The 144179-nt window shown below is 37.0% G+C and overlaps 1 long non-coding RNA gene and 1 pseudogene across 1 annotated transcript; both read right to left on the reverse strand.

Moving 5' to 3' along the window:
- Nucleotides 1-17757: 17757 nt before the first annotated feature.
- LOC123838794 (uncharacterized) lies at nucleotides 17758-25550 on the reverse strand. The gene is made up of 4 exons (XR_008505570.2): nucleotides 25362-25550; nucleotides 25067-25207; nucleotides 22028-22194; nucleotides 17758-21105 (listed from the first exon to the last, which is right to left on the reverse strand). It is a non-coding gene; the product is annotated as an uncharacterized LOC123838794 (long non-coding RNA).
- A 36326-nt stretch (nucleotides 25551-61876) lies between these two features.
- Nucleotides 61877-61960, reverse strand: LOC123840059 (U6 spliceosomal RNA; annotated as a pseudogene).
- Nucleotides 61961-144179: the final 82219 nt, after the last annotated feature.

Consider the following 144179-nt stretch of genomic DNA (forward strand, 5'->3'; position numbering starts at 1 on the left):
AGTTTGAAATCAGGGAAGGTGATACCTCCAGCTTTATTCTTTTTCAAGATTGCTTTGGCCATTTGAGGTTTTCCGTGGTTCTGTACAAGTTTTAGGATTGTTTGTTCTATTTCTGTGAAAAATGCCATTGGAATTTTGATAAAGATTGCATTGAATCTGTAGATTGCCTTGGGTAGTGTGAACATTTCAACAATTTCAATTCTTCCACCATGAGCATAGATCATCTCTCCATTTATTTGTGTCAATGTTTTATAGTTTTCCATATACAGGTCTTTCGCCTTCTTGGTTAAATTAAATCCCAGGTGTTTTACTACTTTTGAGCAGTTGCAAGTGGGATTGTTTTCTTATTTTCTCTTTCTGATAGTTTGTTACTAAAACTACTGTTTATTATGCTTGGGTCTTCTCTGCTTTATCATCCACGCTTTCCACAGCCCAGGCTTCTTAAAAGAGTTACAAAGTATAATCCATTTTTTTTCTAGTTCTTTACTTTCTACTCTGATAAATTCACCATAAAATCTGGTTAGTCTCACCAAGATCATAAATGAGCCAATTGTCAATTTAGTGACTCCTAGATATTGGTGTTTCTTGACTTAATGATATTGCACTGTTGATCACCCTTGCTTCTTGAACCCTTCAAGAACCATAGTGTCAGGGACATTTCTTTGTCTTTTTAAATTTTGCTTGTGTTTATTGTCCTACATCTTGCAGTGATACGTCTTGATCTCCTTCCTAAGTCCCTGTTTGTGGGTCAACTCTTAAAATTATTTTCTTTTCCAGGGTTCTTTGCTTGGTCATCATGTATCATTCCCAACCCGGTGGTTCTCATGCATGTTTCAAGCACTGAGGACCCCAATGTGCAGCAGCAAAATTACATTTCTAAAACTAACTTGAAGGAGGGAGATTATGTTTAATTTGAAAAAGCACCTTGGGCAATTCTGGCATGCTGTTCTCCTCGACTCAAGGTTTTTACTCTTTCTGGCTGACCTCATCCCTGCCCAGTACTTCATTACCACCTATGTGCAGATGACTCACAAATTTTTACCTTTAGTTCTTACCTATTTTCTGAGTTCCAACTTCACATATTTAACTGCTTCTTGCCACCTCAAACTACATGTCCTACCAGCACTTTTAACTCAGACTGTTTGAGTTGAATCCATTATTTTGTTCTCTCAAACCCATTTCCCATCCAGCACATCTACATCTATAATTATCCAAGCAAATCCTGGGCTTCATTTGGCCTTCTTTTCTCTCCATTATTCACCACATCCGATGAGTCCTTCAGTCGTATTGTTTCTCCTTCCTCAGCCAGTCTCATTAAGTTCTACACTTCCCATCTCACTGATACTCTTATTGTTTAATCTTTTGTCTGGGCTATTATTATCATCTTTTAAGTAATTACCATGCCTCCAGCTCTGCTTTCTGCAATCTATCTTCCATTCGGCTCCCAGAGTACATTTTTAAAATGCAGTTCTTATCATGTCACTCTCTGGATTACAACCCTTTTGAACTCCCACCACTTACCGGATGAAGTCCAGATTCCTCAGCCTGATGTTAGATCTCCACTGTCAGCTGAGTAGGAGCAAAGTTCACTGACATAGTTTCATATATTTGCTCAACAAATATTTATTATCACCAGGCAATATTCTAGACACCAGGGATACTGAAAGGAAAAGATAGGAAAGCTTCTAATAATAATGGAGTTTACATTTTAGGTGACAGAAAACAATAAACACACACACATATAAAGTGGTAAATTCTATGTGAAAAATTAAAATAGAATGATGTAATTGACATTAACTAGATGGCTCCTCTGTAATAGGGTTGGAAGTCAGGGAAGGCATCAAAGAGAAGGTGACTTTTAATCTGATGCTTGAGTAAATGAAGGGAGTGAAAAGTCCTGAGAAGAAAATTCTTAGTGGAGGGAACAATATTGCAAAGGTCCTAAGGCAGAGACAAACTTGACAAGTTAGAGGAACAGAGGAAAAGGCAGAAAGGTTGGAGTGCAGAGTTTGAGTTGAAGACTACTATGTTAGAGAGGTAAGTAGAAAGCAAATCATAGGGCTTTTCAAAAGCTAAATGGTAACAGGAATATGAGTTATACAGATTAGTATGGTAGTAGTCACTGAGATAGAGAGAGATGTTTGGATCTCATATTTGTTTTTAAGACAAAGTAGGTAACTCTTGTTAAGGGCTGGGTATGGGGGAGGAGAAAATAAGAATCAAGCAAAATTTCTCAATTTGGGACATATTAAGTGAATGTACAAATTAGAGCTTCTGGGAAGTTAGAGTGATATTTTTTTATTATGGATTAAATGTATTCAGATGCCATTCAAAACAAAAGGAATGAGTCTGACCACCTAGGAAGGATAACTAAATAAATAAAGAGAAGAACCTACTACCAAGTCCAATAATAGGTGATAAAATTTGAACTGGGTCAGTAAGAAGTGAAAATATGAGAGAGGTGGTTGATTAAAAAAAGAGGGAACACTAGAATTAAGGTCATAATTAAGTTGAAGAATCTCTGGGGTCAGAGCACTTAAGTAGGTGAACTGGAAAGGTAGGAGGTGGAAATAAGACAGAGAATGGCTTGCAGTAGAATTCAGAAATGGTACATTACCTGTGATGACAAGGTTGATGTATAGGCATGGAAATGCTTGGCTGAGACAAGATGAAGAATACACTCGCTGGAAGTAAGGAACTCAATGAACTAAGAGACCAAAACCTCCCTGCTGCTTTCTATCACCATTTGTACCTTAAGCTCTGGACTTAGAGAACATTTTCTTTTTCCTACAAAAAGGCCATTACATTTCCCATCTTGGCACCTTTGTTCATGACATTCCCTCTCTTTCATGTCATTCTCCTCCAGGAATACAGGCACGTTCTTCCTCACCTCAACCAAATGGCTCTTACATTTCACAGACTTCTCAGACCCTAGCCTATGTCACCTTCTCAAAGAAACTAATAGGTTTCTCATTTTTTGCCTTGTATGTCTCTCAACTGTAGCACATAGAGTTAGTGTCGTTCAAACATCTGTATCTCACGCTTCTTTCTTAATGCCTCGAAGGCAGAGAACAAATCTTATTGAGTTCTGCGGCCTCAGCACTTAGCAGGAGGAGTTTCAGGAATGTAAGTTGAACCTACTCATGCAGGAGCATTTGCAAATATCAGTATCTACTGGCTTTGGAATGGGTAAGATACTAAGTGAGATACTGGGAGAGGAAAGAAAGAAGTAAGAGATGTTTCATCATGCAATTTCATTAAATATATCAGGATACAGAGGCAGATTTTCAATGTCAAGATACATATTCCTCACTTTATAATTTAGGAAACAAAGAGCAAAAGAGGCAATTGACATAGTACTTTTTTTGTCCCATAGAATCTGTTCATCTGCAAAAAGTGGGCTTTGATCTTTCATGTGTTTCATGTTCTATCTAGCTGTCTACTTCTTTCTATGTAGTTCTTATTTTATATATTTATTAGTCAGGTTATATAATATTAGTTGCTGTGATATATCACTCCCTAAATATCAGTGGTTTAATAAATCCCTGGTTTATTTCTTGCCCACATAACAATGGGTGTTAGCAGGGAACTTAGTTTTGCACAGTCATTCCAAGACCAGGATCCTTCAATTATACGGCTCCTTTATCTTTTAAGGCTTTAGCATTTTCCATAGATCCCATACAATCAGCAGACAATGAAGAAAGGTAGAAGAATGGCCAAGAGTAGGTAGAAATCAGACCTAGAAATGATGTATCACTTTTGTCAATATTCTATTGGCCAAAACTCAGTAACATGGCCACAAATGACCTCATGAGAACATCTGATTGTGTGTCCAAAAAGAAGAGGAAATGCATGGCTATTGATGACCAAGAGTCGAGTAACTTGTCCAAGACTGACTCTTTGCAGATTAGCCACTCACAAAGTGATCACTGTTACCATCCATGGTCAAATGTTAAAGATACTTGATCTTGGAAGAGTTTTTGAGGTGGTAAATTAGGTTATGCATCCACTAGTTCACGTGAATTATATCCATAAGAATTATGTCCAGTCCACTGACTACACCACGGTAGGAGCTGGGATTGCTGCAACCACAAAGGCTGAGCCTGTGGAATTAGACTGGAACCAAAGTTCTGCCATATGACACTGATGTTGGTTCCAACCTCTGATCATATCAGAGAGAAGCTAGTGCTTAAAAACTTCATGGGCCAAAGTTTAGTGTTCCTTTTTTAGAGTCTGATGCTGGTTCTGCTAACTGCAAGATTGCAACAGAGGACCCACCCTCTTGCTAATGCTCCTGTTCCTTTTACTTTATTCCAGTAAGTGCTGTTCCAGCAGACCTGCTGAATGCTGTCTAGGCTTTTGCCTTTATTTACTCAACATTGGCATTCTCTGCCACAATATTTATGATTAATTCTTAGGCTTCCATCTTGTGTCTGGCTAAATCTGCCTCCTGTGTCCTTCTGTGTCCAGTCAGATCTGCTCAGCCTACACTTTTCTCCATCATCAGCTTCCAACCAGTCTCATTCAGACACTGTATGGCCCCACTGGAGTATCAGATACTCCCTCCACTATATTCCATTGCTTTTCATAAGAAGAGTCACCAAGGTCTCAAACATAAGGGAGTCAGTCTTTGTGCAGACAAGTCACCCAAGTGATTGTTTGGAATTACCATTTTATGAATGCTTTGATAGCTTGTAATTCATGTTTATATTTTAAGGTGAAGGACTGAAGTGCCTGGTCATTGAAAATCATTTAAAAGATTATACCTTTTATTATACTGCTGGCACTAGAATGTGTTAACTCCATTGCAATATTATAGGAACAAATTATACCACATATTTGTTAATTTGACCATTTTTTCCACATACTTAACAAAGATGTATTGTGCGTTTATAGTGCACCAGGCATTGAGAAAGCACTCGGGATAATAACTTGAGCAGGAGAATTCAAATCTTAACAATTTTTAAAACAGTTTTTACATTTTTTAAATTTGTAATTAGAAGGGCTATTAAAGGGGAATTCGGGGCCTTTTGGAAGAAGATAATACAGTAAAGCTAGTTTAGGTGTGTTGGTCAAGGGAGAACTTTTGGAAGAAGTTGCATGTAAGTTACAACGTGAAAGGTAAATGTGAATAAGCCAAAAAGCAGAGAGAAGCATATCCTACACAGAAAACAGAGTATGTGCAGCAGTCTTTCGGAGAACCGGAAGAATCAAAAGATGATCAGTGTGGCTGAGCCAAATGTGTGGGTATGTGGAGGGTGAAATATGAGGCTGGAGAAGGGTCAGGTCTTGAAACACATTTTAAGTTGTATTTTTAAATTTGGATTTTATCTTAGAAAAAAATAAAGGTCTTTGAAGGGTTTCAAACAGGAACTGCAAGTGATCAGAACAACATGGCTGCCACATGGAGAATGAATTGGCTAGAGAAAGTGTGGAAGGCTATTGCTGCTCTCTGTGGCTCACTTTGCCCCCAGATTTGAGCCCTAGATCCTGATTCCAGAAAAACAAGAAAAATCCTATTCAAAATCCTATAAAGATGGAACAGGTAAAAGGACCTGTGAGGTAACACTGTTGTTAGATTTAACAAAGAAAGAGGTTCTGAACCAGAGAGACTCTTCAGTTGCAAGAAGCATCCTGGGAGGGCACGAAAGGCTTCCAAGAGTCCTGCTTCCTGTGAAATCAAGTGGTACCTTACTAGCATTGTTAGAACATCTTCTACTTCTCTCCCTCAGGGAGCTAGTTCACAAGTGTATCTTGGTGGCCTGTTTTCTGAAAGTCCATGAAAGAGATGATATCTGTTTGAAGCGATTACTCTTTGTGTAGCACTTTTATTTTAGCATTCCCACAGAGAGAGCAAGCAGGGCACCTTCCCAGTAGACAGTAAAAGCAAAGGAGAAGGAAGATGCTATTATCTCTGAGCTAGTGAGGGCTCTGTGTTGATCGGTTAGACACCAAGAAGCCTGACCTTCAGATTGGGGTACCCGAAGGAATCATAGTTTGTGTCTGTTGTCTTATAAACACAAAGGATTTTACAAGATCAAATTTCATAAGAGTCATTAGAGTAAAAATTTATCCCTTTTTTATGATATGTAGTGCTACTAGCCCAAATGGTTAGTTATAAAATTTTCTCTTTGTAGAATTTTATAAATATATATTCTCCTTGCAATTGGTAAATTCTTAAAGGGCACAGCTATCACAATTCCATCTGTTCATCATATTTGTAAAACTCTACCATGTTTAAGGTGTTACTTACTTTTTTTCTCAAATATCCAAACACACTTGCATTATAATCTACCCCATATATATCTGGATTTTTTTTCTAGGAAAGGACAATTTCATACTATAGAATTATGCAGGTAAGGGACAGAAAAAGGCAGCGCCTTGGCCATATATATATATATATCCCTAAACATGTATGTTTCCAGGATGGAGATATCAGTTAACTGGTTATAACTGAGTGGTGCCTTATTGATTATTAAGTGCAATTCCTTCCCTTAAACAAATTTGGTAAGTTATTTTTTCATCCATAAACATTTTATTTTTATCCAGCTCTGTTCCAGATATGACATAAATCTGGTTAAGGCATAATTCTTCTTGCCCTTTAGTGTCTCATATTCTAGAGTAGGGTCTCCCAACCTTGGGGATCATTGATTCTTGTTATGAGGAACTCCCTTGTTCATTTTTGGATGTTTGGCAGCATCTCTGAATTCTCCCCCAGTTGACAGTAGCATCCGAAATCACGGCAACCAAATAATGTTTCCAAACTTGCTAACAAGCCCCCTTTTAAAAACCACCATTCTAGGAGCAGAAACAAACATGCATATAAATAGGTAACATAAGCAGCAAGTGCAATGGAGCCTGGTAAACATAGCCTCTGGAGTGAGTCAGCCTGAACTTGAATTCTGTGTCTACCAAACAGGTTACTTAATCTTTCATCTTTAGTTTCTTCCTCTTTACATCTGGGCTGTGTCTTGGGTTCTAGTGAGTATTAAATGTCATTATGTGTGTGTGTGTGTGAGAGAGAGAGAGAGTAAAACAAATTAGAACAGGTGTCTGCACCATATGATCAGCACTAAATAAATGTTAGTTCTGATTATTCTAAAGAAAGATACTCCACAATTTGAAATTAAAAGAGGTATGTTGGAAGTGCCAGTGGAGAATCTTTCAGTGCAGCTGCATCTTCAATTAAGACATTGGATTAGGGGATCTCTGAGTACCTTCAACTTTATAAATGAATATCCACATGAATAAATGATTCCAACAAACCTCCTTCTTTTAGAAATATGAATGGAAACTGCTTTAAAGTGATCTAAGTTTTCTAAAGATAATCTCCAAGCTTCTTCCTCAAATGTCCATTCCATCCCCACTGCTTATATATTCCAAGAAGAAACATCATTCTTCCATATTGTTTCTGAAAATCTTCAGATCTACTTTACTGAACAAGGTGAGTAATTCAACCGTGATCTTGTCACTCTCAACAGAGAAATCAGTCTTCAGTTTTATGTGTTCCTTCTTGCCTTCTTCCCTCATTCCTCCCTTTCTCCCTCACTCCCCCTCATTCTTTTCTTCCTTCCTCTCTTCCTTCTTCCACTTAACAAACCTTTATTGAGCATCTACTATGGCTACTGTGCCAAGATCTGAGGCTATAAATGTGACCAGGAAAGACAGGCTGCCCACCAGGCTCTTGTCATCTAGTATCATATATAACTTAAAGAGTCAAAGAAAAACACTACAAAAATCAATTCACATAATCCATGGGTTTATTTTCTTCTCACATTTCTGCAACTCTACCTTCTGATTCTTTGCTGCTTATCCTTTCCTGTAACAACCAAAGACTTTTTCAGTTTTTGATTCCTAGATCAAAATAGATTTCTCTCTGGACTGTCTTCCTTGCTCCTGAGTTCTGGGATCTGACCATGTTCCATTTGATCTATTCTTCTATTGATAAGATTCCATCTCTGAGAGCTATGCCTAAAGACAATATACCATGCTCATCAAAATTCAGAAACTAGAACTTGAGAATTATATTTAAGATAAATACTAAAAATCATCTGAACTTGATTTTTTTAAAGATTTTTATTTATTTATTAAGCGAGAGAGAGAGTTTGAGAAGGAGGAGGGTCAGAGGGAGAAGCAGACTCCCTGCTGAGCAGGGAGCCCAATGTGGCACTCGATCTCGGGACTCCAGGATCATGACCTGAGCCGAAGGCAGTCGCCCAACCAACTGAGCCACCCAAGCACCCCTGAACTTGATTTTTAAATAGACAAAGGATTTGAATCGATATTTCACCAAAAAAGACATAAATCTCACTTCTGTGTATATATCCTTAAGAATCTAACACAGAATCTTGGCGAGGTATTTGCATACTTACATAACTATGTTCATAGCAGCACTATTCAAGATAGCCAAGAGGTTGTAGCAACACATTGTCCATCAGTGGATGAATGGATGAACAAAATGTGGTGCATTTATACAATGAACTATTATTTAACCTTAAAAAGGAAGGAAATTATGACACATGCTACAACATGGCTAATCTCTGAGGTCATAATGCTAAGTGAAATAAGCCAGTCACAAAAATGTAAATACTATATGATTCCACTTACATGAAGTATCTAGCATATTCATATTTGAAGAAACAAAAGTTAGAATAGTGGCTGGTAGGGGCTAGAGGGAGAGGAAAATGCAGAGTTCATTGGGTATAGAGTTTCGGTTGTGCAAGATGAAAAAGTTCTTGATACTGTTTACGCAACAACATGAATGCAATTACCGCTATTGAACTGTATACCTAGAAATGGTTAAGAGGCTAAATTTTATGTTATTGTTTTTACCACAATTAAACATTTCAACTACATTCAAAACTTTAAAAAAAAGCATTTTTTTAAGATTATATTTATTTATTTGACAGAGAGAGACACAGAGAGAGAGGCAACACAAGCAGGAGGAGTGGGAGAGGGAGAAGCAGGCTTCCCGCAGAGCAGGGAGCCCGATGTGGGGCTCGATCCCAGGATCCTGGGACCATGACCTGAGCCGAAGGCAGATGCTTAACAACTGAGCAACCCAGGCACCCCCAAAACTTTAAAAAAAGCATTTAAAGACACAATTATAACTATATTAAAAATAAGTTTATTGAAAAAGGAGATAGTTATAGTAAAGTTTAAATTACTAAATAGATAGTAGATTTATAAAAGATGAGCATGACAACATAAGTAGTTTTTGTGGTATCCTCCTCACTTTTCTGCATTGTCATTCTAGAAAACAGCCATGCCTGTTCCAAAATATTCCTTAGTAACATCCATGGATTCTGAATTCTTGATTGACACATCTCCATTCTAAGCATTGTTCTATATCAAATATTCAGAGAGGGTGCTTAAGCTAACCCAATGCTCTACTTATTACAGAGATCTTTAGTTTCCTTTTTTTTTTTTTCATTTGGAAAATAATTGTCTGCAAAACTTAGGAATTCTGGCCTATACTCAACATAAAATATCTACCAGGCAATTTGGCACCAGAAACTAAGAAAGTTAGAAATTCCTAAATTAGGGTCAGAGATAGGGAAGCTGCCTTTACTCTTGACTTGTCTCTAAAAATTACTTTGCCACAAAAGTCTGTTAAAATATATACATATAATATTACATTTAAATAGAATACCATATTTTAAATTAAGTATATATATGTATATATACATCACATACTGTGTAAAATCTAAATTGCCTTTAAAGTCTTTAAAAAAATCCAGTAATCAAGATAAATAACACTTCATTGGAATATTTTTGAAAATCCATGTTGAACCAAATATCAGAATTTTAAATTAAGACAAGCTGTTGTTTGTTTTATAACCCTGCATTATTGGGCAATGGGAGCCGTCCTTTCCAATCAGCCCCTGATTCTGGGTTGCTGGCTCCCACCACTGGCTGGTTTATGAGGATTGACAATGGTGAACAAACAGATTGGGCAATGCAGAGCTTTATATATAGTCATTGTTTTGATTGTAGGGCTTTTGTGAACTTTTTCCACTTGGTTCAAATTGTGGAAGAATATCCTGATAAGGATATATAAGGTGTACTTTGTCCTTCTGCTACGGGCTCCAGTGTGGTTCAGCAGGACATGGAAGGACAGATCCTTTCCTGGCAGCCTACATTTTACCAGCTTGTGGTGGGAGAGCAGTGTGAGGAGGGGAGAGTTCATCTTGGGACTTTCTCTAGGGAGGGGCCACATCATAGGGACCAGACCAGATGGCATTTTATCAATTCTTGGCCATTTTTGATCAATTTTTTTTTCCAGCTCTTGACATCTTGTCTCCAATTCAGCAACACATAATGAGATAATTTCTCAAAATGGAAAATGGACTCGAAGCTTAAGAAATTATATCTTAAAAATTCAATGTCATGGGGTGCCTGATGGCTCACTGGGTTGAGTGTCCAACTCTTGGTTTCAGCTCAGGTTATGATCTCAGGGTCATGGCTTTGAGCCCCATGTCAAGCTCTCTGCTCAGTATGGAGTCTGCTGGAGATTCTCTCGCTCCCTTTCCCTCTGCCTCCCCCCTCAAAATAAATAAATAGAATCTTAAAAAAAAAAAACCTAACCCAATGTCATATCTTTTCAGAAAAGAATGGTTCAGAAAATAATCCCTTTTGGCCAAGAGGCGGTCCTGTTTAAAGAAATGGCACACTGAAGAGCTGTCCTTCAAATAACCACTGATACTTTGGTGTCAGTGTCCCAGAGTACCAACATAAGACTTAGGTGTGTTTGTTGAGCAAGGGGTGGGGATTGGTTAGTACTCACAGTTACTCTATCAAAAAAATCTTTATAGCTGACTTTGCTATCATTCCTCAACTGTTTATCTAACCAAGTCCTTCAGGTTTAAGGACATTTTAGGGTTTTTTGTTTGTTTGTTTGTTTGTTTGTTTTTTAGCATAAAATGCAAATGTTATCCTGGGAGGTTAAGAAAAACTAATGTCAACCATTAACCTTAAAATCAACAATTAACATGTCAATCCAAATGAGTTTATAATGTTTTCTCTAATAATGAATGGACCAGTGGTTGTTAAATTTTCTGAGTTATTAGCACTGGAATTTAAAGGTGATATTGAAGGGATTAAAGGTGAATACTGATTATTTAAAAGAGTGATTTTTAATATATTTCATTACAACCCTATTCACTTGCCATTTTTTCAGTACCCATATGGGGGTTTGGGTAGAAATGTTCATGTCCCTGATGTTATCTTATAAAAGTAAATACAAATACAAAGCAGTTAAAAATTCTCATGGTTTGTAGTAAACAAGGATCCTTTTCAGTGACATTGGCTTACCTGTGACCTAAAGGAGCATGTTCTGTCCTCTTCCACTCCACACAGTCCCACTCAATCCTTAGACTTAGTTGTTCAGACCAACACCACTATATATATATATATATATATATATATATATATATAGTGAGATATATATATATATATAGTGAGATACACACACACACACACATATCCCCAGCTCTTGCAAAAATTAATTTTCATTTGATCAAAACATATTGGCAAAACTATGCATTGCTTTATACTGTAATGAAAATAACTAGAATAAACCTTGAACTCTTCTGGTCCAGGGAACTGCCTTTGTCACCTTCTGCAGTTAGAATTCTACCGTGCTTGGCACAAGAAGGACAGTCAAGAACTATCTTCTGACCTGTGCAGTGCTGGGTTTTTAGGACAAGGGTCTTGTGATAAAGAATTTTAATGGAGATAAAAGGTTTAGAAAGTCTATTGCTTGAGGTGGTGGTGGTAATGGTGGTAGCATTGTCTTGTTTTAGGCACCATAAGTTCTATATTTTCTGGTGAAAAGAACTAATAAAAATGATAGGTGGATGGGTCAATGAGCATATGGAAAGACCAAGGATGGAAGAACACAGAAAATCAAATTTCTTTTCTTGATAATTTTATGTATGCACAATTTCTTTCACAAATTCAACAGAAGGTTAAAATGGGGGCTTTTTCTGACTTAACTTGAATGAGGTCCTAAGAAAATTAACATCAGATAATGAAACGTGTGAAAGAGTTTACCATAAACAGATTTTATAAAGGAAATAGGTACGAATCTATGGCATGATTCTTGTATCTCTTCATTAACTTCAAAAATATAGAAGTTTTTATGGAGAGAATAGAAAAAGAATACACTGAAAAACTGTCTTGGGAAGGAGACTGGTGATACCCTGTTTGTTCCAAACCTACTGAGGGATGACCACATAAGGACTCAGACAGCTATGAAATGTGTGTGAAATGTGGGCTCAGCTTAACTCATGACTGAGGAAGGTACAGCAGCCTGAGGCAAGGGAACAGGAGTAGTTGCCCTAGGGTGAACCTGCTTGTATTCCAGAGTTCTGGGGTAAGGGTGTACATGTGTCTCACTTACATATGCAACATGGGAAAGAGAACCAAGGGGGAGACCTCAAGTCCTTCTAACAAGGCCAACTAGATGCTTGAGGATACCTCTGGCGGGGGAGATAGAAAAGAATGCCATGTTCCTAAGTGTCACAAGGCTTTACAGTCTACCATCATAATTAGAGATGCATCTGCCCAAGTCAAGGGGATTGTAGGAGTGGGGTTTTCTGCACACCCATGCAAAAGACTCTTGAGGGAAAAAAAGTCAACCTTAATCATCTGTTAAACTCAGAAAACTTGAGGCATGCTAGTGAGAGGCCCAGCTCAAGACTTCCTCTGTCTTCTCCACTGCTGTGACTTGGGGGGACAGACACCGGCTGGTGAGCTATTGGAGGAAGAGGAAGGAAGTGCTATAAAAAATAGAGACGAAATCAGATACATGCCATGCCATGTCTATACTGGCCTTTTCCCTTTGTAGATTTCCAGCCAGAAGCAGGTGCACCCTGGGAAGGAAGAAGATTAGATATTTGATGTTGATAACGAGCTACAGTTTTGATTAATCTTTTGTGTAGGACATTCCATTTTCTAAATTGAGACTGTGTGATATAATGTGACCAAAAGTCCAAGAATAAGTAGCAGATTCAAGGACCTCTTGGAGTTTTCATTGAGGATAAGATGGCATTACTGTCAGTAATTACATTTTTAAAATATGAGTGGGCAGCTGAATAAATAAATAGATAAATAAAGGTGCATTTTGATCACATTATGAACTATGCTTGAGTCAGTTCATTGCATAGAACTACTCTAGCTAGTGGCAATAACATTTAATATTTGTATAATTACTCCTGTTGTTATGCTGTTATGACATATGCCCCTCCACCTACTTCACAAAAGTGAGTTGACACAGCTCTTTTTGGTGTTATATTAGAGTCCTTATTTAGAAAAAGCCAAGCATGGTGTGGGCTTCTGATTTTGTCCATGAATATGAGGGATGAACAGTTAAGCACTGTAAATCGAAAACAGAATCTCATCCAGGCTCTTTCTCTTGTGTGCACCATGACCTCCTTTTCAAAGGCAGGGCTACCTTAGCATATCAGGCCTGGCATAGAACGTCATCTGGTAAACCACCGGTGATGAGCATGAGCTAAGACCCCCAGCATCAGGGGCAGCTAACCTTCTGGCCTGAAGGATTTAATTGCATTCTCCCTGTCAGAGAAGGAAGTTGGATTTGCTTGAATGGAGTTGCATTTTCTGCATCTGGATGATTTTTCTCTCCTATAAAACCATTTTCCAGTACCACTCCAGAATCCTAAAAACTGTTTACTTAGAAGCTTGTGTGGCTCACTCTCAGACCAAAGGCCACTCGGTGTCCTTGTGTTTACATTTCTACCTTTCAGATGCCTGGCCTTTGTGAGAACAGAACAGAGTCCTCAGGGGAAAGCACTCAAGGTTCCTGTTGTCAACTTTGTTCTCAGGCTCTGCTGTAGCATGCTCTACAATATTCCTTAATTCCTATGCTACTGATGTCAAGGACCTTGGCTTTCTGCTCAGCATCCTGCACAAAACACAATTCTTATCCAACTCTCTTGCCCTATCATGTTTGGGGTGCAAAGCTGATTCTCTGATGATCTCAGTCATGGCTTCCTGTGCCTTCTGAAAGAAACTTGCCTGCAGAAGTACACATTCTATGGATGAGTAGCATGCCTCTGATATTTTCTTTAATTGGTGGTCTGTGTTAAAATGTTGTCAGTAAGTTTACTTTCAGATAGACTAAAGCTAAGGCTGAGAGGAGGTCTTCATTTCAGGTCTTCAGAACTCACCTGGGTGTGAGTCAGAAAATGAGTCACCAGGCTTGACAAAACCAATAGAAGAAATGGATAGTTAAGACCTGGTCCTTAAAGAACAGCCATGTGGATGATTTCATGCTCAAATATACTGTTTCTAGAGCACCTGGAAAATATCTGTTTTGCCTGTGAATGAATTTTTGACATTACATCTTTGAGGGTTTCAAAGTACTCTCAAATTGTAGAAATTCCAGACATGTAGGTATAAATCCAAACTGTGAAAATGTGTGTTTAGAAAAGAGGGAGCCATGCTAGAAGATGAGTAAAATCTGAGGATCTAATGCATAACATGGTGACTATCATTGATAACACTGTACTCTATCACTGAAATTTATAAGAGAGTAGAACTTCCATTTTCTCACACACACAAAAGGTAAATATACGAGGTGATGGAGGTGTTAATTAACTACATGGGAGGGACGCCCTGGGTGGCTCAGACAGTTAAGCATCTGCCTTTGGCTCAGGTCATGATCCCAGGGTCCTGGGATCGAGTCCCACGTCAGTCCCCCTGCTCAGAGGGAAGCTTGCTTCTCCCTCTGTCTGCCGCTCCCCCTGCTGTGTTCTCTCTGACAAATAAATAAAATCTTAAAAAAAAACCTACATGGGAGGACTCCTTACACAATGTCTACATACATCAAATCAGCATGATATACACCTAAAATGTCTTCCAGTTTTATTTGTAATGTATACCTCACTAAAGCTGAATAAAATTTAAAAAATGAGAATTATAAAAAAGTAAAAAAATAAGTAAACAAAAAAAAAAAGAAAAAAGAAAAGGAAAGGGTGGGGGGAAGGACACCAGGAATTGCTATCCTAGTCACAGCCATGGTCTCCAGTGGATGCATTCCCTACCTCCTCTTTCTGCTTCTATAGTTTTCCAACTTTAGTGCCCTCCAGTGATTCACAACCAGGGATGAATTTGCCCCGAGGAGACACTCAACAATGTCTGCGGATGTTTTTGGTTGTTACCAGTAGGTTGGGGAGTGCTATAACTCCATAAGAGGCCAAGGATGCTGCTAAACATCCTACCATGCCAACCTTCCACAGCAGAGAAATATCCAGTCCAAGATGTCAATTATGCTGAGAAAATTCTGGTATATCCATCCCCATACCACAACAGGAATGCTCCTTTTAAAATGTACAACAGATAGTGTTACTCCTGCTCAGAACCTTTCAGCAGTTTCTAGTTTCCTTTGGAGTACACGTAAAAGTGTATTTCATTGGACTATAATGCCAAAAGTGACCTACTCCTGCTACCTCCCTGAATCATCTCCTGCTGCTGGTCCTCTCTCTTACTTCTCCCCAGCCACAGCACTATCTTTGTTCTTTGGACATCTCTCTCCATCCATGTCTCTGCTCAAATGCCATTTCCTTACAGAGGACTTCTTTAACAACTCTATCAAAAAAACAAGTAAACAACTACAAACAACTACCCTCTACCTCAGGGGCATAAAATCAGATTAATCATAATCCTTCGTTCATGACATACACTCAGTATTAACTCATGAGAGGGCTTCCCTCCCTCCCTACATCAATTCCTCCCTCTCTTCACTCTTTCCTTCCTCTTTCCTTCCTTCCTTCATTTTTTCCTTCAAAATAATCTAATTAAACATATGACTTCAAATCCAACATGAAAACTCTCCCCTCATGCAAGATAATTACTATCCCAAATCTTATATTAACAACTTTAAAAGAGTTATTTTATATTATTAAACACAGCTATGTGTAACACCTTAAAAGTATGTTTTGGTTGTATGTGTTTGACTTCATGAAAAATGCACCAGATGTTTTTAATATCTGTAAACTTATTTTCACTGATATTGACGTTGCTAAAATCCACCTACAATGTTGCATAGAGTTATAGTATTCATTTTCATTGCTGCATACTGTTCCCTGATTGAATATGCCACAACTTGTTTTTCAATCCCCTCTTCACAGGCATTCATTTATTTGTAGGTATTTGTTATCATAAGCTGGGTTGTTCCTAAGGAACATGTTCTAGAGTTCCTCTTAATAGAACTTACCACCACCTGTATTTTATATATACATTGGTTAATTTGTTGATTGTCTTGTTCTCTGTCTCAGAAGAACATAAGTCCCATGGAAGCAGAGCCTCAGTTTTCCCCTGCCATATCCATAAGGCCTAGAAGAGTGCCTGGTATACAATAGGAACTCCCTTAATACCTACTATCTCTGCTTTTCCACCTTGGCCTCTCACCCAGCTTATAATAACAGCTTCTGGGCTAGTCTTCTCCCTTCCTTGCTGTCCTTGAATTAACTTCCAGCATAACAGCTGGAATGATCTTGTTAAAAGGTATGTTGGACTCTGTCACTTTCTGTTTAAAAATCTCCAGTGGCTTCCTGTATCTCAAAGTAAAAGCTAAAGTCCTTATAATAAACTATGGTTTTGCATGATCTTGCTCCCTCTTATTTTTCTGATCTTATTTCCTAACACCTGCCCCATTGCGCTCTTCACTCTAGGCGCACTGGCCTCCTTGCTACTCTTTGAATACACTAGATCCACACTTCCTCAGGACCTTTGCACTTGCTATTTCCTTTGCCTGGACAGCTCTCTCGGATATCCATATAGCATATACCTCACTTTCTTCAAATACATGCTTCAATTCACTATTAGTGAAGTCTTCTCTGCTACCTCATGCAAAATTGTAACCCATCCCTTGTCTTTTTTTACAGTGCTTTTTTTCCCTTGACTCTTATTGCTATTTAACCTATTTTTAATGATATATTTTGTCTGTCTCTTCTTATTAAATTGTAACCTAGAGGAGGCAGAGATTTTTGTCTGTTTTGTTCGCTGCTGAATTCTTGGTCCCTAAAAGTGACTGGCACATATGGATTTTCAACAAGTGAAGGAAACAATCAACAAAATGAAAAGGCAACCAATGGAATGGAAACAATATTTGCAAACAATGTATCTGGTGAGGGATAGATATCTAAATATATAAGGGACTTATACAATTCAATAGCAAATAAAGTAAAATAAAATAAAACAAAATAAATCCGATTAAAAATGGGCAAAAGAGAGGCGCCTGGGTGGCATAGTCAGTTAAGCATCACTCTTGGTGTTGGCTCAGATCATTGATCTCGCTCAGCGGGCAGTCTGCTCGAGACTCTTTCCCTCTGTGCCCCCCCTCAAATAAATAAATAAATTCTTTTTTTAAAAAAAAAATGGGCAAAAGACCCGAATAGACATTTTTCCAAAGAAGACATACAAATGGCCAACAATTACATGAAAAGGTGCTCGACATCACTTACCATCAGAGGAATGCAAATAAAAAACATAATGAGATATTACTTCACCTCTATCAGGATCTCTATTATCAAAAAGATATAACAAAGCCTGGCATGGATGTGGAGAAAAGGAACCCTCGTGCCTGTCAGTGAGAATGCGAGCCGGTGCAGCCACTATGGAAAACAGTATGGAGGCTCCTTAAGACATTAAAAATAGAACTACCCTATGACCCAGCAATCCCACTTCTAGGCATGTACCCAAAGGGGGGGAAAAATCATAATCTGGAAGAAATATCTGTACCTCCATGTTTATTGCAGCATTATTCACAATAGCCAGTGTAGGAAAATAACCCAAGTGTTTGTCAACAGATAAATAAAGAAGATGTGGTACATATATGATGGAATATTATTCAGCTTAAAACAAACAAACAAACAAACAAGGAAATCCTATTATTTGCAACATCATGAGTGAAACAGGAGGGCATTATGTTAAGTGAAATAAGCCAGACAGAGAACAGAGAAAAACAAACACTGCATGACATCATTTATATGTGGAATCTAAAAAAAAAAAAAGTTTGAACTCATAGAAGTAGAGAGTAAAACGGTGCTTGCCAGGGACTAGGGGTGGAGGAAATGGGGAGATGTTGGTCAAAGGATACAAAGTTTTAGTTATAAAACCAATAAGTCCTGGCAATCCAATGTACAGCAGGGTGACTATAGTTAATAATACTGTATTGCACACTTAAAAATTGCTATAAGAGTAGATCTTAATTAAGCATTCTCACTACACACATAATAAAAGGTAACTGTGTGAGGTGATGGATGTGTTAGTGAACTTGATTGTGATAACCCTTCAGAATATATACCAAATCATCACATTGTACATTTTAAATATATACAAATTTGTCAGTTATTCCTCAATAAAAATGGAAAAAATAAAAAAAAAATTGCTGACTGAATAAGTAGGAATGAGGACAATGATTTATCATACAACTACTTATTTGGACATTCATCAGATGATAAATTTTGAAAGTCTAATGGATATCAAAGTAACTTAAAGCTTTATAAATAAAATCTTCTCAAAGCAACTGATGCAATCATCTGAAGAAATAGAATTTGAGGTAAGATAGACACCTGGATTAGAGTCTTGCTACTAATTCTGAAGATCCTAATTCTCAAAGCTTGCTGAAATATGTTAAGTAGAATTTCTACTTTTCACAAAGCTGAAACAATGATTTCCTAGAGGGTGAAATCAAATGTAGACTCATGCACTGGATTCATGAGGTAGCACCGACCCCCTCACTGCAGGCGGCCATGTGTGCAGCTTCTAACTAAAGACTTCAGAGGAACCAAAGCCAATCCTCCTTGCTGTTGTACCTCTGATGGTTCTTAAGGCAAGCAACTGTTTTACCAACGTTATTGCAAATTTAGAAGTCATTTACTTCCAAGTTCCAAAATGAGTATTTTAAATTTCCTCACTTTGGTGTCATAAAACTTCTGACGGAACTTCTAAGAAAAACCTACAGATTTCTGGAGGGGGAGCTAGATAAGAGATAGGTAGTTCCTGGCAAATCATGTTGTTACCCACCATTATTAGTGTAAAGGGAATACGCAAGTAATAAAATTAATGCCCCTCGAAGATATGGATACATTTTAGCACTAAAGGATTTAGGGCTCCGAACATCTATCTTATAACTTCAGCTAGATCTTAAATTCTATGAATCCCTAAAATGTCAAATGAGGCATATTCGATTTGCACGTGAAATCTATCATGCTCTCAACTTCCTTGAATTTTGAATTTTCATATAAAGGAAACATTCATTTTGCTATCATCCTCCTGATCAAATCAGCTTTACGTCTTGTATAGAACTAGCAATTCCATCCACACACAGGGATTTGATTTGGTTTTCTTTACTACAACTGTTGCTTAATTAATATATATATATATATATATTTTTTTTTACATAAAACCTCCAAAACGAAGTATTCTAATGAGTTGGAAAAGTTTTGCTTTAGAAATGATCCTCTTGCAATGACTCCCAGTGCCACTTAGGGAGCTACAAAGGCAGAGATTCCAAGGGTGATATGTTTTATCCACAAATGAAATGATAACATGAACAAACACATGTTTTATCTGTGCCCCAGAGCTGGGCATGGCTGAAGGGAAAGATGCATCCCTTGCTATCATCTGAGTCCTCCACCCAAACCCAACCATCAAAGCAGAAAATTTACATGCTCCAAAAGATAGAACTCAGATAAGTGAAAAGCTCTTCAGATATTTGTTTTAAAAATCCTTTGAGAGCATACTGGATTTGGATCATGAAAGAAGAGCTCAATTTGTACTTTTGATTTTTCCCAGTTTCACATTTTTTAAAAATGTTCTTTCACCACCTCCATGTGCAGAAAGAAGGCAATGAGCTTGCTTTGTTTCCCAACTGACCTATTCATATCAAGTTAGTTACACCCATTTAAGTCCCCCCCCCCCCAATTTTGGCTAGTCCCACGGAGCCCTCCTATGGAGCTGGAAACTGATATAGAGACTTTTGCTTTTTATAGAGAATTCAATCTCTCAGTACCATGAGACACCCTTTCTTATTAAAGAACAAAATGCATGGAAGTTGTTAAAAACAAATCATTTTCCATTAGAAAAAAGTTACATGATTGGAAAAAGAGAAGAGCACATTGCTGTAATTACCGGTACATTAAGCAGGGAATGAACAGCTGCGTGAACTTGGAGTCAGTAGAATAACAGCCACTGAGCCAGCTTCCCCATATGGTCCAAGGGAGGAGGTGGGGCTTCTAGCTGCTTGGGGATTGGCGAGGTGAGGAGGGGGCAAACTAGAATCCCATTCAAGTGAGAAACTCAGGCCAAGAAATGTCTGGCTTCCCAATCCAAACCCAGCTTCCTCTTAGCTGCAGTGGGAAAATCCCCCTGGCCTCCATAACAAAAGCCTCTAAAATCAATGTTGTTTTTTCCTAAAGAGAGCAAAATGTGAGCGTTTTCAGATTTTTGGCTACCCCGATGTTAATAGAAAAGATGACCTCAGAAAGATTGAATCACTTCCTCAGCTTCCTTGGGGTGTGGCTCTTACTTGGAATGATTGATATCACTTCATAAACACTATTTGATGCAGCATTTGCCTTCTTTCCCAATTAGAAGTAAGGTCCAGCCAACAGCGACGGGTCCTCGCCACCAGGTATTGGTCTCAATCTGCTGCAGTGAGAAACATTACCGCCTTCTAATTGGCATTCCCTTCAGAATTTGGCAAATTTGGTAAAAGCGGACCGGCACTATGGTAACCTTTCATTATCAATGCAAATCCTAACAGAAAGGCATTCCATTCTTCTTACATTGTATGTCATAAATTAAACACAATAAATTTTATTGTGAAACCTCCTCGGAAGACATTCCTGAATAGACGGGGCAGAAAATGCTTGCATTATACTGAACAGAGCCAAAATGTGATCGTGGCTGGAAGGGCTGGCTATAAGGAATCTAGCTATTTACAGGGGGAAATACCAAATAAGCGACATCATGCAAGGGGATGTTTTTGTGAGTACCATGTCCAAAACCATTCGGGTTTCCACTATATGAAGGTTATTATCACAGAGGATGGTGTCCAGCTGTTCTTCATTGCCACTGAAACAGAGGGAGAGGGGGAAAAAGGCATTAAAATGGAATTGGAGGAATTCAAGCTTCCTGAAAATTTGAGTTAACAGGAGAGGAATCCACTCCAGGGAGTTATATAATAGATGCCTTTCATTTGCTGTAGCTTTTTTTTTTTTTTTTTTTTTTTTTTTTAATGAAAAGAAGCACTTTTAAGACAGTTCAGGTACAATTTTGTTCATCAGTAAAATCATGGATTTCATAATCTTACAACATTTCTCCTCCTGAAAAAAAAAAAAAATCTGAAAAATCTTTCAGAATTAGGACTATGGGAAATTAGGCTATGTCCAGAGGATAATTTATTCAGTCATGCTATGGTGTGCCATGGAATTTCATAAAATGAGAGACTATTATTCAAGGAATCCTTTCAGAAATGGGTGCATTTCACACCATAGATTTAGACAGGCATATTCCAAGAAGGAGTATAATAATTTCCCCATAAATTAACTCAGGATCATCTTTAGAACTATCTAAATTTAAAAACAAAGTTAAAATGCAGCATTCTACTCAAATTAGGCACACGACTATTTCTTAGGAAATTATTCGATTATAGGCAAATATATAGATAAATGTGAAAACATCATTTGATGGGTACTGGCGTGTCCGTTTCTATTTGATTTGTGGACTCTCTACTTAGGAATTTATAGCTATATTCAAGCAGGTAGTGAAATATTAACTTGTAGGACTTTCTTAATAAACCAATTAATAAATCAACCCTGGGAAGAACACGTATTCCAGTCTTTCACACATGGAGCAAATCCATTACTGCCAGACTTCTGAGTTCCATAGAACACTCTCTTTTATGTTTTCCATTCAACTTGAATGAAACTTTCTACTAGATCTCATTCCAGATCCCCCAGGAGACAGAGCTACCTTTCAGCACTCAGTACTTTACCAAGGTCTGCACTCAAGTTTGAGCGTCTCGGTAGGCATGGGATCAGAAATGCGGGATTACTGGATTTCACTCTGATGGTCTCTCTTCTCAGAAACCATTAGAAATGAATATCACCTTCATCTGCGGCTCTTCTGACAGCTGACGTTTATCTCTGTGACCTCTGCTTTCTAGGGAAAAAAATTACAATTTGTAGATGGCTTTAAACTTGAAAAGTTTTCCAAGCAGGAAGGAAAGAGTAAAACAACAAAAGAATAGTTTTACTATGTCAGTGTATCTTGACTTAAACTCTCGGGCATTTAGGCCATATGCCATGGCCCTCTGCAGGAGTTAAGTGGAGTCAGAGATTTTTTCCAAGTTACAGAACTAGTTACTTACTGCAGGAAATAATCAGTTACTTTAGTTCAAGGTACAAATCGCATGAACATGAACAAGTTTCCCAGGGTCTGTGAAAATATTAATTTTCTCTCCTTTTTATCCTTTTATGGAGCATTTGCAGGGGATCCTTTAAATGATCGGTTCAGTTTCCTTCCCTATAAGTGATTTGTCCTCCATAGAGTGTGGAGTCCACTTCTGAACAAGAGATAGATTATCGTGGCAGTTGATAGCACAAGCCCTGGACCCAGTCTGACTGGGCTTGAATTCCAACTCTGCCACTGACCAGCTCTGTGCCCTTTGGGTAAGTTATTGACCTCTGAGCCTCTCTTTCTTCCCCTGTAAAACTGGGATTTCATAGCACCCCTTTCTCTATGATTGTTCTGAGTGTTTTTGAAAGTTGCCAGAACAGTTTGCCTATAGCTCTGTGAGATGAGCAGAGAGAGAAGAAAGATAGAACAGACCAGCACATGAATACCATGGGATCAAAACTAACTACTTTCTGCACAAGACGAAAAACACCATGCTCCTTGATATTTACCTATGGGGCACCAATATATTAATCCTCATTTTATTTTGAAGCAAAGGTAAATCTTTTACTTGTAAATGTGAACTACTAGATAAAATGGGCCACGGTCAGTAGTTTTTCGGTGAGGTAGGATGCCATGCTATGAATTTCCTACATTGTCTCACTTATCATGTGCCCTTCCTGAACACAGTAGCAATAAATAGATGGAAAGGAAGACGATGGATAAAGGGTAACACTAGTCCATTTTCGTCCATTGGTGCAAAGTCCCAGAAAACAGGCAGCTGGAGTTAGGAGACTTCCTTCTCTATACCCCACATTCACTGTCCCTTTCGCAGATTTAGAGACTGCCTTGGTCCTCCCAAACCTTTCAAGATCATTTATAAGTGTGGCTTTATCCACTCATGTGTTCATTTATAAATTTAACCAATACTAACTGAGCACCTACTATGTGTCTGGGACTCTGCCAGGCAGCCGCATGGGAGCTAGGTAGGGGGGAAGAGTGTCAAGAATGACCTATGTTCACAAAGATGAATAAATAGGGGACACCATCCTGATCCTCAAGAAATGCATGCTCTCGTGAGACACATAAAACAAATGATCCAAGGCAAACAATGATCAGAGCAAAAATCATGTAATACATGACAAAATGAGGTGTAGGAAAGAGACCAAGAGAGAAGGAAGTGTCTAGCACTGCTTAGGAAAGGTTGGGAGGGTTGATGTGGGGCTACGAGGAAAGTAGGAATTCACCCGGTAAAAAGGGAGAAAAGAGGGCATGACGAAGCAGCATGGACAGAAGAAATGTCCCAGCAAAGACACCAAGGCCTACAAGAGCTCCGTGCGCAAGGAGTGTGCCTCGTAATGTTTGTGGTTGGAATGCAGGGCATTTTGTGGTGGCATGGAGTTTCCGAACACAGTAAAGACACAGTGTTTTGAAAAGGCCACAAGTGACAGGGTGGTGGAAGACCACTTCCGAAGTCTTGCTACCATCCTGGGTTATCTGATTTCCTGCACGAAGGAAGCAAGGCAGAGTCCAAGGAGGCGACAGCGTCTGAACGAAGAATGTGCCACTTTCCTTAAAGACCAGCTTCCAGGAGTTTTGGAAGACAGGAACAGGATACTCTCTCCTAGGTGGCCCGTGTCCCATCCTAACATCTTGAAAGAGACGATTCTGAGTGTCAGGAAGGAAGGATCGTAAGTCACAGTCATCTGGTTTCACCGATGCCTAGGATCTACTTATTCCACCTTACCTAAGTCACAAACGTAGTTATCTTCTGTTAATGGTGGCTAATAGTAATTTATGTTAACCAGCCCTTAGTCTAGTTGTGAAAAATATTCCTTTTCACCTCAAATCCTGCAAAGGAGAGAAGAACCAGATTACCCAAGCCCATGTGAGGAGACCCAGAGGGTTGAACATGGGTGTGGCTTGTGATAAAAAGCTGAGGCCACTCAAAGAGGGATTTTCACAGCTAAACTTCAGATCAGGAAGAGAAATAAACACCTGCAGCTTAGTTGCCAATAGGAGAAGACCTAATAATGGATCATGGTGGTCCGTGCCAGAAAGGCCACATGTGGGCACCTCACTCACCCTATAGGCTCATTGTCCAATGAAAATCACGACACTCCCCAAAGATATATTTGAAACAACAGCACTATGATATTTGACCCTTTCCACTTACATAATAGCGCTATAAAAATCGATCTGGATTTGCCCTACCAACATTCAATCTGATAGGACGAAACCAGTTTAGGTTTTCATCGCTCTGCAATATGGATGAGAAAAGGACAATAATCAGAGCATTTTCTGGACTTCTCCAGTTTCTCAGAAAGCAGCATGAGTCAGCCCTCTCCGAAGAGCAGTGATGGAATCCGAGTGGGCAAACACACTGTGCGGTGGGACCGCTGAGCGGCCCCGCAGCCCCTCTCGCTCCCTAACGAGTGCAGGGCAAAAACAACAGAAAGATCGCGCTACATCTGCAAGCATTGTTCGCCCAGCTAAACTACCAAGCAGGTGAAGCATTTTTATCCCACACTCCAGCGCCTACAAAATCTGCCCGATTCCTTCAGCGGTTGTGAAGCCTGGGAGAGGAATTCTTAGGACAAATAAATGGGGGCGGGTATAAATGAAGCGAGAACAACACCTGTCTCTGCAGCTGGCCGGGAGACCTCCCTTTAATGTGCTGTCTGCTGGGAAATTGAGGCGTCTCAGGTTACGCGGCGGCCTGAGCCTGCAGTGGAGCCTGCAGAAAGGAATTCTGTGACCAGAAGATGTGAGGCTTGATCTGCAGCCAAAAACAATGGTGAAAGGTACAAAATGAAAAGCGCTGTCAGGACAAAGGCACTCGATCACGGAACAACACGCAGCTTGGCCGTTTGAAGAAATGAGCCCCAAACCGAAGTCACCACTGGATTAACAACTGGTTGATCCCCTATTACCTTCTAATGCTTCTCTGGCTGGGACTACTTGTTGAAATCGAAATGAGAAGAATACAGCCGCCAGCAGCCCAGCGAGGAGCGCACAGCGTCTGCCTTTAGGGCTAGTTCTGGCTGGTCTCGGAAAAGCAACTTGCAAGATTTATGCTCCTCCGCCTTCCGTCCATGTTTTTTTCCATTAAAGAGGGAAATTAGAGCAAAGTTACCAATGTAACTCCAGCCCCAGTGCTGGAGAAGTCCTTGCTGACTTGCAAAATAACTGTGGCTTTAGCAGAATTGTGTGCCCAATAGTAACAGAGGTGAAGCCCATAAAAATTGTGTGCACATATTAAAAACAAAACAAAACAAAACAAAACAAAACAAAACAAAACAAAACAAAACAAAAACGGGAGAAAAGACCCTGGAATTAGGTTCACGTTGGATCTAATGGTTTGTTTTGTCACATAGAATGCAGTTAGGTTTCAATAATGGGAACAAATAGAATGGAAGGGGAGGGTCTTTCCAAGAGAAGCTTAGAAGAATACATATATTTGAAATATATATATTTGAAGAATATCTTAGAAGAATATATACCTTAGAAGAGTATATACATATATATATTTCTCATATATATATATATGGAGAGAGAGAGGTGAAGGGGAGAGAGATTTGTGGTGGACCTCGGTCACATGGCGCTGAATGCCCACGGAATGGGAATCAATATCTGGGAATCCTATGATGGGAAGCAGAACCATTCAGGCCCCAGTCAGAGCCTGGATAAAAATGCAAAGACATTGCAAAAGTACCAGTAGGATAAAATTCACAATGAGCCCTACCTGACTGAAACCTACCTGAGGCTTTAGGGAAAGGTGGCAGAGGAAGATCAAGAATGCCTCCCTCCATAAAAGTGGGGAGCTTTAAGAGGGGCCCCACCCAGTGGGTCGATGAAGCAGGAAGTGAAGTGGACACCAAGGCCAAATTTGGTCACTTTGAATTTGGCTGTATGTGGGTTCTGACTATAACAGATGGAATTGATTGGGTCAAAGGTATGTGAAATGAGAAGGACGCCTGGGCGCAAGAAGGAAGCAAATGCCCCAGGTGTCCAGTCCCAGATATTTTGGCAGTGAATTTAGACACAGAGGGGAAAAATCATTTATTCATGGAAAACTTTCAGTGAACCGTTTTTAAACATATCTATGGCCAGTTTCCATGGTAAACAAATATAAGCAAAGTTTCATTGTTAGTTTGAAGAAATGATTCCACTTTATTAGATTTTTGCTTAATATTCTAATTAAAGCATTGATGACAGGGAATTCATTCATTAAAATATGTTATCAAAACCCTAACACAAACAAGTATTTGGTTTTTCAATGACATTCTCTTTCTTGTGTAACAATTGAGGAAACTTAAGCCATTTTTAATACATAAATATAGGTTTTTCTCTAGAATCACCTCCCTTTCTCCCTCTTTCTCTCTCAAACACACACACGGTCTCTCTCTCTGTCTATAGGAGAGGACACACATTTGATTCATGTCCCCGTTTGCATTTATGAACAAACCTCCATCACCATAAGAAATAACTGGAGCCTGGCCCTTACTCTTCTTCACTGAATGTACTGAAGAAAACACTCCATTATATCAACACTGACTCTATTGAATGAGATGCTGATCTGCTTGGGCATTTTCACTGAGTTTGAAAATGCACCATTATAAGTGTTCCCAACTGTGGTGAATTATGAATCTGCATTTGACATCCATCATATCATTTGCTCTATGCTCTGTCTGGTGGGAAGAGGAATGGGGTCAAATTGCAATTAAAGCCCGGGCACATTTCAAGAATTCTAAGCACTTTCCAATACTACTTATTTTCATCAAGTCTTCTGCCAAATATCAATTTGCTCACAGAAAGGCAATAGTTTGGATAGAAAGGAAAAAAAACTAGCAATTCACAATTTCTTTAAGGCTATTGACTACAATGTGAAGTTACATAAATTTTTAGTTGATATTCAGATTTTATGATATTTGTGCACACTGAGAATCCATTTGACACTTGATTTCAAATGTCGCCCTACTGCCAAGAAACCATGACACAAATCCAACACTGTATTGGCAATAATCAGCTTACAGTGCTAAATGGAACTTTTCTAGGTCTGCGACCATGTAAATAAAATTAAAATTTTAAAGGCAGAAGATTGGCAGGAAACATAAACTTCATTTAAGCACAAGCTTAGAATTTTTTTTACATAAGAGCACAATTCAGCTCCAATACGTTCTTGAAGGTGAAGATTATAAATTAGACCATCACTTCTAGGAGCAAGTCTTATATCTGTCATATGATGTAAGCTTCCTATCCAAAGCAAATTCAGTTTAGAGACAGATCCAAGCTTACTGTGCACTTTTCAGAATGCTGCTCACAGACTATAGTCACAAAATATTACTTACTGAGTCTCTTCCTTCTGTATGCAGGAAAGTATTAGCTAAGCCTTTCTCGGACTCAAAGAGTAGACCTCTACCTGATTTAGAACTACACTTGAAGGTAGTAGCCATCATAGTATGAGAAAGGAGCAAAAGTGATCTCAACTGTCTCGTATTTATTTTTTTCTCCACAAAAATGTAGTTCTCCTGAATCTGGACTTTTAAAATAATTTACTGTAATTAGACAAACCGTGCTATATAAACATTTCAACTTAATTTGATAAACAAGGATTAAATACCTCAATTTACTAAGTGAGATCTGGGATGCAAAGATAAATAAGACAGTGTCCCAAGAGGGGAAAGCAGACCTACATATATAACTATTTTATGAAGGAGAATGTTTTAAACACTTAATGAATTTATATACAGAATCCTCTGAGAACACAGAATAAGAGCAATAATTCTCTTATGAAGCCAGGATGTCTTTAGGGGAAAGTGATATTTGATCTATTTCTTGAAAATTAATGGAATTTCAACAAAGAGGAGATGGCAGGTAGTTCTAGCCTTAGAAGAGGGTGGGACCTAGGACAATCGGCTATGGCAGAGAGCCTAAGATAATCACACTTTAAAAGAGGCTTTGCTGCCACTATCGTTCATAGGCTCCTTGGGATTTCAAAAGATGAAAATGTCAAAATTGACTTGTACTTATGGTCGAAAAGAGAAGTAGGGTATAGTGGCCTGTAGTCTTGCCCCTTTCCACCACCACCACCAAGTACACAGCCAGGACTGTTGCCTACTGTCCCATCCAAGAGATGGACATGAAGGCATGTTAATAAACAAAGCAAAGTAACCTCTATCTCAACTCTCTACTGAAAGTGCTTCCACTAATGATATCCTTGACACTGCATGCTCCCTCCCCCAATCCCAAAACAATCCTTATTTCTCCTCTTGGCTATATTTGACTATATTGGACTCCTTCTTTATTGAAACAGCTTCTCTGACCTTCCTAGAACCACCATTGCCCTCTTGTTTCAACCACTCTTAAAAGTCAATCTCATTGACTTCCATAGCTTAGCTAACCCTATATGCTAATGAATTACAAATCTACATCTCAAGCGCTGATCCCTTTCCTGAGTTCCAGACTTATATATCCCCTGCCCACTGACTATCATCTGTTCTACTTAATTGGTTACCAACAACAATAAAGTCATCACCAAATCCTGATTTTTATTCCTCATAACTATTTTCTATACCAATCCACCTCTCTGTTCATGTAACAAAGAATCCAGTAAGGTCAATGTGGTTGTTCCCAAGAATTTCTGCAACAGTTCCTGAGTACTCCCACTTCCTCTGGTCTTTTCTCTCTATTTTATCCTGCACACTGCAGCCAGAATGATTCTTCCCACTGCAAATATGATTCTAGCACACCCAACACGTGTTTAAAACGGACTTCCAATTGCTTGTTGTATGATGTCCAAGGTACTTGTGTTGGTTGATAGTACTTTCATTATCTAGTGTTTTCTCACCCGACAAGCTTCACCACAGTAAGCATTCTCCCCTTTGGATCCTGTGCAATAACTACATTGAACATCTTTAATTGTTATATTATGTGTGGCCATTTTCTCTTGCCCAGAATCTGCACACTCACCCATTTTCCCCATCTTTAATTGACTCAATTTAAATAGTGCCTACTTCTGTATCCAACTTTCCTACCCAACATACCATCAACACTACCACCACAAGCATGAGGTAAGGTGACTTACTATTCACATTTAAAATCTAACATTTCCTCTAGTATAGCATGTAATACGCTTTATTTACTTATTTATGTATTTATTTTATTTTTTCTGACCTAGAACTGATCTCTATAAATACTAAGGGAAGTTTTTGTCTTATTTATTATGTATCCTCCATACACATCATAGAATCTGGCATATAGCAACTGCCTAATTATTACTTCTAGATACAGAAATAACATCAATATGTAAAGCACAAGTTCTGAAATAATTAGTGTTCTAATAATTTTGAGATATAATTGGAAAAATCAAGGCTGGTGAAAGAGATTGATCCAGATGATGAGAAATGTTAATCTTGAACTACAGTGATTTTTTAAAATAATTTTTATGTTTTAATCTGATTTTATTAACAATAGGAAAGAAAGCCGATCTGTAAGCAAGAAAATGATGTGAACAGATCGTGGCTTTTGGAAAGGGTAATGATGGTAACATATGGAAGAAGTTGGAGAGACGAGATAAGCCAATGAGGCATCTCTTTTAAAAAGCTTAAAAGAATATAATGCTTGGGGCGCCTGGGTGACTCAGTTGGTGAAGCAGCCACCTTTGGCACAGGTCATGATCTCAAGGTCATGGGATCAAGCCCTGCCCCATGTCCTGTCAGGCTCCCTGCTCATCCAGGAGTCGGCTTCTCCTTCTCCCACTGCCCCTTCCTCCTCTTGTGCTCTTTCTCTCTCTTTCTCTCTCTCTCTCAGATAAATAAATAAAATCTTAAAAAGCTTAAAAGAGAGACTATAAACCAGTGTCACAGTAACAGGAATGAAAAGGAGAAAAAGGGTGTAAGAGGCAGTGTGGACATAGGACCAACAGCACTAGAATATCCTCTGGATGTGGAGGGTGGGGAAAAGATGAATGTAAGGCTCTAAAACAGTTGATATGGAAGACACAGGAGAACAGGATCATTGAGGGAAGAACACGGTGAGATTTAATTAGGTCCTTTTATCCCTTCTGAATCTGAGGGATACTCAATTTAGAAATACAGATTTGAAAAATAAGTAGAAGTTAACATGTACATGTTTGGGTTTCATTTGGAGAGAAGTGATGGCTGAAGCTCCAGTATAAGAAAAGGAGAGAAGGAGAGGGAATAGTTACTTAGTGGGATTCCTGTGTTTGGGACAAGTAGAAGGAGGAGGAGAAGGCAGGATGGTAGACACAGAAGAAGTAGGATGATGTGCTGTAGTTTAACCACAGTAAAGAGAATATCGGAGAAGAGAAGCCTGCATTCATTTCAATTAATTCAGGGGGATTGAATAGGATGAGGACAAAAATTCAATCTCTGAGTTTAAAATCAATAATCAGGGAGGTTGAGAAAGCAGTTTCAACTCTGTGCTGCAATTTGAAATGACATTACGGTGGGCTGAGGAGTAAGCCGGAGAAAGGGAACTGAAGCCACACTCTTCCAGTATGTGTGATGATAAAAGAAAGAAAAGAAATGCAGGTACAAAGAAAGACTTTTAAAAACATTGGAAGAGGAAATCACATGTGGAGGTTGAAGGGAAATATGCAGTGGAATTGGAAATCATGTCCATGAATAAAAGCAAGGGATAATTTCAGAGGCCAGATTGCAGAGGAGAAAAGAAAGGGTGGGTCTAAAACACAGGTAGAAGTAATGAGTCCTTTATGGGAGAAAGCAAGGAAGAGAGCAACATGATCCAGTCTGTAGGTGAATGCAATAGGATTGGAAGTAAGAGTGGGAGGCAGAAGAAACTTCCTGAGTCTTCAGAGAGAGGTGTTAATGTCAACTAAAGCATAGACACAAAGAGCACCATATTGGGCATGATAATTAAAAGTGGCTCGCTGTGGATGCTGATTAAGTGGGAGGTAGATGGTGCAAGAGATGACATAGGAAAGGAAGATGGAGATAAATTATATTGAGATGTTAATGAGCATGGACTTCAGTCTCTTGTAAGTAAGAGGGAACTGTTGAGGAAGTGTGGGTAAAGGAGTGATGTGGGAAGTGATATGCTGAGGGTAGATGTCTCTGGCAGTTCTGGGGAGGAGGGGCTGTACAGGTCCAGGGGAAGACACATAGCCAGTTGCAAGTGTGCCCAGTAGTCTAACAAGAAGGAACATTATGGCAGAGAGGGTGCAATAGAGTCAACACATGTTTGAGGGGAATTCTACAGGACCTTGTGATTGTTTAGGGATTTAGGAAAAATGAGAGATCAAGGAAAACCTCAGGTTTCTATTCTGAATGATTGGACGACTTTGATTTCACTTACTAAAGGAGTGGAGAAGTAAAGCTGATATTAGCAGAAAAGATAGCTCAGTTTCACACATGTTGGATGGCAGGCTCTTGTCTGATTTTTGGATGGAGAAGTTTAATGGGCTGTAGATAAGTGTAAGATTTATCAATGTGGATAAGATTGAGGTGGTAAGTAAGCTGGTGGGCTAAGAATGTAGCCCAAGAATGTCCATTATTAAGAGAGTACACAGAGGAAGATTAGACAGAGGACTGGTCAGAGGAGGAGGAAGGAAGAAAGGAAGGCAGGAAGGAAGGCAGGAAGGAAGGAAGGAAGGAAGGAAGGAAGGAAGGAAGGAAGGAAGGAAGGAAGGAAAATTAGGATAATGTGGGAGTCCCACAATCCAGTAGTATACGAAGAGCTCCAAAACAAGAACATAATCCACAGTATCCAACACAAAAGTTGTGCCAAGTAAGCTAAACTCCAAAAAAGTTCCATTTGACTTAGCAGATTGGAGGTCATTTTGGGTTTTAGCAAAAGCACTTTTGGAAATAGCAACAGGATAAGCCAGAATACAGTGGGCTGAGAGTAAATAAGACGTAAGAAAATGACCTAGTGGGACAGTAAGATTGGACTGTCTTGAGCCACACTCTGTGTGTTGGAAAGACCCACAAGAGGGTGAAGCCTAATAGCCTTTGAAAGAAGGCTAGGTCCAGGTGGATTGAGAAGGGGCTTTACAGGAAGAACACCTGCAAAGCACAGAAGTCTGAGATAAGTTGGTTTGTTTAGAAAACACAAGAAGGGGGTGCCTGAGTGGCTCAGTTGCCTAAGTGTCTGCCCTTCAGCTCAGGTCATGATCTCAGGTCCTGGGATCCAGCCCTGAGTCTGGCCCTCTGCTCAGAGGGGAGTCTGCTTCTCCTTCCCCTTCCTCTCCTTCTGCCCCTCCCCCACTGGTGCATGCAGGCACAGACTCTCTCTCTCTCCTCTCTCTCAAATAAATAAATAAAATCTTTAAAAAAAAAAAGAAAACACAAGAAGTTTCCTTAGAAAACAGAAGCATCTACAAGGCATTAAAAAGAATGGAACATCTGGGTAGAACAAAGGTTATAAGATAGGACAAAGACAGGTCAGATCAAAAAGAGCCTTTCAGGCCTTCTTAAAGAAAAAGAATTTTATCCTGAGGCAATAGGGAGCCATTGCAAGATTGTAGTCATCCTATTTGTGATTTACATTGGCAGAAGGAAGAGTAAGAAAAGGCTGGAGGCTAGGTGAGCATAGCAGGAAGGAAGATTTTACAACAGTATAGGAGGGAGATGACAGTGTAAATTAGTAGCAGAAACGGGGTAGGGTAAGACTTATCGAGAGTTGGTGATTAAGCGGATGTGGGGAATAAGGCATGGAAGAAATAGGACTCAGAAAAGACCATTGTTTCTGGTTTAGTTGATTAAGGCAGAAGTCAATGTCACCACTTAATGGAAGTGAACAGAAAAAGATCTGTTTGGAGGGTTTCGAGAAAGGATCATGACTGCAGTTTGAAACATTTTGTATTTGAGGTTTCTTTTAATATCTCTAAGGGATAAAATCCAGTCAAGTTCCTGGATGTAGCATGCAGTGTATTGGACAAGTCACAGATTGTAGACTCTGAGGTCAAAGAGAGCTGGGGGTCATCCTGAGTCTGGGCTGAAGTTCACTTGCATTGAAGGGATTCCCAGAGAAAAGGGGTGGTGGTGCTTAGTTACCTTCACACACTTAGAAGTGGTTCAGATGCTGCATCTTTAGGGCAGAACTGGTTCTGGTAATTAAGCCTCCAATGGGGGCTGTAGGGCAGGAGTGAATGAAATCAAACTATATGGGTTGGAGTAATTCAGAGACTGGAAATCAAATAGGATCTGATGGATCCTTAAAATCACTTTTTCTATGCTCCTTATGGCTGCCCAAATAAGAGTGTGGAAATGGCATTGGAGACCTAAACCCAGTGCCTTCAAGAACTGTCTAGAAATAGAGGATTCAGAGGGGCCTTGGGAAGGTAGCCTGTAGAAAAGAAGCCTTCATTGACACAATATGTTGCTAAAGCAGCATAAGATGAAAATCTATCTGCCATGATGTGACCCAAACAGAGCAGGTCGCTCTGTCCCTTGGAATTTCACACGGCCTCCTCATGCTTTTGTGACCCTGATGCTCATATTAACCTGACTGCAACTGCACACTTATTTTGGGAAAGGATGACTAGCATAATGAATTGGCTCTTATGCCATATCTATCTTTCCCCTTGGCCTTGATCCCTGTAGACTGAATTGCTTCCAGGTCAATGTGAACCCTACAGTGAATCTTCAGTCAGAGGGGATGATTTACATGGAGCATAGATATTGTGCAAGAAAGCAATCTCTTCCCCATTTTAAATACAAAGTGCCATCTGCTACAGAATAACTCAAGGCAATTTCTCATGTTTGTTTGTTTTTTTCTAGGCACCCCCAAGTAGAATTTCCAGTGGGAATTTCAGAGGCTCTAAATTACAGCCAAAGAATAATTTTTCACTTAGAAGGATGGAATCCCTGAAAGGTTTCAGGTAATGAAGGACTAAAGAACAAGCAAGGATCATGTGGCCCAAGTAAAAATTTCCCAGGGAAATGTTTCAGGTCACTGAACAGAATGGAATTTGTTTCAGGTTTAAGCTATTTGCCTTGTGCTTTTATAATCTTCATAGTAAAAAAAGACATAGGAAAAGAAATCTCAACAAAGATACAGTCAGAATTTGTGAGCAAGCTGATGAAGGCAAGTTTATCTGCGCTTTTACCTGCTTTAATATAAAATTTAACTTATTTATCCAAAGAACATCATTATATTTTCCATTAAGCATAGCAATATGAAATTTTACCAACTTAAAGCTCAATAACTGTAATTCTGGCAAGGGCTAAAATTTATCATTGCCAAATACTTTCCACTCTAACCTCATTTCTTCTTGGTTGAAATTTGTACAAAAGCTTTCCCTCTAAGGGGCAGGGGTTTCTCTGCTTAGAGGTGAGGTGACTTTCTAAAAAGAAAATTTGAAGTCTTCCGAGCCACTTAAAGTCATAAGCACAAAAAGCAATAACCCCTATCGAACCTTTAAAATGTCAAAATTCCTGAACTTTAAACACAAAGACCCATGGAATGAGAAGCAGTTGATTTTTCAGGTAAAATTTTAAAAGTTTTAAGAATGGTTCAAAATTATGTTAGAAGATTAGGTTTAGTCATGGCAACTGAGAAGTTTTAAACAGTTTATGAGATTGACATATACATATATTTAGAGAAAACATTGTGTGAAACAGGTATTTTAGTAGATCAAAATTTTGATAAATTTAGTATAATTTAGTATAAAAATACTAAATCAGAGTAGCATCTTTTATTAAATTATTTTATGCATGTGCAGTTTTACAAGTCAAAATGTTTTACAAACCTTATCCCGAAATCAGAAGTCCCCTATTTCACTTCCATTCTTCATCCCACGCCCCCTCCCCCAACAAGTGACTACTGACAAGTGACTTTTAGCAGTTTATTTGGATACCCACCTCCACAGTTCTAAATAATAAGCTTTTCCTGCTACCTTCCAATTTATAATTTGTAGGCATCATCTATTAACTTTCTACTAGAAAACAAGAAGCATCCTTACATTCCCTCACATCCTGCATCTCTTTCTGTGCATCCTTTAATGCAGTTTATCATACTTTCATTACAATCATTTTAAGCATGATTTACTTACTTTGTTTTTCTCAGCTAATAAATATCTTTTTTTTATTTGCTTTCGTGATTTTCTGTCATTATCATTAATGCTTTCAAACTCTCCAAGTGAATTAAAAAGACTCTTGAATGCTCTTTGTCACGTGGTCACGCACTTCAGGGAGCTAGCAATTCAACTGTTTTTGTGTATGTATGTGGTTTTTTTTCTTGCAACTTCTTCCTTGAGTCCTCTGTCTCTGTTCAATCTGGAAGTTGTGCTCTATGCCTGCTACTAAATTGCTGTCCTGAAAAAAAAAAAAAAAGTCACCTAGGTTATAAGGTATGAATTATGCAAAGACTAATGTAGCGAATTTTAGTTTTTTGCACTAATTATGGGATAATATGAAAACTGACTATGAGCAGCTTTTATGCATACTGAAGTTCATTGGTTTTTCAGGGGAAAAGTTCTGTGTAGACTGATCGAATTTTTGGTTTTCCTGCAAAATAAAAAATAGTTGACATCCCAAATTCTAAAGATTAAATTAGATAGCCATATTTGCTTACTTGTTTGATATCATTTATATTTTAATTACCTTAATATTCTCATGTAAAGAAGGAATGCAACATACTTTATAATGGCAGATCAGCTTCAATAATTTTGGCAGATTCTTATGACATATTTTGTAATTTAACATGATTATCAGTGAAGTAGGGGATAATCTTCATACTGCATTTGGGGAAAGTTATCACTGAATACATCATAAGTTTGATAAAACATTTTTATTTTTATCATATATATGTTATATACATATACATGTGAGGTTCACACAATAGGTTATTTATAGATCTGGAATCCTTTTCTTCCACTGAAAGATAATTTAAACTTAATTAAAACTATAGGGTAGATTGTTAGAACTAGCTTATTGGTGAAAAGTTAAATGTTGAAAATATATTATCATTTCCTTCATTTTAAATAAAAGATATAACTGAATGTCCTGAGAAAGCTGAAATTACTCTCAAATCCTTCTGTCACACATTTTGGGAGATCAGTTTTACTCCTACAAATGTTATTGAAAAAAAAGATAGAAATGTTTTATTTTTTAATTTTTTTTATTTTTTTAAAGATTTTATTTATTTGACAGAGAGAGACACAGCGAGAGAGGGAACACAAGCAGGGGGAGTGGGAGAGGGAGAGGCAGGCTTCCCGCTGAGCAGGGAGCCCGATGTGGGGCTCGATCCCAGGACCCTGGGATCATGACCTGAGCCGAAGGCAGACGCTTAACGACTGAGCCACCCCGGTGCCCTGAAATGTTTTAGATATATGTTATACCCTGAGGTACCACTGTCACCAATCCAGCCTAGAATGGATAAATTAACAAGCAAGAAGTATGCACATTTGTGACATTAAAAACATTAAATATTGATAAAAACTTGGTGTGTTAAGCTATGTATGTATCTGTCTAAAATAAGGAATTCCTCTGTTACTAATAACACCTGTTAAGTTACATATGTGGAACAACTAAAATTTTCAAGTGTAATAAACATTCAATTTAATCCATACCCTCCCTTTTAATGATAAACATGTACAGATTTTGTAATTCTTTTTTTCTTATGTTAGTTTTTCACATTGCATTTATTAAAATATAATTTAATTTCTGTTCAATCTAATAATAACTTGGGACCTATTTCATTTTTTCTAGTAATTCCTTTTTAACTGTATTGTACAAAGGAATGTTGCATGTGAAACGCAGCTGCAATAATTATGAAGGGAAGAAGGGTATGCATAGCTATATTTGGAGGACAGAGAGATGATAGAAGAGGAGTCACATGGGATTGGGTGAATTTTTGGAGATCTTCCATGTCTGAAAATATCTCTATTCTGCCCTCATGCCTTCTTAATAGTTTGTCTAGGTATAGAACTCAAGGAGAAAACAATTCTCCTGCAGGATTTTGAAATGATTGTTTTATTTATTTATTTACTTAATGTATTTTAAAATTTATTTATTTTTTATTTCCAGTGCTGCTCTTAAGAAGTCTAAAGGCAGGGGCGCCTGGGTGGCTCGGCCAGTTGAGGTAGCACTCCTGATTTCGGCTCGGGTCGTGATTTCAGGGTCCTGAGACAGAGCCCGGTGTAGGGCTCCGTGCTCAGCAGGGAGTCTGATTAGGACTCTCTCTCCCTCTACTCCTTCACCCTGCACTCTCTCTCTCTAAAACAAATAAATAAATCTTAAAAAAAAACAAAGAGAAGAAATCTAAAGGTAGTCTAATTCTGAGCTTATATATACCTCTAGTTTTCTTTCTTTCCTTTTTCCTTCTGTCCTTGTGCCCTCCCTCTCTCCGCCCTCCCTCCCTTCCTGCAACAATAAGGCAGATATTATTATCTCTGTTCTACAAATGAGGAGCTCCATTTTAGGGACATTATTAAACACAGTCACTGTACAAATGAAAAAGGGTATCAACCAGTCCAATGCTAATAAGATTAGAGAAAATGGAAAGTCAGCAGGTTCAAGTTATATGCCTCAGTTTATAGCGTATGCTTCAATTTCCTCTTTTGTAATAGGCTAGCAGGCTTCTTGCAAGAAATAAATAGTATGATGAATGTGAGCATGTCTACTACACTGCCTACCATTTAGTACACACCCAGTAAATACCAGCGTATCATCTTGGCCCATCCTGAAATTCACTAGCCATTCAGGAGTGTAGATAGGACAGGAATGAATATCTCTAGTGCAGTTCAACATTTTCTGCTGCCTCTGATAAATGACACTGATAAGGCTCAAGAAACTATTTTTAGTGGAATTGGCCACCTGTGCAATGTGAAACTTGTCACTTATCAAACAGCAAAATGGAAAATTGTTAGAAGGTGACAGGATATTTCATAAAACCAGATGTTCCAATTTTCAATACATTTCACAAAGTGTTTTCTTTGTGTGTCTTCATTTCCTTTTATGCGGGTCTGATTTCTTTCTTTTTTTTTTTTTTTCTGTGTCCTCTGTCAGTCTTGCTCTGGCTTAGAATGCAGAGCCTCTCAGCTTCCTCTCCTGACCTTCTAGTGACAGCGTCATCATTGTTCCTAAGACCGTGATTAGGACTCGTGATGGTTGCATGACAAACCTTCCCAGGGGAAAGACGGTCACTTGTTACAGAGCATTTGTTTTACTTCAGCGAACACAACCAAGAATGACTTCAGAACAAAGCTGACCATTACCTGGAAGTGGGGTTTGTTTGTTTGTTTGGTTGGTTTGGTTTGGTTTGGTTTGGGTTGGGTTGGGTTTTTTTACAGGAAAAAAAAAAAAGAAACCTTCTTTCCCTTAAATAATCATTGAGTTAATAATTTAAACCCAATTTGTGAAAAAAGTTCTGTATACAGAGAAATCAAAGGCATTTGCTAGAGATCCATAGATCGTAAAATCATATAATTTAAAGACTGGGAATGACTTTAAGAAATGTCTAGTTCAGAGGCACTTGTGTGGCTCAGCTGGTTAAGTGTCCAACTCTTGATTTCTGCTCAGGGTCATGATCTCAGGGTCCTGGGATCAAACCCTGGGTCTGGCTCCACGCTCAGCATGGAGTCTGCTTGAGATTCTCTCTCTCCCTCTCCCTATGTCTGTTCTGCCACTTGCACTCTCTCTCCCTCTCTCAAATAAATAAGCAAAATCTTAAAAAAAAAAAAAGAAAAATGTCTAGTTCAAGGCTGAAAACTCAAATGCCTATGGAAGCCAAAGAAGTAACACAAGTGAAGCCGACTATGTGAAAATCACAGTGTCCTGGGGCTGGTGGGGATGCATGCTAATGGCATACATAATACCCAATGTAGCCTTATTCCTTCCTTAATAACAGAAATCTTACTTCATTCAGAATGGCTGTTTGCCTGGTTAAGATGCTCATCTTTTGTAGAACCCCCTGAAACTCATAGTCATAGCAGTGATGTATAAGCAGAGGTCTACAGGGTGGAACCACTCGGAAAACTGTGGTCTTCCAGACGGGAAGGACAGCACCAGCAGGCACATGACTTTTATCATTTGCCTGTCATTCTGTCTAGAACATGGTTGTGATGCTTGAAAATAGACCAGCCATTTTAAGGCCATGACAACAAAAGCCATACTCTAAAGATGGCAACTCAGTCCCACATGTATTTTGAGTATTTACTGTGTGTCAAGCACTGAAGAGAAGCGGGGCTTTACTCTAGCAGAGACCTTAAATTCTAAGGGGGAGTGAGAAACACACAGGGAAGGAGAACAATGTGAAATAAGGTGAGAGGGTAGAAATTGATATAAGCCTGATGTCCATTTAGATAGGGCAGTTGGCAGAAGTCTCTCTGATGGGATGACATTTGAAACATAGACTGTTATAAGATGTAACTGGAAGAGCCACAGGGCTGTATTGCTGCCAATCCTAAGCAGGAAAAAAAAGAAAGTTCCCAGCTCTTTGTGTTTGAGAACCCCTGAACAAAATACCCTTTCTTGTTGAGTCATATTGTACACTAATATATTAAAGGTTCTAAGTAATCCTGAGGTAAATAAACATATGTAACTTTGCTTAATCCATAATTCCCCAGATTCATTTGACTAGGAACCTTCTGTTGGAGCTAGGCCTATCAACCACCTCTGGAAAAGTTCCAAGTCCTAGTCTTGGGAAAGGCTTGTTATAATTGCCCCAGGACGGAAACAATTAACTATTGCTGCAGGCTCTGGAGAATTAACTGAAACTGACCCATTTGTTTTCTTAAGTTCTCATAAATAAACATTTTTATTCAAATACACTGAGACTCCCAGGTCATGCAGTTCTGTTATTTAGCAAGCAAACATAAGCAAACAAAGAAGAAAAAATATATAAGTAAAGACTAACAATATTGCAATAAAAGTAAGAATTGTAGGGAGTTTGCCATTGTAAAAAAAAATAATAATAATAAAGGGAGCTAACTTTTCAGCAAGGATAATGCTCTTCCCTATTTGTTACCAAATACCTTTTTCCTTTTCTTACACTGCATTTTACTAAGGCCCCATGTTCAGTTTCAATGAATTTACCCTGTGTTTGCCTTGTGCTGCATTACTATGCTGTGTGTTCCATAAAGCAGACTGAATTGGCTTCAGCTTTCAGTCCTATATGTCTAGTGTAGGATGTGGCTCATGTTAGGTCCTGGGTTAATGAATACATTTATTCAAAATGAGTATCATGTTGTGATCAGTAGCCTCACATTTGAGCTCATTATTTAGAACTGGTCCAGGGAATACACTCATTGCACGCTTTGTATCTATCTCTTTACCTTATTTGTCAATATTGAGTTTCCTTTTCCTGACATCAAAGCAACTTCTGAATTTCCACACAATCTGAGTATACCACATCCATTCAATGAAAGAAAAATGTTAACACGTCAGTTGTCGTCTGAGCAGTACAACAAGATGGAGAAAAGTCCATTTTTTAGGAAGCCTTCCCCAGCTAATCCATCTAGTGTTCATCTCTGATCATATTTTAGAACTCAGGGAAGATTTTTAAAGTCACAATAACTGGATTTTTCTCCAACTCAATTAATTCCCCTTGTTTTTAAATCAGTCATAGGCTTTTTTTTCTCAACTTCCCAAATAATTCTAATATGTTACAAGTGTTGGGAACCATTTTATGTTGATCAAAGTGATTAAAAGCTTTAGGGACATTCTGATCCAAGCAATGAAATGAAGAGGGGATACTTTAGGCAGAACATTCAAACTGATGTGCAAAAACATACACCAGGCAAGAGGATGTGTTAACCTGGCCTCGATATGTTCACATCAAACGATAGCATCACCTTTATTCAAGAGAGCTTGCAGGACTAATAAGCTGATACAGACTCCAGAAATGTCTTCATCTTTTTTGAAAAAAAAATTGTCCCAAGAGCCTCATGAATCTAAAATAGCAATGGTGCCTCTTACTTATTATGTTAAAGACACGATTTGAAGGAGGTGGGCATGATAGCTTATCACAACTCTTTATATCAAAAACTCTTTATATCTTACAGACAAGAAAAAAGGAAAATCCTTTCGAAGTGTGAAAGCTTTTGTTTCTTTTGTCATGACTTGTGCCCACAGACACACATATATACATACTCCTTCAAATGGTGGTATATCTGGGAGCTGAAGATGCCTCAACAGAACTCTAGGTGGCCATTAATTAACATTTGGAGCAGAGATCCAGAGATAGTGGATTAGATAAATCTTCCCTCCATTTTTTAATGACACATGTGATTTCATTAAGATTAGTCACTTTGTATATTTGTTTTCATATTCTAATTTCTTTTTTTTTCTTTCATTCCCTCTGGGAACTAGGATATCACTAATGGGTAACTGGTGATGCCCAGAAAGGAAGCTCAAGCAGTGCGATGTGGTTGAGGCAAAGGATGAAGAAAGTAACCTTAATGTGGTTTGGAAGAATAATAAAGCTGATTATCCCGGAAAGCCTTCAGGAAGCCAGGGGAATCAGTTACTCTTACCCTTTACAAAAATAATGTAAATATTAAAAACTTGTTCTATTTCTCTTATATATCTATTTATTAAGTTTATATAATATCTCCTTACATATTACTTAATTGTTGACATATAAAATCCTCTTTTACCATACAGTCTCTATGTGTGAAAGAATAATGAGTATCTGCCATGTGCCTTATTTCAATTTGGGAGTGGAGTGTTGGATTTTGCTGACTCTAAATACACAAGCTCCTATCCAGACCTTAGCTGTACAACAAGTAGCTCAGCTGACAATCCTCTGCCAGTCATCCATTCTCGCCTGCCCAATCTCACCGTCACTTTTTGCCCCTTGCTTAACCACAATTCAGTGATGTAAGCAAAAGAGGTTTCTTCTTATCTTCTAAAGAATGTTTCATGCAAAATATCCCCTAAAGGCACTCTCTTTGATTTCTAAATACATCAGTCAACCTGTAAATGCCTATTGAACACATAAGACCTTCATTAGCCTTAAATAATTATATTTCATATATGATATACTCAAGTAGACTGTAAACACTACAAAGGTAGCAAGCATATCTTAAATAATGACCACCCATCACTGATAGATCATGGCAGAATGTTAGCAACATTGTAGGAAATCAATAGCTACATCTTAATAATTTGCCTGCTATCAAGCCATGTTTAATCATTTTTTTCTATTTTATTTTGAAACAATTAAAAGAATCTCACACTTACAGAAAAGTTGTAGGTACTGTAGAAATAACTCTTCTTTTCTTAACTTTTACTTTTTGAAAGTAAGTTGCCACCAAGATATCCAACCCAATCATCCCTAAATATTTACTGTCATATTCTACAAGTAAGAACATTCTTCCTCATAGCCACAATACTACCTCCAAAAACCAGGAAATTAGAACAGATATATCATTACCATCTAATTTTTCAGACTCCCCTTCAGGTTTTCCAATTAAACTAATAAAGACAGACAAAAAAACATATAAAACAAACAACAACAAAACAACAACAACAACACCTAGCTCAGAATCACACATTGCAATTAATTGACATATCTCTCCAATCTCCTTCAGTTTGGAATTATTTCTCAGTCTTCTTTGACTTTCATAACCTTGACATTTTTGATATTTTCTCATGATTAGATTCATGATAACCATTCTGTCAGTAATACTACAGAAATGATGGTGGCTTCTTCACATTAGATCATATCAGTAATTTAGATTTGTCCCATTACTGTTAATATTGGCTTTGATCACATGAGTAAAGTAGTACCTTCCAGGTTTCTCTTTGGTGTGAGAACCTGTTCAAATGGACATAAAAGTGCATTGAAAAAAAAATTGGACAATTACAATTTCTCTAAGCAAGTATGTGTATGTTCACATAAAGTACTTTAATTTAGGTAGTACCTTAACTAAAAATAATACCAATGACATTTTTCATATATTAGAATAGCAATGAAGGACACTGTTTAGTGTATACCCATTCATCATTGCTACCTGAGATTTCTTCATGGAATAATGGAGAAGCCTTGCTGCCAATGGTGGTGATGACGATAGATGTAGGGATAAAGGGGGCAGGAGGAATTGGAGTGTGCATGGAGTAAAAGTCCTCTAGGTCCACTCTGATGTGCCTTTCAAAATGCTGACTGCTTATGTTTGAAATATAGCAGGTCTATGTGCCCCTGAGTTGGGTCCTCTGGGCCCCCATGGAAGCTGCTTTCTCTCATCCAACATCAGCATTACAATTCTGTCTGCTGTAGCAAGAAGAAGGAAGAAAAGAAGATATTTCAGGGTTTAAGTCATGTGTGTATATTATTATGTCTAAAATTAATGTTGATTAATCTATCAAATTACACCAAATAATAAATATATGCTATATGAAATATATATTAAGGTATATATTAATATATATCAAATTATATTGATTCATATCAAATAATGATCACATTTCATAATAGAAGGAAACAGACTAATAAAATTATATTCCTTCTTGTAATTGACACTATAATAAATCTAAATGGATTAAAGATTTACATATGAAAATGAAACCACCAGTTTACAAGAGCAGTATAAATGAATATAAGAATGGGGAAGTTCCCACTAAGTAAGAAGGGGAAGCTCCCATTAAGTATGACAGGCACAAGGAAAAGATCAATAAATCTGGCTACATAAAAATTAAAATTTCTCTGTGATGAAATGCATTATAAGTAGTCAAGGGACAATATAGGCAAATGTTTGCCATGTGTTTGAAAAACAAAGGTCTAGCAACCTTACTATGGAGATACATTTTCAGAAACCAATTTGTAAAAAAAAAAAACAAAACAAAACCTCAAATTGGAAAGAAAAATTGCCTAAATATAGACATAAAATCCACAGAAGAAAACACAAGTAGTTCATAAACACAAGGCAAAATTTCAAACTCATAATTAAACATAAAATTTAAAGAATAAAATACTAACCCAGCCATCATATTGTCAGTGATGAATAAGAAGAATATCCTAGAGTGGGTAAAGGTGTATATTTTCCAATTTTCACTAAATATGTGTTACATATAAGTCATTGCTTTAAAAATATTTTAAAATTATAGAACATATAATTGGTTATGAAACATATGGGTTTTTATAGGAAATAGAAATAAGAAATTAACACCTTTGACATTAAAAAGTGGTGTTTGTTGGCATCTATGTAACCTGTCTACCCATATCAAGACAAATAGCTGGTTGAACACAATAGCAAGAACTGTCTGTACATTTTCCAGTGAATATCAGTTGTGTATATAGCTACAGGGTAATGGCTATGAAGTGATTAACAATCATGCCTAGGAAATGATGCTGCTTAACATGTACTCAGGGAGTATCATAGTGGTACAAAATTGAATTAAATTCCCCTATTTCTTTATATTTATTTCAGTGCCAGAATCTTCTTTTTTTTAATTTTATTTTATTATGTTATGTTAATCACCATACATTACATTATTAGTTTTTGATGTAGTGTTCCATGATGCATTGTTTGCATATAACACCCAGTGCTCCATTCAATATGTGCCCTCTTTAATACCCATCACCAGGCTAACCCATCCACCCACCCCTCTCCCCTCTAGAATCTTCTGATGACCATGGCTTTTCAATGCATTTTAAGATCCCCTTCAATATTCATCGTTTTCAGAAGGTGTTTGCCTATAATCAGATATTTACTTTTCCAGATCAACCTTAGCATCATTTAATCATATTCTTGAAAAAAAAAAGACTTTATAGGAATTGAATTAAATTTATATATTAATTCAAAGAAAATTGACATCCTCAGAAAACAACTGTCCATATCTCAGTTCTTATTTTTGTGCTTCCAAAAATTTTTGTACAATTTTATTCATAAAGATATCACATATTTCTTGCTATTCTTAGACACCTTAGTTTTGTTTCTATTATATTTTAACTGATTATTGTGAATTAAATAGCTCTGAGCTAACACCCTTCCTTCCACCCAACTGGTTATCTTGGAGTATATATATACAATCAAAAATTCAAATATTGGGCGCCTGGGTGGCTCAGTCGGTTAAGCGACTGCCTTCGGCTCAGGTCATGATCCTGGAGTCCCAGGATCGAGTCCCGCATCGGGCTCCCTGCTCAGCAGGGAGTCTGCTTCTCCCTCTGACCCTCCTCCCTCTCATGCTCTCTGTCTCTCATTCTCTCTCTCGCAAATAAATAAAAAAAAAAAAAAAAAAAAAAAAAAAAAATCTAAAAAAAATTCAAATATTGACAAATTTGCCTTCTTTTTCTCATTATTACACCTCTTTTTTTGGTTGTTATCTTCTAATGGATAAGCAGGCTCTCAAAGGATAATGCTAGATAGTGATGGTAATAATGGCGTTCATGTCTTGTTCTTTATTTTAATGAGAATTCACCCACTGTGATGCAAGTCACTGGTCTAGTTTTATTATTCCTATCCTACGAAGAAAATATCCATGACCATTTCAAAACTTTTTTCAACAAGAATACTATGAAATTTTATCGGATGTCTTTAGTATCTATTGAGTGAGTTGCATGTCTTTCTTTAACCTATTAATATGATGAGCTATATAAGTAGATAAGCAAATTTCCTAATAATAAAACCCTTTTGCATTCTTGAATGAATTTTACATAATCAAGTTTTATGCTTTTTAATGTAATACTGTATTATAGCTGCTATGTATGTTGATCATAGAATATATGTTCTTTGCCTTGTCTCGTTTCTTTAGCACTGTTTCAATGCCCGGGACACTGCACAGAATTCTTACATGGTTGTTTAATGATACTGGTAACGAAACTATTGAGACACAGAAAATTTACCCTGGTGAAACCCTAAATTAGCAGTAACATCTTGTTCTATCAGCAAGTTCCTGTAAGTCTTGGTTCGTTCTTTCACTCTTTGCCCATACATTTCAGATGGAGTCTCCATGATACAAATTAATGACCTATTTAGGATAATGAGAGAACTCCTGGATCGAGATGTACTATTCAGTTTATACTGATATGTTCCTTCCAAATTATCCTGGTAAATGCCAGCAATAAATTTAAAGGAGAACACATTAGTGCCAGTACTCAATATTGGCATAGAAAAACAATTTTATAAACTACTCTGAACGATGAAGAAAAGAAAATTGGCTAACAACCAAGGCATTGTGTTCCAGAGCCAGGAATGTGATTCTGTAATATTTCCATTGTGGTTTTCACTTCTGAGTAATTTGTGTAATTTGGAAAGCAGGCCATAAAACTCTGTGGGGATAGGTTATCCAAGGTAACGTCTTTGTCAAAGGAGAAACAATATTAGTAATCAAAGACTCATAAGAGATGATGTGTTACCAGTCATTAAAGCTAATAAGGAAAACAGAAGATAGTTTCACATTTATGTACATGTGAATTACTAGTATGTATATATGTATATATATGTGTATATTATATATATGTATAATAATATGATAATATTATTCAGTGGGTACAAAGACACGTTATATACTTATACTTAAAATGCCCAACTATTAATGTGATATAGGTGAAGAATAAAGAACAGCTCAGCCTCATCTAAAAAGCTTGTTTTAATAGAAGTGTTAACTATTTATATTCTGATACTGCCGTGGAAAAGCCTTACCTGCAAAAGGGAGAATGAGCAGAGTTTGAATGAAAGATGAGGTTTGAAATAAAGAAATTCACAATTGTATCAATCCAGGACTGTCATTTGTCACCCTAGCTTCTCAGGACCCAACAGTCTGTTATTGGATGCTAGGTGTTCTTATTTAAATATAAGCATGTGTCTTAGCAACCTTAGCTGAAGGTTGAGGTGAGGTTAAAATGTGGGTTGAAAACTGTAAACAAGTTGGGTGAAAATAAGCGAGGGCTTCTGTCAAAGCTGTTTTCAACAAAATTGTAAAGCAGGGCAGGTTTGTGTGTGGTCAGGGTTTCTCTCCTCCTTCTGTGCCCTCCCACCCATTCACTGACATCACCACCGGCACTTCGGGTATTTAAATTCACCCCCCGAAGCTCTTATTGCCTTATCAAAGTCTTCTTTCACATTCTTCATTTGGAAGGTGAAGGGATTCCACGTTAATGAAGTTACATCCTACACAAGCAAATCTAGGCCAAGCAACAGTTTAAGGTGATATTAATCATGTTCACGCTCTGCAGCAACCCTAGCACTACCTCTGCAAAGTAAATACATCATTTTCCTACAAAACAACAACAACAAAATATGCTCTTGCATTTTAATAGAATTTAAAACTATAAATTAGAAAGTTATAACTCAAGGGGCTCCTGGGTGGCTCAGTCGGTTAAGTGACCAACTCTTGGTTCATTTGGTTCAGGTTGTGAGATGGAGCCTTGCATCAGGCTCCATGCTGGGCATGGAACCTGCTTAAAATACTCTCTCTCCCTCTCCGCCTTCCCCTCTGCCCAATCTCTCTCCCTCTGTCTCTCGCTCACTTAAAAAAAAAAAAAAATGTTGTAACTGAAGTAGAGGAAATAGAGGGTTAACCCAGCATGTAGACTTGGCTCTCAATAGGGAGGGGTGGAGAGTGTTTGGGGAAGGGAATCAGGAATCAGATTCTCCTAGGATCCTTCAAATCCCATCACATGTCGATGACTTTGCTAACCCATTTTCAAATAGTTGGGTCTATAGGTTTGTTTATTTTCTTTTGTTTTCACAAGTGTGATAAAGATACAGGTCTCTCAAGAACAGAACAACAACCATAACTCAAGCTACACCTTCAAAATTGATAGGAATTTTCTCCATCTTGTGTGTAGAAGCGCTGCAGCAAGTGGCTAACACTTCAACTATCCTAGAAACAAATGACCATTCAAGACTAGAGCGAGAAGTGCAATACATTTTTGTTGCTTTATTTCACAGAAAAGAGAAGCAAATATTTCATATCAGTTCTTTTTTTCCTATTTTCATGAAGGAACAATTACATTTTTCTACGATCTTGACAATTTTACCACTCTTGGGGAAATTGAAAGACAACAAAAGGTGATGCCTTGAAATTATGTAATCAAGAGGTTCCAGCTCAAAAAGGAACAATACTCAACATTTTTCCCTCCTATAAAAGTAGAAGCAAATTTTCCTATGACTAGAGAGCATCAGAAATTATTAAATACAAAATGTGGAATGGGGAAGTGAGCTGTTGTAAAGAAATAGTGAACTCAAAGTGGTATGGAGGGGAGGGCATGCTAAGAGGTGTAGGCCACTTAAGTAGGGACAATGAGAATAGTTTGGAAAGGCTCCTTAAAGATTTTATTTATTTATTTGACAGAGAGAGACACAATGAGAGAGGGAACACAAACAGGGGGAGTGGGAGAGGGAGAGGCAGGCTTCCCGAGGAGCAGGGAGCCTGATGTGGGGCTCGATCCCAGGACCCTGGGATCATGGCCTGAGCCAAAGGCAGACGCTTAATGACTGAGCCACACAGGTGCCCCTGGAAACGCTCTTTAAAACCAACTTTAGGAAAAGTTGGCCAGCCATCCAGCTGAATGATTAGAGGAAAGAATCAAGCTGACACTGAAAATGAAAATATTATAAAGTTTAGAAAATCAAATTAAGAATTCCAACTATTTCCAAATATACTTATTACCCAAATAGTACATTACACATACACTGATATTTGGGGTCATACCACAAATAAATTTGATGTTTCGTTTCAAATCACAGCATATGCATCTCTGTTCTCAGTCTATCTTCCAACTCCACTTTCTATTTTCATCTTTCTTCAATCATCCTGATATTTGTCTGCCTTGTCACTCCAAGTAAATGTATGCTGCAATCATCTCTGATTGGCTCAAGGATAATGAGAAGGGAGGAAGTCAATCCAGTTAAGGATCTCTGACTAATATGCCATTTTTATATCATTCTTCATTCGAGAGCTTTTAGGAAGAAGCACAATCCCCAGCATAAATGCCAAATGGTTGATCTCTGTCCGTGGAATTCTTCAGGAATGAGATTTGGAAATTCAAGAATACAGCCACACTACTAGTGTTCCCCTGAGACCATAAAGAAAAAGCAATTTCATTTTGGGGTAAGGGAAACCAAAAATAAACTTCCTACATTCCTATTACTAAGTGTTAATTATTACGTTTGGAGGGATATGATTGTTATCACAATAGTGAACTTGCAAGAGGAGAATGTGAGAAGAAACAGGAGCTGTTCTAAATAAGTAGGCAGAGGATGTTTATGTAGGATATTCTAGCCAAAGACAAATAGAAGTTTTTCAAAATGTTAAATATGTGCTCAAAACCGTAAGAAGGCTGAGAAAGTATTTTCAAATGGAGATTGTCGGGGAGAAGAGTGCTGGACAGAATGGGAGAATAGAGTTCATTTTTTTTTCATTTTTCTTTTGTTTATCTCATTTCATTTTGGGTTACATTTGAGATTTTCCCCCTATAATGCATGCGCAAGAGAAATTTTCCTCAAACAATCTGTATGTTTTGCATATGATATTCTTAGAACTAAGTAGGTTCTTCGTGCTGTGTGGGAAGCTGTGTTTCAGAATGCAAGGATACTGAAGAGGTTCATCCCTTTGAGATAGAGTTCATGATTCATCAAGGACAGGGTCCACTTTCCTCTTCATTTTCTCCTCCACGTTCTGAAATCAAACGAGGATTGCAGTAAGACTTTTTTTTTCTTTCCTTAATTCAAATGCCAGCTGACCGCATCAAAGAAAGTAATTTCTATAGTTTGCCATCCAGCATAGTCAATCCAGTGGGTTTAGAAGACACACAGATTTGGAGAATCCAACCTCCACTTATCAGCTGTGTGACTTTGGACAAAGAACTTTACATCTCAGTGCGAGAGCATCTAATCTATAGAATGAGAAGAGTAATGATGCTTGTCTTCTGGAGCATTAAGTAAAATGACTTGTAGACAAGTGCTTGACACTGAATTGGCACACTCTAAGCGATCAATAAATGTGAGTTACCATTACTATTGTTATAATTATGGAACTTATGTGTGATTTTGATTATTAGAGTGAGAAATGAACAATATTTTCCCACATCCCGTTTCCCTATTATATTATGACTTAATTTTTTTCAAGGAACTCACAATGTTGCATCAATAGAAATTTCTTAGTTCCAAGTAGTTTTTATTTAATTCTGAAATATGAACTTTTTTTTTTGCAGAGGAATATAATTAAAGTTCTCTTTATAAGCATATTTTTTTGTTGTTATTCAGGGTTTAATAAAAATCTTCCTGGGGCGCCTGGGTGACTCAGTAGTTAAGCGTCTGCCTTTGGCTCAGGTCATGATCCCAGGCTCCTGGGATCGAGCCCCGCATCGGGCTCCCTGTTCTGCAGGAAGCCTGCTTCTCCCTCTCCCACTCCCCCTGCTTGTGTTCCCTCTCTCACTGTCTCTCTCTTTCTCTGTCAAATAAAATCTTAAAAAAAAAAAAAAAAATCTTCCTGGTGTTATAAATCTCACCTTGGAGTTTCAAGTTCCAATTTACAAAAACCGATCAAAAAGCAATTATCATAAAAAGCCAATCAACAATATGAAGTAATGTTAATCATCTTTTACCCAGTTATAAGTTATTAGATGATTTAATCTAAAAAAGTCTTATATTTCTTTTTATCATTCTGTTATTAGAGAGAGCAGTGACAACCAAATTTACAGTGTCAATTCCGTATAACCATTACCTTTAAAAAAATTTAAAAAAATTGTTAAGATCTAAAGCCTGTTCAGGACATCAATAAATTTATGCAGACATTTGTACATATATATTTTATATTATATATTAAATACTTTATATATTTTTTCTAATACATAAAATAATTTAAAAAGTATATATTTCTTTATGCTTCCTTTACAGTAACAGCTATGGCTCAGTTATTTTTAATATACCATCTCTGGATTGCTATAATCTTTCCAAATTTTTTATCTCCAGGATTTTCATTAAGAGATTCAAAATATTTGAGATGTGAATATCATTTTTTTTTCTTGTCTAGGACATAGAAGAAACACACTAAATATTCACTAAAGGAATAAATAAGTGACTGAGTGATGAGCAAATGAATGAATGAATACTCTCTTTGAGTGCTCAAAGTCTGTTTACGTCTCAAAATTTTTGACTTCCTGCCTCTTGCCCACAGTGGCCCCAGAGACATAAAGAAACTTTCACGCTCAAGAAGAAACAAATGAAGTAATTTTTGAATTTTTTACTTAATTTTTATTTTTTACAATCTACTCAGTTCAGCAATGCCAGTGCTCATCAGAAGACAGCCATTCTCTGAGACACATTTGCCATCTGTCATAGCACCCCCACCTCTTGCTCTCTTCAGCCTGCGCTGTTACCTTGCTTTGCTTCATCTCCCTCAAGGGGGTGCTATCTGGTTCAGACCTCTGCTTTATCATTTTACAACACCTAGTTTTCTCATTCCTTAATCCATCTTGAATGACTCAAAAAGTCTATATATGCAAACCCAAAGTCACATATCAGGGAGGTATGTGACTTCATTATTCAGAAGTAAGTAAATGTTAATTCAATTTACCATAACATGATGGCAGTATGTATGGAGGTGCGGGATGGATTAAAATGCAGTCAACATTTTTCAGTATACTTTTCATCATTTTTTTAAAAGATGTATTTATTTATTTTAGAGAGAGAGTATGGGGGGTGGGGGTAAGGACAGAGGTAAAGAGAGTCTTAAGCAGACTCTGTGCTGAATGTGGAGCCTGGTTTGGGGCTCAATCTCATGGCCCTGAGATCATGACCTGAGCCAAACCAAGAGTTGGACAACTAACTGACTGTGCCATCCAGTCACCTCTACTTTTCATCATTTAAAATATCATATGTTCAGTTTTCTCCACTTAAATATGGATTCAAACCCTTAGCTAGTTGCTATTGTTATCTACATTTTATTTTCTCATTTAAATAAAGGGTAGGATCCTAAGACTGATATTCCTTTTTATAATAATTGAAAGAGCTAGGTCTTGGTTTTTCATCCTTGGTGCCTTCTAGAATTCCCTGACACAAAGGAAAAAATAACCAAATGTAACATGAAGTCTATTTTATTGATAGTTACTGCACATTCAATATGTCTCCTCATGCAGGACTTCTCTGGAAAGCACTGCTGTATCAAGGGACTCAGGCTGAATTTCAAAGCACTGTTTTATTCACCCTTTATACGAATCCAGAATAACTGGCCTGTGGGTGAGGTTCTTAATCCATTTACACAGCTAGTCACTGGCCCAAGCCGCACCCTAAGAGAGGGAAGGAGGCAAGGGCACCTCTGCTTGGATGCTAGAAGCAATGAGAGAGTTGCCTGGCATAACTCTTGATATTTACAGCATGGTAATTCTACCAAAAACTTGGGGTTTTGTCAATAAAAGTTTCTCCCTGGGCAAAATGGCCACATGGGATAGAAGAATCCTTCCCACCCGGCTCATGATTATTAAGTGCATACTAAGTGCCAATGCCAAGCTCCCGCCTAATCAATTTACTTGCATTATTCATTTTGAAAATTTCTACATGGAGCATGCTTAATATTATTTCTGCCCCTCCACCCCTCTCTAAAAAAAAAAAATAATAATAATAATAATAATAATAATAATAATAATAATAATAAAAGAGGGATAACAATAGTAAAGCTCCCCCCAGAGAATTATTGTGAGGATTAAATGATATACATGAAGTGTAAGCCGTAGGTACAAGTTAGCAAACCCTTCCCTGTTGGAGCAATTCTGTCCATGTTATGATGTCATTCGTCCTCAGCCATTTATGCAAACTTTCCAAGAGTCAATAGCATAAAAAATCACAGGGTTTTTTTTCTTTGAATTTTAGGGGTTTTTTTAAATTTTAAGTTTTAAACTGTATCTCCGCCTCTAAGAAAATTATATTTTAATAGCCTTACTAGCCTTACATAACTTAATGTATACTCTTCTACTCTGGCAAATGAGATCAACACAATTATCTGATAAAAGCTATTTTTTAAACTATTTCTTCCATAGACTCACAGAAATTGCCAGGCATTTTAACACTTGTCGCAGAGTGTGTAATTCTTCATGCTGTCATCAGTGCTAGGAAGGTATCCTGCATTAAATCTTTATCTGCTCTGAGAGGTCTGATATAATAACATACATCTCTTAGTTAATAACTCTGTTAAGTGGTGTGTGGCAAAAGTCAAAGGGTCCTTATTGAGTTTCTTTACAAATAATGGGGTTCAGGAAGCAGATATAACTAATCGCCCAGGTCTTACTCCCAACTTTGTGATGAAAAAGTTTCTGTTTTCACGAAAAATCTAGATGTTAATGAGTTCATCTCAAACATCCCCAGAATCAGATCTTAGAAACAAATAAATGCAATGCTAACCCAATAAGAGCTTATCAACAAAGGGCCTGAAAAAATGTGCCTGAAATCATTTGATGAGCCCAATAAAGAGAAAAAAATCAGCAAATGGATTCTTTCCCTTTAAAAACAAAAACAAAAAACACTCAAGAATTCTTGCTTAAACAAAGTGAAATTATGTCCTAGAAAAGTAGAAGCTATTTGCAACTAGAACATCACAACTGCGGAAGGTTTATGAATATGTATTTTAATAATAAGGGGGTGAACCTGAATCTGCAAGTTAATGGATAATTCAGAACAGAGTACTGATTTTGAAAGATAGCCTAAAAATGTAGATATGTTCTTTAGTAAATTTTAATCAACTGGGCATATCTTTTTAGTTAAAACTGTTTTTCTCTCAGCCCATCCCCCACTGAAAACCAAACCAACCAAGAGCACAACCACATACACACAAAGGAACCCAGACTCCCAACTGCTATTCAAGTGAGCCTGGCTCTCTACTCCCTCAGAAACAAACTTTATTGTCAGACTATTGTGACCTTCTCTATAGGCATGTAATTTCAAGAGTACTGTCATTAAATAATTTTTCATAAACAAAAAATACTTAAATCAACCCACAAAATAGTTCAGTCACATAAAATATTTTGCAAAGAAATTCATACTACACTTCCGTTTGTTGATCCTTTTACTTCCTCATCAAGCTTTGAGAGCATTGCTAAGTAAAGCATCGTTTCCACAAATGCACATTTTATGTTGGGACACGACTTCAGCAGCACATAGTTCTTTTCATTGAAATGATTGGTTTCACTAGGGGACCTTTCCCAAATAAAGGCATTTGTTTTCATCATTGTGGCTGAAACAAGTATTTTGTTAGTCATTACCAACTAGTCTTGCCACATATACATAATACGAGAATATATTTGGTCATATTTTCTAAAGGGAAAGCAGGGCACCCTCGGCATGTTTGCATAAAGTCAGTGATCCTTTAAGGTGATGCAGAAGATTCTATTCATTGTTTTAAATATCAGCTTCCAATTAGGCCAGCTACTTCTCTGTCAGCCCTTCTGCAAGGGTTTGCCTATATTTTGTCAGAGTTTGAAAATTGTCCCAGTGATACCAGCTTGTTCTACTAATAAGGAGATCTAGCTCAAGAGGAGGATTGGCTTCATCTGTGTGTTAGAACTGTGGGATGGGCTAGGATCAGTGACTCAGAAAGCAGATAACAAAGGAACTAATGAAAAATCCATTTTTGATGAGAGACACGAGCAGTAACCTTATCTAGATCATCTTTAACCTCCAATTAGAAGTTAAAGTGCACTTAGCATTTAAGTTTCTAGATTCCTGAAGGCATCACAAATTTTGATTATATTATATTATGATGTAATCTGAGTACAGGTTTTTTTGCCTTGTACATAAATTGTGCTTCTGACATGACTGGGCATACCTGGTGAGTTAGCAGGGCCAATCTCCAAGAAATCTGTGAAAGATCTAAGACTTGCTGGGAGGCCTCTTACACTTAGGTAAGAAAGAACCACCCAGGATGAACATGAACTAGTGAGGAGACCCTTGGTAGTGAGAGAAGGATCTATCTCAATACATCATGGTGTCTGGCACTCAAATTTTCCTTCTACCTCAGCTCTACCTTGATTTATGGTAAGCAGAAGTATCACACATGAAAGTTAAAATAGCTGCCCTACAGACCCCTGCTTGATCTAGCCTCACCTCACTTTCTAATCTTATGTTACCTCCCCCATCTCCCACCCCCACTCCCATTCTTTAGTATCTAACCATATCCTATCTTCAATGCACCAAACTCCTTCAGGTAATGGTAACCTTATGCTTATTGTTGACATCACTGAAACTTCTTTCCCTCAGACTTGCCCCAACTCCTTTCTTCACAGCTAAGCACAATCCGTAGGGATTCTAAGAAACCTCTTAATGCTGAGGAAGAATGATGTTCAAGAAGACAGTGAGATTCTTGAGTCAAAGGAAAGTTCCAATAAAACTTGAGTACTCTGTGACTCTGACCTCATCTGTTCTCCCAGATAGGCAAGGTCTGGCAAACTAGGGATGTGTTTTTAAAACTGGGGTTGTATTTTTTTAAAAGATTTCCAATGGGGGTGCCTGGGTGGCTCAGTCAGTTGAGGGCCGAACTCTTGGTTTCAGCTCAGGTCCTGATCTCACAGTTGTGGGATCAAGCCTCATGTTGGGCTCTGCGTTCAGGGTGGAGTCTGCTCGCACTCTCTCTCAAATAAAAAATAAATAAATAAAATCTTTTAAAAAAATTTATAGAATAGGGCGCCTGGGTGGCTCAGTTGGTTAAGCGACTGCCTTCGGCTCAGGTCATGATCCTGGAGTCCCGGAATCAAGTCCCACATCGGGCTCCCTGCTCAGTGGGGGGTCTGCTTCTCTCTCTGACCCTCTTCCCTCTCGTGCTCTCTGTCTCTCATTCTCTCTCTCAAATAAATAAATAAAATCTTAAAAAAATTATAAAATAAAAAGATTTCTGATGTAGGACACACACACACTCTCTCTCTCTTCCTTTTCTTCCTCACTCTCTTGTTATCAGAAAGCTGTGTATTACACTTAGGACTAAAACACTTCTCACCTAAGTTCTAATTCCCAAGCTGGTTCCCTTAATAAATGATGATAAAGAACTATTGCATTTTTTGCAGATTTAAGGATGGACATTAGATATAATGTGGGCCAAGCTAGGAAAACTGAGGGCCCAGGAGGTCAAGTTACTTGCTCAGAGTTGCATATTTAGCTGCTGAAACTCAGGTTGACATTCAAAGTTTAGTTCATTTGCACTTTTAGCTTTCAGTTTAAAAAAAGAAGGGTGAAGTGTCACATTATGGAATTAAGTGAGTTGACCTATAATTAAAAATCAAAGTCATGTCACCCAGACCTATCTACTCTGCTTAACATTCATGACTATCACAAGTGTATCTCATAAATTACAATTATTTCTTTGGCCCCAGAAATCAATTTTGTAGATAGATGCACCATTGATATACAGAATCCCACTTTTACATTTATCTTAGGACTAGGTGGGAAGGACAGGGTTGAATATAGCTAAAGGGCATACATTGAGGAAAATGAATTACATATAATATTACATATCTTACTTTAATATCAACAATAATCTTTCATTTTTCAAGCATATTGCATATAAAGTAGGCATTATGAACTCCTTGCACTACAAGCAAACAACAGAAGCTTATCATATGGCAAATGATGAATGCTCCCACCTCCAAGTTACCTTGGGCCTAGTCAGGATGCATCTGAAAGATGTGTTAAATATCTATCAATGCCTTCTGAATCATTGCTATAAAAAGGAGATAATAATGAAGGCCCCAAGCTTGTCTTTCTTCAGGGTTCGATTCACAGGAAAAAAATAATTAGCAAAATTTCTGAGAAATTAGGTAACTTTTTACACTTTGAAACTCATTCATTCATTTATTCATTCAGAAAAAAAAATCTGTAAAAAAAAAATCTATAATATATCATATGCACATCTATTCTGGAAATAGATCCAGAATAAAGTCCTGTCTTTTTAAGGAGTTTAGATTATTTTGGAGAAGTTAGAGAAATAAATTTAAAATATTGGATGTCAATATGGGTTGCGGAGGCTGGAAACAAGTAAAGGGAACTAGTAAAGAGGACTAGTTTATGGGCAAACAGGGCAGGAAGGAGCATGGCTCTGAGTATCTCTGCTAATAATCTACACAAGAAGGTGACATGAGTCAGGGAAGTCCTTTTTAATGAGATGCCATGCAGATGTCTACAGGGAGAAAGTTCTAGGCAAAGGGAATGGCATGAGTGATGACATGAACAGGAGCTCACTTGGCTTTGGCATTCAAAAATTGGCAAGTGGTAAGTGTGGCTGAAGAATAATAATGAATGTATGTGCATGTGAAGGAAAAGAAATTTTTAAAGAAAAAGAAGGAAAATAGATTATTTAGGGTTTTGTAAGCTGTGGTAAAAATGCATTACCACTGTGTGGTAAAAAAGTAAGATTTGCCAATACTGGTCTGGGTTGTTTGGAGAAATGGAACCAAGAAAATATATAATATTGTTTTAGGGATATAACATAATATATATAATATGTATTATATATAATATATATGAAGGGGTTTATTATAGAAATAGGCTCATGTGATTATGGCGACCAAGAAGTCCCATGATCTGCTGTCTCTGAGCTGGAGAACCTGGAGACCCCGTGGAATAATTCAGGTGAGTCTGAGGGTCCAAGAACCAGGAGCATACATAGGAGAAGAGGGATGTCCCAGCTCAAACAAAGAGAGCAAATTCATCCTTTCTCTGTCCTTTTACTCTACGCAGGCCCATCATCATCAGATGACACCCATTTGCCTTAGGGAGGATGATCTTTCACCGTTCAAGTCAAATGTTAATCTCTTCTGGAAACACCCGCACAGACATACTCAGAAATGATGTTTTACCAGTTCTCTGGACATCCTTTAGCCCAGCCATGTTACACATAGAATTAACTGTCACACTTGCCAAAGTGGTATAATTTCTAGAAAAATACAAATTTAATATATGGGACTTCACAGAGCAACAGCATCATTACATATCACTTCCTGAAAACATTATAATCAGCAACTGCTATTTAATAATTTAATGTTATGGAAATATATTCTTGAATCAAATTCCCTCACTCTAAATCACTGTCTGTTTGGCTTTAATCATTTATTTAAACTCTCTATACCTCAATCTGGTAAAATACAAAACACGGTAACAATGTACAGCTAACACTATGGATGAGACAAGACAGTCCATTACCATTACATTTAGTCAAAAGTGTACTGGGGTCCTAGACAGTTCAAAAAGGAAATTTAAAAAAATAGAAGTTATCAGAATCAGAAAGGGAGAAATTTAGGGGTCATTATTTTCATTTGGCATAATTGAGAAAAAGAAAATTCAGTAAATGTAATTAATAATAAAATGGAGAAAATTACAGGGTGAAAGATCATATACAATTTTTAAATAGTAACAAAATTATTAAAAATTCTTAAAAAGTTACTATTTCCAATAGCATCAAAAACACCAAATACCTAAGAATAAATCCAACTAGCAACATGCATACAACTTCTGGACTAAAAAATAAAAAACTGTATTAAAAGAATGAGAAGACTTAAAAAAATAGAGGAATACACCATGTTCATAGATTGGAAGTCTCAATACTGACAAAATGTTGATTCTCAATAGATTATTGTCTACATTCAATGCACCCCAAACAAAGCCATAAGAATTTTTGTGGCAACTGGCAAATGAATTCTGAAATATATATATGGAAAGGCAAAGGACAAAATAATGAAGACAAAAATTTTAGAGGATTTGAACTCCCAGACATTATGACATCATGACTTCCTATTAAAGTAAAAAAAAAACCTCTATTCTATTCCATTCTATGTACAGTTACCTGTTTGTTCATCAAAGTGACAAAGCAGTGCAATGGAGGAAAGGATGATCTTTCTAATATATGGTGCTGAATCAAATGGGAATCAATATGGGGAAAGTATGCATTTCGGTGCTTATCTTAAACCACATATAAAATTCCATTCCAGATAGATCGTAGATCTAAATTTGAATAATAAACAATAAATCTTCTGTAAAATAAAATAGAAAAAATATCTCCGTGATTTTGAGATGATATTTAGAAGGCAAAGTAAAGCCATGGTCATATTTCTCACACTCTGAAGCCAGCACAGGGCACAGGCACTGGGACAGTTTATATATTGTCATTTATCTGACAGCTCACCTAGTTAGCATGGGGCAGCAGTCGACATTCAGCTCCTTCTGCTCCCACAAGACCTCCTCCATTAGCTTCTTACAGGCATGTGCCAAGTACATGAGCAGCTCCATAGCAAATACGGTAGAAAAGTTCAGACGAAAACTTGTAGAAGAACTTCCTCTATTTACCAAAATAATAAACCAAAACAAATAACATATTCCTGGAGGGATTTCAGAGATAGTTTCTATCAACAAGGTTTTGAAAGATATATTGTGATGATCCTACCACATTTTCCTTCAACTTCCCTATTTGGCCTGAGCAGAAGACAGATGGGACTTAGAAGATGGTAGTGTGTTGAAAACTTAATCAGGTGGGGAAATCTAATTGCAGCTGCTGGTCCAGATGCAGTATCATTACTGGAACAAATCAACATAGTCCTGGCATCTGACAAATGTCTCTCCCTCCCTCTCTCTCCCCCAGCCCTCCTCCCTCCTATCTATCAGTAAAGATTATCAGAAATAATTTACTTTCCTCTGGCAGGGCCAGTAATACAAAATCATATTAAATGTACAGCCCTATGCCATAATATTGTCTATAGGGACTTATATTATGGCCTCTTCATTCCACAAGGCATCATTACATTGGTAAGCTATTACATTTATGAGATCATGCAGATTGGGCCAGATGAGCAGGAAGCAGCAGCTACTCTAGACATTTTGGTGGAATACATGCATGAGAGAGGAGAGGGAAAGAAATCCCACAAAAATTTAGAGACCTGTCACCTCAGTGGAATTTTTAGGGACAAAGTGGTCTGAGGCATATTGAGATACTCTTTTTAAAATAAAAGGCTAACTGCTGCATCTGCTTCTTTCTTTTTTCTTTTTTCTTTTTTTTAAAGATTTTATTTATTTATTTGACAGAAAGAGAGCAAGAGCAGGAACACAAGCAGGGGGAATGGGAGAGGGAGAAGCAGGCTTCCCGCGGAGCAGGGAGCCCTATGTGGGACTCGATCCCAGGACCCTGGGATCATGACCTGAGCCGAAGGCAAACGCATAATGACCCAGGCGCCCCTGCATCTGCTTCTTTCTATTGTTTAAAAAAAAAAACAGAAATGTTTAGTGTGCCACTTCTGAATTTGCAGAACTATAAACCTCATTTGGGCATGCTACTCTGACCAATTTATCAAGTAGCTTGATAATCTGGTAGATCTGAATAGGGTCCAAAGAAAAAATAATTCTTCAGTTTCCCTACCACTTGGATATGACCTTGCATGGTCTGATGATGCTTGACACATCTGTGGCAGATTGGGATACTTTACAGAGTCTTTGGCAAGACTCTATAATTAGATCACATAGTAAACATTTAAAATTTTGGATCCAAACCATGTCATCCTCTGTACACTACTATTATCATTTTGAGAAACAGCTTCAGGCTTACTACCGGGGTCAAGCAACAAATGAATGCTTGATCATAGACCACCAGATTATCATAAGACCTTAGCTGCTCATTATGAAGTAGGTGTCATCTGACCCTCAAACCATAAATTTGGGCAGCACAACAATACTTCATTGTCAAATGGTAGTGGTATGTACAAGATTGAGCTCAACTGAGCAATTCGCTCATATGCCCACAGACCATATTCACACTGCATCGACTCCCCCTTCTCAACCTTCCCTCATAACAATATGGAGATTTCCCTACAACCAGTGGACTAAGAAAACAATGGCCTCTTTTAGAGATGGGGTCATTTATACAGGTTTACTCTGGAGTGGCCTGGAGAATAATGATGAAGGAAAATCCTCCAGTAGACCAAGCTTTGAGCTATGTACCTGGTTGTTTGCTTTGCCTGGAAGGAAAAAGAAATGACCAGTGGTATGAATCTATACTACTTAAATGATTAGATGAATGGTGGAGAACTTGAAAAGGATATAATTGCAATATTAGTTCTGTTAATGGGCATGCATGGATTGTGAAGATAGTTGTTCTTCATGTGAACACTTAAAAAGAGTAACCTCAAGCAGGTGGATTTTTTTGAATTATTTTTTTTCCGTTTTCTTTTTTTTTTAACTTCAATTAGCCAAGGTTTAGTACATCATTAATTTTTGATATAATGTTCAATGATTCATTAGTTGAATATAACACCCAGTGCTCATCATATCATGTGCCCTCTTTAATTCCCATCACCCAGTTACCCCATCCTCTCACCTACCTCCCTTTCTGCAACCCTCAGTTTGTTTCCTGGAATCAAGAGCCTCATGTGGTTTGTCTCCCTCTCTGATTTCTTCCCATTCAGTTTTCCCTCCCTTCCTCTATTGTCCTCTACACTATTCCTTATGTTCCACATATTAGTGAAACCGTATGATAATTGTGTTTCTCTGATTGACTTATTTCACTTAGCATAATACCCTCCAGTTCCATCCATGTCAATATAAATGGTAGATATTAAAAATATGGAACACTTCATGAATTTGTCTGTCATCTTCTCTGTATCGTTCCAATTTTAGTATATGTGCTGCCAAAGCAAGCACAAATAGGAGGATTTTAATGATCATCTAGACAATATGACCCATTCTATGGAGGTCAGATTTCTGCAGACGCTGCTGTCCAATAGATCCATGTCCAATAGATCCTTGAACAAAATAGCTATGATTTCAGGGGTAAACTTTACACATAGGCTCAAACACATAAATTACCACCGCTGATGCAATTTTGGCTAAAACACTGCTGAATGCCCAAAATGCCACCAGTAGAACAAATGCTGAATCCCCAGTATTGCACCATCCCCCCCATTTCCCAAGGACATGAGTCAGTAAGCTGGTACAGGTTGATTACATTGGACCATTCTACAGTGGAAAGAGCAGTACTATTCTCACTAGAATAGACACTCTGATTATGGATTGTCCTTTTTTGCCCATAAGTCTTCTGCCAAAAACCTCATTCAAAGATTTATTGAAAACCTTATTCAACATCATTGTATTCGACACAGCTTTGCTCTGATCAGGGACACAGTATCTTACCATCTCTCCCATCATCCTGAAGCAGCTTTACTAATAGCACAGTGGAATGGCTTTTTAAAGACTTGATTATGGATTCAATTGGTGCGAACATCTGAAATAGGGTCCTCCAGGATGCCATGTATGTTGTAAATCAGCAACCTCTATGTAGTACTGCTTTTTCTAGTCAAAATTCATTGGTCCAAGAATCAATGCGTGGAAAGGGAGACTCTTCTCACCATTAGCTTTTGTATTCCTCTAGTGAAATTTTTTGCTTCTGTCAACAAAATTTTGGATTCTGCTGATCTCTAGACTATCTAGTGCAGTTCTATATCTGTGTGGCCCAATATGTAGACACGAGGCACACTGAAATCTTGAAATATGGCTATTGCAACTGCAGTAATAAATTTTAAAATGTATTTAATTTAAATTAATTTATTTTTTTTATTTTAAAGTAATTTAAATTTAATGTAAACATTCCCATGTGACCAGTGACTATAATATAGGGCTAATGTATATCACAAGGTCTAGAGCTCCCAAAATGTGTATACTTACACCAGGGGGCATAGTAATAGTTCCATTAAACTGGAAAGTTAAAATTGATAGCTGGGCACTTTAAGCTTCCATGCAGTGATTCAATAGCTGCTCTACTATCTGGAGTAATCGATCCTAATTGTCAACAGGAAATTGTATTATTACTAAACAATGGGGGTCTGGAATGCAGAATATCATCTGAGTGCCTCTTAACACACCTATGTCCTGTCATTAAAATCAGTGGATAATATAGACATTCTAACAATAGTTGTTCTTCCAATCCAAGAGTGAGGAACGTTTTTCCATTTTTTGGTGTCATCTTCAATTTCTTTCATCAGTGTTTTATAGTTTTCAGAGTACAGATTTTTACCTCTTTGGTTAGATTTATTCCTTGGTATCTTATGGGTTTTGGTGCAGTTGTAAATGGGATTGATTCCTTGATTTCCCTTTCTGCTGCTTCAACATTGGTGTATAGAAATACAATAGATTTCTGTACATTGATTTTGTATCCTGCAACTTGACTGAATTGTGTACCAGTTCTAGCAATTTTTTGAAGGAGTTTTTTTTTTTTTTTTTTTTTGAGAGAGAGAGATAGAAAGCATGAGTGGGATGGGGGTAGGTGCAGAGGGACAGGGAGAGAAAGAATGTCAAGCAGGCTCTGCACTCAGTTTGGAGCCTGATGCAGGGATTGATCTCACTACCCTGAGGCCATGACCCAAGCTGAAATTAAGAGTCAGATGCTTAACCCACTGAGCCACCCAGGCACCCCATTTTGAGTTTCTGTATAAAGTATCATGTCATCTGCAAATAGTGAAAGTTTGACTTCTTCCTTGCCAATTTGGATGTGTTCTATTTCTTTGTATTATCTGATTGCTGTGGCTAGGACTTCTGGTACTATGTTAAATAACAGTGTTGAGAGTGGACATCTCTGTCTTATTCCTGACCATAGATGAAAAGTTCTTTTTCCCCATCGTGGATGATATTAGCTTCTGCACATCAAAGGAAACAATCAACAAAACTAAAAGGCAACCTACGGAGTGGGAGAAGATATTTGCAAGTGACATATCTGATAAGGGTTAGTATCCAAAATTTATAAAGAACATATCAAATTCAACACCCCAAAAACAAATAATCCATTAAGAAATGGACAGAAGATGTGAATACACATTTTTCCAGAGAGGATATACAGATGGCCAACAGATATATGAAAATATATTCAACCTCATTCATCATCAGGGAAATACAAATCAAAACTACAATGAGATATCACCTCACACTAGTCAGAATGGCTAAAATTAACAACACAGGAAATAAGTTATTTGTAAGGATGCAGAAGAAGGGGAACCCTCTTGCACTATTGGTGGGAGTGTAAGCTGGTGCAGCCACTCTTGAGAAGAGTATAGAGGTTCCTCAAAAATTTTAAAATAGAGCTACCCTACAATCCAGCAATTGCACTACTAGATATTTACCCAAAGGATACAGAAATACCAATTTGAAGGGATATATGCACCCTGATGCTTATAGCATTATCAACAAAAGCCAAATTATGGAAATAGTCCAAATGCCCAGCGACTGAGGAACGGATAAAGAAGAGGTGGTATACACACACAGATACACACACACACAGGAATATTAGTCAGCCATAAAGCAAGAATGAAATCTTGCCATTTGCAACAACCAGATAAAGCTAATAAGTATTATGCTACATCAGTCAGAGAAAGACAAATACCAAATGATTTCACTCATATGTGGACTTTAAGAAACAAAATAAATGAACACAGAGGGGAGAAGAAGAGAGAGGAAAACCAAGACACAGACTTGGTTTTCTTAACTGTAGAGAACAAACTAATGGTTACCAGAGGGGAAGGGAGCTGGGAGATGGTGATGGTGATAAAGAAGCACACTTGTGATGAGCACCGGGTGACGTATGGAAGTGATGAATCACTAAATTGTATACCTGAAGCGAAATTTACACTGTATGTTAACTAACTGGAATTTAAATAAAAACTTGGAAAGGAAAAAAAAATCAGTGGGAAATTATAACCCAATAAAGGCAAGACTATAAATAGCCCAGATCCTTTAGGAATAAAAGTTTAAGTCACCACAGCAAGTAGGGAACTGTGACCAGCTGAGTGCTCGCTAAGGGTAAAATTAAGTATGAGGCTGAAAGATATGAGCTGCAATGATGTGGCTAGTTGTGGAAATGAAGTCTATGAAAGTTATGAATATTCCTTCTTCATTTTGATGTGACTCTATTTGTATAAATATTAATCAACTTATTTTTCTCGCACATTTCTCAACCACCTCCCATAAGATATATTCACAGACATTGAACTTATATCTGAGGATTTAAGTTCAGAATTTCAAGATAAGCATGTAATTCAACTAGAAGAGTAAATAACACAACCTAAAAAAATAAATTAAAGGATTTTATGTTGTTTGAGGAGATGGATAGCACATTTTGAGTTGCATAAACGTAGTTGAATTACATTAGGTAGGAAGATTATTTTTCTTTCTTTTTTTAAAAGAAGTTAAGGGTAGTTAAAAAAAAAGTTAAGTATAGTTAGAAAAGGTATGTATGGATGTCAAGATGACAAGGGTGGCTTTGTCCTTTGTTGACTAAACTAAGCTGAAACTGGGTTTTATAGAAGTTCTTTTCTCATAGAATTCTTGGTTAACATTGCCAGAAAAGATATTACAAGTGATATTAGAAGACAGGAGTAAATCAGGAGTCATAGCTTTTTTGCTCTGAGGGTCATTGCAGGAAGTCAGGCATGGTGGCAGTTATTATGTGTTGTCACTGATCTCCAGCTCACTCACAGTTTGTCGGCTCTGGGTGATCTCTTCCTTCAGCCTCTCCAAGGTCTGGGCCAAATATGTGTGCACCTCCATGGCAAACAATGCTTGCTATTCCTATAGATGATCCACATCATCAAGATTGGAGATGGTAAGTGACAAAAAACAGGTTTTGCCTTTTCCTAACAGGTTAGAGATTTTCTCAAGGGTTCCAACATTTCCTCAAGGGTTCTAGTTCTTCCTTGTGAATTCCAGTTGGTTATTATTCTCTTCTGAATTCAACTTTTTTCCCAGCTGCTGATCTGGCTGACTTTGAGTGATTTGGAGCTCAACGCTATACATGACAGCATCCTCAATAGACTGCTTCTCCAGCTTCAACTAATGAGTAAAGTCTAACTACTACAATAAATTTCTTATTCTGTATCACTCATAATAGTTTGGTTTCTCTGACAAAGTATCAACTGATAGAAAATTATTTATCAATATCTACTAAAGCTGAACATATGCATGCCTTATGAATCAGGAAGTCCAGTCCTAACTGTCCACCCACAGAAACAAGTACCTATGTACAAAAATATACATGAATAAAGTGCCCATAGTTCTTATTCATCAGAGTCAAAAGCTGGAAATAATCAAATGTCTATCAACAGTAGAAGGGATAAACCCATCATGGTATAGTCACACATTAGAATAACATACATCAATGAAAAGGAAAAAACTTCTGCTTCATACAATACCATGGATGAATCTCAAGATAGATCATTGAGAAAAAAATAAGCCCAACATAAAAGAATGCATATTCACAAGAAATCCCCTAATCAAATGTGATAGAACTCAAGAAAATAGCTGCTGTTAGGAGGAGGTATTAACTGGAGTTGGTACAAGGGCATTTTCTGGTCACTGGTAATGTTATATCTGGTGTATTCACATCATAAAAATTTATTAAATTGTAAATCTTAAGATTTGTGCACTCTATTACTTCCATGTTATACTTGAACAAAATGATTAAAAAATGTAACAAATGATACTAAAACAACCCAAAAGGAAAACATGAAAGACTACAAATTTCCAAAGCAATATAGAGAAAAAAGAAAGTTAGAGGTATCGCACTTCCTGATCTCAAACTATATAACAAAACTATAGTAATCAAAGCACTGTGCTATTGGCATAAAAACAGACATACAGATCAATCAAACAGAATAGGGAACCCAGTAATAAACACAGGCATATATGGTCTATTAATCTATGACAAAGGAGCCAAGAATATGCAATGGGGGAAGGATAATCTCTTCATATATGGTGTTGGGAAACCTGGATAGCACATGTAAAAAAAAATTAAACTGGACCCCCATCTTACACCATGAACAAAAATCAACTCAAAATGTATTAGACTTAAATTAAAAGACTGAAACCATATATTTCTAAAAGAAAAGATAAAGGATAAGCTCCTTGACATCAATCTTTGCAATGATGTTTTGGATTTGACATCAAAAGCAAAGGCAACAAAAGCTAAAATCAACAAGTGGGACTACGTCAATTTAAAAAGCTTCTGCAAAATAATGGAAGCCATCACTAAAATAAAAAAGGCATCCTATGGGATGGGAGAAAATATTTGCACATCAGATATCTGATAAAGGGTTAATATAAAAAAATATAAAGAACTCACACAACTCAATAACAACCACAACCAAAACCAAAACCAAATGACCCAGTTAAAATCTGGGCAGAGGAACTGAATAGACATTTTGCCAAAGAAGACATACAAATGCTCAGCAGGCACTGAAAAGTTGCTCAACATTACTAGTCATTAGGGACATGCAAATCAAAACCACAATGAGAAAGCACCTCACACTTGTTAGAATGGCTATTATCAAAAAGGCAACAGATTACAAGTCTTGATAAGGATGTAGAGAAAAGGGAACCATTGTGCCCAGTTAGTGGAAATGTAAATTGTTGCAGCCACCATGGAAAATAGTATGGAGTGTCCTTAAAAATTAAAAAATATAACCACCATATGACCACACAATCCCACTTCTGGATATATATCCAAAGGAAATGAAAAGATGTTGAGGGGATATCCACACTCCCATGTTCATTGTAGCATTATGTGCTATAGCCAATGCACGGAAGCAATTTAAGTGCCCATCAATGGATGAAAGGATTAAGATGTGATATAAATATATGTTTATGTGTACATATATATAGATATGAATATATAGATAAATAGATATACATGTATATTGATATATAATATCCTGTTATTATATATATAATATATATATCAAGATATAGATATAGATAGATACACACACACACACACACACACAATGGAGTATTATTCAGCCATAAGAAAGAAGGAAATCCTGCCATTTGTGACAATGTGGATGGATACTGAGGGCATTATACTAAGTGAAATAAGCCAGACAGAAGAAGACAAAATACAGCATGGTATAATTTATAATTGGTATCTTAAAAAAGTGTCAATCTTATAGAAACAGAGAATAGAAAAGTGGTTGCCAGGGACTGGGGAAAGGGGTAAGGGAAATAGGGAGAATTTGATAAAAAGTTACAAAGTTTCAGGTGTAAGAAGAATAAGGTCTGAGAATCCAATATATAACACAGTAACCATAGTTTTATTTTTTAAGATTTTATTTATTTTTTTTGAGAGAGAGAGACAGAGCTAGTGACAGAGATAGCAACAGAGAGCACAAGCAGGGGAGAGGGGCAGAGGGAGAAGGAGAAGTAGACTCCCTGCTGAGCAGGGAGCCCAGTGAGAGGCTCCATCCCAGGACCCTGGGATCATGACCTGAGCCTAAGGCAGATGCTTAACAGACTGAGCCACCCAGGAGCCCCATGTGGTGACTATAACAGTGATAACACTATTGTGTAATTGAAATTTGCTAAAAAAAGAGGATTTAAATATTTTTAAAAAAATAACCTATCTGATGGTCTGTGAAGATTGAATGGATTTAGCATAAGAGCTTAATAAATATTATGAAGCATAATTTTATTATGACAAAGCCAGTAATTGGAATTGAAATATTACTTACATCCAGGTAGCCAATATTATCTTTGGGAAGAAAGATCATTTTACAAGTGAAAAGTTGGACCTAAATCCATAACATTAGAGCACAAGGTCCATTGTTTATATAATATCACAACCTCACATTTTAATTTGAAAGGGTATTTTACAACAAACATAGGGACAGAGCAATTGGAAATTTATTCAGGAGAGTGTCTCTCTGCCTGACCTCCCCATCTCCATTGTTCTCAGACATAGTTCTCTGTATTTCCTTCACGGAACTCCTCAAAAAAATTTCTTTTGCTCATAATTTATTGCTTGACTTGTTTTATTAGTATGTATGCTCCATGAGAATAGTTATCTTCTCTGTTTTCTTTATCTTTCCTCAATACTAAGGACAATGACTGGCACACAGTAGGTTCTTAATAAATATTTATTAAGTAAAACAGTACAGAGAGCATGAATGTCCATGAGTTGAGCATAAATAATCAACAACTATGGCATGTGAGTCAGCCATCTCGACACATGTGACATTAATGGCTGGCCTCTACCCTGGTTCCTTTCTTGTAGAAAGCCATTCTGCCATAGTTAAATTTTTGCTCTGCGGAGTTGTAAGGGTGATTATTTCAAGGTCGTCAATTTCTGAATACTTGACATTTCTGATCCAATTGCCCTTGCACTTTGGTTAATGAAATGACAACACCACAAATCCTTTCCAAAATGAAGTGGAAAATGAAGGTGAATAAATAAATAACTAATGAAGGGACTACAGTCCAACTAATTATAATCACAATATCAGAAATTTCATGTTAATAAGAAGTGTGTGTCATTTTACCTTGCATTTATTCATCATCTGGAAAATGGTGACAGGAAATCCTTGTGTCATCAAAAAAAAAAATCTCTCTAATAATCAGTGAGACATAACCACTATAAATAATTTAAATTATATCAAGTAAAAACAAAGATTTAACTGAGTTTTGCCAACTAGGCTTGGGGCACTTAGACGTCCCTGCAGCAGATGGGAACTGTCAAAGCCCAGAAACATTCCAAATTATAAGACATGACTTTTAGACTTTTAGATGACAGAAACCAGAAGAATTCATGCAAATCAATGAGCCCAACACACCTTATTTAAAGACAGTCCTTGACAGTCAAAAGAGGAGACAGTGTTGAAGCTGAGCCATTGGAGATCTCAGGTTTTAATTAGTCAAATGTCACTGTTTCCTAAATGGAGGCTCTTTTATAGATAACCCCTTTGAAAATCCCTTAAAAAATAGTTTTTCCTCTATTGATCTTGGTGCTAACTCTATGCCCAATTATACTTTTTTCATTACTCAAAACTTCACTTCAATGATATTCAATGATAGAACAAGGAGACTAAAAAAATTTCCATAACAGATCTGGCCAACTTAATTTTAAGCAAACCCATGTGGGATAGGTTTTGATTGATATATGCTTGCAGCTATAAGTAACTTGCAGGTTATGATGGTGATGCCTCTGGAATTTTTTTTTTTTATAGATGGAGCAAAAATACATTTGAAATTAGCAACTCAGGATGTATGACAATGTATTTGCATAACCAGACATACTGCTTTTATTTAGTTTGTACATCCATTTATTACTGTTGATAGATACTGATAGAGCTTTAGAAGTGACAACTCAACTACCACCAAAGTTAATCATGCAACTTCTGCTGAAACATGGACAATAAAATAACTGACATATATATGGCACTTCATCATTTCAAAAAATGCTTTCATAAGCATGACCTAATTTGTTCCTGAAGTTAAACTAGTGACAAGGATATTTTTATTGGCCCCATTTACAGCTGAAGGACCTAAGGGTCTGGGAGGTTGAGTAACTCATTACAGATCACATTCACAGCAAATGCAGGACCCAAGCACCAGAACCTTTTGGCTCCACATCTCTTGGTGTTTTCTGCCCACCATTTTAAAGGAAGAATCAAATTCATCCTGTAAAAATATAATAATGTTCAAAAACAAACTGTGTGATCTTCATCATTACATATTCAATGTATACCTTTTGTATGTGAGGACCTGGAGATGCAATGGGGAATGAGAGACTCAACTCCTATCCCCTACCAAGGTGAACAGGTGAAAACTATGAAAACTGCTATGATGTTGTTAGTTCCCAGATGGAATAGGACATCTCAGCCAAGCCTTCAAAGTTGAGTAGCAGTTGATTAGAAGAAGGGGCAGTATGTTCTAAGCATAAGGAACAGAATGTACAAAGGCACAAGAAACAAGAAAGTGTGACACAATCTAGGAACTGAAATAAATCCAGTTTAATTCGAGCATACTGAGGGACAGGGCAATCATGACAGATAGAAAAAGTTGGGCAAGCAAGGGCCAGATCACAGAGGACCTTATAAATCATTTTTTTAAGGTATGATTTTGCTTGACCAATGGAGAGCTTTTAAGAAGTTTAAGCATTTCATGTGCATTGACAACACATTTAAAAGTTTATATGCAATCCTAAATATAAGAGAGAATCTATTTTTGGAGCATGTTGGATCTTCTTTGGAAACCTGCCAATAGGTAAAACTGAAAATGGCCAGATGGATCTTAGAAGGAATAATATTTCTGCTCCAGGCCAATATAGATTTCATTCTTGGGGTAATATTAATGCATACAGACATAATTGACCCAAAGGAGAATTTAAAATATAACAAACACATTGGTTTTTTATAATGTAGCTGACCTCTTCCTACTTGGGATAGATTTTTTTTAACACTGTACTTAGTTCTATAGACTAAATAGATTTGGTTATTTGAAATAACTTTAAATAATTTCATAAATCTGGGTAAGATCCCCTGGACCACTGGAAGATGAGCTCTCTGCATACTACACTGCAAGGTTCAGCATATGGTCCCTAACATTTGCATATGTAAAATCTTTAGAAAACATTTTCATTGAGGTGCCTTTGATATTTGTCTTTCATCCAAGATGCCTAAATTTGTTTCTTTCATAACACAAAACATTATTTCCTTAGGAATAATTTCCACAAATGGTTCAAATCTGTGCATATATAGAGATTTTTAGTTTGCCCAAATACTTTCCTTTGCATCAATTTTGTACTTAGTTGGTGGCCAAGGATGAATGAAAGTACTTATTTTTCCAGTCTCATTATACAATAAAGATAATTCCTACTCATGGAAATTCAAGGCTTTACATGAAAAATATAATTGGTAACCATTTCTTTTTTTCCACATTCTTTTATTAAAATACAATTAATATAGATTAAAAGTCACCCTTTTCTGGTACAGTTTAACAAGTTTTAACAAGCAAATGTGGTCCTATAAACACCACCACAATCAAGATATACAACAGTTTTGTCACTCTAAAAAATTGCCCAGCTCTCCTTGTAGTCAGTCCCTTCTCCTCTCTAGCAACCTGGAAACCACTGATCTGTTTTCTGTCCCTACAGTTTTTATTTTTTCAGAAAGTCATATAAATGGAATAACATAGTATGTAGCTTTTTGAGTCTAGATTATTTCTCTTAGCATGACACATGTGAGGTTTGTTATGAGTTGAAGTGCATCCCTACAAGTTCATATGTTGAATTCCTAATCCCCCATGTCCCGGAATGTGACTTTGAAAATAGGAACCTGTAGATATAATTAGTTAAGTCAAGATAAGGTCATACTGGCATATAATGGGCTCCTAGTCTAATATGATTGGTGTCATAGAGGAAATTTGGATATGGACAGGCTTATATGGAGAAGGCCAAGTGAAGATGAAGACAGACCAGGGTGATGCTTCTACAAGCCAAGGAACACTAAAGATTGCCCGCAAACCGGCAGAAGCTAGGAGAGAGGCATGAAACAGATTTGCCCTCAGAAGGAACCAACACTACTGACCTCTTGATTTCAGGATTTCCAGTCTCCAGAACTGTGAGAAAATGCCTTTTTGTTGTTCAAGCCATCCAGTTTGTGGCACTTTATTACAACAGTCCTAGCAAACAAATACAAGGTTCTTCCATGTTACTGTATGTATCCATAGTTCATTTCTTTTTGTTGCTGTGTTTTATTCCATTGTATGGATGTATCACACATTGTTCATCCATTCACCAATTGAAGGGTATTTGGATTGCTTCTCATTTTCAGTGATTACAAATGGAACTGCTATAAGCATTTGAGTACAGATTTGTAGGTGAACATAATTTTTCATTTCACTTAAACAATAAAGAGTAGGATTGTTGAACCATATGATAATTGTATGTTTAAGAATAGAAGAAATTGACACTGTTGACTAAAGAAGCTTCCCCATTTTACATTCCTCCCAGCAGTGTATGAACATTTTACTTGCTCTGCATCTTCACCAGAATTTGGCATTGTTGTTCTATTATTATTATTATTATTATTATTATTATTATTATTATTATTATAGGTATGGTTTTAAAATAACTGTGGTTTAAATTTGCTTTCCTGTAAGTATTAACAAAGTGGCACACCTTCCATGTGCTTATTTGCCATTCTTCTATTTCCTTTGGTGAAAAGTTTGTTTAAACCTCATGTTCATTTCTTTATTTGACTGGTTGTTTTCTTGTTGACTTTTGAAATTTCTCTATGTATTCTGAATATAAGTCATTTTTAAGATATTTGACTTGCAAATATTGTCCCCCAGTCTGTGCACATTTTCATTTTCTTAACAATATCTCTCAAAGAACAGAAGTTATTAATTTAATAAATTTCAATTTATCAAATTTTCTTTTATGGATTGTGCTGTTGGTCTTGAATCTAAGAAATCTTTGCCTAATTTAAGCTCACAAATATTTTCTCATGTACTTTCTTACAGAAGTTTTATAATTTTTAGTTCTATATTTAGGTTTATAATCTATTGAGAGTTACTTTTTTATATGGTTGGAGGTATAGATCAAAGTCTTTTTTGGTTCTTTGGTTTGGGGTTTTGTTGTCTTACATATAGGTATCCAACAGTTTTAGTACCATTTCTTGATTTGTTAAATTTTAAAAATGTTGACATCTATGTCCATGGTGATTATTGTTCTGCAGTTTTCTTTTAATGTCTTTATTTTGTTGTGAAGTCAGGTCAATTCTGGCCTCATAAAATAAGTTGAGAAGTATCTGCTCCTCTTTAACTTTTGGGAAAAATTTGTGTCGAATTGGCATCATTTATACTTAAATGTTAAGGAGAATTCACCAGTAATGTCATCAGGCTCTAACGTTTCCTTTGGGGGAGAGGTTGCAACTACAAATTCAGTTTATTTCATGGATGTAGGTTATTCATGTTATCTATATTTATCTATCCTTTCTATCTGTATTTCTGTGTTTTTGAGGAGTTCTAGTTGTTTGTGTCTTTCAAAGGATTTTTCATTTCACCTAAATTATAAAATAAATTGACACAAATTTGTTTATACTATTTCCTTACAATCCTTACCCATTTCCCTAAGTTCTGCAGTGATCTTCCCTCTGTCATCTCTGATTTTGGCAATTTGTGTCATATCATTTTTTCCTGATCAGTCTGACTACAGATTTATAAATTGTATTGATTCTCTCAGAAAACCAGTTTGATGTCATTGCTTTTCTATTTATTTATTTAAAAGATTGTATTTATTTATTTATTGAGTGCAAGTAGGGGTAGGGGCAGAGGAAGAGGAAGAGAGAATACCAAGCAGACTCTCCGCTGAATGCAGAGCCCTATGTAGGGCTCCAGCTCACCACCTGAGATCATAACCTGAGCTGCAACCAAGAGTCAAACACCTAACCAGCTGAGCTGCCCAGGCAGCCCTCATTGGTTTTCTTTATTGCTATTGTTATATATTTCCTTGGTTTCTTTTGCTATATTTATTAATTCCTTTGTTCTCCTTACTTTGGGTTTAATGTACTCTTAATCTTTTAGTTTTTAATGATGCTATAAATTCTCTGGGCTTTTTTATTACTATAAATTCCTCTCAAAAATGCTGTTGCTGCACAGCACAATTTTTGATATATTATTTTCATTTTCATTCAGTTCACAATACTTCCTAATTTTCTGTTTTATTTACTCCTCAGCTTTGCTGTAGGTTATTAGTTCCCAAACTTCAGAGACTTTTAATGATATCTTCTATTATATATTGTAAATTTAATTCCATTATGGTCATATTTTGTGTTATTTGAATACTTTTCAATTTGCTGAGACTTGTTTTATGGCTTTGAATATAGTCCACTTTGAAAATATTTGTATGTGCTAGAAAAGACATATATCCTGCTACTGTTGAGTGAAGTGATAATCAACTAGGTGAAGTATTGTTCAAGTCTTTTGTATCAAATCATTATAGATCTAATTTTCACTGTAAATTTCCTATTGATTGTAGAGAGTGGTATTGATATATTTGGATATAACTGTGAATTGGTTTATTTATCCTTTTAGTTATGACAGCTTTTGCTTCATGTATTTGGAAGTTTGTTACTAGATAAATATTCATAATTGTTAATGTCCTCATGAATAATTGGCCACTTTATCCTTATGAAATGACCTTCTTTATCACTAATTAAACTCTTTTCTGTAATCCCATCTTCTAATATTATATAGACAGTCCTACTTTCATTAATATTAGAAGGATATATCCTTTCCATCCCTTGTATCCTTTTCTATCCTTTTACTTTCAACTTTTTTGTGGCATTATTGTAAGTTTCTTATAGGCAGCAAATAGTAGAACCTTGATTTTTTTTACAGTCTGACAAATTGACAAATCTTTGCCTTTTAATTGAGGTGTTTAGACTGTTTATATATAATGTGATTACTGACAGTTGGGTTTAGATCTACCACCCTATTATTATTTTTTATTTTTTATTTTTTGCTTTATTCAGTCTCTTCTTTGTTCTTTTTTTTTTTTCCTCTCTTTTTCTGCCTTATTTAGAATTGATTATCTTTTATGATTTCATCTTATCTCCATGTTGGTTTATTAGTTTTAACTACCTATATGTATTTCTTTGGTACTTGCTTTCAGGTTTTCTGGCATTTATCTTTAACTCATTATGGTCTACCTTCAAAAAGTATTATACTACTGGAAATACAACTGAATATTCACATTTCATCTATCCTAGCATTTTTAATATTACTGTCATAAATTTTACTTCTGCATCTGTTATAACCCCACAATACACTGTTATTATTTTTGGTTATATGATTATCTTTTAAAATGATTATTAAAATAAAAGAATTAATTTGTATGTCTCTAACATGCAACTAAGTCTGGTGTTCTTCATTCTTCTGTGTAGATCCAGGTGTCTATCTGGTATAATTTTCCTTCTGTTTGAAGAACTTCTTTTGACATTCTTATATTGAAAGTCTAATAGTAATTAATTTTTCATCTTTTGTATTCTAGAAAAATATATTATTTTGCCTTAGTTTTAGAAAGACTTTATACTGAGTATAAACTTCCAGGTTGACAATTTTCTTTTCTTTTAGTACTTTAAAAATATTGCTCCACTGTCTTCTGGTTTCCATTGTTTCCAGAAAGAAATCATTTCTATTCCTAATTCTCATTTCTCTATATGTACTATGTGTTTTTTCTCTAGCTGCTTTTAAGATTTTCTTCTCTATCACTAGTATTAATCAATTTGATTGTGATGTGTCTTGTTATAGTAATTTTTCTGTGCTTTATTTTTTCTGATCTTCCTTTTTTCTTTCTGGAAATTTTTCTGATTATTGCTTCAAATATTGTTTTTTTCTTTAATATTCAAAAAAATAAAAAATACTCCAGCCTTTCTTCTTTTCTTCTTTTTTTTTTTTTTTCCATTCTTTTCTGGGACTCTCAGGTCATGTGGAAAATTTGATCTTTTTAAAAACTTATTTGTGAGCTTTGCTAGGTGGGACCAGAAAAGCTTTTAGTCCAGGGTTGATTTTTCTCTATTCCTGAGGCTATACTATTCTATAATACTCTACTCATGACCCATGTTTTATGAAGTTTTTACATGCTGACTTCTGAGAACATCAACTCTTAAAGACTCGGTATAGCTCCAGGACTTTTCTGTCTTCGCTTTTCCTGGACTGGCAGTTTTGCTTATGCACTGATCAACATTCAGCTAAGGATGTGGAAGAGGGAACCCTTGGCATATTTCTGAAGCTCATTTTCTTTCTGTGCAAATTTCTCCTCACCAACTGCCTGTCCAAGAAACCCCCACTACTGGTCCTCTTAAACCTTCCAACTCTTCTCCTTATTGTAGGGTAACCACATGGTTTTGTCTCCATTTCCTCCTGTACCGTGGCCTGGAAACTCTCCAAGTAGTAAGGTGGGGTAATTGTAGAACTTAGCTTGTTTATTTCCCTCTTCTCTAGTATCACTGACCTTCACTGCTTGTTGTCCAGTATCTAAAAACCATTGTCTCATATATTTTTTTCCTAAATAAATAAAATTTTACTGAACACTGGAGGGTTAAAGTTTTCCCTTTTATCCTATCTTGCCAAAAGTAGAAGTCCAGACATTTACTTTATAAATATATTGTTGTGTACTCCCAACTCTATAATGTAGAAACTAAGAATTGTTAATAATTGATTGCACAGGGGTGCCTGGGTGGCTCAGTCATTGAGCGAGTGCCTTCAGTTCAGGTCATGATCCCAAGGTCCTGGGATCAAGCCCTGCATCCGGCTTCCTGCTCTGCAGAAGGCCTGCTTCTCCCTCTCCCACTCCCCCTGCTTGTGTTCCTTCTCTTGCTGTGTCTCTCTCTGTAAAATAAATAAATAAAATCTTAAAAAAAAAAAAATGATTGCACATACAATTGCTGTGTAAATGTGGCCACACAGAAAAATGGGTTTCTTTTTGTAAAAACCTTCTGTTAATATCAAAAAAGTTTAGTGACCAAAAACATTTTATATTCAGTAAGTCTGTAAACATTCTTCATGTTGAACATCTGTTTGGATTTTAGTAGAATCTTTTGGTCCCCAGGCTTGAAATTAAAAATGAGATTATGTGGTCATTTGCAATTCAAATACAATTAATATTACTTACAGAGACAAAGTCTGAAATCATCTGAATTGAATGAATTAAATGCAATCTTTTATGAGTGCAAAGCAAAGGAACTATAGAGAAAATCAGCTTAAATTTGAGCACAAATATTGTCTCTGCCTACAAATCACTCACATGTATGTCAAATTTCTTTTATGTGCGCCTCCAAATGATTCAGCATACACAAGAAAATTCATTTAGGAGACGTTGGAAAAACACATAGACCCACAAGTGTTTTCTGGTGTATTTTCTCCCCTGTTGATGAATAGTTTTCAGATAAACTACTAAATTAAATTTGTTTAGTGGTGATTATGGAGTTTCACAAGTTTTGTTCAGGAATTTCTTAGCCCATTTGTTCTAAGAAAAATATGAAAGAGGTAAGTGAAGCCAAGCTCTGAAGGGGGAAAAAAAAAAGACAATTTGATCCAAATAAGGCACAATCTGAAAGTGGCTTGGGCTTGTTGAAAATGGGTCTAATGTACATATTTGACTGTGAAATGTAATAGTACATCATGTCAACCTTTCCTTTCTCAGACATAAACTTCTTTGATCTACCTTGAAAAGTTTAATTATGCCAACATTCCACATTGCTATAAAAAAGTTTTGCCAGAATTAATGGTGAAAACATAACTAAATTCAGTGGATGTTGAGTTTACTTAGACACAATTATGTGAATTTTGCTGATGATTCAGAAGTAGGTAAAAGATCAAGTTTAGAACCAAGTCAAACCACCACACACTAGTTATATCCCATAAAGCAAACCAAATGAATTAGTAAAAATTATCCATTAAGAAAATAAAATTATCTAAAAACCAGAGGTAAATTTGGTAATTGTAAAATGGCAAAGAGCATCTATTTCAATTTATAGAATTAAGAATTGTGAGAACTATAAAAATACTTTATGATACCAAGCCCATCTTGGTTAATAATGACATTCATGTTAACCGAGTTTGACAAACAGAATGTTTTCCCTCAAAAATATTTGTTGCTAGCTATGTCTCCTTCATTTTTCTGTTTCTCTGCTAGTACTCTATAGTCAACATGATTAATGCTTCTTTAAAAAAAAAAAAAAGGACAGCTCTGGGGGTATTTATTACTTTCCTCAAGAATGTAGAAAACCCTTAATGATAACATTTCTGTTAACTGTGGTGGCAGAATTATGTATTTACATCTAACACTTTTTTTTTTCTGTATAACAGGGGTTACTTAATTACATAGTACTCACATCCAAGGAAATTAAAGTTATTTTAAAGTATGAAGAACATCTTTTTAAGGGAAAGTTCTATTTACTGTTTCTGAAACATAGATTGGAAGTCAGAATTACCAACTTATTAAGAATTGTGAATACATCTCTCACACAGTTTAAATTTCTGTATATATAACATATATATGCATAAAGTAATTTTGCTTTTAAAAATTTAATGAAGGTATGACTTGCAGGGAAAATCTTAAAAGTATGGTTTCCAGACAGTGAACTGTTTAATTCAAGTAACTTAAGACCTGTTATGGCTATAATTGCAATGATGGGAAATTGGCAGTCCTTACACCATAGCCCTAACATGAATTGGTATAAATAATTACATGTTTATGCAACCCAATTTAACAAGATGACTCCGGCAGAAGACATTTAAAACACACAAAATAAAAGTTAAAACTCTAAGCAACTATAGCAATTAATTCAGTATTAAAATCCATGTTGATCACAAATAATCCAGAACCAGAAAAACAACTACATGTCAGTGCCCTTTTAGACGCAGATAGACAATAATATTTTATTTTATTATTTTTTTTAAAGATTTTATTTATTTATTTGAGAGGAGAGAATGAGAGAGAGCAGATGAGAGGGGGGAGGGTCAGAGGGAGAAGCAGACTCCCCGCTGAGCAGGGAGCCCGATGCGGGACTCGATCCCGGGACTCCAGGATCATGACCTGAGCCGAAGGCAGTTGCTTAACCAACTGAGCCACCCAGGCGCCCCACAATAATATTTTAAATAGAAAGCATGTTTATGAATCCTGGCCACACTTTAAATGTATGAAGTTGCACGGTATTGTTGACCTTCATTAAATAATTGTAATGTGTGCTAATTTATATTATATAAATTATGTAATTTATAAATAAATTACATGTGCTATATATGTGTTACAATGTTGCTGTACATTTTATAGTCTCATATTTAAACCAGTTTCAAATAAATTTTCTCAGTCAATTCCTTTAACAAGTCTACTTGTTAACTCAGCAGCTGTTAACTCAGTTATTATTATGCCCATTTTCCAGCTAAGGAAACTGACAGTCTGAGAGGCTGTGCCCAGCTCAGATTGTTGGACTCCTATTTTGATAAATGTTAGTCAGAAGCCAGTCATCTACGCTTATTAATAAGAAAATAAGAAATTTCAAACTAAATAGTTAATTCTCCTGTATGGTTATCATTGTCTAAATAATATTCTTAACTGCATGAAAGAGGAGAGAGAACCTGCTTTTATAAATGATTCTGATGAAAGTCCTGTTAGAAGGAATTTGTTCATGTTTTTCCTGATTTTATTCATCATGACACAATTTGAAAATTGACATGAACTTTTTTAAAAAGCTTCTCTTTGGTACATGTTGTATATTTTGCGATAAAAAAACATGCTTCCAAAAGTCAGTCATTGCTTTCAACTTAAGTGCAGGACAAAACACAACTACCAATGAATAACTTCCGAAATAATCTATAGTACCTTTAAATGATGCCTCTTTATATTCTGACACTTCTGCAACAGAAAGGGTAAAACAATTTGGGTTAAACTCTTACGTGTTTCCTTTGTTTCCCTCTTTGAGCTCTGCCATTTGAATGTGTCTTGTTTTGTGTATGTACCGCTCCAGACATATGCTAAGACATAACCTTCTGACACTATCTATTTGCCAGAAAGGTACAGATTGAAGACCTGAAATCTAATATGCAATAAATCAAAAATAAATGTGTCAGGAGATTTAGCACAAGTGACACATGAAGGGACATCTTTTTTTTTCTTAATCTGTAAAAGGCAAATGTCATAGTTGATACATTGACCAAACTACAATGGAGAAAGTGTTCACTCCAGATGCTGAGTCCAGGGCATCAGGGCTGTGAGCAGAGGATGGAGGATAAAAGCATGTGACTTCTAACTCCATCTTGGGAAAGGAATAAAGGGAACTTCCTCAGGACTCACCCACAAGAGTGAGTGAAAATGACTTAGGGAGATTTAAAATAAAAGTTGAAACTCCCAGAAAATACATCCCTGAGAGTTGTTAAACTAAAGGACATCCAAACCTAGAGACTTAGAGCCCTGTGGATGTGTTGCATGCTATAATTAAAATCCAGGGGCTCCCAAAGGGATGACCAGAATGAAGCCATGCTTCCTGAAGTGTGAGACAGGTTTCACTGGTGGAAGACTATTTCAAGTGGTATGCAGACTTTTTTTTCATTTTACCTATTAAAAATTGGATTATGCATTTAATGAATACATATTAAAATATAGTGAGCATATTAAACTGATCAGTTCAGGGATTAGTAAGATAAAAATAAAATTAAATTAAGTTTAAAAGAATTTATTTAAGGAAAATAGTAAGGAAATAATGATTTACATGACATATGGATTTGGACAAATACTCTAAAGATGGTATTCAAAGGACTAAGAATGTGCAACAGATCATAACATCATTCAGTAAAACAATTACCCTCCTTCCCTTTGTCCCTTTGTCTCCTTTCTCTGGACCTAGGGGGTATAAGATAGCCTCTTTTAGCCTAACTTACCTTTCAGAATGATGCAACTAATCTACCGGCTGCACCAGCATGACATTTTTCTATGTTCCCAGTTTTATACTCCATTTTTATTCCTCACTCCATTCTCACTCTCATCTCCACATCCTGGAACATAGATTCTGCATTCCAGGCATTTAGTGTCCATGCACTTAATAAATGTAAGAATGAAAGAACAACTACTTTATCCCTACACATTTCTGAACTTAACGTGACACCACACACACACACACACACACACACACACACACACACCCCCCATCAGCAACAACTCTGCTGTTGAGGTCAGAGTATTGCCCCCTCAAGTCATCTTTACTTGTTTTCTGAGCACTTCAAGTTGGTTCCCTTAGACTTATAACCCAGCTCACTAAAGCCCCATGTGATGCTAGTGGTAGAAAGGCAGATAACACGCAAACAAAATTGAATGACAATTCGTACTAGGAGACTATCCATACATGTTTTAATAGAGAATAGTCATAGGATTGAGAATAAGGATGTGAGAATAAGAAGGATTCCAGAATTACTTATAGAGTGTGTGCTGATCTCAACAGTTCCTTCTGCATTGTATAGTCAAGTGACTTATGAATCTTTTTCAAACTGTAGGCTTGGCCCTGATTAGCCCACAACAATTAGGATAATTGCCCTTTCCACAGTGATTAGAGAACGAAGGGAAGGTCTACGCCAATGAGCAAATGGCATTTCTCTTCCTTAGGGAGATTGGTCAAGAATAAGCAAGTGACCCGATTGCCAAAGGAGATGAAGAGATGTTTGCTTGAGGTTTCTGAGAAAGAAAATAATTCTCACTTCTGAAAAAGCCTTTGGAAACATTCATCTATTTTCCACTGGATCTAGTTGGGTTCAGATATGAGGACTGGCACTATTATCACTATTTAGTTGCTTGGATGAAGCAGCACTGGAAGAGCCAAGCAGGACCAGTGACTAATGGGAAACTGGATCTGAACGAAGGCTGATTAAAACTCCTGGTCTGTCCTCAACCTGAAGTCCTAATCCTAGCCTTATCTTCAGCAAGGCAATGAAATCTACTTATTTGACCACTTTAAACAGATTTTTTCCTATAACTTGTGGCTATATATATATATATATATATATATATAATTAAAAATATGTATGTACATATATATCATATATATCATATATAATATATATAAACAGGTAGATATGATATATATACACATATATCATATATATTATATATACACAGATATTTATGATATATATACATATACATTTTAATTTACATAAGGTCTAAATCTGTTATCGTATAGCCATTTTCTCTCTTGAGTCACTAATAAAATTCCAAAAAGGAGGAAAGTGATCACATTATTTACCTAATAGTTTGGTTTTATTTATTTAGTGCTTTTTGTTTCTCAGCTATATTAAGAGCCAAAATAATAATAATAATAGTAATGTCTAACCCTGTATAATAATATACAGCCTCTGATAGCATATTTGCATTTGCTATCTACCTGACAATCTGCTAAATGCTTTACAGGGATCATATTTAATTCTCCCAACAACTTTTTGAAAGAGTTCCCAAATTTATTCTCATTTTACAGATGAGAAAACAGAATGTTTAAAAAATTTGTAGTCTCAGAATGAACATCATTAATAGGGTCAGTGACCAAATAATACTGTGTTTTCATTAACTCTACCCAACTTACTAAAATAAATCCTATGACTATTCTCTATTAAAACATGTATGAATAGTCTCCTAGTATGAATTGTCCTTCAATTTTGTTTGCTTGTTATCTGCCTTTCTACCACTAGCATCAGAATTTCAAGAGGAAGGAGTTTCTCAATCTGGTTGTTTTTGTCTCCAGTATTTAGCATAGTAGATGCTCAATAAATACAGAATGAATGAATGAATGAATGAATGATAAATGAATGGAAAAATAAACATATTTGCATGTGTTAGTTAGTTCAGGCTGCTGTAACAATTACCATAGGCTTAAAGACCAAAAATGTATTTCTCACAATTCTGGAGCGTGAAAATCCAAGATCCGAGTACCAACATGGTCGGGTTCTCGTGTGACCCCTCCTTCTGGTTATAGAAGGCAATCTTCAAGTTGTACACTCACATGCCTGGGAGCAGAAAAAGGAAGGAAGCTCTCCTGTCTCTTCGAATAAGGACACTAATCGCATCATGAGGGCTCCATCCTCATAACCAAATTATTTCCCAAAGGCTTTATTTCCAAATACCTTCACATTGGTGAACAAATGAATTTTATGGAGACAAAAAATGCAGTCCATAGCATTGCCCAAGAGTATATAGGTAATAAACATCACAGTTAACCAAAGGTTAACACCGTTAAATGCTAGGATATTCCATAAGAGCACAGAAGCTGGATGGTCCCACTCCATACTGACCTCTTCACCAGAGTTACCAGACTTCAGAAAATGCACTCACCTTGAATACCAAAGGGAATTGCTGGGGAATTGAATTTTTATTAAGTGCATCAGATACCTCTTATGTTTAAGACCCACAGCAATAGACTGAATCCTCACAACAGAGATAAATATACAGCCTATGAGTAGAGACTTCAAAATTTCAAATGGGTTAGTTCACTTTCTTTGAAATAATGCCTCTGTTTCTCTTTTAGAGAAGTTTTCCAAATCAATGCCTTCAAATTAGTTATTAAATATAATTGTAACCCTACACCTTCTACCTCCTTAATACTTGGTAGCTGCTAAAGAACTTTTGAATATAGTCTCTCATCTAAGTCTGTAACTCCGCCCTGAGACCAGTTTACATGTGAAGGCCCAGAGACATGAAATGATTTAATTACTAACACATAGAGAGGGGTTGATCAGCTGTCCAGCCAGCCTGGTTATTACTCTTGTCTTATTTTTGGCAGCTTCTCCAGTTCCATCAAGGGTTGAAAAACTACTCTGTAAGCCAAATCTTTGAGACGACCTGCCCGGAGCAAATGTCGAGCTGACATCCAAGCTAAACCTGAGCAGAGGTGGCAATTGCTATAGTAACTCCCTCTGCTTCATGTTTGGCTGTAACCTCAGATTCCTGGCTTTCATGGAAACTTCTCCCCTGAAAACAAAAGTTGGAACCATGGTGGTGTAGAGGGAAATGCCTGCCAAGGCAATGAGGGAGGGCTTTGCTCCTGTCCTTTATCAACCTTCAGCACACATGACCCAGGTCAGTGTCACCTGCCATCTCTACTCAACTAAAGGGTGAAGCCTATTTAGGAAACATGTAGAGTAAACTCTCCAGCACCCCGGGGTATACTTCCTGCCATTATTTTGTATTGATTTTGAGTTTTCTTTTCTTTATTCTTTATTTATTTTTCTTACAGTGAAGTTCATTTGTAGTGAAATAGGATTTTGAGATATGCTAATTAATAGATTATGAAATTAAGGATTTTATATTCACTTTCAATCTCCTATTTATTTAATACCCAAAAACATTTAAAAAAACACTACATTTTATTAGAGTAGGAAGTGGTTTTTTGCAATTTCAATTGCATTTTATCATATGAATATCAATTTAAAAGCAAATTATTTACCTTACAAATTGTCACAAGCCTAAATATAAACCTCTCTCTAGATGGTATTTCATATCTCCCTTGTACAAAAATACAATATATAATTCCAATGTGAGAAAGTTTGTATTAAAAATAAGTATTATACATGTTTCTTATTAAGTCTTTAAACACATCAAAATTATTGTTTCCAATAACAAAGAAATAGAAGTCTTTGGATTCAAAGCTTTGAAAAATACTGCCAAAGGATTTTCTCATTAACACTCTCTGCTCCTGTTAAATTCTACAGAAGTGAAAACATGAAAATTAAATAAGAGAATATATCCATAAAGCATTTTTATAAATAGTAAAAATGTCAAAGAAGAAATAGTAGCTATGCTATTTTTTTAAAATATATTAGAGAGATTTGAAATTCCCCCATCCCTACAGCATCTGGCTACATTCAAAGAGCTTAATGAAAAAGATGAGTCTAGGGCGCCTGGGTGGCTCAGTCGGTTGAGCGACTACCTTCGGCTCAGGTCATGATCCCAGGGTCCTGGGATCAAGTCCCACATCAGGCTCCCTGCTCTGCGGGGAGCCTGCTTCTCCCTCTCCCACTCCCCCTGCTTGTGTTCCCTCTCTCGCTGTGTCTCTCTCTGTCAAATAAATAAATAAATAAAATAAAATCTTTAAAAAAAAAAAAAAGATGAGTCTATGTGTTATATTCACAAAAGAATTTTGTACAAGCATGTACTATGGAAGAGATAAACAAATTACTTTCAGAAAGTACTATGTCAAAGAGATTAATTCTGGCACAGATGCATTACTTGTTGGCTATAATACAAGTATTATATATTTCCTTCAAAAATTGCTAATATTTTACCAAATAAATGAATACCATTTTTAAAAAGCCAAGTACTTTGATGAAACTAATAAACTTCAGAAAGCCAGAATGCATGTATTTATCTAGTTATTTATTTGAAAACTCACAGAGCTAACATGCATTTATATATTAGATGGTACCACTGTTTAACTGTTTTTCTAGGTCAAAATGGGCAATTATCAGCAATTCATGGGGGTCAACCTAACCAAATGTCTATTATCAGGCCACACCATTCTTGCTTAATTGTCCAAGTAACAGAGATGACAAGAAGAGGCTCAGCTATCCAAACTGCAAACTAATAAGAGTCTTGACCTACAATAGTATTTAAGTGGGTTCTAAGGTAGAATTAAATCCTATGCTCTAGTTATAAACTCTTTTATTGACTATTATCTACCTCTGTTATTTCTTGCCTATTACCATATTGCCTTATCCAAATAAATTTCACCTCTGGCTTAAAGACATGACATTAGTTTTCTTTTAGTCATGATGACACCAGTTACATGTTGGTCATATCTTCATAAAATCTTCTTCCTGTATCTTATTCATATGGTGGTCTGAAAAAAAGTTTCCATTGGCAAAGTTACATTTTATGGGTTGTACTTTTAATTTAAAAAATCCTTATTTAGTCATCTTACCTCCCTAATTCAGTGTGGTATGGAAAGAATCTAAGGAAAAAAATTATTAAGGGTCATACTAGAAACGAGAAAACTAAATTTGTACTGTTAGGCTATCTGGAACAGATAAAACCACAGACATTAAAAAACAACAACAACAACAAAAAGAACCACCTTCACATAATATTAAGAAAGAAAGGAGGCATGCTGAGAGAATTCTGAGGCTTTCTCTCCTACTCAAACTTGATCCAGCAGACTATTTTCTATTTTTCTCTACCCCGTTGTCCCCCTTGTCTCCTGGTTTCTTGTTGGGTTAGACCAATGGCAGGCATCAGTGAGAGACTGAAGGGCAGTTATGTGTGAGAAGGAGAAGGAATGACCCCTCCACATACCCTGCTGCTGCACCCTTTCAGGTTCGCTGCACTTCAGCAGAAACTGTTCTCCTTCATGTCTCAGCTTCAGGTAAGAGACCCCTCTTCCAGGCTCAAAGAACACTTCCCTTCCCCCCTCAGACCTCTGTGTAATGATTGTTTCACTCTGTGGCTGATCCCAGGTGTCTCTCCATCCTTTGCTGGTTTCCTTACCCCTGCTCACACATCTGTAATTTAGATTCTTTTCGGCTAAACTCTTTGATGATGTTATTTATTTATAATACTTTGCAAATCACAGGAGCACAGCATTTTGTTTGTTTGATATAAGCTTTTTATACTATTTGCAATATTTATAATATTTGTAAGCAAACAGGCAAACAAACAAATACACACATTAAAAAATGGACGTTACAAACAGTTGAGAAGAATTCTTAAAGTACCTTTGTCTGCCACGTGAGAAAACTTTAAAAGCAGTGGTTTTATTGTATTAGCTTTCCAAGTGATTTTTTTTTTTTGTAACAAGATTAATCAAGAAGTTACCACAAAGGGAATTTGATTGGTGTATCTTCTTTCATTCAACAAATGATTAACAATACAGCTGTAAATAATGCAAATAATGCCTGGCCTCATGGAGCCTATTATCTTGTTGGCAATAAAGTCTTTAAACAAATAATGATAAATAATTACACATATGACAATTGCTACAAGTATTAAGAAAGAGAGATACAGTGAAAATTAATCTGGGTCAAAGGGAATGATTCATAAGCTAAGACCTGAAGGATGAATAAGCTAGGTGCCGGGGTGGGTAAAAAGGTGTTTAGATGTGCATGAAATCTCTATGGTGTGAAGGAGCACAGGGTAATTGAAAAATTGAAAGGAAGCCAAAGTGACTATATCATAGACAGTGTGTTGGGGGAAGGTAAGATATGAGGCTAAGAGATCAACACATGACATAATTTCAAGACTTTGTAGTTCATGTTACAGATTTTGAAGGCTATTCTGGGAGCACTGGCAAACCATTGATGGATAATAGAAGAGGGATAATATGATACAAATTTGTGTTTGTAAAGACCACTCTGGCTGCTTAGAGAAGAAAGAAAAAGAGGCAGGTTGTTGAAGGAGTAACAGTGAATAGGAAAAGAAAAAGTACAGGACATTGTTGATTTAGATGAGGATGTTAGATATGGAGAGAGGTAAGCAAAATTGAGAGAATGGAGAGTAAATGAGTGTGGTTGGGGGTAGAAAGAGGTATCAAATGTGATAACCAGGACTCTACATTGAACAGAACACTGATTGATGGCATCATTTATTGAGATGGAGAATCCTGGGTGGTAAAAGAGAACTGATTAGGTTTTCAAGATTTGAGTTTGAAGCATTTAACACATGGACCAAGTCAACAGTTGAGTTTGAAGGAAGGGTGGACCAGACATTGCCTGGAAAGGGAGCACTAGAGGGAAGGGTCAAGCTTTGGAAGGAATGTCAACATTTGAAGATTGAATGGAAGAGAAGGAGATAGAAGGGGGGGACCAGCAAAGATTGACCAGTGAGTTGAATGAACAACAGAAGTTTCTGATGTCAGTGGAGTCAAATCAAGAAATTGTTTCAAGGAAAAAAAAAGAAATTTTTTCAAGGAAAATCAAATACATTGAATATGTTTGAGATTTCAACTAAGATAGCAATGAAAGCTTGCCTTTTGGATTTTGTGATGCTGAGGTCATTGGTGGCATTAGCATAGCCAGTTTGGGAGTGGAAAACTGATAGTATGGAGTGTAGCAGGTAGAGACAATGAGTATAGACAACTAAAAATTTTGACTGGGAGGGAATAAAAGTAAAGTGGAGGAGTGGAAGGAAACAAAACAGAGGGAAGATTTTCTTTCTTTCTTTTTCTTTCTTTCTTTCTTTCTTTCTTTCTTTCTTTCTTTCTTTCTTTCTTTCTTCTTTCTTCTTTCTTTCTCTTTCATTTAAATGAAAGAGGCAAGTTTAGCTGAGATAAGAAAGCTCAAGTAGAGTAACAAGACTCAGGAGACAGTAGATAACGTACAAGATTCCTGTGGTGGCAGGAAGAGAGGGACTTGAGCAAAAGTGAAGAAGCTGAACTTGAACAGAATAAGGAGTAGAAGATCTATCACTTCCATTGTAGCAGATGGGCATTTTTGGTTTCAGGAATTGAACGCCTTCCTCTCTAGCAGCTTATATTTTCTCTGTGAAGCAATAGGTAATCATTTACTGAGCATGAAAAATGGTGGAGGGCTAGAGGCTTGACACTGCTGTGAAATACTGAAATAATATGTTTTATGGAATTTCAAGTCAATTTAAAAAAAAAGGAGCAGGTCTGCCAAGCAATGTTGAAAGTCCATTTAACATTAGCGACCATGTATTTAGAGGTAATCTGATAAGTTTTATGCAGTGCTTTTTCTTTTTTTTTTTTAAAGATTTTTTATTTATTTATTTGAAAGAGAGAGAATGAGAGATAGAGAGCACGAGAGGGAAGAGGGTCAGAGGGAGAAGCAGACTCCCTGCTGAGCAGGGAGCCCGATGTGGGACTCGATCCTGGGACTCCAGGATCATGACCTGAGCTGAAGGCAGTCGCCCAACCAACTGAGCCACCCAGGCGCCCCAGTGTTTTTTCAACTAAGTTCAGTATGTCCAACAAGGAGCGTTTTTGCCTGGATGAGAGAGAACTCATCTCTTGCTACATCTCTATGAAATCTTGAATATATACCCCTGTAAATTGCCATGTCCATCCATGTACCCATGCATTGTCACCACATAAAGATGCTCCTCTAATGCTCTTATTCTCACATTTAGCCCTGGACTCTCCTCAGTGGAGAGTCTGCTGCTTCCCCTGCTTGTTCTCTTTCTCTCTCCTCTCTCTCTATCTCTCTCTGTCAAATAAATAAAATCTAAAAAAATTTTTAAAAAAAGAAAATTAGAAGTGCTCTTTAGTCACTGACCTAAGCCTATGATTAGGGTAAATAACACAATGTCTATACAACCTAGAGCAGACTTCTTGTCTACCATCTTCTAACACATTCTCTCTGTTACTGTCATAATAATAATATTAATCATTGTTTCTAACAACAAAGTCCTGAAATGCTCTATCAAATACAGGCTTTCCATATGATAAAATCAAATTTTTTTAAAAGATTTATTTATTTATTTTAGAGAGAGAGAGAACAAGCAGGAGCGGCAGAGAGAGAGGGAGAGAGAATATGAAGCAGACCCCATGCTGAGCACAGAGCCTGATGCAGGGCTCGATCCCACAACCCTGAAATCATGACCTGAGCAGAAACCAAGAGTCAGAAGCTTAATCAACTGTGCCACCCAGGCACCCCTCATAAAATCAAATTTGTGACCAACTCAGTACTTGTCTAATATTGAGTGAATGCAGGAATCTCCAAGGGGATTTGAATCGAGTTATTCTGAAGTGATTCTTGGGGATTTCAATCACTAAATCCAAGGATTTAAAGGGATCAATGTGTTTGTTGTGGGGTGGTGGGGGGCTGGGAGTATGTACACCTAGCAGCAAGTAGACCCAAATTGTACAAATGTTAGTTTTTCAAGATTTCTCCAGGAAGTGACACTTACACATTTGGGCACCATTGTTTCCTTTTGAAACCTGATGAAACTTATGAGTATTCTCCCTGAAAAATGCTTACACAAACATATGCACATGTATTTTATTACATGTTTAAGAGTTTCCCAGATACCCTGAGTGTCAGCCATGAGCGTCAGTTCATAGATCACCAAGAAAATAATCACTACTTGGGGTAAAATCAGCCTATACTTTGAGGTTTCTTCAGCTAGCTCAGGCTTTCTAGACCCCAACCCTGAGAACCAGTCAACACTAAATTTGTCACAAGAGTGTGGGGGAGAAAAATAATAATCCTCACACATTTTAATAATACCTGTCCTAACAAGGTAGCATGTTTCTCTTAATCCAGAATTTAAAAATTAGAGTAAACCTTTACATTCCTAAATGATACATATTGTAAGATTTTAGCTGTTTTTAAAATTAATTATCATAATTCAGGAGTTACTCCATAGGAAAAAAAATAGAGAGATGAAAATGAGACTAGAGAATCATAAATCCAGGCTGGAGGTAGGCTTACCATTCATCCCTGTTTGCCCAGGTTAAAGAAAGGTTCCAGGACGTTGGGCTGTCAGCACTAACACTCAGCAAATTTCTGGGAAACTGGGATGAACTGGTCAAGCAAACAGACAGATGACATTGTTGACTCTTGACCAATGCGGCGTGACTCATCCTTAGTCAGCATTATCAATTCAAATTTGTACTTAGGAAAAATTACAAATAGTAATAACTAAAATTTAAGTTTACTTTTTGATAGGCAGAGAGATGAACACTTTCACATGGAATATAGCTTTTTTAAATCTAGCCTTGTAATAGAAGTATAATTATTACACATCTTAAGGATGAGATTCAGTAATTAGCTCACGTCACATAATGAAAAAGTAGAAGATCCAACATTCAAACACAGGATATCTGACTCTTGGGCTTGAGCTTTTAACCACAGCACTAATACAATGAAGTCTTTAAAATCATTTGAAACCTGTAGAAAACATCAACTGTCTGCTTAAGAATAAAAAGGTTGTACTATTTTCCATGACATAATTACTCTTATCTCAAATTGTTAATGAGTTAAGGTACAGAGATACCATATGTGGAGTAAGTAAGATGAAGCTAGATATTTCAAGACAGGTTTTGATACTGAGAAATCCATTTTTATTTTTTTTTAATTTTTTTTTATTTTAAATTCAATTTTTAAATGAATGTGACTAATACATGTGTAAGGCAATAAAAAAGGCATACAAATAATTTCATGTGCTTAAAACAGAGACAAGAGGAATTAAGTAGTTCACATATTGGTCTTAATAGTTTTGGCAATATAATTTCATAAAAACACATTTTATGTTCTCATTGTAATTAGGGAAAAGATGTTCAAAGAAGATGGCAACCTTAGAATCCTTTTCAGAGACGTATCTGCCTTTGAAAAAATAGACCAAATTAGAATTTTGCAGAAATTAGATTTCTTGGCTATTATTGTTTGAAAATACAGTCATTACCCTCTTACAAACCCAAGTTTTTTTTCAAAATCTTTGAGAACACCTGAGGATATTTAGGTTTGTCCTGAAATTGGATGCTTTAAATGTAAGGACAAAGGTATTCACCTCTATAGAGACAGTAGAGGGTATCATATTTCTAATTAATTCTTTTTCTCCTTTTTTTCTCAACCAAACACAGCATGAGCCTCCTGTATATTTTGAAAGACATGCTATTAGTGTTCAAGCATGAACTGGCAACCATTTATTGGGCCGTTATATACTGGATTTATACATCAAGTAAGAGTACAGATTGATGACTACTAATAGCCTTTTCAATTAGACTTTCTCTAAGTCTGTGCATTTCTAAGCTTATAGAAACTCTAAATTTTCAAAATGTCATTTCCAATTCCATACATAATTTAAGCCCAGAATTTAACCCTACTGGCATCTATGAATCAGATTAAGGCATCACATTTATTTCTACAGCAGCAAATATTTAAAGTGTTGGAAAGTTTTGAGAAACCTGTGAGATGAGGAGCTGTTTTTCCCCAGATAAATCATAAATTTTCTTTTAAAGTAAGGCCAACAAAAACGAGACACCATCTGTAAAATTTTAAAGTCAGGTATTCATCACTGTGATTTAAAAAGGATAAAGGCAACCCAGATGGATGATTCATTGGGACAGCATCACAGAAGGCAATCTGGTGTAATATTGAATACACCTGTTGGAGGTAGAAGGAAGGAGAAAGTGAGAATATTTTTATCTTCCAATATTATCCAGAAATATTACAGTAAAAATATTTGGCAACTTCTTTTTATATAGTCCAAATTAACTGAAGATGGATGGTTAGGTTCAATTTTATTTCTTTTTTGTAGGATGTCCCCACACTTAGCAAAATAAACTAACCAGTCTAGCTGTAATAATTGTGAAATGGTATGTTTCCCTAAATAAAAGCAAACAAAAGGTTAAAATGGTTTTGGCTGAATCCTTCCAAGATTAAACTCATCAATCACCAGATGGATGGAATCAATTGTTATGCATGCAAACATAGTCTTTATTTTTAAAATTCTCAAACAGAATGAGTTTACATGAGAAAAGAGAATTATTATAGTCAGGGAAAAAGTAAAATTATTAGGAGTAGGGGGTGGGAGAGGAGGAATTACCATTTCTCAAAATCTTTTCCTTTTCCTATTATATAGAAATTAGAAATAAAAGATGAGAGAAACAAAAAAAAAGCAAAGAGGACAAGTGTTTAGGAAAAAAAGGGGGAGAAAAAGTTAGAGCCTTGTCTTGGAACTCTCTCCCAACATGGGAAATGGAAGAGCATCCGTTCCCTCAAGGGAATGGCATTTTGTCATCTTGGCTCTCCCTGTGTTTTACTGCCAACACTTCACTCACCACTGACACCATCTGGAGTCAGCCCAAAGTTCATTTCCTCCCTAGCGCCTGATGGTTGAACATGGCTTATTCTCCTACCTTCTATCTTCATTTAGATGTGGAAGATTTTGGAGTTTTGGGACGTTGTGATAGATTTGCATTCTCAGTTTTGTTCCTGATAAAATTTACCTTCATTTCCATGTCTTTCCCTTGACTTAAGTTATTGCTAAATACCACATTCTCAGGGAGATCTTCCCTAACTCTGCGCTGGGTGGGGAGCCTGCTTAAGATTATCTCTCTGCATCTCCCTCTGCCCCTATCTTCTCTCTCTCTCTCTCTCAAAAAAATAAAATAAAATCCATGAGGCAGGCATTTAGATCCGTCTTGCCCATTGCTATGCCCTGTATATAGTAGGCACTCAATGAAGGTCTGCTTCTTGAATTAATTATTTGTCTTGGCCAGTATATCTGGGTTATATCAGAAGTATCCTACTTCATTTGTCACTATTTCTTTGAGGGCAATAGATAATATAATGGTCAACTTAGGGCTGTGTGACTGCGAGATAGTGCAGATTTTGGAGGCTACGGACCTGGGTTTGTATCGTGATCTCACTACTACAACCTGAGCTTTGGACACTGAACTTCAGCTTCCTTGCCTTTAAAGTGAGAATTAATATAATACTCTCTTCTTGATGTTAACTGTTATCAAATAACTTTTCTGAAAAAAAATTATATATAAGAAAAAGTTATAGAAATATTGGCTATTTCTGTTTAATAAGAAAATGTGGCTGATTTATCTGAAGTAGTAAGTAGTGGATTGGAGCCCGCAAACTATATTAAGGCATTTGTACTCCTTGGATGTGATCTATGGTAATAATTGCCTGGACACCTGAAATACTTTATTAATGCTCCCAAGTAGTTCAATATTTCTTGAATCTCTAGGTTTGGAGACCCAGTTGGTCATTGTAGCTGAATTATATAATAGCTTCTACCTTTTCTACATAATGCTATGACTGAACTGAAATAATTACAACTTTACTTTATATGCAGCATGCATTTTTCATATCATATAACCTATTCTTTAGCAAACACTTAACTTTAAAATTTTGAAAAAGAAGTCATTCTTTGGTATGTTTATTGTCACTTGAGAAAAATTGGTGTGGTAAGTTTATTGTCTAGAGAGAAAGTTGTTATTTGACTCTATAAAATAGCCTACTTTTCATACCATTGGTATAGCACTTCATTTTAGAAATGTGGTATTTTAATATTGTAGGAGCATGAAGAGGAGGTGATTTCAGTCACCAGCTGAGACTCATGAGCTCAAAGTCTTTAAGGAATGAAACAGCTGGAAATGAGGGAAGAATGGCTGGATTTTTTTTAACCTTTTATTTGACGTCCTTCTGACTTCACCTCCCACTTGATTCAGATTTATTGTACAGTATGAAGTCTGATGCCAAGCAGAAAATGTTAGGCTGGAGGAGAAGTTGCAACAAGCTGAGAAGCAGATAGGTCTACCTTATGCCCGAGGAGTAATTCAGTACCATTTGCTCTAATTAGCCATGCTGATTCCTCTGCAAGTTAATCCCTCAAAACCTGACAGAAATCAAAAGTGCCCTGCTAGGCTATTACCTCTGCTGAGGACTGAACATATCTTTGTCTGATTCTTACCATTATTGTAGTCTTTCTTCTTTCTTGCTCTAAAGACCCTTTTTAAAAACTGATAGAGACTTCAAATTCTGCCTTGTTGAATTAGTCTAAATGGATATAGAGTGAATAGAGAAAAAACACCATAGATAGTATAAACAAGGTGAATAGTGGTCACTGATCTAACCCACTCATACTATAGGAAAGGAAGCCAGGGTGGAAGAAGTTTGAGTGATTCATTCAGAGAGTGAGAGATGGAGATGAAATGAAGAGTGAAGTCTCCATACCAAGTCTAAGGCTCTTTCTATGTACTGTTCTCTGCTTTGAGTGTTCTTTTTGGCCTACTTGAATATTTATAAATATTAGACTATAGCAATGAAATAATTTATTATCTGTCCATCAAGGAAAGGGCAAGCTACAGAACTGCTGCATTTGGGCAGATGTTTATTCCTTAAATGGGAAAATACACAGGCAGTGTTTAGGTCCGTGGTTTACTAATTACTAAGTGAATGTTAGTCAGCATGCATTTATCAGGCACTGAGTAACAACATCTGAGGTATTTGTGAATTCTCTCAGAATTGGACAATATGAACCTTTTATATAGTCATACATTAGCTCTTGTGACTGTGGACAATCTATATAATTTCTGCAACTCATTTTTCTCATCTACAAAAAGAGAAAGCCAATATTAACCACCCAGTGTTGCAAGCGTAATACCTGGAATTTAATAGATGCTCATAAGTGGTGGTTGCCATTAAAATCTCATAATGATATCCTCATCATGAAGCAGCTAATGACTGAATATTTTAACCCAGCTTTGAGAAATGGAGATGGATTAAAACTGGCAACCATCTCACTTCTCTCTACCTCCATGCACATGGAAAGACTATTTCTTTGCCCCCTTGAAGTTAGGTGTGACCATGGGGCTTTCTCTGACCGTTGACAGATAGCAGAGATGTCATTTCTAGGTGGAAGCATATGAGTCCCTGCATTATCCTTTATCCTGGCTTTCTTCTGAACTATTTACTGGTGCTCTGGGTGATCACAGCCCATACCACCTTGACACCATCAGTAAGGATCACATGGAGCAGAGCACCCTGCCAATGAAAGATGAACATGGACGTGAGCAAAAAATGAAGGCTGTGTTTTCTTCCTCTGAATTTGGAAAAATTGTTTTCCCTTATGACAGTATAATCTACACTATCTCAATTTATACAAGAAGAAATTTCAAAGTTAAATCTTCATGATAACTTTTCCCTCAAAAACATACACATAAATCCTTACTAGTATTAAACTTTTCTTACAAAAATTCCATGTAACTTATTTTGTCCCTCACATATAGCAATAAATCTATTCAACAATATTTTCTGAGAACACCTGTGTATGTAGCACACCATATTCCCTAATTTCTAAAACAGTGATTTTTCGTAGTAGACATGCAATAGATGCTTGTGAAATTGAATTGCTGAATTTATTTAGATCGTGCCGTTATTACTCAGAAGAACACAAATTACTGTGTTTCTCTTAGGATAGCTATTAGCCAGTATGCAATTATGGATCTAGAAGATCCATAATTAAAATACTTCAGCTCAGTTTCACCTGCAAATAGGAAGGTACTTCTTATGTCCACCATAATTCTCCTTTGCAACCCGTGAGTTTTATATGATTGGGTTGAATATGAAGTGGACATATAAAATTATAAAAGGAGGATAAACCTTAGACCAAAGTATACAATTTATGTTTGGCTCTTTTATGCACCCCCCCCCCCAATGTCATTTTCTGTCTTTCTAGTCCTCTCCAAACTCTGGACATATATGTGACAGATTATATCTGCCCATTAAACAATATGGCGCTCCAGTTTTTCTTGCCCCTGATCCCCAATCCTAGTCCATGTAGCTGATCCCCAGGATTAGCCAATCAACTGTTTCTATCAACCTAATATGCAAGCCTAAGACTAAGGCTACTGTTGGCATCTTGCAACAGTGATATAAGAGCCTAACAATAAACTAACACAAAGGAAAACATGAGAGAGAGAGAGAGAGAGAGAGAGATTATCTTTTTTCAGTACTCTCTCCCCTTTCCAGTCTCACCAATCCCTTTTCCAGACTTGGGGACCTGCCAGCTTGGCAATTCTCCATACCCTACAACTTAAACCATTTTCTCTGCAGCTTGAGAAGTCAGGTTGCTCTTCTTGCTACTCATATTGCACAATAGGGAGCCTCAATTTGTGATCTCCTAGACCACCAATCATCACCTCCACCTTCCTATGATATAGTCCCCCAAATTGGCTATTACAAATGTTCACTATTCCCCCCCAAGCTCCTCCTCCCAAGTTCATGTCTACCTCTTCAACCATAGAAAATGGCTCTGCCTCCTAATTCAGCTAAAAGTAGAGATGATTAAGAATGAATTCTCACAAATTCCTATTCCCCTAATTGGATATATTTATATTTAATCCACATATTTTCTTTCTACTTCAGTGAAAAAATTATTATTATTTTTTATATTTCAAGTTAATTCTTCCCTATGAGCTCCTGATTTTTCCCTTCTTATTGTCTAGGACTCCTTTTATATTCATAGACTCTCTCTCTCTCAATCTCTCTCTCCCTTTTCCCCTACTAAAACATATTCACTCAGTTATTGGGATGCCAAATTTAGCAAATAAAAACACGACATCCCATTAAATTTCAGATAAAGAATGAAAAACATTTAATCTAAGTATGTCCCAATTATTGCATGATATACTTGTACAAACATTATTTGGATTTTTTTAATCTAAAATTTAAATTTAACTGGACATCCTGTATTTATTCTGGCAACTCTATTCAGCTACAGTGCACACAAGTGTACAATCCTTACAGACAAGTAGGGTGGAAGATCTCATTGCTTTCTCATCATTTGTATCAACTCATTCTGGGTGAATGGTCTTGGCTTCACACTGGTATACTCTTGGCTGCTACAGACCTTCTTCTCACAAATATTGACCTCAAGAACATCACTTAAGTGTTATTATGGCAAAAACTCCTTACTACCTAGGAATAAAGACTGATAGGAAGGAATAACGAGATTGAAGGAGGCAGGAAAATCTGTTCTAATGCACAAATACGTGTAAGTGCCCCACAGCACGCACTCCTATTCACTCACACAAACTCTCATCATCTCTACATCTCATTCCAGTCATTACCCTCTCTTTTTCCTCTTCACAGAATTTTCTACATTACCCAATTCCCAAACCTATGTAATCTGCCCCCGTTCTCATCATTCTAATGAGCCTGCTGAAAATAAGGTTATTAACCAACTTCTAATCGTGAAATCCAGCAGACACATTTAGTCCTCACCTTACCAGTTCTTTGCTTCATTTCATATGTTTTACTGTCCTTTCTTCTGCAAACACTGGTATGGTTTGAATTATGTCCCTCAAAAGACATAATGAAGTCCTAATTCCCTGTACCTGTGCATATAACCTGATTTGGAAAAAGGGGCTTTGCAGATGTAATCAAATTAAGATGAAGTCATTAGGGTGGGTCCTAATCTAACGTGACTGATGTCCTTATAAGAAGAGGGAAATTTGGGGTGCCTGGTTGGCTCAGTCAGTTAAGCATCTGCCTTCAGCTCAGGTCATGACCACAGGGTCCTGGGACTGAGTCCTGCATCGGGCTCCCTGTTCAGCAGGGAGTCTGCTTCTCCCTCTGCCTCTGCCCTCTTCCCCCTGCTCGTGCTCTTTCTCTTTCTCTCAAATAAATAAAATCTTAAAAAAAAAAAAAGAGGGAAATTTGAATACAGACACACACACAGAGGTGAATGCCATGTGAAAATACAGACATAGAGGGTAGATGCCATATGAAAACAGAGGCAGAGACAGAAGTGATGCAGCCACAAGAAGTAATGCCTGGAACCTCCAGAACCTGGAAGAGCCAATGAAGGTTCCTCCCCTCCAGGTTATGAGGATAGCATGCTTCTTCTGACACTTTGAATTTCTACTTCTAGCCTCTAAATTGTGAGAGAATACATTTCTCTTGTTTTAAGCCACCCAGTTTATGGGATTGATTATGGCAGCCCTGAGAAACTAATATACTCCCCTACTTTAATGCTCATGACATCGTTACATTATTTTCTGAAATTTCCCAATTCTTTTCAGATGTTTAATCTTATTTGTCCATTTAATATGTAAATGTTGTTACTTACCGGAGTTTGACTTTCAGTCCTTTATCCCTCTCATTTTATGTGATTTACCGAAATGACCTTATCTACCACAGAGCTTTAACTACCATCTATGTACTGCCCACCATGTATAAATACAACAGCTTACTGCAATTCATATTAGTAGTATTAATCAGTAGAGAATTAAAACAATGGTTCTTTACATCTCTTGGTCCTAAACGCAAGTAGCACCATCTTGAAAACAGATCACATTTAATCCCTCTTAAATTAGTGGAGGACTTTGTGACTGAGGAAATGCATGCACCTTGACAAGCTGCCCATTCTCACTTTGTGTCCCAGAAGTGAGCCAGTCAGATTCCTCAACCCTAACTTCCCCAATAGTCATTAAAAATGTTAATTTTGAGAGCAATGTAAACATTTATTCTAACAGTATTGTGGGGCATAAGAGGTCACAGAATGAAAACTGCTGAGTGAGACTAATTCTGAGTATCTTCCTAAGTTGGCAGAAACCACTGAACCAAGCACTAAAGAACCCGAGTCCCAGTCAGGATTATTTTAGGACCACTATGCTGGCTTTATTTATTTATTTACTTATTTATTTATATTTTAAAAAATGATGTCCATTTCATTCTTTCAACGTTTTGAGGTGACTTACAGAAAATATAGAAAATAAAATAATAATAAAAATTAATGACCCTATGAAAAGTGCTTAATAAAGTTTCTAAGAGTGCTGTGTTGCTTAAATGGGCAAATATGTGAAAATGGGTTTATTATTATAAAGCAACAAAAACACAAAAGGTATTATTTTGTGAAAAAGAAAGTTGCTTTTCAAAGAAATAAAAATCTCTTATATCAACTTAGAACTCTATAGTACTCAAAATCTAGTATGAGGGCCCAGTTTGTGTGAAACAAATATCCCGGCCTCTCTGTTCTTAAAAAGCAGAGTGAAACCAGCAGAGATCAGCTAGCTCTGGGAAGAGAATGTAAATGACAACAAACCATAACCAATAAATGACTGTGTCTTTTGTAGACAACATTTTTATATTGTTGGAGTTTATGAGGATTATGGCAGCCTCCCCAATCCCTATTGGATCTTGATTTTTTTTTTAATTTAAAATGGTACTTATTAACCTGATTTATATTTGAAAAATGCCATCCTAATGGAGCTGAGTCTTCATGATGGATGCATCCCATCCCGGTCATCTACTCATATGCCCAAGCACATGGGTTTCATTGTCTCAGATGGAACACACCTGTGACTTCCCTGGCATTTGGCACAGAACTGGCCTGATATAAACCCATTCCTGAATGGCACATTGTCCCTTTGCTCCTTTTCTCTCAGAACGTCTCCTTTTAGGAAAACAGAAAACACACCTAGGTAAACAACAAAGCACATTGTCATAAAGGACCTTTAGTGAGGCAAGAGGCAGCCAAGATGTGAACGTGTTTGATTATTGCCAGCACAGTCATCCAGGAAACATGCAAATGGGAGTTGCAGGGACACAGAGCAATAACGTTTTCCACTATGCCGAGCTGCACAGTGCTGCAATTACAGGCCCATCTACAGGAACTCATACTTTCTGGGAATCTAATAGAAAGTCTGCCATTTCATTTTTCTACCTGCACCGAAAGCTAGATATTGCTGTGTCATCTACTTCAGTACCTTGGTTTCAGTCTATCAAATCTGGTAACGAGGTGACTTCTTAACTTGAGGGATACCCCTGGTGCTGTCCCACCGCTCTCATGACCAGCAAGCATGTAGATCTTCAGCCCCCTCTTCACAGATTCTGAAAAAATCTGCTGACTGGAGGATATTTCTCCCGTAGTAGACAGATGAACAAAACAAAATAGATGGAAATAATGAAATAAAGGATAAAGGAATTGGCAAGCAGAAGCTTGGCTAACAGAAAAGAATCTGCTAATTAATAAATTGAGGTTGAACATGATGGAGTTGAAATGTAACCTTTACAATAGAATCTATAAGAATCCAAATTTAAAATGTTGAAAAACACAGTGACAGACCTGTCTTTGTTTAATGGTGACCTCGGTGATTTAAGAATTGTAAATTCTAGTAGAAGTGAAACATAGAAGAAAAGAATGAAAACAGTACCTTTTCAATTCCTCTAGAATAAAATGGATTAGAAAAATATTTGTGAGGATGCTCAAATAAATGAATGAGATCAGGTGTATATCTGTGTCTCCCTTGAATTTTCTTACATAAAAGGACTTGAAAATCTGTGCAACTCAAATCTCATTGAGAAGATCTGCCTACATTTCCAGATTGATTAAAAAAGAAATCTTATATACTAAGATCAAGGTAGACTATAACTTTAAATTATAAAAAGCAAATCAAATTCTTCAACTTGCTTCTCTTATGTATGGGTTTCTCTTATGTATGGGTTTCTTGTTTATTTTAAATTTATAATTTTTGTATATATTTTCCTACCACCTTGAATGGGTTATAAGGGAATGGAAGGGATTTTAGGCAGCTCTTCTCCTACCAATGGAAAGACTACGTTAATTAATGTTAGCCCCAATATTTCATTGCACAAAATCACTACATAACTTGTCTCAACTATAAAACCTAATGTTGATGATATAGAAATGTGAAATATTCATCAGAAAGAAATAGAATCTATAGTCCAACATTTTCATTTCATAGAAGGGGAACCTGAGACTCAACAAGGATAGTTGTTACACAATAAAACACATTTCAGAGATAGATGTATTTCTTTTTTAAAGGATTTATTTATTTATTTTAGAGAGAGAGAATGAGAGGGGGGAGGGGCAGAGGGAGAGAGAAACTCCTCAAGCCGACTCCCTGTTCAACGTGGAGCCCGACACAGGGCTCAATCCCAGGACCTTGAGATCATGACCAGAGCTGAAATCAAGAGTTAGACGCTTAACCAAATGTGCCACTAGGTGCCCCCAGAGTTGGATGCATTTAAACAAAATTGTCCTGGAATTAGAACACAGCTCCTTCAGAGACCTTGTCCACTGATGTCAGGTTTTATCTGTTTTATTCACGAGCTGGCAAAAATAAAGAGGTCTATTATCTCAAAGATGGAAGGCCAGTTAGAGGCTACCTTATCCCACTGGTTAATAGATGGAGACATGAAGAGCGACAGACACAAGAAACTATTTCCTTAGGACTGTGTATTAGTTCACTAGTTAATATTGGGAGTTAATAATCTTTTACCCTCCATTCAATAGTTCACCCAGAGCAGAGAGGATTCAGTCTTATTATAAACCCAATGAAACTTGGAAAAGGTGCTTAGTTTATTTGGTGACTTACCTACCACAAGTGAACATCAGAATATTTTATTCTATAAACTGCATGAGACAAGCATTCTACCAACTAGCTGTGCAGATGACCCAGGGAAGAGGACTATGAGAGGTAAATCCACCTTCCGGAACACATGGAAGGCCTGACCTCATTAATGTTGCAGCAGAGAAAGATGCTTCCCCGAATGCACTCAGTTCCTTCTTTGTATATAAACCTGCTCTGGCATTCTCAACTTCCTTCTTGTCAGGCTTGCGGTGCCTCTGCACTGCTATCTCCACGTTAAAACATCCTCTCGGGAAAAGATTGCTATCACTCATACCTTATGAATTTTTCAATCAGGATTGAACTTTGGCCAAAGGAATTTGTATTTTAAGTCACATATGTATTTGTAGAAAGCTTTTTTTCCCCCCTCCTTGTAAAAGCAGCAACAAGTAGGCAGGAAAAGCATTTGGGAATACATACAGTTTTTTTCTGACATCCTTGAAATAACACCATATGGTTGGCTTCCTTTGTTGTCTTTGAGTAAGCCAAAATCTGGTCCCACAAGGCCTGCTTGCTAACCAGGGAATGGTCGTATGGCCACAGATTTGTAGAGCACACCTTCCAAGGTGTGGCCTGTGACGTGAAAGGTCATCTGTTTTTAGTGACCCTCCCAGAATTCCCCTTGTCAATATGTAACAGGTGACTGATAAGTACTGAAGAATCTGTATGAGTGCACAATTTAATTCAACTTTGTTTTTGTAATATCACTGGGGAGTCTAATTGAGGTGAATGCTTCAAATTCCGATATAATTACTTACTGCACAGTAATGGTTTTGTAGTTTGCAAATATCAGTAGAATAGCGTCCAAGTTATTTATCACTTTATTAAACCTATAAAAGAAAATGCCAGAGAAGCATGTCTAGAAAGACTGAGTGGTACAATTTAATTCCAGCTCTGCAACTGAACTGTTCACTCATTCATTCCTCATGCATGCATGCATTCAACAAACTTGTATTGAGCTCATACTATATCCACCCTGTAGAACTTACATTCTAACAGAGGAGACAGACAACAGCTATAATAAAGTAGCAAAGATATTTTATATTAGAAGATGATATATGCTATTTAAACATGAAAAAAAAAGTACATCAAAGTTAAAGGAATGGGTAGAACCCAGAATTGGGCATGATTTTGAGGGAACTTAAAATTGCAATAACTAGGAAGGAAGGGGTATTATGGAGGACATGACATAAGGGATGGACTTCAACTAAACCTATGAACCTCTTAGTTTTCTAATTTTTGAAAGGAAAACACATAACTTAAGTTAGAATAATGGCTGAATGAGAGTAAGAATTATAATTAACATCTACCCACATAAACCTTGCTATGGAATGAGAAAGTTGTGGATTTCCATCATTACCACCCTTCCTCCATACTCCAATCCGTTCCTAATTATATGTCTCCAGAACTTGCCAACAGGCTCACAATTTATCCCTTCTCTTCTTTTTTTTTTTTGTTTCCTTGGTTTTTTGTTTTGTTTTGTTTTGTTTTGTTTTAGTTTTTCAATCTATTCTGCACTCAGTAGCTTGATTTCATTCTTGAAACATGACTCTGCACATGATCCACACATCTTCAGAATGTTTTCATTGTTCCCAAAACTACACCTATGAGAATGACTAAAATTAAATATATTGACAACACCAAATACCAGAAGTATGTGGGAAAACAATTATTCATACATTGTTGGTAGAAATGTAAAATGCTACAGCCACCTAGAAAATAGTTTAGCAGTTCTTTATAAAATCTATCATGCAACTACTTTTCTGAATTGTATTTTAGACATTTATCTCAAAGAAATGAAGACATATGTTTATACAAATTATATACACAAATATTATAGCAGCTTTATTCATAATATCCCCACACTGGAAACAACTCATATGTCCTTCCACAGGTGAATTGTTAAACAAACTATGGTATATCCACACCATAGAATACGAGTCACAAACAAAAAAGAATAAACTATTGATACATAAACAACCTGAGTGAATTTCCAGAGAATTATGCTGACTGAATAAAGCCAAGTCCAAGTTACATACTGTAAGATTCCATTTATATAATATTCTCAATATGACAAATGTTATAGAAATGGAAAACAGATTAGTAGTTGCTATGGGTTAAGGAAGGGGTAGAGATGGGATGAAGGTAGGTATCTCTATGAAAAGGTAACAAGAAGGATTCTTGGGGTGATGGAAATGTTCAGTATCTTACTATACCAATGTCAGCATCTTGGTTGTGACGTACCACAGTTATAAGGTGTTACCATTGGGGTAAATTACATAAAGGGTACCTGGGATCTTTCCATATTACTTCTTGCAACTGCTTATGAACCTACAAATAATTATAAATAAAAGTCTAATTTTTTTTAAAAAGCTACATTTGCTTTCTTTCAGGTCAAGTTTCCATTAATTCAATTAGTATTTGTCAAGTTTTGATTGTCAGTCTCTAGTCTTAAGAGTCCATTCAATACCTGAATGGCAAGCATGTATAATCTCACAAGCCAAATGATCAGTTAATGGTGGCTTCCTAGAGTGCTTTGCTGAACTGGGTTGTGAGTCCACACATATCCAAGCAGGGAAGAGTGCCATAATAGACTATCAATATCTACAATGAATGTGGAGATGAAAGTGGCAGATGACATCTCTGATCTCTTGAGCAGTGTTAACACATAAACAAGATTTACAATATTAGAGGGTAAATAGTAATAAACAGAGATAATAAGTAATTCTGCCTGAGTATGGAGGGAAGACACCAAAATTATGGAGGCATTTTTTTTTTTAAAGGCATAATTATTTGCAACAACATGGATGGAACTAGAGGGTGTTAAGCTAAGCAAAATAAGTGAAAAAGAGAAAGACAATTATCATATGATCTCACTGATATGTGGAATTTAAGAAACAAAACAGAGGATCATAGGGGAAGAGAAGAAAAAATAAAACAAAATCAGAGAGGGAGACAAACCATAAGAGACTCTTAATCATAGGAAACAAACTAAGAGTTGCTGGAGGGGAGGCGGGTGAAGGAATGGGGTAACTGGGTGATGGACATTAAGGAGGGCACGTGATGTAATGAGCACTGGGTGTTATGTAAAACTGATGAATCGCTGACCTGTACCTCTGAAACCAATAATACATTATATGGGGGGGGGGGAGGAGGAGACCTGCCTCCAAGATGGCAGAGGAGTAGGAGACCTAAATTTTTTCTGGTCCCAGGAATTCAGCTAGATAGGGATCAAACCATTCTGAATACCTATGAACTCAACAGGAGATCGAAGAAAAGAATAGCAGCAACTGTCTGAACAGAAAAGCAACCACTTTCTGGAAGGTCTCTTCTGATTTGTTTATTGTATATTTTTCTGGAGTTGTTGTTACCCTGTTAGCATTTTGTTCTCTCATTCATCTATTCTCTAGACAAAATGACAAGATGGAAAAAAATGACCTCAAAAAAAAAAAAGAACAAGAGGCAATACCAACTGCCAGGGACCTAATTAATACTGACATTAGTAAGATGTTGGAACTAGAGTTCAGAATGATGACTTTAAAGATGGGCTTGAAAAAAGCATGGAAGATATTAGAGAAACCCTTTCTGGAGAAATAAAAGAACTAAAAACTAACCAAGTCAAAATCAAAAAGGCTGTTAATGAGGTGCAATCCAAAATGGAGGCTCTAACTGCTAGGATAAATGAGGCAGAATAGAGAATTAGTGATATAGAAGACCAAATGATGGAAAATAAAGAAGCTGAGAAAAAGAGAGATATACAACTACTGGATCACGAGGGGAGAATTTGAGAGATAAGTGATACCGTAAGAAGAAACAATATTAGAATAATTGGGATTCCAGAAGAAGAAGAAAGAGAAAGGGGGGCAAAAGGTATATTGGAGCAACTTATAGCAGAGAACTTCCTTAATTTGGGGAAGGAAGCAGGCATCAAAATCCAGGAGGCACAGAGAACCCCTCTCAAAATCAATAAAAATAGGTCAATACCCCAACAACTAATGGTAAAACTTACGAGACTTGGAGACAAAGAGAAAATCCTGAAAGCAGCTCGGAACAAGAGATCTGTAACCTACAATGGTGGAAACATTAGATTGGCAACAGACCTATCCACAGAAACCTGGCAGGCCAGAAAGGACTGGCATGATAGATTCAGACCACTAAATGAGAAAAATATGCAGCCAAGAATATTATATCCAGCTAGGCTGTCATTGAAAATAGAAGGAGAGATAAAAAGCTTCCAGGACAAACAAAAACTAAAGGAATTTGCAAACACAAAACCAGCCCTACAAGAAATATTGAAAGGGGTCCTCTAAGCAAAGAGAGAGCCTAAAAGTAACATAGACCAGAAAGGAACACAGACAATATACAGTAACAGTCACCTTACAGGCAATACAATGGCACTAAATTAATATCTTTCAATAGTTACCCTGAATGTAAATGGGCTAAATGCCCCAATCAAAAGACACAGGGTAGCAGATTGGATAAAAAAACAGGACCCATTGATATGCTGTCTGCAAGAGACTCATGTTAGACCCAAAGACACCCCCAGATTGAAAGTGAGGGGGTGGAAAACCATTTACCATGCTAATGGACACCAAAAGAAAGCTGGGGTGGCAATCCTTATATCAGACAAATTAGATTTTAAACCAAAGACTATAATAAGAGATGAGGAAGGACACTATATCCTACTTAAAGGGTCTATCCAACAAGAAGATCTAACAATTGTAAATATCTATGCCCCTAACATGGGAGCAGCCAATTATATAAGGCAATTAATAACAAAATCAAAGAAACACATTGACAACAACACAATAATAGTGGGGGACTTTAACACCCCCTCACTGAAATGGACAGATCATCTAAGCAAAAGATCAACAAGGAAATAAAAACTTTAAATGACACACTGGACTAAATGGACTTCACAGATATATTCAGAACATTCCATCCCAAAGCAACAGAATACACATTCCTCTCTAGTGCCCATGGAACATTCTCCAGAACAGATCACATCCTGGGCCACACATCAGGTCTCAACCAGTACCAAAAGATTTGGATCATTCCCTGCATATTTTTGGACCACAGTGCTTTGAAACTAGAACTCAATTACAAGAGGAAAGTCGGAAAGAATTGAAATACATAGAAGCTAAAGAGCATTCTACTAAAGAATGAATGGGTCAACCAGGAAATTAACGAAGAATTTTAAAAATTCATGGAAACAAATGAAAATGAAAACACAACTGTTCAAAATCTTTGGGATGGAGCAAAGGTAGTTCTGAGAGGAAAGTATATAGCAATACAAGGCTTTCTCAAGAAATAAGAAAGGTCTCAAATACACAACCTAACCCTACACCTAAAGGAGCTGGAGAAAGAACAGCAAATAAAGACTAAACCCAGCAGGAGAAGAGAAATAATAAAGGTCAGATCAGAAATCAATGAAATAGAAACCAAAAGAACAGTAGAACAGATCAATGAAACTAGGAGCTGGTTTTTTGAAAGAATTAACAAGATTGATAAACCCCTGGCCATTCTGAAGGGGGGGAAATTGGAGGGGGAGATGAACCATGAGAGACGATGGACTCTGAAAAACACACTGAGAGTTCTAGAGGGGAGAGGGGTGGGAGAATGGGTTAGCCTGGTGAAGGGTATTAAAGAGGGCACGTTCTGCATGGAGCACTGGGTGTTATATGCAAACAATGAATCATGGAACACTACATCAAAAACTAATGATGTAATGTATGGTGATTAACGTAACATAAAAAATCCTGGCCAGACTTATCAAAAAGAAAAGAGAAAGGACCCAAATAAATAAAATCATGAATGAAAGAGGAGAGATCACAACCAACACCAAAGAAATACAAACAATTATAAGAACATATTATGAGCAGCTATATGCCAGCAAATTAGATAATCTGGAAGAAATGGATGCATTCCTAGAGATGTATCAACTACCAAAACTGAACCAGGAAGAAATAGAAAACCTGAACAGACCTATAACCACTAAAGAAATTGAAGGAGTAATCAAAAACCTCCCAAAAAACGAAAGCCCAGGGTTAGATGGCTTCCCAGGGGAATTCTACCAAACATTTCAAGAAGAATTAATACCTATCCTTCTGAAACTGTTTCAAAAAATAGAAATGGAAGGAAAACTTCCAAACCCATTTTATGAGGCCAGCATTACCCTGATCCCAAAACCAGACAAAGACCCCATCAAAAAGGAGAATTACAGACCAATATCCTTGAAGAACATGGATGCAAAAATTCTCGCCAAACTACTAGCCAATAGGATCCCACAGTACATTAAAAGGATTATTCACCACGACCAAGTGGGATTTATCCCTGGGCTGCAAGGTTAGTTCAACATCCACAAATCAATCAATGTGGTTCAATACATTAATAAAAGAAAGAACAAGGACCATATGATCCTCTCAGTAGATGCAGAAAAAGCATTTGACAAAGTACAGCACCCTTTCTTGATCAAAACTCTTCAGAGTATAGGGATAGAGGGTACATACCTCAATATCATAAAATCCATCTATGAAAAACCCACAGCAAATATCATTCTCAATGGGGAAAAACAAAGCTTTCCCCCTAAGGTCAGGAACATGGCAGGGATGTCCACTATCACCACTGCTATTCAACATAATATTAGAAGTCCTAGCCACAGAAATCAGACAACAAAAAGAAATAAAAGGTAACCAAATTGGCAAAGAAGAAGTCAAACTTTCACTCTTTGCAGATGATATGATACTTTATATGGAAAACCCAAAATACTCCACCCAAAAACTGCTAGAACTCATACAGGAATTCGGTAAGGTGGCAGGACATAAAATCAATGCACAGAAATCAGTGGCATTCCTATACACAAACAATAAGACAGAAGAAAGAGAAATTAAGGAGTTGATCCCATTTACAATTGCACCCAAAACCATAAGATACCTAGGAATAAATCTAACCAAAGAGGCAAAGAATCCTTTCTCAGAAAACAATAAAATACTCATGAAAGAAATTGTGGAAGACACAAAGAAATGGAAAAACATTCCATGCTCATGGATTGGAAGAACAAATATGGTGAAGATGTCAATGCTGCCTAGAGCTATCTACACATTGAATGCAATCCCTATCAAAATACCATCAACCTTTTTTCAAAGAAAGGGAACAAATAATCCTAAAATTTGTATGGAACCAGAAAAGACCCCGAATAGCCAGAGGAATATTGAAAAAGAAAAGCAAAGCTGGTGGCATCACAATTCCAGACTTCCAGCTCTATTACAAAACTGTCATCATCAAGACAGTATGGTACTGGCACAAAAACAGACACATAGATCAGTGGAACAGAATAGAGAACCCAGAAATGGACCCTCAACTCTATGGTCAACAAATCTTTGACAAAACAGGAAAGAATATCCAATAGAAAAAAGACAATCTCTTCAACAAATGGTGTTGGGAAAATTGGACAGTCACATGCAGAAGAATGAAACTGGACTATTTCCTTACACCACACACAAAAATAGACTCAAAATGGGTGAAAGACCTAAATGTGAGACAGGAGTCCATCAAAATCCTAATGGAGAACACAGGCAGCAACCTCTTCGACCTCAGCCACAGCAACTTCTTCCTAGAAACATCACCAAAGGCAAGGGAAGCAAGGGCAAAAATGAACTATTGGGACTTCATCAAGATAAGAAGCTTTTGCACAGCAAAAGAAACAGCCAATAAAACCAAAGGACAACCGACAGAATGGGAGAAGATATTTGCAAATGACATATCAGATAAAGGGCTAGTATCCAAAATCTATAATGAACTCATCAAACTCAACACCCAAAGAACAAATGATCCAATCAAGAAAAGGGCAGAAGACGTGAACAGACATTTTTCCAAAGAAGACATCCAAATGGCCAACAGACACATGAAAAAGTGTTCAACATCACTCAGCATCAGGGAAATCCAAATCAAAATCTCAATAAGATACCACCTCACACCAGTCAGAAAGGCTAGAATTAACAAGTCGGGAAATGACAGATGTTGGCAGGGATGCAGAGAATGGGGATCCCTCCTACACTGTTGGTGGGAATGCAAGCTGGTGCAGCCACTCTGGAAAACAGTATGGAGGTTCCTCAAAAAGTTGAAAATAGAGCTACCATATGACCCAGCAATTGCACTACTGGGTATTTACCCCAAAGATACAAATGAAGGGATCCAAAGGATTACGTGCATCCCGATGTTTATAGCAGCAATGACCACAATAGCCAAACTATGGAAAGAGCCAAGATGTCCAATGACAGATGAATCGATAAAGAAGAAGTGGTATATATATACAATAGAATATTATGCAGCCATCAAAAAGAATGAGATCTTGCCATTTGCAACAACATGGATGGAACTGGAGGGTATTATGCTGAGCAAAATAAGTCAATCAGAGAAAGACATGTATCATATGATCTCCCTGATATGAGGAATTCTTAATCTCAGGAAACAAACAGAGTTGCTGGAGTGGTGGGTGGTGGGAGGGATGGGGTGGCTGGGTGATAGACATTGGGGAGGGTATGTGCTATGGTGAGCCCTGTGAATTGTGCAAGACTGTTGAATCAAGACCTGTACCTCTGAAACAAATAATACATTACATGTTTAAAAAAAAGAAGAAGAAGAAGAAGAAGATAGCAGGAGGGGAAGAATGAAGCAGGGGAAATTGGAGGGGTAGACGAACCATGAGAGACTATGGACTCTGAGAAACAAACTGAGGGTTCTAGAGGGGAGGATGGTGGGGGCATGGGTTAGCCTGGCTATAGGTATTAAAGAGGGCACATACTGAATGGAGCACTGGGTGTTATATGCAAACAATGAATCATGGAACACTACATCAAAAACTAATGATGTAATATATGGTGATTAACATAATAAAATTTAAAAAATTAAAAATTTAAAAAATTAAAAAATAATACATTATATGTTAATTAATTGAAGTAAATTTTTTTAAATGTTAATTAATTTTTTTCGCTCTTTTTTTAATGTTATGTTAATCACCATACATTACATCATTAGTTTTTGATGTAATGTTCCATGATTCATTATTTGTGTATAACACCCAGAGCTCCATGCAGAACATGCCCTCTTAAATACCCATTACCAGGCTAACCCATCCTCACACCTCCTTCCCCTCCAGAACCCTCAGCTTGTTTTTCAGAGTCCATCATCTCTCATGGTTCATCTCCCCCTCTGATTCCCCCCATTCATTTTTCCCTTCCTGCTATCTCTTCTTTTTTTTAACATATAATGTATTATTTGTTTCAGAGGTACAGGTCTGTGATTCAACAGTCTTGCACAATTCACAGCACTCACCATAGCACATACCCTTCCCAATGTCTATCACCCAGCCACCCTATCCCTCCCAACCCCCCCCACTCCAGCAACCCTCAGTTTGTTTCCTGAGATTAAGAATTCCTCATATCAGTGAGGTCATAGGATACTTGTCTTTCTCTGATTGACTTATTTCGCTCAGCATAATACCCTCCAGTTCCATCCACATCATTGCAAATGGCAAGATTTCATTCCTTTTGATGGCTGCATAATATTCCATTGTATATATATACCACAGAAGGCAGAATATAAGGGAAATAACTTTCCATAGAGAGGAAAGCATGTGCATGAGCATAGTGAGAAGTGCTGGGTGGTTGCAACAGAGCAATCCTATATAAGAATGGTGGGAAGTGAACTGGAATAGACAGCTTGGGGCCACACGGTCTTGGGCTCTCTATTGCATGCATGCTAATGATTTCAGTTACTCATAATTTTAATGATCCTTAGAATCAAGAGCACATCATAATTTTAAATGTTTTTTAGCAGCATACAGAGAGTATCTTTATCTGGGGCCCTCATCATCACTACTTTTGTGCATGTGAGCAGTATCACTTATAGAAAAGCAAAAAAAAAAAAAAAGCAGACAGAGAGAACCCACTTCATCCTGGGGAACTGGCCTCATCCCTGGAACTTAATCTTTTTCCCAAGTGCACCTGGCTCTGCTCAAAAGTATCATAGATCAGGAAAAAGCTCGAGAAAAATTAGTTTAAGTTGAATTAATTTTCACAACTGGTGCATAAAGATGCAAATACCATGCCTTTGAAGAATCACATATGGTGCATCACACATGCTAGTCTGGATTTCTTAGTATGCGGCATTTGGATACATGATAGAAGAGTAATTCCCAACCTGGTTGATCATCATTCTTATCCAGGGAACTTTAAAAGTCTAAATTCTCAGATCATATTCCAAATGTACTCAATGAGTCTCTTAAGGAAGACCTAGGGATGTATTATTTTAAGCTCTCAAGTGGTCCTACTTTGGGGCAAGTTTGAAAAGAAGTATATTTAAAACTTAAGGCTTCTGATGGGCTGAATGGTGTGCCCACAAATTCATATGTTGAATCACTGCCAGAACTTCAGAATATAACTATATTTGGAGATAAGATCTTTAAGGAAGTAATAAAGCTAAAATGAGGCCATTAGGGTGGGCCCTAATCAATCTGATTGGTGTCTTTATAAAAAGAGGAAATCTTCACATACAGAGAGATAGCAGGAAAGGGCATCCACAGTGGAATGACCATGTGATCACACAGGAAGAAGGTGGCCACCTGCAAGGCAAGGAAAGGGGCCTCAGAAGAAACCCAATCTGCCAACCCCTTGATCTTGGACTCCAGAACTGAGAAAATAACTTTGTTGTTTGAGCCGCCCAGTTTGCGCTATTTTGTTGTGGCAGCCCTTGACACTGATAAAGGCTGAAATCCCACAGAACGCAGAATAAAATAAAGTTAGAATATTTGGTCTAGTGAGAAAAGTGAAGGTGAGAGCAAAGTGGAGAAGACCCAGCAACAGCTAGAAAATGAGTGATTGGGGAATCATCCACAAGAACTGGGATGTGCAAACTAGAGCCCACTGGACAAATCTTCCCCATTTCCTATTCTTGTCAATAAAATGTTTTGACATTTTATTGTCAAATAAAATGTTATTGAAAGACAGGGGCACCTGAGTGGCTCAGTCAGTTAAGCATCTGACTTTGGCTCAGGTCATGATCTCAGGGTCCTGGGATCGGGCCCTGTGTTGGGCTTCCTGCTCAGCTGGGAGCCTGTTTCTCCCTCTCACTCTGGCCCTTTCCCCACTTGTGCTCTATCTCTCTTTCTCAAATAAATAAATAAAATCTTTTAAAAAAATTTATTGAGGGGTGCCTGGGTAGCTCATTTGGTTAAATATCTGCCTTCAGCTCAGGTCATGATCTCAGGGTACTGGGATCAAGCCCCGCATCAAGCTCCCCACTCAGCAGGGAGCCTGCTTCTCCCTCCCACTCTCCCTCTGTCCTTTCTCTCTCTCTCTCTTTCTCTCTCTTTCTCAAATAAATAAATGATATCTTAAAAAATAAATTAATTAATTTAAAATATTAATTGAAAGACATAGTTGTGCTCATTCATTTACAATGTCTCTATGGCAGTTTCCAGCTACAATGGCAAAGTTGAGTACTTAAAACAGAAACCATTTGGCCCATAAAGCCTAAAAAATTTACTATCTAGCCCTTTCCAGAAAAAAAAAAGTCAATTCCACACTAGAATATAAACTACAAGAGGGCAGGAACTTCATCTATCTAGCACAGCACTGTCAAGATAAGTTTCTGCTTTGATTAAAATATTTTATCTGTGCTGTCAGTACAGTAACCACCAAACACATGTGGCTATTTAAATTTAAATTAATTACAATAAAATGAAATTTAAAATTTAGTTCCTGAGTCTCATTAGCCACAGTCAAGCTTGCCATAACCATATATGTGGTTAGCGGCAACCCTCCTGCCTAACATAGGTCTGGTGTCATTCATCACTATATTCTCAATGCCCAGATCAGTGCCTGGAAAATAATAAAGAAGCTTTCCAGAAATCATCGCTAAATGAGTAAATGAATGAATCAGTATGGAAGGAGAATGACATTTAATTGCTCATTTGTACATAAGCATTAAAATTCACATTGAATGAAATTCCAAACTATGCCACTGTGGTAGGCAGAATTATAAAGAGATGCCTCCAAAAATCCACATCTCCTGATTTTTCAACCCTAATTGAAGTACTTCTGTAAAGGGACTTTCCAATTGTCATTAAGGTTATGAATCTTAAGATATAGAGATGATCCTGGAATAGCCACATGAGCCCAATCTCAACATGTGAATCCTTTAAAGCAGAGAAGTTTCTCCGGCTGGAGTCCAAAGACTGATGTTGCAGAAGAGGAAGGAAGGAGAGGAGCTGGAGAAAGGAAAAGTGTCAAAAGGATTTCTCCATCCTCCTTTGCTTGCTTGAAGGGGGCCAAGAGCCTTTCTCATGCAGGTGGCCTCCAGAAGCTGAGAACAACCTTCAGCCAGCAGCTGTATGGCTCTAAATTCAACCAACATCCTGAATGACATGGAAATGAATTTCTCCCTTGAGCCTCCAGAAAGGGACACAACCATGTTCCGAGACTCTGAGCAAGGAACCAGTGCCTGAACTTCAGACCCAGAAACCGTGAGATGAGAAATAGATGATAAGCTGCTCTGTTTGTCATCATCTGTCACTTAACCAGCCACAGTGCAGATATTAAGTCTCCCAAAATTAGATTTTTAGAGTGATTATAAATAACGCATGAATAATCATATATTTGAAAGGAAAACCAACCCTCAGCCCATCCTCCATCTATCCCTTCTTAAGGATTTAGGGGAAAAGGCAAGCATTCCATTTATGTAAGACAGTCCTGCCTGGTTGAAAAAGACATCTTCGGAGCTAATGTGAAAGTAAGCTGTGCTGGCTAGTCAGATGGAACACAGAGCACCCAAAGACACCTCCTCTCAATGCCTACACCTTACCAAGTTCTACATTATCGAGGGCTTTGTGAAGAAAATTTCAAGACCAATTAGACTGAAGCATCTCTAAGGTGACACACAACAATCACAAGCCACATAACCATGCATTCATTTTTATGTCAATCACCTCTCATGTAGTCAGATTTCTTTCACATATTTCCTGAGATAGCCAATTAATTATGTTTAACATATAATTATGACTTTCTCCAGGAAGCCCAAACAAATATAAATATGACAAAGTTATGTCTACCCAACACATTTAGCATCTAGCTAGTTCTTTTCTTTTTTTTTTTAAAGATTTTATTTATTTATTTGAGAGAGAGAATGAGAGAGAGAGAGCACATGAGAGGGGGGAGGGTCAGAGGGAGAAGCAGACTCCCTGCTGAGCAGGGAGCCCAATGCAGGACTCAATCCCGGGACTCCAGGATCATGACCTGAGCCGAAGGCAGTCGCTTAACCAACTGAGCCACCCAGGCACCCTAGCTAGTTATTTTCAAATACCTTTAAGGTAATGGCAAATATTTAGAAATCGCATTGGCCTTAATGATAATCTAATAGCCCACAACCCTCTTCCAAGAGAGCACACAGTTCTCTCTGTGATAATGTCAGGCCTAGAACCCCTTTATTTTGATACTATGACCAGTATTTTTCCTATCACCTTTCTGGTATTTCATGATCCTCACATCTTGGTGAATACTTTCCTGTAACTTTCAGAGTGCAGCTTTCTGAGTTTTTACTCTACAATGTATATAATAATAGTAAAAATACAGAAGATACTTTTCAAGTTGTTACCCAAACAGAAAACCAACTTTTATTCCCCTTACACTATGTATTTTGCAATTTCTTACACATTTTTCTTTGTTCTCTTAGTCCCTGTTTCTCATCTTCTTGGCGTTACCAATATTGTAATGGGCTTTTTCTGTATCCTAAGCCTCTACCTATCTGCTGAATAAATTAGGAATATAAAAAAGTGAGCTGTCCTTATCTTTTTCTTTTTCAATATTTTATTTACTTGAGAGACAGAGAGAGAGAGTGAAAGAGAGAGCATGAGTGGGGGGAGGCACAGAGGGACAAGCAGACACCCTGAAGAGCAGGGAGCCCTATGGGGGGGCTCCATCCCAGGACCCTAAGATCATGACCTGAGCCAAAGTCAGATACTTAGCCAACTGAGTCACCGAGGCATTCCAAGCTGGCCTTATCTTGAATCATATGGATTATTATGAATTAATAAATTATATGAATTATTATGCCATTACACAACTCTGATATATATGAAATCTTATATTAATATTAGGACTATTTGGTCCTAATTTGCCTGTTACTGACGAGGGACAAGAACTTCTAAAAAAGATCAGAGAAAAGTTAACTCCATGCTCTTCAAGATAGAGAAATTTATAATATTTTTGATTGTTGGTTTTATTTTTTTCTCTTTCTTGTGTTAGAGCTTAATTCACATTTAAAAAAAAAATTCTCATTTCTACTGAAGTGTCTTTTTAACATATTTGGATGGTCTTGATTGGTTTAACTTAAGGCAAGAAAATGAGGGACAGCAACAGAAAAGGAAAAAAAAGAAAGTTCAGTGTAAGTGGTCTTAATAATAGAAAATATGAGCATCAAGTGATGTACATTTCCACATTCAGTGTGATTGAGGCAGCACTTTTGATGATGATCAATGTGCACATTGTGACGTTAACAGATTATCAGTATAAGGAAATAAGGAATTTTCATGAGGAAGCTTATTGATGTCTGCTGAAGAAGCATTTCCCAAAGCATCATCCACAGAACACTCATTCCAGAAATGTTAATAGGTACTCCTCATCAAATGGAATTTAGGCTGCATCCCATTCTTGGAAAGTTGTTAAGATAAATGTGTGAAAAGTCTAGAACAGTCATTGAGGTATTAAAATTCCTTCATTTCGTGAAATCCAGAACGCTCTGAAATTTATTTGACTAAAGGACTCTTTTCCAAAGGACATCGATTAATATCTCATGGGAAATGTTCTGCAAGAATAATCTTGCATCAATTTTTTTTTCTATACTTAGTTGTAGTTCCAGTTTCAGGCTCTACAAAATAGTGAATATTTCCTACTGCACATGTTTTACTGTGGTCTGTAGAAAATGTTTTAAGTAACCAGCAGGAATGTATAAAACAATAAAAATGTTCCCAAACCTGAAGGACTGGGAAGAGAAAAAGATGTTTTTTTTTTTTTTCTTCCAGGAGCTGTTTCGTCCATCACTCTTATTCTAATTCCCCGTCTTTCCTTCCCTTGCACACAAAACCAAGGGGAGAGATTTGCAGAGCACTGCAGTTGAAGAGAACTTTGCTTCTGGTGAGTCTATCAAAGATGCATAGGAACCGAATATTGGTGGATTTTGTACAGGTCAGAACAAAAGAGAAGACATTTTAAGAGAAGAGAACATAAAGGAAAGTCAGAGAGGGAAAAGAAGCAGCAGATTTCTGAAGTTATTTTGAACTTGGCTGGAGATAATTCATATAAAGCTCTGAGCAAAATGTGCCTTACACAGGATGGGCTTACAATTATTATTACCATGATTAATTGTAACAGGAGAATTCCTTTCTCTATCTTCTATTTTCTGACCAAAGAGAAGAAATCAAAAGCACCCCTCCCTCTTGGAGTGTATTGCAAACACTCACTGTACCTCCCTTCTCTCCCCCCCCCCCCACCCGACTTCCTTCTCCTGGGGAGAAAGCATGCCTAGCCTGATGGGGTAGAACATGCCTTCACCAGGACATGCGGCCATAGTGGGCAGAGTCACTGTGCCTTAAAGGAGGACCTTCCAATGCCGGGTCCTCTCTGACCTGCCTGTGTTTGAGCATAGAAGACCATTTGGACCTCTCATTGGTAGTATTCTTGAGCTTCCTTCTTCCTGCTTGGCATAGAAGCTGCTGGAGACTTTATCCCTTTTTCCCCTCCTATATGAAATAGGTCCACATTTCATACAGCTCGATGGGTCCACATCCACACAGCTCGATGTGTCCAGCTGCCGTTAATTCAGAAAAGTGAGAGTGGAAATATCCTCATGATCTTAGGCCCACATTCTCTAATCCAGCTCTTACCAGGAAGTTCTACAAAAGAAAATGTAGGGTTCCTTCAGCTGCAAAGAACAAAATACCCAATAAAAATGATTTAAACAGTTGGGATTGATTTCACTTACATACCAAAAAAAAAAGAAGATATCCATGTCAGACCCCAGAGTTAATCCAGAGACTCAATGACAGCAGGGCTGCAGATGGATTCTGTGGCCTTTGTCTTGGAATTGTGAAAGTTCTGAAGCAGTTTCACGCATCCTATCTTCACATGATGTTGTCCAAAATCAACAGCAGGGTGAGAGTATCTCCTCCCACCAGTCTTCAGGCAACTCTGTAACTCCCCTGGCCGGGGTTAGGTCACATGCTCATGTTATGGCAACAGGGGAGGCTGAGAAATGGAGTCTCCAGCTTTTCTAGCCTCTGTAATGGTGTGGGGGGAGGGAGAGTCTTGCCCTCAAGGAAGAAGGGAGATGGGAACTGTTATCAGGCATGCAGCTACGAGGATCCAATCTGATGCACACATAGTGTCATAAAGGCTCTCCTGGTTTATCAACTGTCAAGAGAATATCCCAGTGAACCATCATCCAGGTCCCTGAAGGGTAGGTTAAAGAAGCTGTAGATCCTTAAACCTGATATTTATAAAGGAAGGGGGAATAAATGTTTACAGGAAGGAGCAGAGGGAAATGGAAAAGGGGCAATGATATAAAAGACTGAAGCCAGGTCATAGGAGACTATGTACTCGTTCCTAGGAATCCTCACCCAGGGTCCCATCACTGGGCTGGTGCACCCATCCCATAAGTGACACGAGTGTTGGTGGCAAAGGCTCAGAGCCATAGCATTCCCTGCAAATCCCTGATGGCTGAAGGGAGCTGCCTCAGCTGGAGATGCCTAGGACCTGCTGCATCCATAGTGGGCTGCAGCCCCGGAGACAAAGGAACAAAATGCAGTCTCCTTGCCCTCAAGATGGAAAAACTCCTAAAGCATTCATACTCCAGAGCTCCCTTGGGATCAGGCTAAGGCTAGATGTCAGCTGAAAGCATGTCTGTGCTTAGCTTCTTCCTTTGGACTCCTCTGCTTCTCTCTCTTCCTTAATGGGTTCTTCTGGGAACAACTCCTTCATCATTTACTTGCACAAGAACTCTTATCTCATATTCACTTCTAGGGGATCTGAGCTAAGACTGTCAGGAGTGCCAAGCTAAGAAATTTCAATTGCATTATAAAAGCAATGGGGAATTTAAATTAAAAAATTTTAAAAAAAGAAGCAATGGGGAGCTATTGAAAGTTTTAGAGCAACTGTGCTTGAAGATGATTCGTCTGGCAACAGCCTGGAGAAAGAATTAAGGGAAATGGTTGCCCCTGCATTACTAATTATCACACAAAAGGTGTGGTCTTGGAATTGATACATTAGAGAGAGGAGAGACATTCTCAAAGATCTCTCCTTTATAACTCTACATAGATTTGCTCCAAAAGGAGTTGCAATATTTTTCATTACAAAATTTCTGGTAAGAATTTCTATGAGTATCATTTGCCAAAAGCCTATAGTTTACAAGTTTGCTTTTATATTTTGTGTATAACCTTGAAGTATGTTTTTTCTCCTTATGACATTGCCCACCCTTATCCACTAAGAACTGAACAACAACAACAAAATAAATGTATGAATGAAGAATGACTTAAGTTAGATACAGATTTTTTTTAAGGCATGATTTAAAATCAGGAGGTAAGGTAGGCCCTTGTAGATTTTCTTACCCTGGAAGTTCTTTAAGAAAAATAAATAAAAATTTTAAAACACCTGTGCTTGATGGTTTGAGTGTAAATTAACCTGAGTTCATGACCATGCTCAGAATTCCGCAGGAAATCCCCTCTGAGGGATGATTTCAGGTAAATGACAGGGCTTAAAATCACAGAATCTAAATCTGTATCAAGCATAAGATAGATGAGAAAGGATACTTATGCGGCTTTTGTACAAAATGTTTACAGTTGATACGCTAAATATTTCTATATAATGTATTTGCTAGAAATCAAAGGAAGATATTTTTGTTCTTGTTCAGAGGGGTTGGAAGAATCTAAAGTAGAAACAGATTTATTTTATGTTAACTCCCCCAGTGAGATTATAACTATGTAGCAACAAAAGTTAGGTCTGTTACTTGCATCAAGAAAGATTGGAAACTATTTACTAATGTAGCTTTCTATTCAGATAACTCTCAAAACCCTTGTCCTGGGAACAGCTCTGAATAAAGAGGAAAAACAATAAGAATAATAACTTTCACTTATCTTAGTCACTCAGAGGGTTAGGGAGTGTGATATTTAAGGTAATAAAGCACAGTACTTTTGGTTTCACTCCCTAAACAAAACTTTTCTAAACCCTTAATATGTCTTAAATGTGGTGCTGTGAGCTTGTGTGACAGAGATTTACAAAGTAAACGCTTAATTATTTATTCCCTGGCATTAAAACCTTATACATATCCTGCAAGGAATTTTAATTTTCAAAGCTAACACTAACATGCTAACAAAGCATAAGAATTTCTTGATGATGCCAAACTTCCTGAAATTCCCAGTATTGTAAAAAATGGTGGTAAAGTGAGTTCTTGTTCACTCATGTGTTTATCGTACTAATAGTTTTTAAGCATCTGTATTTCTTAAGATCGCTGTAGGCACTAGAGACAAAGCAGTAAGCAAAGTAGACAAAAGCCCCTGCCTTCATAAACACAGCATTATAATAAGAGACAGACATTGATTTAAAAAAAATGAGAAAAAAATATATAATATGATAGCAACAAATGCTATTGGAACAAATAATCATTCAGGAAGGGAGTGAGTTCTGTCTAGGCTTGGGAAAGGGGAGCAATTACATATTTAAATAGGTAGTCAGGAAAGATCTCACTAAAAAATGAGATTTTCCCAAATGACTTATCTAAAGGAGATAAGAATGAGCCAAGCAAATATCCGGGAGAAATAATTACTCAAGCAGAAGAACTGCAAGTTCAAGAGAGAATACCTGGAAGCTCAAAGAACTAGCACACCAGTATGGCCTTAGCCGAGGGAAAGCATAATAAGAGAAAAGTAAGAGAGGTCACAGGGCATTGCCAGTAAATTTTTGGTTTTCACTTGAGTCCTATGGAAGGCATTGGAGATTCTGAACTGGATCATGACATGACCCATGTTGTATTTTAACAAGGAAAGAGATAGAAAGAGACTGCAATGGGGTCAAAGAGACCATGCTCTACAGCTTTTGCTATAACCAAATAGGAGGACAACAGTGACATTGACTAGGGCAGTGGTTGCAGAGGCAGTGAGAAACAAAGAAACTCGAATAAATTTGAAGGCAGATCCAAAAGAATGTGCCAACTGATCGGAAGTGAAGTGAGAGAGAAGCAGTCAAAGATGATGCCAAGGTTTTCTGCCAGAGCTTGGGAGGGATAGAGTTGGAAGGATTAACTAGGACGAAAAGACAGTGAAAGAGCAGGTTTTAGAGAGCATATGAGGACTTCAGTTTCGACATTGTATTAGTTTGCTAGGCTGCTGTAAGACAAATAAGGTGCCTCGAATATCATACACTTATTGTCTCACACCTCCGGAAGCTAGAAGTCTAAAATCAAAGTGCCAGCAGAGTTGTTTCCTTCTGGGGGTGTGAGGGAAGGATCTGTTCCAGATCTCTCTTGTTGGCCTGTAGACAGCTATCTTTTCTCTGTCTTCACAGTATCTTCCTTCCTTGTGTGTTGCTGGGTCCAAATTTCTCTTTTTTATAAGGACATTAGTCACATTGGACTAGGGCCCAGCCCAGTGATTTCCCTTTAACTTGATTACTACTGTAAGGAGCTTATCTCCAAGTAAGGTCACATTCTCAAGGACTGGATGTTAGGATTTCAACATATGACCACATTTCAACACATAATAGATATAATAAGATCAAGTTGACAAAATGCTGTGTTATCTGTGCCCTCTCTAGGTTGAGGGTTATTCTGAATACATAATAATAATTAATTTGAAAACAGAATGGCCCTAATAATGTCAAAATGCAATTCTTGAAGACAGGATTTGCCATTCTTTTTGCTTCTTTGTTGGTTTTTAATTTCACCCACATTGTGTCTTGAATATAGTAGAAATATTATCTGAAAAAAATTTAGCCACGATTCACAGAACATCTTGTTAATAGAAGCTTTTCCTACAAGCACATCTATAATCTTCCCTAACAAGAAGTATGATGGCAGGCAAATACAGGATTAAATCATTCAGCCACTCAGTTATGTCATCAAGGATGTTGGACTGATTATTTTTCATTTCTGCCATTCATCAAGTGTTGTGACTCTCTGGTTGTCCCCTCATCATTCCAAGATGGCTGCTGCAGCTCCAAACATTATATCCTCACACAATTATGACCAAAGAAAAGAAGGAGAGTTACTTCTAACAGGTTATTTTTGGTTTTTTGTTTTTGTTTTTGTTCCACCACAGAGTCAAAATTTTCCTAGGAAACATATCCACCAGTTCTTGCAGATTTCCTTTAGGGAACCCAGGATTGCATCATATGCCCTCCTTTCTAGGGAGACAAGGAATTGGGTATCTTGTAGTCTCGATTTTTTATGAGGGCAAGACTGCCTTCAAATTATAAGGAGGATCAGAAGGACAATGTCTTCCATGATAAATCCTCAATAAATACGTAATGGGTGAATAAGGCATAATCCTGCTGATAGAAAGTCAATGATGTCAGTGGTTACTATTTTCTTAGAGTGAACTCTAGACTCCATAAGAGATTTCCTTTAATATTAGATATTTGATCCCTATAATTTCCAATCAAAGAAGAGGTACTATACATACTACCTCCAATTTTCTTTAGTTAGATTTTCTTTTTTTTTTATTCTTATGTTAATCCCCATACATTACATCATTAGTTTTAGATGAAGTGTTCCATGATTCATTGTTTGTGCATAACACCCAGTGCTCCATGCAGAATGTGCCCTCCTCAATACCCACCACCAGGCTAACCCATCCTCCCACCCCCCTCCCCTCTAGAACCCTGTTTGTTTTTCAGAGTCCATCGTCTCTCATGGTTCGTCTACCCCTCCGATTTCCCCCGCTTCATTCTTCCCCTCCCGCTACCTTCTTCTTCTTCTTCTTTTTTTCTTAACATATATTGCATTATTTGTTTCAGAGGTACAGATCTGAGATTCAACAGTCTTGCACAATTCACAGCGCTTACCAGAGCACATACCCTCCCCAGTGTCTATCACCCAGTCACCCCATCCCTCTTTAGTTAGATTTTCAACTTAGACTTTTTAGGAAAAAAAAATAGCATAGGCAGAAAATCAAGAATAAGACAAGACATCATATAGCAAAGAGAAAATTTGATTAGAAGCCCTAGTACCATAATTCCTCTAATTACTCACCACCATCTGAAAGGTAATTGTCAGTCAGTGGGTAATACTGAAAGCAACTGATGAAAATTTTATGAAAAGGAAAACTTATTTATAGCATGAGAGTTCTGAGAAGTGGTGCTATCAGAAGTCCTCCAAGTAAGAATCCAGATCAGTTGACTTAAGGATTTCTTCTCAGGTTCTATAGTATGTTTGATCTGTCTCACTCAGCACTGAATCATCTTAGCACTATTATTGACTTAACCACTTACTATGTGTACTATTTCTTTTCCCACTGAATAGAAACTCTTTGAGGGCAAAGGATACATCTTTTATAGCAGCATCTCAACCAGGGATGATTTTGCCCCTCCGGAGACATTTAGAAAATTCTGGAGACCATTTTGGTTGGTTCCAGGGTGAGGAGGTACTATTCACATCTAGTGGGTAGAGTTCAATAATGCTAATAAATATCCTCCAATGCACAGAACAGCTCCCTCCACCATCACCAACAAAGAACTGAACCCTGAGCTTAGTAATGCTAAAGTTGAGAAACCATTTTTTACAGGAATCTTCAAAATTCATCATTTAATATTATAGGTATTTGTGCCAATTCTTATAAATAAGGATTCAACTGTAAATAAGCATTAATATCTTCTTCTGACACTTGCTAGTGTGAACTGTTTAGCCTCAACAGATTCCCCTGTGCATGGAAATTCCAGTGTCCCCTAAGAACGTGTAGACCTTCTGTGTAACTCAGGTCTAAGGTGATGGTGGATGTTCTGGAATTATTTGCTGAACAGAATTGAAATTAATTTGATGTTCAAACTAGTAGCATAATCTTTGGGCCCTTGCAAATATTTCTGCTAGTGTTTCCGCCTAGCTGAAAGGACTTGAACTGAATGCAAAATTATGTTCTAAAGTTCTCACAGAAGTGCTTTTAAAAACTGTTAAATGATTGCAGATGACATATCTATTTCAGTTTCAGTGAGAACATCTGAGAGAGATAACAAAGTGGTTTGAAGCAATTTCCACCAACAATTTGAGGAAATTAGAAAAGACGCCAGAAAACCATACTACCACAGAGGGAGATGAAATGCATGGCTTGTCTGAGAGACCAGGAAAGGGAAAGTGCTGTGGTATCTTGTTGTTCTAAAGGCCCTTTTAGTGATCAACACTTTGTGCTGCGAGATCCACAGAAGGAATTTTTAGACATCTTATTCTGACCAAGGGCCACCTGGCCTTTTTTAGTTTCCAGTAGAGGATGTTAGGAAGGATTTGGCTTGTGTGAGTAGGTATCCTGTGTTACACTTTCTGGTAAGTTGTTTCATTTGTTTGCAACGTTCCTAAATTGTGAAAGAAAAAAAAAAAAAAGGAGGGATGATACAAGTAGGGCTTTTCTCCATTATGTTCAAGTGTTTGGCCAGAAGCTCCTCTGAGATTCTGTGATAGCTCATTTATAATATGGTGCAATTGGATCATCATTATACTTACATACCATCTGTTCACTCCTCTAATTCTACTTTTTCACCCACTTGTTTCCATTTCAACTATTTTCATCTGAAGTGATACACATTTGCTAAGAAAATCCCAAGCATATTTGCTGTAGGAGGACTTCTGGACAAGTGGCTTTCAGAGTGTTGGAAGATAGAATTTCATTTAGCGCACATTTATTTATTTCATTTAGAGCTGGGTTTTTTGAGGCCCTATATTTGGGAAGTTCATTAAGCTGCACATTTCACAGTTTTGCTGTTCTTTTCTCTTTAACTATGCTATTTGGATTCAGGCACACGTTCAGGAGAGTTGGAATGGTGCCAGTTTGTGAAATTTGGTATCTGAATTTCTAATCATCATAGATTATGAATTCTGCACCACACATCACATTCTGTCCCCTGTTACATGTGTTACCCTTATTGAGCCCTCTTGCCACAGCTGATCTTTCTCAACCAACTTCCAAATAAAAAGATAAGACTAGGGAACATGGCTATCTGGTCATGCCTTCTGGTGCAAATCCTTTCCACCACCATCACAAAAAAATCATTAGTGCTGCTGGGTTTCCCAACTGAGACTAGTATTTCTTTCTACTGCATTCAGTAATAGTGAAGTGGAAAAACTCTGGTGTTAAACATTAAATTTATTGTACTACCTGACAATTTATCAGGTGACAAGCATGAGAGCAATTAATGCAATGCATTGCATTCCACATGTTTGTGCTTAGATTATGTACATAAGAGTTTTAGGAGGTAGGTATTAGTATTTTCACTATTTTAATAAATAATAATAATATTAAGGTTTAATGATAGTAAGGAATTCAGCAAATTTTCACAGCTAGTAAATCTTGGAGTTAGAATGAAACCAGATTTTTCTAACCTCAAAACCATATTCTTTTTCTTTTCTTTTAAAGATTTTATTTATTTATTTGATAGAGAGAGAGAGAGAGCGAGAGAGAGAACACAAGCAGGGGGAGTGGGAGAGGGAGAAGCAGGCTTCCCGCGGAGCAGGGAGCCTGATGTGGGGCTTGATCCCAGGACCCTGGGATCATAACCTGAGCCGAAGGCAGACGCTTAACTGACTGAGCCACCCAGGCGCCCCCCTCAAAACCATATTCTTAGCAACTAAGTACATTCTAATTGGCTCATGTGATACAAGGTTTTCTGCCAGTAGCAATGACACCATCACTATCTCAGAGAATCTGCCCAACACGATGAGACTAATCCTGTCTGTCTTTTTCCCATTACCAAGAGGGACAAGCATATCCACTTTCATGAAAATGAAAGCAAGATGGTAAGAGGGAAAGTCCTTAAGTCAAGAACCAATTTAAATAAATTAGTTGCTGAGTCACATACATGACTGAAAGAACTGAAATCAAAATACTGAGGTCATAGATTCCTCTTCAGGCAAACTAATAAGTCCCAAAATAGACCTTAAAATTCTATACTTGTTTTCTGAAGCTCTGAGTTAAATTAGAATTAAATGTTATTAGACACAAAAATCAGCATATCTCTATACACTAACAATGAACAATCCAAAAGGAAATTAGAAAACAATTCAATTTACAATAGGATTAGAAAGAATAAAGTTCTTTTAAAAAAATTTTATTTAGGGCGCCTGGGTGGCTCAGATGACTGGGCGTCTGCCTTCGGCTTGGGTCATGATCCCAGGGTCCTGGGATCGAGTCCTGCATCGGGCTCTCTGCTCCTTGGGAGCCTGCTTCTCCCTCTGCCTCTCTCTCTCTGTCTCTCATGAATAAATAAATAAAATCTTTTAAAAAAAAATGTTTTTATTTATTTTTTTGTGTGTGGGGGATGAGGGGCAGAGAGAGGAAGAGAGAGAGAAATCTTGAGCAGGCTCCATGTCCAGCATGGTGCCCAAAATAGGACTTGATCTCATGACCCTGAGCTCATGACCTGATCCAAAATCAAGAGTCAGACGTTTAACTGACTGAGCCACCCAGGTGCCCCAAGAATAAAATTCTTAGGAATAAACTTAACCAAGGAGACAAAAGACTTGTACACCAAAAACTACAAAACAATGCTGAAAGAAATTAAAGAATATGCAAATAAATGGAAAGACATCCCATGTTCATGGATTGGAAGACTTAATATTGCTAAGATGTCAATGCAATCCAAAGTGATCTACAGATTTAATGCAACACCTATCAAAATCTCAATGGTGTTTTATGCAGAAATAGAAAAATCTATTGTAAAACTCATATGGAATAGCCAAAACACCTTGAAAGAGAATAAAGTTGGAGCTATCACACTTTTTGACTTCAGAACTTATTTACCAAACTACAGTTATCAAAACAGTGTGGCACTGCCATAATGACAAACATATTGCCAAAGAAATAGAAAAAATGGCCTAGAAGTAAACCCTCACAGATATGGTCAAATGATTTTTGACAAGGGTCTCAAGGCCATTCAATGGGACAAGGACAGTCTTTTTACTAAATGATGTTGGAAAACTGGATATACACATGCAAAAAAAAATGAAGTTGGACTATTACCTTATACTATATACAATTATCAAGTCAAAATAAATCAAAGAACTAAATGTAAAAGCTAAAGCTATAAGTCTCTTAGAAGAAAAGATAGGTGGGAAGATTCATAATGTTGGATTTGACAATGATTTCCGGGATATGATACCAAAAGCATGGGTAACAAAAGTAAAAATAGCTAAATTAGACTATGTCAAAATTTAAAACTACTGTGCATCAAAGGACACAATCAACAGAGTGAAAAGGTAATCTATGGAAAGGGAGAAAATATTTTTAAGTCATATATCTGTGATAAGTGATTAATATCCAGAATATATAAAGAAATCTTACTAGTCAACAGCAACAAAAAATAAATAACCTGATTTTAAAATGGGAAAATGACTTAAATAGACATTCCTCCAAAACAGATATATAAATATCCAATAAACATATGAAACAATGCTCAATATCACTAATAATTAGCACAATGCAAACCAAAACCACAATAAGATATAATCTCACATCTATTAGGATGGCTACTATCAAATAACAAAAAAAAGTGAGAGAGAGAGAAAATAACAAGTTTGGTAAGATGTGCAGAAATTGAAACCCATGTGCACTGTTGATGGATATGTAAAATGGTGTAGCCACTATGGAAAACAGTATGGCAATTTCTAAAAGGAAAAACAGAAATAGAATTATCATATGATCCAGCAATTCCACTTTGGTCATATGTCCAAAGTAATTGAAAGTTGGGTCTGGAAGAAAAATGTGTACACTCACGTTCATAGCAGCATTATTCAAGGTAGTCACAGGTGAAAGTAACCCATGTGTCCACTGATGGATGAATACATAAACAAAATGTGGTATATACACACAATGAAATATTAGCCTTAACAAGGAAGAAAATTCTGACTCATAGATGCACCATAAGGATATTATGCTAAGTGAAAGAAGCCAGTCGCAAAAAGATAAATACTGTATGATACCACTGATATGATGTCTGTGGTATCTAGAGTACTCCAATTCACAGAAGCAGAAACTAGAATGGTGGCTTCCATTCTTCCATCTCCAGGGGCTGGAGAAAGAAGAAAGAGGGCGTTGTTGTTTAATGGGTATAGAGTTTCAGTTTTGCAAAATGAAAAGTTCTGGAGATTGGTTGCACAGCAATGAATATACCTAACTCTACTAAACTACATACTTAAAAATGGTTAAGGTGGTATATATATCGTATGTTTTGTGTACTTTACCACAATTAAAAATGTTTTTGGAGTAGAAAGGTACTTCCCCCCCCACAAAAAAACCACCACCCACAATGCTGGGGATATGTCAAAGGCTTACAAGAGTCACCTAAAAGAGTTCAAATTGCAAGAATGTAAGTAACAAAATAAGTACAGTGGTATTGGACTCTAACCCAAAGTACAAAATAAATATTCATAATTTCATAGTAAATATGAAATATCTACATAAATTTCTTCTGTCCAAGAAATTTGTCTATTCTCCTTCCTTTTTCTATCTATATCTATCTATCTATCTATCTATCTATCTATCTATCTAGTTAGTTAGTTTTTCATGACCTTGACAGTTTTGAGGTGTACTGTTCAAGAATTTTATAGAAAGTCTTTTAATTAGAATTTCTCTAATTTTCTTCTATTTTCCTTATGACTAGATTGGGATAATGGGTTTTGGAAAAGAAAACCACAGACATAAAGTGCTATTCCCATCACATCATATCAAGAGTACGTACCACGACGAAGATTTATAACTGTTGATGTTGACCTTGTTCATCTGGCTTGAGGTATGTTTGTTAGGCTTCTCCACTGTAAAATCATTCTTTACATATAGGGGCAGTCAGTCTACAAAATATCTGAGTAGTATGCCTCAAAACTATCAAGGTTATCAGGGCGCCTGGGTGGCTCAGTCATTAAGCGCCTGCCTTCAGCTCAGGTCATGATCCCAGGGTCCTGGGATTGGGCCCCACATTGGGCTCCCCACTAGCCAGGAAGCCTGCTTCTCCCTCTCCCACTCTCCCTGCTTGTGTTCCCTCTCTCGCTGTGTCTCTCTCTGTCAAATAAATAAATAAAATCTTTAAAAAAGAAAACTATCAAGGTTATCAAAAACAAAGAAAGTCAGAAACTCACAGCCAAGAGGAACCTCAGGAGACATGACAATTAAATATGATATGATATGTTGGATTGGATCCTGGGACAGAAAGAAGGCATTAGGTAAAAACTAAGGAAATATGAATAAACTATTTAGTAATAATTTATCACCTTTAGTTAATCAAGTATGACAAATATTCCATACTGATATAAGATATTTAAGGAAAAAATTCTGCCAATCCAAAACTGTTCTGAAATAAAGTTTATTTAACCAAAAAAAAAAAAAAGAAAAAAGAAAAAAATGTAGTTAAAATGCAAGGAAAGGCAAACATCACTGTTGTACTTAAATAATACATTGGTCTTATTCTCTCTCAGCATTTTGCTTTCTCTCTCAACATTTTGCCTGCCTACCTTCTACAAGATTCAGATTGAACAGCCATTTGGAATAGGAAAGAAGAAGAAGAAGAAGAAGAAGAAGAAGAAGAAGAAGAAGAAGAAGAAGAAGAAGAAGAAGAAGAAGAAGAAGAAGAAGAAAGAAGAAGAAGAAGAAGAAGAAGAAGAAGAAGAAGAAGAAGAAGAAGAAGAAGGAAGAAGAAGAAGAAGAAGAAGAAGAAGAAGAAGAAGAAGAAGAAGAAGAAGAAGAAGAAGAAGAAGAAGAAGAAGAAGAAGAAGAAGAAGAAGAAGAAGAAGAAGAAGAAGAAGAAGAAGAAGAAGAAGAAGAAGAAGAAGAAGAAGAAGAAGGAGGAGGAGGAGGAGGAGGAGGAGGAGGAGGAGGAGGGGGAGGAGGAGGAGGAGGGGGAGGAGGAGGAGGAGGAGATGACAGGACATAAAAAGGGACTTAATATTTTGAAAGGGAAAAAAACAACTAAAAATGAAATAATCTATGCTTAAAGATCATGTGGGGAGGATGATTAAAAAGATATTTAAGTCATCCTTGGCCATGTGTCAAAGCCTCTGTGAGCTTGTAAGATATACAAAAAGATAGCCATCCCTGCTATATAGAGCTATTTGGTAAGAATCAGCATGTTCAGCAGCCTTCACACATGATTTCAGCTCCACAGAAAAGTAAGGCAAAAGTTGAATTTAAACCTTGTGGCTTTGGACAATCTGTGCAGTCAGAACTGAGAAATAGGCTGAAGCAGTTCATTTCCTCCATCAGGCAAACCTCCCGAACAACCCATAATATGCCTACAAGCTGTAACGTGATGGGGGTTTGATCGGAGTATCAACCACCTCTGCTATCTAGTTGTCAATCTTTGGTAATCCAAAGGGATGTCAAACACATAACAACCACCAAAATAATTTCAAGGTCAGCTAATGGTCTGTCAGTTTGCAAAAACCATAAGGATCCTATCAATGGACATTTCTCTTCTCCCCATCTCAAGAAACAGCTGCTTTCCCATTTGCCTGGCAGCTTGCCAAAGAAACAAGACCGTTAACACAGAGCTGTCAATAATCCATAGTAGCTGGACTTGATAAAGTAATCAGGAGGGGATATCATTTAATCAAGGTCTTCGAAACAGGGAGAAGCAATTGGGATTGCTAATCAGGTAATTGCAGGGGGAATTGCTCAGAAATAATTTGTATTGAACTAATGGAACAACAAGTCCAGCCTACAATTGGGAGGAAGGATTTTTCAGGCTGGTGTCATCTTTACTATGATTGCTAATCTTTGTGCAGTGTGCAAATGAGAACAGAATCCATTCTTCTATGGCACTCGATTCCTTAAATGTCACATTTCTGGCTCGTGTAAGTCACAGATATTGACTACACTGTCTCTGGAGAACACAGACTTTGCCGAAGCTTTGAAAGAAAATACGGACACCATAGATCACATTCAAAGTCACTTACATATTAACCTGATTATCCAAATATGTGATTATGAATAACATGAGCTTCTAGTCCAACAGAGAATTTAACATCCTATGGATTTTTCTCAGAAATTCTGAGGAAGAGCCTTAAGTGGATAGCTCTTGATTCGCTTGATTCACAATAATATCTCCAAGGCAATGTAAAAATTAGAAATAATCCAACAGTAAACACTTCTGAATTATGCTCAATAGACTGACTCACATGATTTCTCAAAACTGCATGTAATTATTTACAACCCTTTCATCATTACAAAGATAATTTAAGGTAACTTCTAGTGCTTCATAAAATATAGCAAGATGAAAAAATAAACTAAAAATCAGCTAGAACATGAAATACAATACAATAAAATAGATTCACAGTCCTAATGATTAAGGAAATTTACCTTTTCATTTATTCATTCATTTCACTGAAAAACATTGAACTTCCTCAGTACTAGAAAGAGTATACAGGTTTTCTTCACTGAAAATTTTGTGGATATTTTACAATAGCTGCTTTTACTTTCCACTCTCTACTTTGACTATATTCTGCCTATCTTGTTGTCTATTGGAATTCTTATAAATGTAGAATCAGAGAACATACAATGAAAGACTGATCACCAGCTGCTAGTTATATTCTTTGAGACAACTCAATTATAGTTCTGGTTATCTGTTGTGTCCTTGAAAAATTGGGAAAAGAACAAATACACAAAGTCTTGTTGTTTATGACATAAAGCGCTTAGCCCACGGCGTAGAATGTAGTAATCACTTCATAAATGAGAGCTATTAGTAGCTCTTCCCACCTTTTATTTGTCTTATTTCTTCCCAAGTTGTGCTTCAGAAAACTTCAATCCTTTCCTTAAGTAAAAGATAGCAATAATTATGAATGTCTTTTTCCTTCGACAGATGCCAGTCCTAATTGCACAACTTGATATGACCTAGCCAGGATTCTATTAATCTGTACAAATGTGACAGTGACAAAATTATTTAATATGCAGGTTTTCTTAGCTTTGAACTATCTCTGCCCTGCCGTTCCATTTGTCAAGGAGAATCTTGTATTAGCTCATCACACCCCTTCCTCCTACCACCAATCTTTACTCTTTGAAGAAGAGTTAAGTCTGGTTAGTTTATAAAGCCATGGATGTTAACTAGACTTCTTGTTGGTGATCATTTTGCAATATACACAAATATTAAAGCATTATGTAATACACCTCAAACTAATATGTTATACATCAATTATATACTTCAATAAAAAATAATCATGTGATGCAGACTTGAGAGCATAGAAAGGACTGGAAACTAAAAATGAAAAAGTAAGAAAAAGAAAAGTAAGTTTAAAAAGTGAGAAAAGAGACAGACATTATGCATGTAAGGTTATTAGTGAAGAAAACACTGTGGATAGACAGGAGGACCCTGAATACTCAGACTCTGGGGAAGCCTCTGGGCTTCAGAGAATGGTGGAACAGAGGAAAAGGGTTTTAAGAAGTTGTGTTTGGGATGATTTCTTGAATCCATTTAAAAATTCTTCGAAAAATAAGTAAAAATTGGCACTAATTTGTAATAATATTGGTTGTTAGACATGATTCTTTCAGTATAGCACACTGCTAATACTCGATTGTGGCATCCTTGATTCTATTTGGTTTATAGGAAAATTTTCACTCACTTTTTTCTTTTCTACTTAAGCTGGTTATCATCAGAAAGAGCTATTATAATAGTGCTCAAGGAAAATTAAATAGAACCACAAGAATAGCTGTTAACTGGTGATCTGTTTGTAAGTGGGGAAGGGAGGGGAGAGATTGTGGGCATCATACAAGCTGAGTGTTAGTAATATTCTCTGTTATTCTGTGATATATAGACAGAGTCCTTGAAACCAAATCTTGCTGTTATGCTGGAGTTCATGTGCTATTCTCCTAGGGTCCCAACTGCCATAGACTTAAAAAAGGACTGGTTTTAAGTCCCTCTTCAAAACCTCATCTATTCATTAATAGCTCTGGAGACAGCTACCAGTTGATTAATGTTCAAATAGGTATTAACAGTTTTGTGATGATGGTCATGAAATTTTAGGAAATACATGGAATTAGAGGACGATTTCTTTTTTAAAAAAATCTCCAAACATACCAGAAATAAAAAGTTATAAGTGTCCTATGCTCTTCTTCAGACAGGTTATTGATCAAAAGCAAAGGGATTTACTTCTATAAGTTTCTATTTTTTTTATAAGAACTTCCCTATTATATCTCAGTACATTCTATAGGACATTAAAATCTCTACATCTAATAATGTTTGTATATACTGAGATTTTAAAAAGGATAATAAATTTCATCTAAAAATAAATATGAAGATAGCCAAGAGCATTCAGAGAAAAAAAGAATTATAATGAGAGGGACTTTACCAGCTATTTATAATTAAAGTAATCAGATATCAAAATACATTATGAATCCACAGTAATTTCAAAGGTTTAATAATGGCACATAAATAAAGCAAAAAGAATAAAAGCAAACTCTATTGTACAAGAAGGATGACATTTGAAATCAGTGGGAGAAGAATGGTTAGATGGTCCTGAAAGAACTGGGTAAATACTGGCAAAGAAAAATAAATAAATAATAAATAAAATTTTCTTTCTCGTGCCTTTTACTACAAATAATTTTTGGAAAACAAAGTAAAATACACATTCATAAAATTACTAGAAGAAATAGTTTTCCTTCAGAATTTAAACTACAAAGGAGGACATTAGGAGAAGAAGGGAAAAATGAAGGTGGGGGAATCGGAGGGAGAGATGAACCATGAGAGACTTACGGACTCTGAGAAACAAACTAAGGGTTCTAGAGGGGAGGCATTTGAGGGGATGGGTTAGCCCGGTGATGGGTATTAAAGAGGGCACGTACTGCATGGAGCACTGGGTGTTGTACGAAAACAATGAATCATGGATCAGCACATCAAAAACTAATGATGTATGGTGACTAACATAACATAATAAAATAAAATTTAAAAAAATTAAAAACTACAAAGGATAATATTGATGATTTAACTACATAAAAATGTTACTTCCTTATTTTCTTTGTAGTTTCCTTCTTTTGAAAGGCATTTTAAATTAGTGAAAAAATAATGCCTTATTAAGTAAGCTGTTTTGACACAAATGGCTAGCCATGTGGGGAAAAAGAGGAAGCTTATCCTTACCTTACTCCTCATCATAAACAAAAACCCTCCCAAATGGGTCAAAAATGTAACTGGAAAAAAAAAGCCATAAACTAAAGAAAATACAAATTATACTTTTATAATCTTAAAGTGAGAAAAATTTGTATGGACAGTATCAATCGGAAATTCCGTAAAGGACATTTATTTCTAAAAAATATTTTCTATTGTAAAATTATATAAGGGATCAAACACTAAGTGGTAACATGGGGAAAGTATTTCCAATATATGTACAAGTAATCAATAACATTAATATAGAAAGCACTTTTATAAATTAGAAAGGAAAGACCAACACCCCAAATGAGTAGATGTGAACAAACCTTGCAGAAGAATGTAAATATTCAATACATTTACAGAAAAAGATTAAACCATGTTGATAACTAATTAAGTTCTCATTAAGTAATTAGATGACAATATTTGCTTTTTAGTTTAACAAAAATGAAAATAAAAAAGACTCTGTACTAGAAATGGTGTAAATAAATGATTTTATTGTCTATTGTCAGTGACAATAAAATTGGTACAATTTTTTACTGGGCAGTTTAGCTATCCATATCAATATCTTAAGTGTTCATAGCTTCTGCCTTAGTAGTTCCACTGTTTGGATTTTATTACAAGGAGATAATGAGATAAATACACATATTTATATACAAATATATTTAAAACATATATAACACCAAGATGTTCATAAGAGTAGCTATAATGGACACTCATAAGAGATTGATCAAATATATAATGGTATATCGGGCACCTGGGCGGCTCAGTTTGTTAAGCATCTGCCTTTGGCTCAGGTCATGATCCCAGGGTCCTGGGATTGAGTCCCACATTGGGCTCTCTGCTCAGTGGGAAGCCTGCTTCTCCCTCTACCTCTGCCTCTCTCTCTCTCTCTCATGAATAAACAAATAAAATCTTCAAAAAAAAGATTTAAAAAATATATATATAATGGTATATCATCAAAATACCATTTAGCTAATAAAAATTAGGAAATCCATATTTATTGATGTGGAAAATTCTATATAATATTTAAATGAATAAAGTATGTTGTCAAATATCATATATAGTATGGTTCCATTCTATTGTAATTTTAATAATATGTGTTATCAATAAAATACTCATAATATGTATAATTTATATATAAATAGGCACAATTAAACCTAAGAATTTGTAACTAAATATTAACTGTGTTTGTTAATGAGAATACAAATAATTTTCATTTTCTTCCTTATATTTTTTCTATTATCTAATCTTTTTAATGAGCATGTACTACTACTTTGTAATCAGAGAACAATATCCATTCCCCAAAATTCGTAATTATACATTGGGCAATATTTACAGTTTGCTAGCTTATATTTTAGACATTGATTTATTTGGAACCTCGTTTTTCTCAGCTAAGTCACTTGAATTGATAATATATTTTTTGATTATGTTAGTTTCACTTCAATTATGTAAAGTTGTTACACTTTCTTATTTTACCTTTTCATGGTATAAAATTTGTGATGTTATAGGAGATAAAGGAGTTAATTTCAAAAGTTACCAACACACTTCTAACAACAACACCTTGACTTTTCCTCTTTATACTTACACACCCATCTTTGATTTCCTTCATTCTTCTCTTTTTCCCTCCTTTTCAGAAAAAAAAAAGGGCCACCACCATTTTCTCTCCTATTACACAGACAACATTATTCCAAACATTAGCAGTCTCCCTTTTATCTGAGGTTGGATTCATCAATTTTGTATATTTCATTATTTTTTTTAACTCACTTTTTTAGTACGAGTCCAGGCTCTGTAGGACATGTAGCCTTTGGCCTCTGAAACAAGTTGCTGTGGACTAGACTATGTAGTTCAATGCCATTGGGTTTCAGATGAAAAGGCCAAGGCCTGGAGAGGTACTGTGAACTTCTATGAATCACCAGGCTTGTTAGTGACAGTGACAGAGCCAGAACTTGACCCTGAGATATCCTGACATGCATGGTTCGCCTCCTCATACAACTGATCTACATTTAGCACAGATAATGAAATCCTTAGAAGAAAACTATTTTAACAAGTCCCTTTGTTTTATAGATGGGAAAGTTAAGACCCAAAGAAATAACTAGTTGCCAGCTTAGAGTCAATCTGACAGTAAAGAGATCTTGCCTCCTTTTTTCACCACACAGACAAGCAGTGTATAAATTAGAGAAAAAGCTCAGTGTGGTGCAATGGAGAACAAGTATGTCCTGTGGACCACTGATTTCCAGTAACAAATTACTTTGGAAAATTCTGAAAATTGTGTGCTGCCCTCTGGGAGACTCACAGAGCTCATTGGTGCATTAAATTAAGGCCCTGAGAGGTTCTGCTGCAAATGAACCTATTATACATTGTATAACCCAGAATGTTCCAAAATGTCTGTGTCCATGAAACCCTTTGTTTCATTGTAGAAATAGTGTTTAATTGAATATCTAGTGATATTTCTGGTTGAGAGTGGAGACACCTGACTGTCAATCTCATGTCTGCCAGTCTCTGCATAAGTTCCCCTGGGAAAATAATTTAATTTTCTTCATGCATGATTAGAAGGGATGGAGGGAAATAAACATGTTCTAAAGTCTCTCTCATCATTGTAAGTGTCATGCAGTCTCATCTGTTGTACATATTCTAGGCGTTGAACATATATATCTCCAAGATAAGATTACTGTTCAAGATCTATAAGAATGTGTGCTTATATGCATATATGAAAAATTCTCATTTCAATATCTCCCCCTTTCTCCACTCTCTCTCTTTCTCCCTCTCTCTCCCTCCCCTTCCCACTACTCTCTTTCCTCTTCTGTTCTCTACCATTCAGAAACATCTGATCTTCCATTAGTAAGGAAGCACATAGACCTGAAAGATGTATATAGGAGTAGGCTGGAAGTGATATGTGCACAGAACATAGTAGGTACTCAATAACTATCTGAGGGATAAGTTGTAAGTGATCTTGTACACATCGCGCCTGTTAAATTTTCTGAACTATCACTTCCAATGTAGTTGTTTTTTGTTCAAGACCCTATAACGTTAACTGAGTCCTACTGGCTACAATCTTAAATCTTCAATTCAGTGTGTATTTCTCATCCAGGCTTCTCATAGTGGAGTCAATGGGACTGAAGAGAAAGGATTTGGAGTTTCAAGGCAAACAGAAGGGTGACTCCCAGCTCAACCAGCAGCACGTGGCCAGGGAAGTTGTTTTGGCAACAGTCTTCTGCCTTTTATGTCCCTCACAGTGCCAGGTATGTAAAAAAATTTAATGAACTTATTTTTTAAGGCAATGTTAACTCCTTGTTATGGACTGAATGCTTTTGTTCCCCCAAAATTCATATGTTGAAACCCTAACCCCCAATGTAAATGTATTCGGAAGTGGGGCTTTTCGATGGAATCAGATTTAGATGAGGACATGAGACTGGGACCCTCATGATAGCATTAGTGTCCTTATAAGAAGAGGAAGAAACCAGAGATTCTCTTTCCACCTTAAAAAGCACAGTGAGAAAGTGGCCAGCCATCTGCAAACCAGGAAGAGGATCTCACCAGAACCTGACCACACTGACATTCTGATCTTAGACTTCCAGTCTCCAGGATTGTGAACAAATAAATTTCTGTGGTTTAAGCCACCAGTCTATGTTATCTTGTTATAGAAGTCTTAGCTGAGTAAGACACTCCTTTTATTTTAGTATAGGAATCACTTGCAAGACCCTGGAAGTTCTGGCCTTTACTTATCTCTATGGCTTAGTGCCTCCCTATCCCACAACTTATCCTCATTTTCAAAGTTTAGTGTCATATGAATTGCCCGGGAATCTTCTTAAAATGCAATCCTGGTTCAGTAGGTCTCAACTAGGGCCCAAGATTCAGCATTTCCAACAAGCTGGTGACACTGAAGCTGATGCACTTTGAGTAACAAGGCTGAATGGACATCACATTCTCTCCAATCCTAGGCTCTTACAACTGCTGTACTTTTTATGTGTTTTCCTATTCTTCCCCATCTGCTTTACCTATGTAATTCCTAGATTTCTGAGTAGTAATCACTTGCTTCAGGAAGCCCCTCCTAATAGTTCCTGAGTTTTAGAAAAGGAGGGCTTTCTAGCACACTTAAGTCTCAAAACGTATAATGGCTCAAACAAAAAGAAGCTTATTTTTCACTTAGGTAATAATTTCAGTTCCTGTTTGAAGTATCCCTGGTCAGCTTCCTCACATGGTGATTCAGGGACAGAGACTTCTTCCATTCTGAGGCTTCCACAATCCCCCTAGTCATCTGAACTGAGACAGTGAGGACAAAGGAAATTGAAGAAGATGCATGACAATTCTGCTCACATTCTATCAACTGGAATGCATGCCCATGGCCATATGTAATGGCAAGAGAGTTTGGGAAATGTGGTTTAGCTGTGTGTTTGGGAAATGAATATAGATCTTGGAAACAGGGTAGTCTCTGGCTTTCTCTGAAAAGAGTTGGTTTCCCATCCAGGGAGTTCCCATAGTAAGGTATCCCACAATACCCTTATACTTGCCATAGGGCCTGGGGAGTGCTAGATGGTTAATAAATCTTGTATTATAAACTAGTTATTGAATGAATGTTGGGGGATGCTATGATTTGGACCTGAAACGTCACTAGAATTTAGAGACCTGGTTTTTCATTTCTAGTATGTGATAATGTAGATTGCTTTATCTCTGAGTTTCAGTGCCTTCAAACGTAAAGAGTGACAATAGTAACTACTTTTCCTATTTACTAGAACTAATCTGAAGATTAATTGAGAAAAGTTTTTATAACTGTAAAACAGTTGTAAAGAAATTGTTATGCTATCATAATATTTCTAATAATGAGCATAATATGCTCTAGCCCCATTAGTAGAATTTCTTTGACCTAATCTTTGAGCACTAAATTATGAAAGGATATTTTACATATACCACTTTAGCAATCAGCAGACAAAGCTTACACTAAACTTCTTATATTTAGCATTTGGGGGACTCAGTTTGTTAAGAGAATGAAGTCCTTAAAACACCACCTGCAAGAGTAAGTGTTAAGTCAATGTTATTGTCATTAGGAGAACAAGCATGAGCTGAAAATGCTTTATGCCTGAAGTGCAAGGTTAAACACTTTATATATTATTTTAGTTGTCAGAGCAACTCTACCATGTAGGTAGTATTACCCCATGTTATAGATTAGGATAAGTGAGACTCCAATAAGGAAAATAACTGACAAACCCTAAACTCCAAATAAATACATTTCTTTACCCTAACATTGCTTATAAATAAATATTTTTTCACAAACCAACACCCCATTCATCCAGATCCACCTGAATTCCATAATGATATATTACTGTCCTGTACTCTAGTCTCTTCATAGCTCAGTTGGTGATGAAAGCAGTTCAATGGGTGGTCACCATGGGTGATTTCTCCAGCACTTCACCTAGTCAAAGACCTTTCTCTATCTTGTCCTGGGTCACCTGGAACAAGGGACAGAAAGCACAGAAAACTCAAGAAGATGCCAAGTAGCTGGAGAGGCCTGCAACCTTTGTTGATGAAAATGCTTTCTTAGGCTTCATAGTGCCTACAGTTTTGTGTTCAGTACTTGAAAGTCAAGGGGCTAATAGTGATTTTCCTTCTGCCTAATTTGTCAGCACAAAAATTATACCCATCTGTAGACATCTTCCTGATCTCTTTTTTTAAACTCTTATTTATTTATGTCTTTGCTATTTTTCTATTATTAAAGAGAAAAGCCATGGCTCTTGGTAGAATACAATATTTTCATCTCTGTTCAGTAATCCACTTGCCTTTTTCCTATTATGGTGCTCCATGACACAAATGTTTGCACAAATATGTAATCCAATGGGGACAGCACATTTATAAGAGGGGAAAAAAATTCCCATGGACACTCATGAATTAACCTTTATCAGCAAATGTCTATACTGTTTTTTATTTTTCTATGAAATCATGTAGGTCCAGAGTTGAGTGCTTTGCTAAATTGTGTTTAGGAAATTCAGAATGAATATAAGCTTCTAGAAGACATAGGTTACTCTCATGAGAATCATGGTCAACAATTGGATGTTAGCAAAATAGTCACCTCTACTCGTTTTAATGTTTGTTCATTAAAATAATCTAATCAAGTTCATTTGAAATAAAATCATTTGTTCAATTACCTGCCACAAAATATCCATTTATTTAATAGTTTTTGAGAACCTTCTATTTTTAAGGCCCTGTGTGAATCCATGACAATATTATATATATATACAATATTAACTATTATAGATATACATACAATATATTATATATATATATATATATATATATATATATATATATATATATACACACCCAACACAAATAACAGTACATGATAGGGTAAACAAACTCCTAGCAATGTGAGTAACATGCAGTTGGAGTACAGGGGAGGAAACAATTACTTCTGATTGATAATAAGGAAGTGTTTGCTCATATCTCCTGGGACATCTGCCTGTGCCCTGTCATTTAAATATATTTCATTAAGTGGAAAATCCAGGAAAGGCATTTTGGGTGGGGAGCACCATGAGTAAAGACAAACAAATGCCTCCTACAACTGAATATAGGGAATGGTAATATATAGATAAAGAATTAGAAAGGAGGAAAAACTAGAATGTTAGATTGGAAAAGTAGTCTAGGAAGAGATTGTTAAAAACAATAGAAATAGTCTCCTAGATGGAAATTTTAAATCTCTTGATAAGTCTAAAGATAAGGAACCTCTTAAATAGTATACTGCCCTTATACTGGCCTACATAGCCTTCCATACAATCACACATTTATATCCAATTTAAACATTATCTCCAGCACATTATTAAAATGTCAATGTAGACACTTCACCTGGGATGGAGTTGGGTGTGGGGGGTAATCACCAATATAGAAAACCAGAGAAGGATCTCAGGAGCTCTTGGATATCAATGAAGGATACCAGAGGTACAACTTGCGTGACATACACTCAGCTGCTTGGGAAAAGGAATGCTCCCTGGATCATTAGGCTTAAGACTGAATGCAAAGGAGGGAAGCTGAAGGCTGTCAGCTCTTCAGGAGTGTCCCCCAGTGAGACAGGGACATGGAGAGGAGAAGAAGGGCATGTGCACAGCTGTGAGACACTTGAGTCTGTGTCACGGGCAGCAGGATCCAGTGGAGCTGTACTGAATAGCTACCAGATGTGCTCCTTTGTCAACAACCTCATCGGAAAGAGCTCCACAGTGGATATGACAAGGCAACCTTTTAGTGCTGAGAGGTTCACACCAGTTGAACCAAAAGAACCATCATCTTGAAAGAGAATAATCTTCTCCTGGGGGCAGTTATTCTCAAGAGAAGCGTAGGAACCATGTCATTAGCTTTGGAGATGTGAGCAGAAAATGGGTATGGATTGAACCTTTTTATCAGGAGTTTGGGGTCCCTGGGGCACCAGGGACAAAAGAAATGTGGGCACAGATTGGGAGCACAAGTAATACATTATCCTACAGATCCAAAGACCATAGACCCCTGACGTCCTCCCTTGTGAAAAATTAGAGAGCTGCAGTATTTATTCCTTTCTCACTTGGAGGAGTGTAAATTGCTGTCTACAAAGGTTTGTAGGGGTGGAATTCTCATAAAACTGGTTGAAGATTTGATTGAAAGCCAAGCCCTAATTTTTCCCCTCACTAATATTGTCTAGAAATCGAGGCCTCCCAATATTAAAGATATTATAGTCTCCTCCTCCAAAAAAAAATCCACAGAATGAAGTGCCAAATTATTATATCTTGGAAAAACTGCCATTTGCAACATATGGGTAAACAATTACAAACTCAAAAACTGATGTGAACTCTATCAGCTGCAGTGAATACATTTGTTAGGATCAACATTGGTATATATTTATTTTAATCTTTCAGCACCACTGTATAAATATAGCTTGTCAATGTTATGACACACTTTATGCTGAATACCAACTAAAGCCCGACCTTTAGTTTGCTGACTGCATGAACCATGAATGCACCATAGCATTCCAAAGGACATAAGGATGTTAAATCTCCCCTACATTTTAAAGTTTAGATGGATTTAACTTCCCCTTCAACTTGTATTCATTCCAGCCATGCAGATTCTGTACAACCCAATGGAATGTGTGAGGAAAGGGGTCAAAGAGAGTGCACCGTAGTGAAAATAGTGCTGCTTAAGCTGCAAGTCTCTAGATCTGGATTTTACCTTTCTCATTACCATTTGGGTTAACTCTGGCAATCACAACTTTGGCGAATTATTTCCTTTATTTGGAAAGAGAGAGAGAACACTCAACTAGTGGGTCAAAACTCAAATTTTAATGGTTTAAATTCTCAAGAAAACAAGGGTAAGGGGTCCGAAGGAAAGGCCTAGAGGGGCTGGATTTTAATTGTAGCAGAAGTGGGTCAGAATAGACATAAGGCATCAAACATGTGCTCCACTAGTTTCCAAAACACTCAGGGTTAGATCATACTAATGATTTTTCTCTTTCTCCAAAATCCTATGGCCATAAGATTATGCATTTCTAAGTCACTGACTCATGAATTCTCCTGTTAACATAAGAATAGATCTTTATTGCAAAGAAGATTGTGTCCCTCATTTTCTTTGTGTTTGTTTTTAAATCTGTACATGCAATGCCTAAAATAATATCCAAAATTTGGAAGTGGCTCTTTGTAAAGGGAATTCTAAACAGGATCTTTCTTTTTCATCTTCTTTAACTTCGAGAAGAAATTGAAGCTCAGTCCCTGCTGCCTAGCTTGCAGATGCCATTCCAATTACCCCTTTTAAGATGGTTTACTTATAAACCCAAAATTCTAATTTTATTTTAGCACTCTGGATGGTGTTGGATCTTTATTTGAAACCTATACAAGAGATCCACAGAGTGGAAAGCTATTCTATGCAGTTTGAATATTACCAGGTTGCAGATGAGCCTAACATTCTCTTTTCTGTCAGTTCCACTTATCTTTGGTTTGGGGCATGGGGCCCTCACAATATCATCTTTTCCCCATTTGCCCATGAATTCAATATCTATTCACTCACGTTTTCGACTGTTAGTTGAGCATATACTATGTGTCAGGCATTGAGTTTCATCCTGGGATAGAATGGCTCACAAAACACAAAGTTCATGTTTCTTATCCTCTAAGAACATGGACCCCAGGGGGCAGAATGGGAAACAGGCATTGACACCAACATATGATAAGTACCAGGAATGTGAAACCACAGAACGCCATGGGCACGCAATGAGAGTCACCTAACTTTCTTTAATGAACCTGAGGATGTGGAGAAAGGGGAACCCTCTTATACTGTTGGTGGGAATACAAGCTGGTAAAAACACTCAAAAACAGCATGGAGGTTCCTCAAGAAGTTAAAAATAGGGGCACCTGGTGG

This window comes from Mirounga angustirostris, unplaced genomic scaffold (genome assembly GCF_029215605.1).
Source record: "Mirounga angustirostris isolate CCGP_5_RB_7025 unplaced genomic scaffold, mMirAng1.0.hap1 SCAF_3, whole genome shotgun sequence".
Taxonomy (NCBI): Eukaryota; Metazoa; Chordata; class Mammalia; order Carnivora; family Phocidae; genus Mirounga; species Mirounga angustirostris.